Source organism: Ornithodoros turicata, chromosome 1, assembly GCF_037126465.1.
Source record: "Ornithodoros turicata isolate Travis chromosome 1, ASM3712646v1, whole genome shotgun sequence".
NCBI lineage: Eukaryota > Metazoa > Arthropoda > Arachnida > Ixodida > Argasidae > Ornithodoros > Ornithodoros turicata.
The window spans coordinates 67,776,951-67,921,129 of record NC_088201.1 but is presented as its reverse complement, the minus strand read 5'-3'; the positions used below and the strand labels follow the sequence as shown (position 1 = coordinate 67,921,129).

The window sequence follows — 144,179 nt, the reverse complement described above, 5'->3', positions numbered from 1 at the left end:
CTGGGCAGACTTCACTCGCGATTTTCACCCTGGGCCGACTTCGTTCGCAATTTTTCAGGTGATGCATGAATGGTTTACATGCAAGTATAGTTTTACAAAGGATAACCATACACAAAAGTACAAGATTAAATACGCGTATATTAAAGCCAATAGTGCCAGGAATTATGTTGTGACTCTGCGTAAAGAAGAAAAAAACCCGACCAAAATCATGAAACGGAAGAAACACAATACATATAATATAGAATATGGGAAGCTAAGTTGAGACAAAAAATCACCCAAAAAAGAAAGCAGAAGGAACGCAATACACATAATAAAGTACATGGGAAGCTAAGTTGAATATTCCAACACGGCACAATTAATCAATTTCTTATGAAGTGAATAGCACACATGCAAGGAAATAACGAGAAACACGATCAACAGCTAATAAAGAGCCAAACCCATGCATCATCGAAACAAGAGATACATGCAGGAAAATAATTGAAAAACAATCTATCAAAACGATAATTTATATAGAGAATATACAGGGTGTCCCACCGAAAAAGGGCCAGGGGCTAATGAAAAAAACAGAATGATCTACACAAATGGAACCAACTGTACGTGCTTGGCTGTTGTGTGGTCTATCCAAAAATATATTTTTCATCGCCCCTTGTCAATTAATTAGCGGTAATTAATTTTCCAACTTTTTAATTATCGGTTTCAGCTCTCAGATGTCAATGAGGAAGTTGTAGTACATGTCGAAAAAGACGCAACTGAAGTGGTTCGAGGTTGCTATGGCTTGTGGTTTAGTTTTTTCCCGGGTTTAAAAATTGGTTTCTGAAGCCGCGCGCACCACAGAGCACTTCCCATAATTCGGCGCCCGCGTGCGACGATTGCAGTGCACTCTGATAGGTGTGCCGTGAAACAGGTGAAATATCTTGCTCTTGTGTGAAGTGGCCCAAGGATGGTCTCCAAGTGCTAATATCAAAGTCAATGTACGCCGGAGGGCGCTGGAATCGTCGCGCGCGGGTGCCGGATTGCCGGACTTTTAAGCTCGGGAAAAAACGAAACCACAAGCCATAGCGACCTCGAACCACTTCAGTTGTGTCTCTTTCGACATCTACTACAACCTCCTCATTGACATCTGAGAGCTAAAACCGATGATTAAAAAGCTGGAAAATTAATTACCGCTAATTAATTGACAAGGGGCGATGAAAAAAAAATTGGATAGACCACACAACTGCCAAGCACGTACAGTTGGTTGCATTTGTGTAAAGCACTCAGTTTTTTTTTTTTAGCCCCTGGCCCTCTTTCGGTGGGACACCCTGTATATACAGTCAAACTCCTTTATAGCGAACACCTTTTTAACGAAAATACCACTACAGCAAATTTTTTTGCGGTCCCGCTGGAGCCCTATAGGTCCAATAATGGACATCCTTTTTAACGAAAATACCTTTACTGCAAATTTTTTTTGCCGTCCCCTGAGTTTCGTCCCCGACAGTATATATATAGAAAATATAGAATATTTTTATTAATATCAATCGAGTGATCATCTGAAACAAAGTCAAAGCAGTAATTCATTTAAGCAAACAGTTTTCGTAACCACGCAGCACAAATATACATCACAGAAACACGTCTTTTTCATTCAAGACCCACTAGTGGATTCGAAGTGAAAGAAGGAAGCCGCTAGGCCATAAAGCTCCCATACACCTTCGTTAAGGTTACGCCCGCAGGGAGTAGGGGAATTCTACAATGGTCTTGGTACACAGTGAATAGTTGAAAAACCATAAACGCGTCCCCACCCAAGTCAAGACAGGTAGGGGAGGACTCTATAGCGTGATCTTGTACTTAGAATCATTGAAAGCACACGTTTTTCCTTACACATTGCATTTTTTTTTCATAATTCTCACAGCAGTATATTATTAATATTCTAAACCTGGTAACATAGTACATTTTTAATCAATAAAATGAACACAGATATGATTCAATTAAGTGCATAAGTGCACTAGAAAACAGAACAAGGTAGTTTCAACAAAGAGATGGATGGATTTTTTACTTAACCTTAACTTAAGGGCGTAACCTTAACGAAGTTGTATGGGAACTTTATGGCCTAGCGGCTTCCCTCTTTCACTTCGAATCCACGAGTGGGTCCTGAATGAAAAAGACGTGTTTCTGTGATGTATATTTGCGCTGCGTGGTTACGAAAACTGTTTGCCTAAATTAATTACTGCTTTGACTTTGTTTCAGATGATCACTCGATTGATATTAATAAAAATATTCTATGAGTTCGGAAGGTACTTCTGTGTTGTGTCTGTTGATTTCCTCTGTAGAAACTTTTTACATTAAATTGCATTTCAGATGTGTTGTTTGTTTGTGGCTTATGTGTGTAGAAATTATTGTTGCAAAGTTATCATAAAAATGATGTAATTAAATTTGTTTCTCGTGTGGAATTAGTATTGTTTCTATCACTGAATGAACTTGACTTTCTCTCTTTGCTTCAGATGTTCACTCGATTGATATTTTGTGAGTTGAGAATAATGTATGCATGATAGTTGTGTCTGATCTGAAATAGAGGGGCGTTCAAGTCAAACCGGGACTTTCTGTCTCCTGAGTGTACAAATGGCTCGCACTACTTCTTTTTCATCATTTTCACACGCGACAGGCCTCCGCGTTCACCACTTAGTGGTCCAAAGTTTGTGCAAAACAGAAGACACTTGCTAGACAAGATGGCCGACAACGAGGTGAGCGCGCACATCGAACAGCGAATTGTCATGAAGTTTCTCGTGAATGAAGGCGTAAAGTCATCTAAAATTTACAGAAGACTTTAGGCTCAGTATGACCACGATACACTTAGCCGCAGCAAAACGTTTGAGTGGTGCAAACGGTTCCGAGACGGCCGTACATCAGTGCAGGACGATCCCGGCCGGGGCGGCTCAGAGCCCAGTGTCAGAGTTCCTGAGAACATCCGACTTGTGGAGCGCCTGATCCTCAAGGACAGACGGATAACATGTCTCGAACTGCCTCGAAGGACGGATCTTTCTGTGGGAACGGTGAACACTATCATTCATGGACACCTCCAGTTTCGGAAAGCCGGGCCTCATCACCAAAGGAGTCCTCCTCCTACAGGACAATGCACGCCCGCATACCGCGCATCTCACGACACGCACCTTACAGGAACTTGGCTGGGAGTTGTTGCCACATCCCCCTTACACTCGCCCCCAGCGATTTCCATCTCTTCGGGCCACTGAAGGCTTTCCTTGGAGGCCGCCACTTCAGCTGCGACGACGAGGTTATGGTCGTAGAGTCGAGGTCATGGCTGCTGCTGCGCCGGTAGGGATGATTTCTACGCTGCTGGCATCCAAGCCCTTGTGAAACGTTGGGACAAGTGCATTAGTGCCCAGCTGGAGATTACGTTGAAAAATAAAACTAATTTCTCGCCTGTAAGTTCATTTTACTTTTGCGAAAAATGAAAAGTCCCGGTTTGACTTGAACGCCCCTCGTACATTCAATGCAACGTTTCTCGTTTTGATTGAGTATTGTTTCCACTGATAATATTTCTCGTTTGTTTAGATAATGTTTCTTTAAAACCAGTTTGCACTGACATGGAAGTCTGTTCTTAGATTTTTTTTGGCGTGCTATTGTTTGTTCTTGATAGAATTCTTGTTGTGTTCTTGAGAATCGAATAATTCTAACGTCTTGTCGCGAGTCGAGTGAGGCCAGGAGACAAGATGCGTCAAGTCGGACCAGACTATTTTATTGACCGTTCTGGCCGGTCGCTCGAGTGGAAGAAGAACTAACTAGCTCGCATCTCGCAAGCGCGAGGTGGCAGGCCAGAAAAGGGTCATGTGGCCAAAGGCGATGGTGGTGCAGCTTGTGCTGCTACATCATCCTCCCTCCCCTGGAGAAAGATGATGCTGCAGGCTGGACAGTGCGGTGCAGATCCCACGATATGTGCTTGCTGGAAGCTGAGCGCACGAGAACAGGTCGAGATGCGGCTGAGAGGGCGGCTCGCTCGTCATGCTGTGCGGAAGGCTCGTTCAAAGAGTCGGAAGAAACTTCCAGCTGGGTGAAATGTGCCAGAGATGAGGGGTCTAGGTGAGCGGGCTGCAGCCTATAGATGGAAATGTTGTCCTCGCGGCCATTAAGCTGTACACGGTAGAACTTGGCGTATCGGTGGAGAACTTGAAAGGGGCCGTCGAAATGAGGCTGAAGAGGCTTACGAACGGCATCCCGGCGAACAAAAACATGTGTACAGCTTTCAAGCTCGGGGCTGATGAAGGGACGGCTACGAAGGCGCCGTCGGGTTGGGGAAGGGCAGAACTGGGACATTGTCAAACGGAGTTGGCGAAGGAATGACGATGGCTCGGCTGCTTCGGGACGCACAGGATGGAGGAATTCTGACGGCAAACGCCAGTGACGTCCCGTAGACGAGTTCTCACTCGAGACGCTCACGCGCGCAGGAAAGGGAGGCCTTAAGGTGTCGGTGAAAACGCTCAACGAGCCCGTTTGCTTGGGCGTGGTATGAGGTGGTTCGTATCCGATGTGTGCCAAGGGTCTCCAAGAGCTCGGTGAACAGCCTGGCTTCAAACTGGCGGCCGCGATCTGTGGTAAGGGTAGCCGGTACACCAAAACTGGCTATCCAGCCGTGCAAAAAGGCTTCGGCAACGGTCTCGGCGGTGGAATCGGCGATGGGAATTGCTTCTGGCCACCTCGTAAATCTGTCAATGCATGTTAACAGGTATGAATGACCATGCGACGGGGGAAGCGGGCCTACCAGATCGATGTGTACGTGCGAAAATCGGGCGTCAGGGGGCGGGAAGGCTGCTAAAGGTGCCTTGTTGTGCCGGTTGACTTTCACACGTTGGCAGACGAGGCAAGCGCGGGTCCATGCCCGGACGTCGGTGTTCATCGATGGCCACAGAAAGCGGGTGGTGAGCAGCTTCTGCGTGGCGCGGATACCAGGGTGGGCTAGAGCATGCACGCTATCAAAGACAAGGCGACGGAAAGCCTGCGGAATGAACGGCCTGGGTCTGCCCGTGGAGATGTCGCAAATTAAAGGGACTCTGACCAGAAGTTCGACAAATCTTTTATTTGCATCTATTACGAAGGTATAATATGCCTCCAAGCCACACGCGAAATATTTTGGCTGCGCGCGGCGGCAAAGTTTGCCAAACGGCGAGCTGAAAACCGGCTTCGCTTTTCCTCCTCAACTCGCGCAATCGGGGCCGAAATCTAGCCTCTTTGTAGTGGACATCCTCCAATTTCCGTGTGCGTGACGAAAGCACGAGGCCCATGTTTCATTGGGCGCCCGGACCGGAAGTTCTGTTGTTAGTAAGTTTGTGAGAGCGCCGGCATCCGTCCGGAAAGTGATCTTCAATATGGACGTCGAAGGAAGATATGCGGAGACTTCGAGCCCGGAACTTCTTTCTGACCTTTCTGCGATCGAGAAGAAAATTCTGCGTGCTGAACAGCTCGGTAGGCTTTCGAAACGTCGCCGATGCCGCGAATGCGAGACGAAGTTAGAGCTCTACCAACATCGGTCACAGATGGAGCAAACAGCATGAGTCGCCTGTCTTCAGGTAAGGGATGAGCTTTTTAACGCACACTGTGATCGAACACGTAAACGTTCTCTGAAATTTCGTGTTCTGATATTTAATGCGCACTTGCTGTTCATGGTGCCAGTGTGGCTGGTGTGTCATAATGCCGAAGGTGATCGAATGCGTGTGCTGCCAGGAGCTCGAAAACACTGCCGAATGACTGCACTATGAGTGCATTACAACCCACGAAGATTTCCAACTTCTGTGCTTCAATATGACTGTTCTGAAGGTCGCATATTGAACTCCGTGGGCAGCGCGAACCTATGAGCGACTACATTCACAAGTAAGTCACATGTGTCCTTGTCGAACGATGTTAAAATTTGGGCGCCCAAAACTGGTTTGGTCCTGCATTAGGGTCGTTAAAAACTCCAGTACAGGGCGCAGCACGTAAAAAGACTGTACAGTACACAACTCTGAACTGGAGAAAACCAATAGAGGCAAATTTGTAATTGTCAGTGTGCTGTGTCCTGAGTCACGTTTTTATGTATTGCCCTGTGCATAAGGTTTTAGCGTAGGTTTTTAGCGATATTGAGTGTTCTTGATTGTCGATTCAGTGAAAATTAAAACAATGTTGGTTTCTAAAAGAACACAGCATGTTTAGTAATGTACAGGGTGTGGGCAGGTAAACTGCAGTTGCTCTCAGGTACATGTAGAAATGACACTGCACACACACTGTACTGTAACCAGTTACCTATTTGCCTAAACTATATTTTACGTACATCTGTGTAGACGATGCAGATACACTGCGTATCGCCAGTTTGCAAGGTGAGTATGCCACAAGCTTGGGAAAAACAAGAGCATGGTCATCCCAGCCTGTGCAGTGAAGAGGGTCTGGCAACCCTTTCCCACAGAAAATGCCACAGGCTTCAAGTACCCAAGATCCTAACTGGAGGTACCTCTTCGCACAGCTCGTCTATCGCATTTAAAATAATTCAGCATCTGTATTTGGGATGATTTATAGCTCTCAGGATGATGCATGGTTCATGAGTTCAATATGTTGTGTTGAAACACAACACTAGTCCTTTTTAATGAGTCTTGCGGAACGATAGATGAGCACTCCTTTCGTGACATTGTGTACCATTGCTACAGTGAACAATTTCTTGAGCAAGACTGATGAACGAACGAAACAGAGTCTGTCTTCCAAATATGTATGTTCCTTGTAACTTCCGTATTTGTTAAGTGACCCATGTTGATGTCCCCCCTCATGTAATGCCTGTGAGGGCCTTTGAGATATATTCATAAATAAATAAATATCAAAACCGGAAAAAGATGTAACACCTATCCTCTCTTTGTGTGAATGATACATAAACATTCTCAGAAGATCCATGTCTTGAAAACCCGAGACGAGGTAGGGACGATAACAGACAAACACGGAGACCGTGTTTGTGTTTGTCTGTTATCGTCCCTACCTCGCCTCGGGTTTTCAAGTCATGGATCGTCACCAACAGCTCACTTGCTACCTAACTTTCCTTTCGTTATCATTCTCAGAAGATTTGTACATAGTCACACTTTGCCTCATTTTGCCTAAAGCCTAGTTCCACCTCTTACATCATCTCCACATCTTCAATCCCCAAAGCAGTACAAGGCTAAAGTAATCAGCTACTACATAAAAAGAAGGAGGGGGAGGAAAACAAAAGCTGGCACATCTAAAATTCTAAGAAACCCTGGTGCTTTCACGGGGCTACTCACGGCTCAGTCCTGGATCAGATCCCGATGGAAAACAGCTTTTCTGAGCCTCAGTGATAGATTCCCTTGATTGCCCTGACTGTGAGGCACAACTCATTGGCTTGGTGGCAAGTGGGCTTGCATCTGATAGTACAATTTGGAATAAAGGGAGCAAGGAACATCTCTCTACGGTCTTAAGAAGGATATCAGCATTACCTGTCAAGGTACAGCATTTCATGTTGCTTTCAGTAAGTACACCACTCCTCATAGCAGTTACCATTCGTGTTGGGAAAGCATGCTGAAGTTAGCTCAGGCAGTGCATCCAGAACTGTTAATCAGGTTCATAGAGAGCAGCTGGTGAGAGGGACAGCAACAGTGTCCAGTAAAGACTCTCCAGGAATTTTGTGCAGGTTTGGGGGTCACACCTTTTAATAGTGTTGATGGAAAGCAGGGTGTGTGAAACACTGACCTCTGGTAGATGAATTCTTGTTATTTATAACCAGGTACCCATGTTCTAAAAATCTAGAAAAAGCCTTGGCTCTCTTGGAGGAAATTGCTATTGAATCTTGAGTGTCTTTTGTGGAAACAGGTTGTAACTGCCTTTCTATCCACCCTTCTTAGTTGCCCTAGCAAAAGCAAATATGTAATGCTGTACACCATATCTGATGCTAGCACACTAATTGCGTTGAGTGTTCTCAGGCTTCTGAAATGGAGCTACCTCGTACATACGCTGTGCCATGTCGGCAAGAACATAAATCAGACTGCCTTTACTTTTTAAATTGGCCCTTCAGTGCTTCATGTGACTGCAAGAATGGCACCCCCAAAATGATAGGCAGTGAGAATGATTTCTGCAATGTATTGAGCTTCGTAAAACAACAACTTTATTTGAAAATATATCCCAAAATCCGGGTGACGACCTCATAATGTAGCGTCCTTTACTGCAAACACCGCTCAACACAACGATTAAAAACAGAGCGTAAACGTTTTGTCGCCTATCCGGGTGGCATCATCAGTACAACAAAGGCCAAAGACGAGCACATCAACCTATCTAAGAGGGCATCATACACATCCGATAGGGGGCCACGGTTTGTATTACAGGCTGAAGCATCACGCCTGATAAAGCAGGATTCTAAGAACTTTCTAGGGCCCCATCGCTAGTCATGTGCAAAGGTTACTGCACCATCAAAATATATGTCCCTTAGAACAGCAATGGTAGATTAATTCAGTCTTGGTTAGTTAAGCTAAGCACTAGTAGCCCTGGCAACATCCCTTGTGTGCTCTTTTAGTCTTGTCCCACGTCTTTTGTCTATCTCGCCAATGTAGGTTGCATCACATTCTATGCACTCAACTTCATGTTCAACTTCATATGTACTCACTCAACTCACTGTCGAAATGCCTGATGGGCACAGTACCCTCCAAATAGCGTATGAAATACGTTGGATGAAAGGAATGCGCACCACCGATTTGACTCCTTTGATGTTTTTGATTGTTCTCTGTTGTAGGGATGATGCCAACTGGATAGGCAATGAAACATTTACTCTATTCTTAATTGTTGTGTTGGGCAGAACTGTGTCGGTGGGGAGTCAACCAAGTCGCGCACCTCGGAAGCATCAGTAGGGGAAAGTGCGGCAACGACGTGGTAGAACTTCGTCAGCTGGTCACTGATGCGACGAAGGGCGAATTGCGCCTCAGCTTGCCCGAACCATACGACGGGATCGGCGGCCCAAAACGTCGGCAGCTTGAGAGGGACGGCGGAAACTTGAGGTGGGGGCAACAGGGGCGCCGCAATAGGGGGCACCGCAACGTTCTGTTGCTGAGGTCCTGGGACTTGCTGGACTGGCGGAAAGTGGCCCGCTGGTCCTGGGAGAGGGCCAGTAGCGGAAGGGGGTCCAGTGGCCATCACGTCCGGGTCACCAGTTGTCGCGAGTCGAGTGAGGCCAGGAGACAAGAGGCGTCAAGTCGGACCAGACTATGTTATTGCCCGTTCTGGCCCGTCGCTCGAGTGGAAGAAGAACTAACTAGCTCGCATCTCGCAAGCGCGAGGTGGCAGGCCAGAAAAGGGTCATGTGGCCAAAGGCGATGGTGGTGCAGCTAGTGCTGCTACAGTCCATTTGCGATAGTTGATCAATAAAATATTTCGTCTCTGTACACCAGTACTAAGAATATTTCCGTTTGGATGAAAAAATGTGAAAGAGAGATAGAGTTCCCCACCCCATAGATTGACAAAGGACGTTCGCTTTCCTCGCTTTGGGCTGTATATAGAGGGAAATAGAGAGAGAAAGACCCCCACTAAGGTTCAAGTAGCAAAGATTGGCTGTACTGTGTAAAGCTTGGCTGTACTGCGGGTGTTGGATACCTCTGTCAAGGTAATGTTTATAGTGCCTGAGTAGGACGAAAATTGTATATTGTTCGACTAGATTAGGTCGCAAGGATGATTTTATGATAGTTCAAAAGATAGATTACTTCCATTTCAATTTATTAAATTTGTAATGTTTCTTGTTTGATAGTTTGTTTCGATATTATTTTCTTGCGTGTGTCTGTTGTTTACACAATGGCATATGCGCCATTTAGTGTTTCTCTGCTATTTAGTGTTAAGTCCGTGCATGTTTCTCGTTTTGATAGAATGTTTTCAATTATTTTTCCTTTGTGTATCTCTTGTTTACGTGTTCGATGGTTCGATAAGGGCACGCCAAGCCCTTCGGACCGCTGGTAAGCTCCCGGACAGCACCCATCGCGCGCACCACCCACCGCGCGCTGAAAAAAAAAAATCGTGAGAGAAGTCGGCCCAGGTTGTAAAATGCCCAACGGTAAACGAAGGCCCTCAGCCAACTCCACCGATCACTTCATAAGAATCTGATTGTGCCGCATTGGAATATTAGCTGTTGTGCTTAAAGTTACGTACATCTGTCAGAACTTTGTAATTAAAACTCCGCTATGGTGCTCACGTATAATAATGTTACTTTTTATAATAAAACTTTCAATTTTGATTGTAATTGTATTGATTAAAAATATCTTCTTTGATTAAAATGTGCTACCCCTTTTGCTTAATTGAAAAGTCTATCACAAATAAAAAAATATTGTGTATGATGTATGATACCCCTTCAATGCTATTGCATCATGCCTGTAATAAGTATAACCTTTGTTACGTGTATCACATTGTGTTTCTTCTACATCAGTTTTTTTTGCTGGGTTTTTCTCCTTCACACAGATTCATAACATAATTCCCGACACTAATGACTTCAATATATTTTCAATTGTACTTTTGCGTATGGCTATTATTTGCATGTAAACCGCCTACTGCACACCTGTTGTAGCGGGAAAAAAATTACGATTGAGGTCAGCACAGATGGAAAAATGACGAAAGTTGGCCCAGGCTGAAAAATGTGCGAGGGTAAGCGCGCACGCAGCCCTGTGGCCACACGCCGCCCGCCGATAAGCGCGAGGACAACCCTCCACCCTCGCGCCGCCCACCGGTCGCGGAAAAAAATACGCGAACGGACCAGACGCGACGGTGGCGCTGCCCTGGCGGGGGTGCCGGCATTTCGCGTTGCTGTAGTTTCTATCCCTAATAGTACTACTTACGTACTTGATCGGTTGTTTCGAATCCCCGTCTGTGAGAGAGTCATCTTGAATCGTTCCTGAATCCGTGAATTGTCTGTCCTTTCGTGTTCCCTAGTCTCGGGGTTTTACATAATGCATCATCTTCACCAGTTCGCTTGCTTGCTAGCCATTTTTGTCATTGAATTGTTCGTTTGCAAGGTGGCGCTATGCTACAGATTCATCTGATTTCCTTCATTGGTGTACAAGTCTTCAGTAACAGTCTTCAGTACTTCAGCAACAAACACAGAACGTGGCCACGTCGTCAAACAAACGTCGCTGCCACGAATGATGTTTCTAGTCCTGCGTGCTTGTTCTGCATACCGTGACCGGTCGTGTAGTAGAAGGGTAAACCAAGTGTAAACTACCGAACACACACAAATAAAACTGGAAGCACATGCATCACAAGGCAGATACCTGAGCGTCTGAGCTGAAATGACGACTCCCGTCATCTACATTGGGAGCTGGCCTGCGCATGCTCTTTCGTTCAGGTGAGCGGTCACATGGTAGACAGATGCATCCCAGAATGCAATGCGAGGCTGGCACGCTCGTCCCCATGGCAAAAACTTGGAAGAACCGCTCCTGTGCTTCCTTCCTCCATGCTCTGACGCCAAAACAGGCTTCGCCCAGGAACATAGAGTTAATATACGAAGACTCTGGAGAACGTACTTGGCGCGTCGTCAATGGGATTCTCCTATCCCCGAGCGTGACTGCCCGGGCGCAGCCATCCGTTGGTCATGGACAGTGTTGGTGGACGAATTTCTGCCCCCCTACCTACAGTGGAGCTGCTCCGTTTGTTGCCAACTTTGTGCAGTCACGTGGGATTACAAACGGGGAAACGAGCCGATGGGGGGAACGGCGTCCAGCGTGGGAAGCGAGGCAAGCCGTGTAATTGTGTTGAGTACGTACGAACCTACGTGATACATGCAGAATTGAGTACTACTATCGGAATCACAAGGTAAACGTTGACATATCAAACGTAAATCATATTTTATCTATGAGATTACCTGCGACACCGTCAAGCCTTTGCTTTCCACCAACCCAGAGGAACATGTTTACCGCCTATGACGTGTTGAAGTAGCGTTTGTACGCTCTACAAGCGAAATCAATAAATCGTTACCCATCGTAACAAATGTAGGCATGTATTTCCGAAGACAACAATAATCCAAAGATGAATACACACAGTAAACAGTCATCTTCATGCTGCTCTGCGGACCAACGGCAACCGGAAAGAGCAAAAACGAAACCACCCGCCATTCCATGCTCTGGTCTGTCGAGTTTCGTGATAATACGGTGACGAACGAACGACAGCACACAAGCAAGTGATGTAGTGGAAAAATATTCACTGCTTATTTGTTTAACAAATACGTATGAGATACCCACAAAGTACGCCGAATTTAGATAGCAAGTGATGAATTTAGGAAAACGAGCACGTAAAGTTTAGTGGAATGAAGCAGCCAACAGAAAGCAACGCCTTCCACATGGCCTTCCATGACCAACGGATGGCAGCTCCCCTTGTGGTCACGCTTTTTTGAGCGAGTCCGACCTCCCTGCCCAGGAAGCGTCGAAAGATCAAAAGGTGGCCAAACTCTCTCTGTGTACGGCTCTGCTAGGGAGCCTCCATGTAGAGGTGTGAGCGGTAGAGGTGTGCGCCGTGGGCATTTTTTTCGGCGGCGGCGTAGAGCACGTTGAAGGCCCGGCGGCGGCGGCGTCAGCGGCGTCACGCCGATGCTGTCATATCGGCGTGCGCCCCGTGGGCTGTCAATATGTTCTCTTCTCCAACGGGGACGCACGAAGAGCGGGGGTATTTTCTCCATCATAGTCAACGCGACGGTGGCAGTATTTACTGTACCTTGCACCAAACAAGTGCGTCAGCACTGGATAGTATTATGAAAGAAAACCGAACGCACAAAGGAACATTAGGAGAAGTAAAGCACTTCAAGAAGGTCGTCGCCCAAGAACTTCGACTGGGCGCGTTAAGTGCGCGTTAATCGCTGGAGAGAACAACATAGCTAGATAATCAGAACGACGAGCCATCCCTTTAATGGCAACTACACGTAACAGTTATAGCGAGTGCTGATCGAATGTTCACAGGACGGCGACGCGTGAAGGCTCTGTCTACTGATCCAGTGGCTCTTTTTGGGAAACCATATAAATATGCGAACGTTAGCAAACGATATGACATAAGGCGCACCCACCACGTCATTGAACAGTATTTTTGCAGAGGCTGTAGTTATCATGAATAAATACTGTAAAATCATTTAATTTCGCAGCCCTAAATTTTCGCGAATCGAGTAGGGATATATTCGCAACAACTAAATTTCGCGCACTCCACGAGTTCCTCGAATTTTCTCGATTCGCAAAATTCGCGAAAATTAAGGTCTCGCGAAATTAAAGGGTTTTACAGTATAAACTTGTCCTGAACGAGTGAGTTGAGTCTGCCATGCTTCGCGCGCATTATTGAAAACACCCTCTCTGACTGTGTGCTTTTCGCCGGCACACACAAAATGCACTATTTGCTACGCACTTTTCGAGCGCAGAAAGAGCGACGGGCAATCCACGTGAGAGGACCAAGTGCTTTGGAGCGATCGAGCTGATTGGTGTAGGCGCTAATCTGTTGGTCAGATAGACCGCTTTCCGACCCAGATAAGGCGAAAGTCGCGTCATTTCTGCGCTCGGAAATGGCGTACTTCTTGTTTCGGCTCATTTGCATAGCGACATTCAGCGTCGGATATTTCAACACACGTGCGCGTTTAAGAATTTCTTAAACATGGAATAGCTTTCAACGATGAGTATCTTCCGTTCTGCTATCCCGTTTTTACGCGAAATTCCTTAATTAAAGAATTAATGAATTTGAGGTAATTAATGATCTTATAGTTACATACTTTCTTCGAGATAATATTCGCATGACCAATTCAAAAGCGGCATATATTTCGTCCCGCTATTTTTTAAACAAAAATTCTGTGACGAATAAAAAACAAAACACCCTGTATATGGATAATGACCAGTGCTATGGGATTGGTGGATGACCGGCAAACAACCTGCAAGAATTGAATGACAAGTTTTCCTGGAGTTGTGTGCTTCCAGGGTCGACTATTGGCGAATTCGGGTGGTCATTTCGGAGCAACTTTTTTTGCCAGATCTCGAGCAGTCATGTTCGCTTGGTCAAAATGAAGCAAATCTCGCATGTTCGCGTGGCGCTTTCCGAGCGCTCGGAATTTGCTAGCTAGCACTTTTTTTGCCCGGTCTGAAAACGATCGAGCAGCAGATTGCTCAACTGTATCCGGTGTCGTCACATCCGCACTGCAACGGTGGCGAGTGCCCTCATTGGCCCGCATGTTGAAATCACGTGGTTTAGCAGACGACAAAACTCGAAGATTTGCGACCGCGACGCCCCTAGCGTGATCCAAGTACCTAAAACCGCTAGATTCCTATAGCGTCCTCGATAAACTTGCTCCGGAATTGCCCCGAAACCACAGTGGTGCGTGGCGCTCTACACTTGCGGTGCCCTGGGCGGAGGCATTATCGAACATGAAACTGCACTGCACTGGTGGATCTGATGGATACTAGCATGCGCCACCTAGAGATCTGTGCTCGTTGGGGCTCGTAGGCTGTGCGACCCGTAGCGAGAGGCACCTGGCGAGCGGCACCGATCGAATGCAATGCTGACGATGACTGTCTGGTGCTACTTGCACGGCTACATCTGGCTTGTTGCCGCTTCCGCCTTCCTCCGTGCTTCCGGCAATCGCGATGCTTCTTGGGATTGCACTCTGTCGCTCGGCCGATTTTCTCGGTGTGAGTTCGGGGCAACTCAGTGCTGCACTGAACGGGTGCACTCCTTTAATCGAGGACGTTCAGTGCGCACCAGTGCAGTTTATCGAGGATGGCAAGCCGCACCAGGTCGCACCGGGGCGCACCGGTGCAGTTTATCGAGGACGCTACTAGCAATCATGTTCGGGTGGCAACGGTCACGTGATCCAGCTCGGTCGCCGACCTAGCAATTCCCGAGCACTCGGCCGTTTTGCTACGAAATGACCACCCGAATTCGCTATATGAAACGAAACTCTAAAGCATAAACAGCATATCAGGAGATGAAATTGTCACTGCTAAAAATACCACAAATGAAGCCTGGAACCTAAGATGAAAGAAAAACAAACAAAATATTAGGTATGGGAGATATTCGTTTATAGAAAGTGGATCAAAATGGGCACATTACACAGCCGCGCCGATTTTTCAACATCGGCGGCGGCGGCGGCGGCGCCCCGACAGTTTTGGTACGGCGGCGAAGGCGAGACCCCGACCTCCGGCGGCGGCGCTTCGGCGCGGCGGTGCACACCTCTAGTGAGCGGAGGGAAATTTGTCGTCGGCGGCGTACCTCCTGTTTTTGTGCCGGCGGCGGCGGCGCTACGCCGATCTCCTTCTATTCGCGTGACCCTTCTCCGCCCCCGTCCCGCTTCTGTAAGTGTTATGTAAAAGTGCGGCGTGAACACGATGCCGTCGTTTTATAGGCTTTCAAGCACTAAGTTTCGAAGCTTTTAAGTACAAATTATTGACAGCATGCTCTGAATGGACGACTGTCGGAAAAAGCAGAGTTATATTTCGGATTTAACCAATACAAAGAACGTGTACGGGCTCTTGCCACTGCTAGCTCTTGCAGTATCGGCGACGGCGCCGCGCTGATCCCTCTGCATCGGCGGCTGCGCGTCGGCGCACACCTCTACCTCCATGTGCGTCCCCATGTGCGGAGAAGCCGCAGCAAACCATGAAGGCTCCCTAGCCTCTGCCAGAGCCGTATATTAAATGGGAGTCTGGCCATTAATGGGTCATGCCTATACCTGAAGCTCCACCCACTTTTTCAGCTTTGCGACCAATAGAGGTCTGAAATATGGGGCGCTATCAATCAACCTATCCTCACTATTTGTCCCCGTATCCAACATGGGCAGCGCCATTTTGGGTGGCAAGTGGATTGGATGGGATTGAAATGGATACTTCACGCAATCTGCAAAACTAGTGGATTTTTGGTGCAAATTTGACGTGCGCCACCTAGGGAGCGTAAGGCACGTCGGGAACTGTCGTCTGCTTCCGTCGTTGTATCACTGCCGGCAGAACCACCTGCTGGGACAGATTCTGTCGTCGGTATGTTTTTTAAACAAATCTACATGAATAGTTTGAATATAAAAGGCAAGAGTGTTTATATCCATGAAATCCAGCAATTAAATATAAGATTGTACAGCACAGCGCCGTTTTTCTTATGGTTTCGTTGTGACCGCCGTCTTCACTAGGCCTAATACGTCGACAAAACGTATTATTTTCAGTTAGATATCGATGGATGAGCATAAGATGAAACTGATTTCCGAGAAACTTATATTAGGATGTACATTTGCAGCGTAAAATCAGGTTAATCTGTGAAAATTTTTTGTCACGAAATCCCCGCTTCACTGTGTTTGTTTTGGTCGCCATTTTGGGTGGCAGTATGGTGTCATGGCGACCCCCTTGGTAAAAAGCAATCCAATCAGAGGAGCGAAACTGTGATTGACAGGTCGAGCCTCTTTTTGTGACTCCTCCCAATGGCCAGACTCCCTTTTAATATACGGCTCTGGCCTCTGCCTAATGTGACCGCCTTCTGTGAGGCGCGGGCGGAAGCGCTTTACTAAGTTACTTCAGACACTCTTCCGCCGACTCCAGCACCTCCCTCCCCTTTATACCTCCGCTGACCTCTGAACATTTCACGTGCTGAGGCTGTGCCTGTGTGTGAGCGCGCGCAGTGGGGGGGGGGGGGGGGTTAATTTGTAGCAGCGTAAACTTCATTATGATACACTTTTGACTTTTGTTGTTCCGCCTTTAGTAAATATTCATCCTAGTGTTGATTTCAAACCCAAAGTGGTTTCTGGACAGCGCAAGAAAGTGGCGAAATAAGATACTCACATCCTGTAGGGCAGAGCTGTGTTTATTTCTCTTAATTTAAGGAAACAAATTTAGGAGCTCTAAAGTTTTTTCATAACTTTTGAGCACTTCCTACATCGTTGAGGAAAAGTTTGACGTCTGCCGTACCAGCGCTTTTCTGTACGCTGATCGCGAGCATTCTAGGAGCAGGAGTGCTCTGCGTGGAAGCGCGTCACTCATTAGTCATTACAATGGGAACTAATTTACCTGTAAGGTGAGCCTGTCTGTATTGAAATAAATTAATAATAATAATTGGGAGTATTGAAATTATTTTGAGTTGCTTCATTTTTTTGTAGTTTTGCTCGTTCGAATGCCCCCTGCAGCTGGACTAAGCTATACTATTGTTTTTGCACCCTTGAAAATGGTGCTGTGATGTTACACGTAAGGTTTGTCTGCCTGTATGTATGTATGGCTACATGTCGCACGTGCCGCAGGGTAGGACTGTGGATAATTTGGACCACCTGGTTCTTTTGACGCGCGCCGGAAAGCTCGGACACACGGTGCTGGAAGCAATGTTTACCTCACCCGCATTGCTATCGCACCGGGATCGAACCCGCGATGTTGAGCTCAGCAAGCCAGCACGTTACCGACTGAGCTACCGAGGACGTAAGAAATACAATCTCACAGTCTTAGGAATGAACTTCACCGCATAGCGTCCTCCTGGCCAATCATAATCTCGAATAATATCGTTATCTGATGCGATTTTTGAAAAACGGGAGGCGTACGCCCTTTTTGTGACACTTATGCTGTTCATAATTGTCACACACAGCTAGGGAACTCAGGACCTTCGGGCGACCCGAGAAACAGTACTTAATTTTTTGACGGTCGTATGCTACTCTCACAGAGTCCCAACTGTGTGCGCAAAAGAAAGATTGAGTTTTGGACGGTCGACTGGTGCAGTGAGCACTTCTGGAGTAGCGGGAGCGGAATGAACTGGAGGCCAAACACAGGTGTAACCTTCATAACACAACAATTTACTTAATCAAAACAAATATCAGGTACTATAGAGGTATTGAATTATACAACACTATTTGAGTAGGAGTGAAATCGGAACAATGCGTAGAAGGGCAGTTAGACAATGGTCAACAAACTTTTAAACATGTGGAATTATGGGTTGAGGGCATACATTAGGTCCGTCAGAACATGATTGGAATTAGATAGCTTAGCTGTGTCGGCGGTGGAGTCCAGAGTCCGAAGTAATGCGTCTCGGGCGGAGTCAGCTGAGGAGGTGATGCTCGGTGTCGGGGATCAGCGGTGACCACACACACACAACACTTGGCGCACTCGATCCTTGGTTGACTGTCCCCAAGTCCTGTCTCCCGTTTTCAACAAATCGGGGCAGATAACGATATCATTCGAGATGATGGTTCGCTAGGAGCCGTGAAGTTCATTTTTAATAATGCATATCTTGGGGTAACTGTGCATGCTTCCTGGAGTGGCAACCAGTAATAACGCCGTGCTATTTTTGCGGAACTTGCATGCACATTCTTACCCATGCAAAATATAGCGTTCCTAAAAAAGCTTCCTTTGCCCATTTCTTGGTCATATACCACGCTCGCCAACCACTGCGTGAGCGGTACAGTTACCGCTTCTCATTTCAGGAGAGAGCGAAGCGTACGTCTGCTTGTGGCAATTGATTAATTCAAATTGCGAGGAAAAAGCGCACGTCTTCCATTTTCAATAAATTAGGAAAGAGAAAGATGCCATTCGTCATGGCGACGGTCTGCGAACGTGTCATGCGGTGAAGTTGTATTTTTATTATTTATTTTTGATTGTGTGTTAGCGCCGCGAAGCAACGGTGGCTACGAGCAGCATACAAACGTCGACATATGAAGAGAGGAAAGCAGGAATGAATGGGGGATTGTGGGGGTTAGTGTGCGTCCTGGGCCGACTTCTGGGAGACCTGCGCCGACATCGGTCTGGAAAGTCTTCAGCAAAACCCAGGGAAAGCCTCAGACGGCGGTCTAATTCGGACCCACGACCTCCCAGTTCTGGTTTCGGTATGTATAATTTAGCAGCCTAGTGCTCCGTTAGTGGGACACACATACAATGCTAGCATTCCACATACAATTTGCTTTTAACTGTTGTGGGGGCGCTGCAAGACAGTGGACATAGTGATGCTATGTGGGCGCTCTTGAGCATGCTCAGGTGGGGACAAAAGTTCACGGAACACGGCGCTGGTGGATTTCTTCATCGGAGCTGTCTCCCGCTACTACCAGAAAGAAATCGAATAAGAAACGGGTTACAGACCTGTTATTCTATCTGTCTCTCAGTATGTGTGTCCGATCTTGTTTACTGCTAGGGTGTCACTCCTATTGAGAAATGGGACACCATGGTATTCCGTAAACTTTTGTCCCAAGCTGTACAGGGGTGAGGCACTAAAATGATTTAAGAAATTGCAATCACTGCATTGTGGGTCGTTGGCCGGGAGCCTTGACGTTGTGGGGAAAGTAGGAAATTCGCCTCCGTGCTCCTGGCCTACGTCACCATCTTCGTCTGCAATGGCTAATGCGTATTCTACCTTACTGTCTGCTTTGAGCGTGACTGCCTAGGTTGCTAAAATAATTTGGTAATTTCTCGAGTAGGTGGCGGCACCAGCATTTCGGCTGTCTTCTCTCTTCGTAAGAGAAACGCATCACAAGCCTTCCAATGTCGCAGTACGTTGTCCCAGGTCTCCGATAGGGCGAGGTCATTGCAGTTGGCCCGTACCGGGTCAGTCGGTAATATGTGCATTGGGGTTCTGCATGTTAAGGGCCTCTATATTTGTCATTCTCCTTGGCCCGCTGCACCATCTTTTCGGAAATCTCGAGACTAGTATAGGTAGTTTCATTTTTTTTTATGAATGCGATAACATTTATGAGGTAACCCACTGCGTTCTCTTGAGGCAGGGTATGTCGTCGTGCAAGAGCTGCGCTCATTGGCACTCATTGGCAGCTACTTGGAGATCACGTCTGTTGTGATAACGTCGAAATGTTTCCAGGCAATAACAAACGTGGCCACGAAACGTGGAAAAACTCTCTCGCCGTGACGAGGGAGCTAAGCAGTTAAATGCGGCAGTGCCGGCAGCATGAAGCAGAGAGAAAAAGAAGAGACAAGACGAAGATGGTGTGGCCCATTCACAACAGCAGCACTGCACAGAGCAGACAGAGGACAGTACAGAGCTCAGTACAGGGCTCAAACACCGCAGCAGCAAATAACCATCTTTGCTTTTCGTTAACTTGTACGCTGCTGTGTTCTCTGGGCCAGCGGCTGTGGTCAGACAGGTCGACTTGTGATTTTGAGGTGGAATTTCCTATACTTGTTCAAGTACGGATATAAAACCGTCATGAGAGAGTCCGCGCTTTCAGATGTAACACCGTAGACGGTCCGACGCCACGCACGCCGGCGCAAGCAGTTGTCGGGGGAGGAACTTCTCCAGTTGAAGTGTAAGTGTGTTTGTGTACGAGGGAGACTTCAGACCAACGCAAAGCGCGTTTGTCCAAAATGCGACAAGCTAAGCGGCTGATGTCAAACGGGTCCAAGACGCCGACTGCAGCGAGCTATGCAGCCCACCAGCGCATCTGAACTCTGGGAGATTGTGCTTGCCAGCAAATAAGTTAACGGTCCTCCCCTTCCCTCAATCCCACTGTCCACTCCCCCGAGCAACGTGCCGCCAGCCTATAGGTAAGCAGATCACTCGTCTGCCCAACGTCCCCCCCTTTTTTTCCTTAGCGGGCAAGAGTGTCCTACGAAAACGACAAACAGCACCAACTTCATCTACAATTCAAGGGGGCCGCGCGCTAGACAAAAACAGGAAAATAATAAAAATAAAATACCCTACCTACTAGTCTCGAGATTTCTGAAAACATGGTGCAGCGGGCCAAGGAGAACGACAAACATAGAGGCCCTTAACATGCAGAACCCCAATGCACATGTTACGGACATAGCCACTGACCCGGTACGGGTCAGCTGCAACTATAAGGCCTCTTTCCGTTTACAAACAAAAGACGCCATTGTTGTGTGGGTAGCCACACGAACGCGACTCCCGATTGCCGTATGTGATGGCAGATTGATTCAGGTGTTGTCGAATGGTAATTTCTTGCAAACTGTGTCACATTATTCTTATTGTCCCGGACTCTCTGTTAATTTGTTTTGCCCACACCGGCCTTGTGACGTCACCCGCGGAAACTGGTCTATTGGAACGTAAGGCGACATTGGAAGGCTTGTGATGCGTTTCCCTTACGAAGAGAGAGGACAACCGAAATGCCCAGGGCCACCACCTACTCGAGAAATGACCAACCTACCTTAGCAACCAAGACAGTCACGCTCAGAGTAGACAATAAGGTAGAACACACCCTAGCGGCTGCAGACGAAATTGGTGACGTTTGCGTCGTGGAGACGGGGCAAGGGTGTTTGAGGGAGGTGCGGTCAGCCTGCTCGTGGGTGGCGGCTCGGCGCAGCCAGGTAAGTGAATAGAGGAGGGGGTGAAAAAGAAAGAAAAGGAAAGGGGAAATGTGGTGGTGGTAGAGGAGAGGGAGGGGTGTACAGTCCCTCCTGATCTGGAAATAGGGTATTCACGAACTACCCACCGCAGAAAATATACGAGCATCCCTCAGTAGCTTTCGTTGGGATGCTTACTGTACGACGGTGACTGCCAGTATGACTGGCGAAGTTACCCCACATATGCGTGTACAAGTGGACTATACATGGATGCCCATCACCCTCATCGTGCTGTATGTACTACGCCGGGACCCCCTAAAGCCAAGATCAAAAGTTCCTTTTAGCTAAACCCTTCATTTACTCAGCAAATTGAAGGAACACAACATGCCCATGTAGATGGGCAGAAATCCATCGAACCGGTAGAGATGTAGGAAGGGAGTTGCCTCAGGACAGAAGCCGCCGATATTTCGAACAGAGACTTCTGGGCACCGTCCTCATCATTGGCATGGTATTTAAAGGGTTAGGTGTGACGTGTTTAAAGGTTCATGCGAATTGTGGGTCAACAGCCCGGAGGGAAGAAAGGGTCCGTGCGGGCTTCTACGGCCGGAGTGAATGGCTGCTTTGTTAGGGTGTGGAGGGGATTATGTGAACGTAGTGATCTAGGCTACAGACCGGTTACAGAAAATGGAAGGTTCACGAACACGTGGACGAAACGGGACAACAGGCAACAATTGGCAAGCATAGCGAAAGATAAGGAGGTTAGTGGTTACATGGGGAAAATTCCAGAATAAGCAAGGTTTTTTTTAAATAATATTTTGTAATACAAAGTTGTGGCATGCAATAAAGAATGCAGAAAGCAGTGGCCATGCAGAACATAACAGATGATAATGGAGGTATAAGGGAAAAGCATATTTTATTTGTGGAGTGTTTCTAGGGTGCCTTGTGATTTGTTGATACCGGACGGGTGAAGAGCGTTGAACTTGTATATGAGATAAGACTCCCTATCACGTCTGTCACGTGTGGATCTAAACCCGGTTTCTAGAATATATAGTTTAATGTTGTCAAAATTGTGACCAGGAGCGTTAAAGTGTTCGGCGACTGCTTTGGGGAGTTTGTTGGACGTGTCGGTTCTGTGTCCGGTAAGGCGGTTGTTCATTTGTTGGCCGGTTTCACCAATGTATTGCATAGAGCAGTCGCCGCATTCAATGCAGTATATGACATTGGAGCTTGTGCATGTGAAGGCGTGGTTAACGGGGTGGGTGTAATTGCTCGCAGTGCTTTTGATGGAGTTAGCGTGTTGAACGTGCTTGCATGTTTTGCAGCGCGGGAGGTTGCAGGGCCGTGTTCCCGTGTACGGGGCGCTCGTTTTGCTGATTTTGGCATTGACCAAGGAGTCTGCTAGGTTTTTTGCGCGTCGGTATGTCACCTGTATGGGATGCGTGAATATATTGCTAAGTCGGTCACTGCTTTGGAGGAGGGGCTCGTGCTTCTGTAGAATGGCTTTGATGTTTGGAAGTGCGTTGGAATATCTTGTGATGAAGCTTATTTGGCACGCGTCAGGATTTTTTCGGTTTTCCAGAACCTCGTTTCGATCGAGTGTGAGTGCCTTGCGACGGAGTTCGGTTAGGAGGGAGTCTGGATAGTCCCTTTGGGCAAGTGTACTCCAGAGTTCGTCAAGCTTCTCAGCGTAATCTGTGTCGTTTGAACAAATTCTGCGTAGTCTTACACTCTGCCCATTAGGAATTCCAACCTTACAGTGGCGCGGGTGGTGACTCTTGAAGTGAAGGTATTGTTGTTTGTCAGTTGGCTTTTTGTACAGGGTTGTGATGAGGTTGCCGTTGTCTAGTGATATTGTGGTGTCGAGGAAGTTAATTAAGTGAGTTGACTGTTGTAATGTGAACTTTATGGTGCTATGCGCGGTGTTCAGTAGACCTACGAACTTTTGAAATTCATGTTCCCCGTGTTCCCATATTATCAGTATATCATCGATGTACCGAAGGTACACAGTGGGTTTTAATGAGAGGGCGCTGAGAACTTTGTTTTCCAAGAAACCCATGAATATATTTGCGTATGTGGGTGCAACAGGTGTGCCCATACTTGTACCGTGTACTTGTAGGTAGTATTCGCCATTGAACTCGAAGTAGTTCAGTTTAAGGACCAAGTCCATTAAAGCGAGTATGGTTTCCGTGTCTTTTCTGATGTTTGTTGTAGAAAGGGTATTGCAGAGGGCTGTGATTCCGTCGTTGTGTGGGATGTTAGTATACAGTGATGTCACATCCAGCGTGGCTAGTATTGTGTCCCTACCAAATGTACGAGTGTTGTTTATATCTCTGATTATTCTGAGGAGGCGGGGTGTGTCTTGTACATGCGATGGCAGTGTTGTCGGAATATGGTTTAAATAGTGGTCCAGGAATTTCGAGAGTCTTTCTGTTGGTGTATCTAGTGAGGTGAGGTTGGTGTATCTAGTGAGGACTATCCAGACTCCCTCCTAACCGAATTCCGTCGCAAGGCACTCACACTCGATCGAAACGAGGTTCTGGAAAACCGAAAAAATCCTGACGCGTGCCAAATAAGCTTCATCACAAGATATTTCAACGTACTTCCAAACATCCAAGCCATTCTACAGAAGCACGAGCCCCTCCTCCAAAGCAGTGACCGACTTAGCAATATATTCATCCATCCCATACAGGTGACATACCGACGCGCAAAAAACCTAGCAGACTCCTTGGTCAATGCCAAAATCAGCAAAACGAGCGCCCCGTACACGGGAACACGGCCCTGCAACCTCCCGCGCTGCAAAACATGCAAGCACGTTCAACACGCTAACTCCATCAAAAGCACTGCGAGCAATTACACCCACCCCGTTAACCACGCATTCACATGCACAAGCTCCAATGTCATATACTGCATTGAATGCGGCGACTGCTCTATGCAATACATTGGTGAAACCGGCCAACAAATGAACAACCGCCTTACCGGACACAGAACCGACACGTCCAACAAACTCCCCAAAGCAGTCGCCGAACACTTTAACGTTCCTGGTCACAATTTTGACAACATTAAACTATATATTCTAGAAACCGGGTTTAAATCCACACGTGACAGACGTGATAGGGAGTCTTATCTCATATACAAGTTCAACGCTCTTCACCCGTCCGGTATCAACAAATGACAAAGCACCCTTGAAACACTTCACAAATAAAATCATAGATTGAGAAGTTACCCGTCTAAAAGAACTCGTTACAAGTTCAGTTACCGTGTGCAAAATGTAACTAAGTTAATAACGAAGTTCTTCAGCCTGAAATGTAACTCGCAGTTACTGAGCTACTTAAAAAAAAGAACGAGTTACTTCCAAGTTACTTCGGCCACAAAACAGCATTACGCAGGTGCAGCGCGCGTGAGCAGTTGAGTTAGACCTGGAGTTGCCAGCGGAGGAGTGCAACACGCTTATAGATCGTTTTCCTTTATATCCAACAATAGACCTCTCCCTGTTTGTAAACAAATGACGTCATAGTGTTCGACAGCGTCAAAATTTGGTAGAATTGAACTACGCTCGAAGCTAGAGGTGAACAAGGTTGCACCCGAAAGCCACGGCCTTGAGGGGATTACGATGTGATCCCTTAAAGGGACGCGACCCTCGGTCCTACTTTTCTTTCAATGGGAGGTAGCGAACAAGTGCCCGTTTGTGGAACCCAGCCCTCTCCTTCCGATCTGTTTCGGTTTCAGTCTGTCTACCAATGTCATGATGACGTTTCTCTGGTGAAGGTCTATTCGAACGCTTTGCGTCTTACTCCCTGTGGGCGCACAATGGTTCAGCTTGATTTCAATGGCAGCGGTTCTTACTTCCTCAATAAAATACTGTCATTGATTGATTATCACGTTTTATGGCAAAAAATGCCATGAAGAAACCAGAGAGAAAGCAAGAAAATATGTGGACGTGAGTGAAAAGCGAGTTAAAAGTAACTTGGAACTTAACTTAACTTACTTTGACAAAGTTACCTGTAAAAGGAACGAGTTCCTCTGAAAGTTACCACGCCGCAAAAGTACCGAGTTAAGTTACAAGTTACCAAAAAAAGGAACTTAGTTACAGTAACGAGTTACTTGTAACGAGTTACCTCGAACTCTGAATAAAATATGCTTTTCCCTTTTACCCCCATTATCATCTGTTATGTTCTGCATGGCCACTGCTTTCTGCATTCTTTATTGCATGCCACAACTTTGTATTACAAAATATTATAAAAAAAAAAACCTTGCTTGTTCTGGAATTTTCCCCATGTAACCACTAACCTCCTTTTCTTTCGCTATGCTTGCCAATTGTTGCCTGTTGTCCCGTTTCGTCCACGTGTTCGTGAACCTTCCATTTTCTGTAACCGGTCTGTAGCCTAGATCACTACGTTCACATAATCCCCTCCACACCCTAACAAAGCAGCCATTCACTCCGCCCGTAGAATACCGCACGGACCCTTTCTTCCCTCCGGGCTGTTGACCCACAATTCGCATGAACCTTTAAACACGTCACACCTAACCCTTTAAATACCATGCCAATGATGAGGACGGTGCCCAGAAGAAGAACAGTCTCTGTTCGAAATATCGGCGGCTTCTGTCCTGAGGCAACTCCCTTCCTACAACATGCCCATGATTGTCATGGGAGACGTCAATATGGATATTAAGAAGTAACACAACAACTGGTTCGCGGAATTTATGTAGGAAACATTCGACTAGTCAGTGACGATAAATACAACCCGTACGGGAAGTGTTGTAGATTGCGTCTTCGTCAGAAGCATAGACAAGCTAGTGGTGGCCAAGTACGTCAACAACGGGCATCAACAACCGTGAATGCCTATGAGGCAGCTGTTGGCATCCTGCATTGGACTTATGAAGCCGCAGGGGAAGAAGGTGGATGGCTACACTTTGTGCAGGTGCGTCAGAGTGGGAGGTTCAATTTATCACGCCTAGTGGATGCGTTGGTTTCCTTGTGCACTTCTTCTGCAGCTTTCTGTTGTGGTTCTCCTTATGATTCTGGATGGCAGTCATGATGCACTCAGGCTCCCTCGGTGGCATGCTCCTTGTTTCCCCTGGGTCTACAATTTCTGGCAGCATACACTCCTTGTAGAATAGCACAAGGGCAGGCCTCATCTTCTTTGCCCAGAAGTTGTCGTCCCTCAATATGCTCTCAACGTGAATAACTTGCTTTGAGTACACGATGAAGTCACAAAAGTCACGCCTTGTGATGTGCAGCTGTCATAGTCGTGCCCTTGATACAATGCTGCCTGGCTTTGGAACTTCACAGGGTTTATTGCTTTTGCTGCTTCTTCGGGTGATAGGTCCTTTTTTGATATAGGACACTTGACTTCCACGATCTCATCACTTCCAACTGAACCATCCGGGGATGCAGCCAAAAAACCATGCTCCAGATCGAGATCGTAAGCTCACACGATGAAATACACGCCAAACGTCAACGTGACACTGTCAGCAGCAACGCACATGCAAATGCGCCAACTCCAGCCACGACAGGTCACGCTTTTCAGTGCTTTTCAGCTCAATCAGCTGACACTAATAGTAATGATAGTGATTGGTCGTCGGTCAGGCTCCCCGTGTACCACTGGCACCATCAGCTCACATAATTCAATACGATTTACGTTATCAAAGAGCAAAAGAAAGCTCAAAGCACACTCTTAAAAATGAACTTCACCACATAACATGCTCCTAGCCAAACATAATTTCGAATGATGTCGTTGTCTGCCCTGATTTGTCGAAAACGGGAGGCGTACACCTTTTTTGTGACACTTATGCTGTTCATAATTGTCACAAAAAGGCGTACGCCTCCTGTTTTCAACAAATCAGGGCAGATAACGATATCATTCGGAATGATGTTTGGCTAGGAGCATGCTATGTGGTGAAGTTTATTTTTAAGAGTGCATAGCTTACAAACTAATCTTTTTTTTTAATCAGTGCCGCCTGCCGCAAAAGCCGTCTACTACCTCGCCGGAGCGGGTCCATGTCTCTACAAGAGGTGGCGCTAGTTTCCATTTCGACTTTTTCAACAGGTCTTTGATATTGGTCTGCGAAATACCCAACAACTTCCTCAGGAATGTTCCGATTGCGATGGATTTTTCTGGATTCGTTCTCGGAAGGCTCCCGCTTCGCCAACGCATAGCTTGGCCGTGTGCGGGCAGCAGGACGACTCGCACTGAGAATGTGAAATATACTATTCTTCACGTTTTGTAAGGAGCTATTGTCAATTAGTAACGCCGCCTGCCAAAATTATGATGTTGGTGCACCTCCCGCATAGCATTGGAGAACACACTGCAAACAGAAACACTGTCATATCTCTGTTTGTTTTCACATAAACTCTCTAAATGCAAGTGCAAAAATCGCATTTGTGGTCGTGTTTCTCGCTCTGTAGCATGGCTGTTATGCGACCTGTCAAAAATTGGACGTTACAGCGCCCTAGATTAAGGACGCAGCTTTCCAACCGTACCAAAATTAATGTTCTCAGGTATATAGAAGCGATGCAATTTGTCAGAGAAGGCCGTTTTTTGCCAAGGAGTGGAACCGTAGCCTTAAATGCTATCGCATTTCAATGACAATCTGCACAGCGATTTCTGCAGTAAATTTTCTTCTTCTGTCTAGCACGCGGCCCCCCTGACCTCCGAGTCTCGTCGTGGAAAGCGATCATCCTAACCACTATGCCACGGGAGGTGGTCTTTATGTGTGTGTGTGTATGTCGACAGGGTGTCCTCCTGCACGCTTAGAAATGAACTTCACCACATAGCACGCTCCTAGCCAACCATCATTCCGAATGACAACGTTCTCACCCACGATTTGTTGAAAACGAGAGGCGGAGCCTATTCTGTGCCGTGCATAATGAGCATGAGCGTGCTATGTGGTGAAGTTCATTTTTAAGAGTGTGGACATAGAAGGTGAAGTTGGTGTGTTTGTCGTTTTTGGTGAGACACTCTTGAGGGGTAACGTTGGGCAGACGAGCGATCTGCCTGCCTATAGGCTGCAACATGTTGCTCAGGAGAGAGGGCAGTGGGATGGAGGGAAGGGGAGGACCGCTAATTTATTTGCTGGTAAGCACAATCTCCTAGAGTTCAGATGTGCTGGTGCGCCACATAGCCCGCTATTGTCTGCGTCTTGCACCCGTCTGGCATAGGCCGCTTAGGTTGTCGCATTACGGACAAACTTTGCGTTGGTCTGAAGTCTCACTCGTACACAGACACACTTACGCTTCAACTAGAGAGGTTCCTCCGCCGACAACTGCTTGCGACGGCGTGCGTGGCGTCGGGACGTCGACAGTGTTTCATCTGAAAGCGCGGACTCTCTCATGGCGGCTTCATATCCGCGCATGAATACATATGAGAAATTCCACCTCAAAATCACAAGCCGACCTGTCTGACCAACAGCCGCTCCCCCAAGGAACACAGCAGCGTACAAGTTAACGGAAAGCAAATATGTTTATTTGCCTCTGCAGTGTTTGAGCTCTGTACTGTCCTCCGTCTGCTCTGTGCAATGCTACTGTTGTGAATGTACCACACCTTCAGCTTCGTCTTGTCTTTTCCTTTTCTCTCTGCTTCGTGCTGCTGGCACTGCCGCATTTAAAGGAGCTAAGAACTGTACCAAGCGAGCCCGCCGAGTCGGCTCCTAACGGCGATTTTAACGTGTTGTCTGTGACACCTTTTGTATAGGTGAATTTGATAGGTGTGTATCTTCAGCACATAGCACGCTCCTAGCCAACCATCTTCCCGAATGACAGCGTTCTCGCCCATGATTTGTTGATAACGAGAGGCGGAGCCTATTATGTATCTATTATGCACGGCTACAGGGTGGGTTACGCCTCCCGTTTTCAACAAATCAGAGACGAGAACGCTGTTATTCGGGATGATGGTTGGCTAGGGGCGTGCCATGTAGTGAAGTTCATCTTGAAGAGGGTAAAGCAGAACGTTATGTGTACCTCCGCGTTGGCGTCTGATTGGGTGCTACAATCCTTCAGATGACGTAACGATGGACATAGGTATCTGGACGGCGGTGGGGGGAGTCTACTCGCCCATATACGAAAGAGAGTGCGTTTTTTATTAACGCTGCACAAGTTATGAATTAGAAGAATTGAACAATAAATTGTAAATAGAATTACGAAGCGTAGAAGAACAATATTACATCTATTAAACCCCTAACTAAATACATGCATATAGGAGCTCTTACCTCCTTTAACGGCTTCTCTCCTCCACCCTCCACGTCACTACGCTCCCTCGTTCCGTCAACGATCCCTCGCCACCGCGAGGGAGTTTTTCCAGGCTCCAACAGCTCCCCATAGCGCCCATAGTTTGAGATAATTCACACAACACTGGGCACACGACCAATGAGAGTGCAACGTTGTAGAAATTATGCAATGCCAGTCGGCTAATCAGGAGCCTTAACTTTGGCTGACCTTTCGACCGGTTCTGGCTACCATCGATTTCTACCGGATTTCACGCCTACCACCGTTACCCGATATTCAAAATAACTGAAGCTTCTTTTGGCTAACAGAAATATTTATTTGACACAAAGCACTGATTCAAAGATCTGATACGTGGATGCACTGTGAATACAAAGTCCGTTGCTGACGCACTGTAACTAAGTTCGAACTTGAAGCAAAACGAACACAGCTCTCGAAATCCGACGGGGCCCGCGCTTGTTCTTCACTCTCCAACCGCTCCAACGCACGAAGCATTCCAGTTCCGGAGTTGATAGGCTGTTCGTCGGATAATAGTCGTGCCCAGGAACAGTACAACACATGTTGAATCACATCGACGCATGAATAAACCAGCGAACACTTCTACAAACTGTTCTGCCGATTGACATCACCGAAACACGGAACACAAGAGGACGCCTTGCCGGCCGATTTAATGATGAGCATCTTCTTTCGTTGTTTGCAGAGCGGAAAAGGCGCTTGTCTGGCACGTAATCGTAATCCTGTCTTTGTTGTCAGGCCTCAAAATCCGACGGCGCTCGAACGCGTTCTTCACGCTCCAACCGCACCAGCCCACGAAGCATCCCAGTTCCGTAGTTGATAGACTGTACGTGGGATAATAGTCGTGTCCAGGAACAGCACAACACGCGTAGAATCACAAACTGTTCTGCCGATTGACATCACCGAAACACAGAACACAAGAGGACGGACGCCGTGCCGACCGATGCGAGCTATTTCGAAACTATGCTGAAACGGCCGCCGGGACGCTGCACACGCATGCGCGCGTACAAAATGTGATTTCAAAACGTTGTCGACCAATCGGAGCACGCACACAGTCTGGGCCAATGAGCTTGCAACGTTGTAGATTGGCGCAGTGGTACATACTCTACAGCCGCATCCTCGGTTACCTGAGGAGGACTGGTTTTTCCACGTTTCATGGTCACGTTTGTTATCGCTTGGGAACATTTCGGCGTTATCACAACACACGTGATATCCAAGCAGCAGTCAATGAGTGCAGGTCTTACGGGGCTATATATCCTGCCTCAACAAAAAGCAATGAGATTGCTCATAAATGCTATCGCATTTAAAAATATTTTGGCAGAATACAATCGGCGACACGCAGATTGCAATAGTATAAATCAGGATTAATATAGGATCCTGAGACACGAGATTTAGACCGTAGTGGCACTTTCATAAATAAACAAATCACCAGTTGCCCGTGGATCGATGACAGCAGAGACGTCTTGTCGTAACTAAAGTGTGGCTCCGTTGGATGAGTAGCGGATGGGTGGCGCTGCGCATGCTGGGACTTCGAACTTCCGGTCCGAAATTTTAGTTCGCTCATTTCGAGCAAAGCAGTAGTTTATAAACTTCGGCTGAAAGGACTACCGAGATTAGGTCGCCTGGGAACGCCTGCCCCCCAAACAAGTACGTTATACTTTAACTAATATTTCACACGCACTTTTCTTTACGCGTTGAAATCGCGACCTTTTGCTGTGCGAAATGTTCCGTTAGAACGCGTCTAATTCGACGTAAACAAAGATAACAAGCAACATTTCAGATATGATACACCGAAATCTACAGGCAGTATTTGACGCAGCAATCTTTTGCACCCTGGGGACATGTAGTAGTTTCCTCTTAGTTTGAGATGAAGTCGTGACTTTAATGAAATTCTTTTCACATTATGAGCTTATATATTATCACAGTTACGCACAATTCAACATGGTAAGTACACAGCACGGCATATGGTGACAAGTGCCTACACCGCCTAGTTTAGTTTTCTTTTACGCTGATGACATTTTTCTAAGCCGCAGAATACCAGGGCCGCGATACATTTTTCCTTTTTGCACAGAATTAGTGCCGTTAAAGGGGCCGTAAACAGGTACAAAAGGTGCACATTTCTTTGTGTTATATTATTGGAACTTAGGCCGTGAAAACTCCTTGCAATTACTAACGCTCAAAAACAAAAGGCACTTGCATACGGATGAAATATTCACTGCACTCTTTCGCATTTTAGCTCCGCCCCACGCTCTAACTTTGCGTCATTTTGACGTAGCGCTTTCCCCACCAATTACGATTGAGTGTTCCATGTACGATTTTATTTCAAATGCGGAATTGGACTAGATGAACGTGAATCCTCTTCTATTTGAAGTCTAAACAGTTAGAGCCTCAAACTGAGACTTCGTCATCTTCGAATGGTTCCGACAACTGGGGTGCAGTGCTTTGGTTTGAGCCACGCGGCATCACGTCACGAGCTCGCGTGGTACAGTGGATAGCGTGCTGGCCATGTCACGTCGTGACTGGGAGGAACCCGGGTTCGAATCGCGTCATGTGATAGCAGCCCAGCTGTTGACGTTTGCGCCAGCCGGAGATGTTGAAGATGTCATGACGTTGAATTTCGGAACCACGGAACGCAAAACGTCGTTTCACACAAACAAACTGAGCGCTCCGACTCACAGCTGATAACGAAGTATGTTTATTGGCTGGTAATTTGAAACGTCATGTGCGCAGCTCGGCCCCCCGATTGGAAGGCAAAACGCTACGTAGCCATGTGACGTATGCGTTGTGGAGAGAGGCTCGCTGGTTACTCATCTTTGAAAGCAGTTATACGGGTCAACGAGCTGGCATGAGCCGAACGAAATGTATATTTGGGTATTATGAGCTGTGTTCTTTCATGGGGTATCATTATTTCAAAAATGTTTGGTGGCCTGTTTACGGCCCCTTTAAGCACTGAACGTCCGCCCATTTTGAAAACACGCAGACGCTATGTGACTCCAGCCAGTTGTACCTCGGACCGGAAGCGTAAATCCACGTAACTTTGAAACTTCCCTTACGTCATTTTGACAGGAAGTTGCAATCCAGCCATTGTAGAAGAAGACCTATGGCTAGAAGACCCCTGTGACCCATGCTGACGTCTCGCCCGGCTTCCTCTACAGAGTCAAGCCAACTGTTCCTGTGATGTTATCTTCACTTGCTTTTCAAGGCTTCATCGCGAATACAAGTTTAGGGTTACACCAACCACGCAAACCAATGCACGCGACGAGATGCAAACCAACATACGACCAAAGACCAGTGATGGCCACTAACTACTTCTACAGTAGTTTAACTATAACTGGTAACTACTTTGTGATTGAGTAGTTTAACTAGTAGTTCAACTACTTTTCGGGCGAGTAGTTAAAACTACTTTTTTAACTACTGCAATATAGTTAACTACATCTATAACTACTTAACGTTGTCCACCAACACTAATCTCTTGTAGTGTTCTTCGGCACCTAAATATGAATCACAAGCAATAATAAACTTTGCCTCAAGCATTGCTACGATCGTCAAATACAAAGCTTGCGGCGGGATTCTTTCTGTGGCTACGCGATAAACTAAGTTGCCGAATTATTTCACAGCAAATGAGGCTTCATTAGACAGGCATTAAAAGTGAAGATTTAGTACACATGCACGACACAATTGCTCTGCACCTCCTTTCTCATCAAACAACTAGCTCAAGGTATCTGTTTCTCTGCATGTTCTAGTGATATTTGAAAAATAAAGTGATTGATTGATTGATATTTATCACTTGCACCAAGTGTACTAACACACTAATTGTTGGGGAAGGGGAATGTACTTTTGTTTGTTTTGTGTTGTTTGTTTGTTTGTTTTGGGAGTAGCAGAACTAGTCAGGAGACAAGTTCAATTTCTCCCTGGTTTTCTTTTAAATAATCAATCAATCAATCGGAAGCCCAATCGTGCCGTAAAGCTTGCGGCAAAATCGGAAGTAGTTGGCGCCTTCGGTAACCTAACTACTGTAGTTAACTATAACTTATAATAACTATACTTAAAATAGTAGTTTACCTAGTAGTTGCCACTACATTTCTGCAAGTAGTTAACTACTTTTTAACTACAATCAAGTAGTTTAACCAGTAGTTTAACTACATGCAGTTAACTACTGGCCATCACTGCCAAAGACTATTCAAATACATTCCAAACGCTAATACCAAAACGGTGACGGTATAAGACAGGGTGAATCGTCCGGTACGCGTACGTTCCGGACCTCTTAATGCATGCATGGTCTTTTAGCTGCATTGGTATTTAGAGTCTCACACTTCCACTGTGCTTTACTACTGTTTATTAGTGTAATTTTATTGCTGCAACGACACTGCTACATAGCCTTGCTCTTTCACACCTCGAGTGAGCCGGAGTAGATGCAGACGACTTGGTTCCGTACCTTGTTCTACTCTTACAAATACTCAGATAGCGTGTCTGAGCAGTCATCCAACCAGTTCTACCTCAAAAGTTTGTCATTTCTGCGTACAACGATCGACATATCGTGACCCGACTTTGCGTGACGAAATATATCTGAGACGATATTAAATCGTCATCTCGTGTAAAATGTACAGTATATGTATATATTCTGCAAATCGGACATGAGAAGGCAACTGAAATCTAATTTTAAAGAGAAAAGCATCGCGATATTCTTGAACGTCTTCTAGTTTATGCTCTGTATGTAGGCATCACGAAGAGCTCTTCTCAGGTTCTTGCCCGTGTCTGACTTCGGTATGTTCTCTACGAATTCAATTCCACCATGCAAGCGCTTGTGAGGAGCCAGGTTTTCTGGAATGACAGCACGCAATATTTGCACTCAACATCTGCATAGCGTACATGCATTGAACATTGGTGTCCTAAACCTTACCTGCGATAAGACGCAGCAGCTCGCCTTTCACTGCGTCTTCTTTAGCTCCAGAATGCAGTATAATGAAAGCCCTGGGGGCCTCACCAAAATCCTTATGTGGAATACCAGCCACTGCTGCCTCTTTGACAGCCCTGTGCTGAAGAAGCAGGTCTTCCAACTCTGCTGGTGCTACTTGTTGGTCCATGCACTTAATGAGTTCCTTGATGCGATCGACAATGTAAAAGGTACCGTGTTCGTCGTAGTAACCAACGTCACCTGCACATATCACTTACAGTATAGAGGAATCCAATGATGTTACCTATACCCATGTGGGGACAGGAGAGGAGAGACGAATCTTATCCGCGGCATTCCGCGGCGTTCGCGAAAGCTCGCGACTCGCGAGACCGATGTTCTCTTGGCTAATGAGGTGACATGCCCAAACCACGCCTCCTTATTTTTCGTCTGCTGGTTTTCGCCGGTGTTGCGGCAGTTTTTTGCGCATTACTTTGATTCCTCGGCACTTGTGCCATTAAGACAATTATAAAGTTAAACCTAATGAGCTGCAGAAGCGTCGAAATGAGGGGAAATGCGCGCTCACTACTTGAAAGATTCACAGAAGACACTAAAATGAGAGCGGATCGAGGAAGTATCCCGAAGAGTGTCGTCAACCTCGGGACATAGCAGCAAGCTCTCTGTAGCGAGGACACGAAAAACATGCCCTCTCCAGACGTCCGCCGACGTCACCACTCGCGCCGTGATGACGCGTGTGGCGTCGCCAAGTGGGAACTGGGCATTAGAATTATTTGACGACTGGCGACAGGCGACTGCTGGTGGCCAGCCGCGACTGAGCAAAGTTCTATGGGCCAAACTCGTCTAACTTATCATTTAGTGTACAACATAAAACACTTTTACTGCAACAGCGCAACGACACAAGCTATGTAGCATACGCTTCAGCACGTTGTTAGTAGTTAAACGAAATGTTTTGAGTTTTTGCAGAATTATAAAAACTTGTACCGCTGTCATGAGAATGCGAAGATTTCCACTGGCTACAGATGTGTTACATTGTCACATGAGCACAGAAAGTCAAGGAACTTGAGACACAGGCTTTGCGAGAAAATCTGAATGCGCTTCATTGCTGTTGCGTTGCGCATGTGAAGACAGTGAACATGGCAATGCAGAGTTGAGGGATTGGGCGGGGGTATAGAGTTAAAATACGCGGAGAAATCAAAGATGGAGGGGTTGGACGCAACCACGAGAACCTGCTACTCCGCATTCATTTGCTGGGTCTGCAGGCAGTACAGTGCTGGATAAAGTTTACGGAACACGCGAGCGGCGTATTTTCTCTCGGCAGAAACACCCTAGCGGCGAGCGGAAGCGGCCGAGTTCACTCGTTCAGAGGGATGGAAGAGTGCGCTTGTGGCGACGCACTTTGGTAGTAGTGGTAACTTTGCTTTTGAAATAGTTTCGCTTTCGCTCTACTGCACCGGGCGCGAGTTGCTATCGCGGGAAGGAAGTCTCCGCTATCGTAGAAATAACAGGGCGCTGAGATAAATTGAGACGACAACGGGCTTCAGTGGCCTAGCTTCTTTCGTCTCTTTTTTATTCGACAAAAACAGAAAAGAAGAGCGTGTATACTTGAGCACAAACAAAAAGAGATAGGGGGATACGATGCTCTTTCAATACGTTGTAGCCCCCCCCCCCCTTTCGCAGCAATAATGGAGGCCATGTGCACAGACAGGGATGCGTATAGCCGACGGACAAGGTCCCCGTCTTCACGTAATAGGGACCACTCTGCTTCTATAAATTCCCAGAGCGCACCTTTGCTCCTTGTAGGTGTCCGTCTCTTGCTCATTCTGTTCTTCAGGATTCCCTGGACATTTTCTGTAATGTTCGGTAAGTCCGGGCTCTGCGCTGGCCATGTCCGCTGTATTACGCCGAGGTCGTCGAGAAGGCGTTGGGCAGTTTTGCTTCGATAGGCGGAGCTGCTATCGTACTGGAAATGGTAGCGCCCATATGGGAACGGCCCGTCCTGAGCATAGGGGAGCAGCGCCCTATCGATGACCTCTGCGTAATATCATTCTTTGAAAACAAAGAGTGCTATCCCACTTTCTCTTTTTATTTGTGCCCAAGGATACACGCTTTTTCTTCTGTTTTTGTCGAATAAGAAAATAGATGGAAAAAGCTAACCCACTGCAGCCCGTTGTCGTCTCAATTTATATTAGGGCCCCGTTATCTCTACGATAGCGGAGACTCCCTTCCCGCGATAGCAACTCGCGCTTGGTGCAGTATAGCGAAAACGAAACCATTTCAAAACAAAGTTATCACTACTACCACGGTGGGTCGGCACAAGTGCACTCTTCCATCCCTCTGAACGACTGAACTCTCCCGCTTCCGCTCGCCGCTAGGGTGTCTCTGTCCAGAGAAAGTACGCCGCTCGCGCGTTCCGTAAACTTTTGTCCAGCACTGTACACACAGAAACACGCGCACCGCTGGGATACTGGGATAGTCACAGTCAAAGAGACAGTCACAGGGTGACATGTAGGGAACGTCGAGAGGCAGTCAAAGTCGAGAAACGCAGCCCGTGTCCGTCAGAAATCGTATCAGAGCGTCTATCGCAAAGCGTTGGGATGCTGGATTGTTCCAGGGCCCTAGAAGAACTTGCAGATTTAATGGGCGCGTGGTAATCTTACGCAAAGCCGACCGTAAAGAAGATCTCGGTCGTTCATATGCAACAGAGCGTAGGACGATGTGATCAGCGTCCGCTGGTGTGCCACAGGTGGAACAATGCGGGGATCAACATTTCCTCATCCTGCACATCCTGATTGACGTGTGAGCAACATTCAGACGAAGTCGATACATTAAGGACGCATGCAGTCTACTTAAGCTACGAGGGATACAAAAATCCACATGCCCCCAAGTACACTCTTAAAAATGAACTTCACCGCATAGCACGCTCCTACCGAATCATCATCTCGAATGATATCGTTATCTGCCCTGATTTGTTGAGAACGGGAGGCGTACGGCTTTTCTGTGACAATTATGAACCGCATAAGTCACACAAAAGGCGATATCATTCGAGATGATGGTTGGATAGGAGCGTGCTATGCGGTGACGCTCATTTTTAAGAGTGTAGTCGCGTATATCGCTGCCACAGACTGGCGGTACCTCAACGACTCATCCGCAGCAAATTCTCGCAGGGTGGGCAGCAAGAGCTGCAGAATCTGCTGCCTCTTTGCGTGCGATGCCGCAATGTCTAGGAACAGATGATATCATGTCCACCCAACACTATACACGACGATGAATGGTTCTCGCAGTTTGCAGAAGCACATAGTTTGGAGACCGCAGCCCAAGCCCTGAAATACTTTCAAGTTCAGCCTTTGAGTGGGGAAAAAAATCCACCTCTGCGGAGGGCAAGATGTTCGAGAGCCTTGACAATGTCGTGTATCTCCGCCGCTGTGGACGATGTACGATGAAAGCTGACACTGACGTATCTATGCTGGGGGACGTAGAAGGCTGACGATGCACTGAGAGCAGTGGCATACCCGTCTCTGAATAACGTCTTAGGCGAAGTGCGAACAGCATCAAGGCACCGTAGAGTTAATCGTCGTACCACTGCAGTACTTTCGGATAATATTTTGCTTAGGCATGCCGAAATAGGAAGCTAGATCCAAAACTGCTCCATCATACTGCACGAGGAAAACCAGCTCGGAGATGGTACAAGGCAACCACTCACCACACAATGTCAGACCACAGGGGTGTGCGAGGAAGTATCCAGGAAAGGTAGTACTCATTGTTGAGACGCACATGACGAAAATGTACACGGAGGATTTCGACGGTATTAAGGAGATATTGAGACGCTTTAACTCATGAGCTTCAGCAATAACCGCGCTAGTCTATGTCGTATGTCGTATGCGTCGTATGTCGTTCTCAGGATGTCTAAACAGATCCTGAGAACATATGCTGCGCGCTATGATGTTCGTCAACTCTGCTTCACTTGTCTTGCTGACTCCATGGAGTACGGGAAGGCTGTACCTTAGTGACCCTATAATATAAGGGAGTTGTGAACACCGTAGATCACACGTTCCAGTTCACGTGCACATTTGAACTCCTTTGAAAGTATAGCTGGAGAGGGTAACTATAGCATAGATAACATTATGTCCAGGGCACCTTTCGTAAAAAAGAAACAAACTGAGCGACGTCTAAGCCCACACTCTAAAAACAGAGCTTCACCTCATAGCACGCTCTGCGCCAACCATTGCCGCGAATGATAGGATTATCACTTCCGATACGAGGAGAGAGGGGTGCATACGCCTTTTTGTGTCGATATGATAATTGACACAAAAAGGCGTACTACGCCCTCCTCTCTCTTCAAATCAGAAGTCATAACCCTATCGTTCGTGGCCATGGTTGGCGGAGAGCGTGCTATGTGGTGAAGCTGTGTTTTTAGAGTGCAGGGCTAAGTGCCACGTATTTCCCGTTGTTGTTGACGGACAAATACACTCTTAAAAACGAACTTCACCACATAGCACTCTCCCAGCCAACCATCATCCCGAATGACAACGTTCTCGCCCCTGATTTGTTGAAAACGGGAGGAGGAGCCTATTTTGTGCCGTGCATAATGGCACAAAATAGGCTCCTCCTCCCGTTTTCAGCAAATCAGGGGCGAGAATGTTGTCATTCGGGATGATGGTTGGCTAGGAGCGTGCTATGTGGTGAAGTTCATTTCTAAGAGTGTAGCGGCCCAGTAATCTTGCGTAGTCTTCTGCGGTGTCGATAGCCAGCAAGTGTCTGAAGACGAGTCGTTGACCTCTTTGTGTCAGTAGCTTGGGCTTCTCCGGTGAGCACGACGAGCAGGACTGTCAGGACGACATCAAAGAAAGAAAGAAAACAACAACAGGAGAACAAGCAGAAACAAGCAAGCAAACATGAAGGAGCCGCTTATAGATGTGGCTTAGCCACATTCTTTGTTCTGTAGTTCCGCGCTGCCGAAGTCGCCAGGCGGAGGTCCATGTAGTTGTCGCATGGCTACATACTTTATACCTAGGCTTCCGACTTTTCGGATTTCTCCGATAAACTCTCTCGGGTGTTTTTTTTTTTTTTTGCAAAAAATCGGATTTATCGGATGAACCCCGATTTTTCCAACGCCCACGTGGTGGAGTTGCGGTTTTTCCCGTTTCCTTCTTCCTCTGTCCCCCTCTTCCACGCCTACTTTTTGACTTCAAACTGATGTAAAAAAAAAAAAAAAAAAGAAACCCGGGTCACATGTGGTAGCTTTCTTCAGGGTCGCTGGACACCCAAAAGGAGCATAGTATACACATACTTGTCCCATCTGTTCTATGCATCCTCGACCCTAGTGACCGTACTTGACCCCGGGCACTGGGTTAGTTTGGAACAGAACAGTTTTGTGTTCGTCACAACTGCTACCCATTTTGAGCCTGGGCCCCATTATCCTCCTATCCTTCTGCTATCCTAGCACTGATTACGTCCGAGCAGCTGACGGGAAGGACGATGACTGTGTTTCTACTTGATCGGCAAGGTCAGAATGTTACCTGTTGCCTCCGTTCACATTCAGTCACCGTACTACACGGGGGAGCTTGAGGCAGGACGCATGGAGGATTCTTTATTTGATGTTCTTGGGAATGTGCACGGCGTGCGACGCGTTGATGAACAAGACCCAAACTGGGAAACAGAACCCAACAATGGAGAAGACACTGGTTCAAAGGGGCAAGACGTTTCAGAATTAGAAGGGAATACACCGAGTGTGGGAGATGGCAAGCCAGAAGTCCGTCATAAGATACTTGCGGTAACTACGCGACAACAGTCCAGAAAGCAGAGGGAAGATTTCCGGCAGTTGAGAAGTCGACTCCTAAGCGGGGGCATAGTGACCGAAGAATTCGGTAAATAGCAAAAGGACGATCCGACTTTGCAAAAGTTTTTTGCTTCCATCGGAAAACAATTCCAAAACAAGAACCGGCGTCAGGACAGCTACCTATTTTTTGAGGAAAACGATTTGCTTCACCGGAAGTACAAATCGTTTAGTGGGGTGACAACAATTCAGCTAATTGTACCTCGAAAATTCAGGCTTACGGTCTTGGAGTTGGCACACAATAGAATGATGGCCGGACATCAAGGGGCAAAGCGTACGGTCGAGAGAATTATGACAGAATTTTCTGGCCAGGACTACAGTCAGACGTGAAAAAGTTTGTCCTGACGTGCGTCATTTGCCAGAGAACCAGTGACAAGGGCAGGACGCGAACTTTGCCACTAGGGAAAATGCCTATCATCGACATTCCCTCCAAAAGAGTGGCCATTGATATCGTCGGACCGATAAAACCACCATCCGAAGAGGGCAATCGCTACATACTTACTCTCGTCAACTATGCAACCAGATTTCGGGAAGCCGTTGCCTTGCCAAGCATTGAAACCGAAAGAGTAGCCGAAGCTCTACTGAACATCTTTTCCCGGGTCGGGTTGCCAGATGAAATACTCAGCGACAGAGGGTCCAACTTCACTTCGGACCTGATGAGGGAGATCAGTCGGCTGCTATCGGTTCGACAGCTTACCACAACGCCATATCACCCGATGGCCAATGAACTGGTAGAGAAGTTCAATGGAACACTGAAGAAGATGCTGAAGCGAATGTGCCGTGAGTGCCCACGGGACTGGGACCGCTATTTGTCACCCCTTTTATTTGCATACAGGAAGGTGCGGTGCCACAGGCAAGCCTGGGATTTTCCCTATTGGAGCTTTTGTACGGCCGAAAGATCAAGGGGCCGTTGGCGATTTTGAAACAGCTGTGGGGTGGAGGCTGGAGCACAGATTGATGAAGAGGTGAAGACGACGAATCAGCACGTATTGGATCTGCGTAACAAGCTCGAAGAAACGTGTCAAATCGCCCACGAGGAGCTGGAGAACGCATCGCAGCGATACAAGAAGTATTATGACACGAGAAGCAGAGACCGACAGCTCCAGGTTAGAGACGAAGCCCTACTGTTACTTCCGACGGGGGGAAATAAATTATTGATGCAGTGGAAAGGGCCTTTCAAAATAATGGAAAAGAAAGGAGAAGCTGACTATGTTATCGACCTCGGACACAAAAGGAAGCTGTTTCATGCAAACATACTGAAGAAATATGAACAAAGAGAACCAGCGACACAAGTAAACGCACTGTTGGCGTCAGTGGCTGCGAGGGTGGATGCGAAGACCACGTGGATGTCGACGTGGAAGTTCCTAATACGTTAGGAGAAACGAGAGAAGGTTGCCGAGATGTAATCGTCGGTGAGGAGTTAATCACCCAGCAGAGAAGTGACGTGCGAAACCTGACGGCGGCGTATCAAGAAATATTTTCCGACTTGCCCGGCTCCACTAATTTGGTGGAATGCAACTTACAGACGGCAAATGACTCTCCGGTGCACGTGAAACTATATCCCCTTCCATTCCCGTAGGAGGTGAGGTTGAGAGGGAGTTGGAGGGAATGCTTCAGCTGGTATTGTTGAAAAGTCCAACTCTCCCTACCATTCTCTCCTTCTGATCGTAAAGATATCCGACGGATCAAACAGGGTGTGCATTGATTGCCGAAGACTCAACGACACCCTCGGTGCAGACGCAGAGCCCATTCCCAGGTCGGATTTCCTAATTGCAGAGGTTGGCTCTCGCGTATATTTAATTAAACTCGACCTTGCCAAGGGATATTGGCAGATTTCTCTCAATCAGGAATAAAAACCAAAAACCGCATTTTCGACACCAAGTGGCCTGTATCAGTTCAGGTACATCCCGTTCGGCTTGAAGACAGCGTCAGGCGGTATTTGCAAAACTCATGCGAGAAGTGCTGCAGGGAATCCCCAATGTATAACATTACTACGATGATGTACTCATCGCGACTGATACGTGGTAAGAACACGTTCAGACCCTGAACGACGTTTTCAGGAAGATAAGGGAAGCAGGGCTAACGGTACGACCCAAAAAGTGCGAAATTGGGTTCACTGAGTTGTCATTCTTGGGACACAAGATTGGTCACTGGAAACAAAGCCCCATCTCAGCTACATTGGAAAAAATCAAGAATGCACTGAGCCCGAAGACGAACACACAGGTCCGGTCGTTTTTAGGACTGACTGGCTACTATCGAGAATTCATCCCTAACTATTCGTCGATTGCTGCGCCACTGTCAGACCTGACCAAGAAACGAGAGAAAACCCACGTAAAATGGGGAGAAGAGTAAGAACGGTCGTTCTGTACGCTCAAAGCGCCTCTTGCTGAGGTACCAATTTTGCAGTTGCCCGATTTCACGAAGCCGTTCATTCTTCGAGCAGACGGCTCTGACACAGGCTTAGGAGGAGTTCTACTTCAACGGGGTTCCGATGATCTTCACCCAGTAGGGTATGCCAGTAGAAAGCTATTAGACCGAAAGCGAGCGTACTCAACCATTGAGAAAGAGTGCCTCGCTATTGTCTGGGCAATCAGACATTTCCACATATTTCTGTATGGGACCCAGTTTGTTATTCAAACGGATCATCAGCCGCTTAGATACCTTGACAGTGCGAAGTACACGAATACTCGAGTGCTCCGTTGGACACTAGCTGTGCAAGAGTATCATTTCAAAGTGGAGGGCACCAAGGGCAAAGATGTAGTCGGCACCGACACTAAAGCCACTGGATTCATGATGTTGATGTGCAGGAGTTATGCATGGCGTGTTAACTGTAATCTGTTTACATACCCACGTAACGTTTTTATTATAATTCATTGTAAGCTACTTATTCGTAGCATTCCTCAGTGCCAATCGTAGGCATGTGCCTATAGTGGAATAAGTAAAGCGTGCGCTGTATGCACAGCCGATCGAAATGGTACTCCATTTTCTTGTTCAAGTTGTGCTCATGTGTTCGTTATGTTCGGTTTTTGACGTCCCAAGTTGTTCAATCGAACGCTTGTGTTATTATACCGTCGGAATCTCGTCTATTGTAATGTTTGAAATGTTAACCCGTCAGCATTCTTGAAAAGGGGGCAGTGTCACAAATCCGTGATTCCGGCGCATTTCGGGAACTTTTTCGAACATGGATTATGTAGCCAAAAGTACGGTGGCCGAGAGCTGCATTTTTCTTTTACATCGTGTACATCATTTGTCTAGACGTCAAAATGGCATTTTTCTTGCGAAAAACAGTTAGTGTTTATGTCTGGGGACCGAATATTGGGAAGGGCAGCGAACCCCTGGCGTGTGGTCGCGGGTGTGAAGTGACACTACCGTGTGTGTTTGGAATTCCTGCGTCCCGGGACTTGAGAAAAGGTACAGAACAAGCCAAACAAACAGTGGACCAGACCAGGAACGAGACCAAGAAACGCCAGTCGTGGTTTGGAAACAAGCGTGTGCGGCAGCGTCAGTCCTCGAGGGGAGACGTCGGCGAGTTCCTTTGTTTGGGTGCGTCGTGCAAGAAACAGCAGAGACCATCAGACCGACAAGAACCCCCGCCGCGCGACCCGACTCATCCTAGCACCATTCTGACAACGGACATTCGGACTTTCTGTGCAAAATAGCTAAGACTTTGAAATTCGCTGTCACCGGTTGAAACTGTGTTAAGGCCATTTCCACATGGATAATGCTTTCTTAATGAGTATTGCACCTTGTATTATTTGGTTATAATTAATCTCTGTGTTGGAACATTCAAACCGGTTGTTTCTTTTTAATTTTGCAAGATTGTAGTAAAACGTTGTGTTGGAGTGTTATCGTTGTACCCTGAGTCACTCCTTTGACGATTACACCATCGTGCTCTAACGAGTGCTGATCGCCCTGGGTCGAACTAAGTATTGTGGAGGGAATAGTGGGTTGGCTAGAGTGTTGATTTGTCCGTCAGTAACCACCGACTGTAGGTCGGCGAGTGCACAAGTCTCTCAGTCTTCGGGACCGAGCGGTTAACGGAGTAACGTGGTGCACGACCACATCGCAATCTGCATCCTGACCGATTTTGGGAATCATCTCAGAACGGAAAATTCATTCCTTTTCGACAATATATCACAGTCTAGGTGTCTCGGTATCAACTTGCCATATGGCGCACGTTTGCAAGAATAAATGAATGAAGAAACAGGTACCAGTCTTGAGAAACCCTTCCGAGTCATACATGCCAGCAGTGGCTTCCGGCTTGTTGAAGTATCCTGGAACACAACCTGGACTCTTGACACGCAGTTCACCCTGCTCGTGGGGCCCCAACTTCATGCCGCTCACAACATCCACTACCTACATACCAAGGCAACAGGTGACTTCGCTTCTAAATTGTACATCTTATAGATTTGACACATGTATAGTCTGAAGGTGAAAGCCCTAAGGAAAGTCACCACACTGTTTGACTTTGCACTCTTGCCGAAATGACTAACCACGTGCACCCTAAAAGCAGAACTTCACCATCACAACACGCTGTTGCGACTCGCCATACCACGAGTTTCTTTTCCCACGTTCCAAGTTCCTAATCTTTGGGGAAAAGGAAGCTAACGGCGGGATAAACCATCGATTCTTCTCGCCAGCCAGCGGAACATGTGAGACGTGTCCCCAGGGACGAAGAAGACCTGACGAGAGGACTTTGTAGACAATGCTTAACGAAGCATGGGGGGGGGGGGGGGGGTCGAAAAAAAAAAAAAGGCCTGGAGGTGCAGAAATTATCGTTACAAGCCCAGGCATACATATTTGCACAAAGAAAGAGTACGAGTGCCGCGTGCAACCCCCCCAGTGCGCAATCGAGCCTTCACTCTTAAAAATGAACTCCACCGCATAGCACGCTCCTTGCCAACCACAATCTCGAATGATATCGTTGTGTGCCCTGATTTGTCAAAAACGGGAGGCGTACGCCTTTTTTGTGACAATTATGAACAGCATAAGTGTCACAGAAAAGGCGTACGCCTCCCGTTTTCTACAAATCAGGGCAGATAATGATATCACTCGAGATGATGGTTGACTAAGAGCGTGCTATGTGGTGAAGTTCATTTTTAAGAGTGTTCAATCCCGCGGGTCAGCAAAGGTGCTTCCCTCGGATGCCAGTTGGCGACGTCATGTCTTCCACCCAAGAGTGAGCACCTTCTTTTCTTTCTTTCTATTTTCTTTCAGTTCAGTCGACGGTGGTGGTGGTGCTGGTGAAAGGGCTTGCCGTGTTCTGCTCACAGAGGTGGGCAACGTCATGACTGACGCCCTGGGGGAATGTGCGTCCTGGGCCGACTTCTAAGGGAATTGTGCCGACATATGTCTGAAAGCGTCTGAGGAAAGCCCAGGTAAAACCCCAGATAGCACACCCGGCACCGGGATTCGAACCCGGGTACCTCCCAGTCCCGTGACGTGGCCAGCACGCTAACCACTTAGCCGCGGGAGCTGGTGTTCAGTCGACGTGTCGTCTTGCTCCCTTGCCATAGCAGACTATTTCCGGCAGCCAATAAAAGTGCTCGGATGATCTGACGTCACAACACGCCAGAAGGAGCTGGGAGAGAGAAATATGTATTCGAGGTGTCCATCCATGTTCCTTTGAGAGTGACATCAGTTTCCAGAATGCCTGGTTAAAAGAGCGATGCTCCAAGAGCTGTCTGCCCGTATGTCTCTCATCCTCCGTAGACAGCCATGTAATCAACGTGCTATGTTACTGAATATAGACCCTCGCCTGGTTTCCTCCAACACCCCACCACTCGGGTCCGAGATCGCTGCAACGCTCATGGTCAGTCACGGCACAGAATGCCAGCGTTGGCACTTCTGATTTGGGAAGAGAGCGCAGGTGCACGCCCTTTTATCTCGGGTTTTTAAGTTATGGATCTATACCACCAGCTCGCTTGCTACCTCTAAATCCTCTCTTTTAACAAATCGGCAGGGAGGACGATACCGTTCTGAATTCTGGTTGTCTATGTGAGTGTTGAACGGTGAAGTTCTGTTTTTAGGGTGTGACTGTACGCAGAACAGAATAAGTGGAGCACACCTTGATTTCAGTCATGGGAGCAGGCTTTCCCACGTTACTGTACTCGCATCTTCCCCGGGGAGTTGCCGTCAACGCGCCCGACACTTCCGTCATACCGTACACTGCAATAAAAAGTGTAGTCATTGACCTTTTAGTGCAGACCATACGGATGGAGCGATGTCTTGTCACGACTTGCTACGAACAGCGATTCTTCGTGGTTACTCTAAAAACAAAAGGTAGTACAACCGTGTCCCTAAAACATCCATTTGGGCTTGTTGGTACATTTCCTTGACGATAAAAGCGCTAAAGACGAACACAGACAACACAACATAGAGCACTCTATGTTGTGTGTGTCTGTATTGGTCTCTTTTAGCGCTTTTATCGTCAAAGCCGTCTCCCGCAGATAAAAGAGATGGTTATCATGCACTTATCGAAACAAAAGCGAGTTTTAGTAAACTGGACGATGTTCACTGCGATGGTAGTGCATACAACGCCCACACATCTGAAAACGGATGGAGGTGGTGGTGAAAGCAGTACTTCACCACATAACACGGCGAAGGCCAGACACTGCAAAGAATCACACCATTATTTATTCCTGATTTGTGGAAAGCACGTAGCGCATGTCTTTATATGACAATTAACGTAACTGCACAAGTATAGCAAAGAGGCGTGTCTCCCTCGTTCAAAGTGATGTCATTGAACGATGTCATTCGGAAACATTCGGAGAGAAGGATGTTATTCGGGATGAACATTGTCCTATCCCCATTCGCTGAAATTGGAAGGCGTATGCCTTTTTGTGACGCCTTTCATGTATGTTACACTCTTAAACCAGAACTTCGCCGCATAGTACGCTGAAGGACAACCACTGCATTGAATCGTACCTTGATTTGTGGAAAGCGCGGGGCGCACGCATTTCTGTGACATTTAACACAACTGCATAAGTGTCACAAAAAGGCGTCACCGTTTGCGACGGGAGAGAACTCCGGAGAAGAGAAAAGAGAAATCAGGTGAGAGAACAATGTCATTCGGGATGATGGTTGGCTAGGAGCCTTCTGTAGGCGGAAGTTCTGTTTTAAGAGTGCAGTGTCACACAAAAGGCATACGTCCCGCTCTCTCCTCAAATCAGCAGTGATAACCGTATCAGGGGTACGGAGGAGAGCGAGGTTTAGGGAAGGAGGTACGGTCAGCCTGCTTTGAACTGGCAGCACCGGGAAAAAGGAAGCGCGAAAGAGGGAGGAGAAAGATGATGGTGGTACAGGAGAGGGAGAGGGGTGCACAGTTCCCTCTTGCTCAGGGATTTTGGTAGTCCCGCAGAACTGGCAAACACGGAAAATATGCGGGAACAGTTCAGTAGCCTTCGTTGGGATGTTTCCCGTACGCGTATTTCAAAACCCTGACCGATATCGACCCTCGACGGCGGCGGCAGCACAGAAAACCCAGTGCGTTGCTGTACGGACGCAAATTCTCAAACGCCATGGCGGCACCCGTAAGCACGGTAACCGCCAGGACGATTGGCGGAATTAACCCATCTCATCATTGTACGGAGTGGTTGGTGTTGAACATTTTAGACTGTGAAATTATGTGTAGAGATGTAGTTCCTACACATTAGTCTTGACCAATACTACGGCGCGCCATATGGCACAAGCCAATGAGTTGTGTCAGCTAGAGTCACTGAATAGCTTCGCTCAGTGACTCTACTCAGTGAGTCACTGAAGGCTATTCAGTGACTCTACTGTCAGCAACGTCCTGGAGTGAAGCCACTGATTGAGTAGCTCCCCAGGACATATCCGGCCCTCCGGGAGATTCCAACATCGGCGACCAGGACTTATGTAGAGGAACAACATCTCCTCTGCATATGTTTTAGTGTGTACCAAAATGATACGACAGAGGAAGCTGTCAAAGCCATCCTGAGCAATGTGATATCAGCCGCTTCCAATGAATAACGCGATTGTATTATTGTGTTTCCATGAGCGCACACTTGCGATCTACGAAAATTAGTTTTTAGTCTGCACTCTAAAAACAGAACTTCACCACGCTGTGCGCCATGCATTACCGCGAACGATAGGGCTATCGCTTCTGATTCGAAAGGAGGGGGCCGTACCCACTTTGTGACAATTTGGATATATGATAATTGCACCAAATAGGCGTACGCGCCATCTCTCTTCGAATCACAAGCGATATTAACTCTATCATTCGTGACAATGGTTGGCACACAGCGTGCTATGCAGCAAAAAGCTCTGTTTTTTTTAAGTTCCGTGTTAGCGCCGCGAAGCATCTGTGGCTATGAGCGGCGTACAGACGTGGACAGAGGGAGAGAGGACAGCAGGAAGGAGTGGGGGACAGGGGGGTTAGTATGCGTCCTGGGCCGACTTCACGGGGAACTGTGCCGATATTCGTCTGGAAAGTCTTCGGAAAACTCAGGGAAAACCTCAGACAACACAGCCGGTGACAGGATTCGAACCCGTGTCACCTCCCAGTCTCGGCGTGGAACGCGATCATCTTAACCACTATGCCACGGGAGCTGGCAGCTCTGTTTTTATATCGTATAGAGAAACGCAATGATACACGTCACTTGTAGCTGTGGGAGGGGCTCACTGCCCGCGCTACAGTCTAACGACAAAACCTCACCAGATAAAACGCTCAAGGCCAATCAGCATTCAGAATAATATCGCTCTGTCTATAGATTTGCTGAGGACGAGGGCCGTCCATACATTTTATAACACTTTGCGTCATTGTACAGTGTTACAGAAACGTTTTCAACGCTTAGACAACAGAACGTCATTCATCATCATTCTGAACTCTGATTGAACGCAACGTTTACGTTATGCGGTGAAGTTCTGTTTGTGGAGTGAACCTTGGTCCTGCGCACTCCTAAAACAGAATTTCAGAAGTTCTTTGGGAAGACACACAAAAAGTTCCATTTACGCAGCTATCCTTGCCACCTTGATGGACGCATTGGAATTGGGTGTATTGTAGCCATAGAGGTTATAAAGGGAGGCTTTTTTCAAGTCTTGTTTCCCGACAGTACGAGGTGACGGTTCTTGACCTAGTTAACTAGTTAACTCACAATTCTGTGTGGTGGATAGCATAAATAGATCAAGGAATGCCTTGGGCATCTCTTTGAAGTGCTAAAACGTTCCTCTGAGCTCAAAAGTGAAAACAGACATTTTGTAGCAGCCTGTAAAGGCCATGAGGCCTTCAGGCGTAGAGGGAGAACTTACCATTGTACTAATGGAGAATGTCTGTCTGGGGAGGCAAGGGGGGGATTTATTCGCAGAAAAAATAAAAGGAAGGAGGCAAGGTATTACAGCAGTAACCATGGGTGTAGCTATAATTCGGTAAGCATACAACCTTTCTGACTTACATTGATTATTGTAACCGTAACTAGTGTCTTTTCCAAAACTGTGCTTATGTAGTGCTACATGTATCAAAACCTAACTTAAGTGTGACTCGCTCATCGCTTCATGACTTACCGGTTCTGTAGGTTTTCAACTTGAAACGTTCAATGACGTTGCGTGCCACAACAGAAGGAGTGGGAGTGCCACCGATGAGCACAGTCTTCAGAGTGCGTGTTTCGTATTTGTCCAGCAGCGGGCATTGCAGCAGCTTCTGAGCGTAGGTGGGGAATAGCAAGGTTGCCGTTGCCTACATGTCCATTAAAGACCAAATATTGGTTTACGAACCACTTATTGTGCCCTCGCATGCGTTTTATGGCATCGGGAACGATAATGGGTCTATAATCAAGCAGCGGGCAGTATTGATAAAAAAATAATAAAAAAATAAATAATCCGCTTCGGCGCTCCGTTGCTCGTAAATCACTATGTGGGCTGCAGACAGATACCTTGTATTTCTCTAGGGCAGGTAACAGCACTTCAGGGTCATTACTGTTAAGCATGACCATGGTGGCCCCAACACTGAAGAGACATCCCGTCAACCAGGTACCGGAGACGTGCATTAGAGGAGCTGTGGCCAGGAACACGTCGTTTCCGTCCATAAGCTGAAGCCCGTCGTCACTAAAGTAATTACATAAGGACGTTTCACATTAGCAGACGATCGAATAAAGGAGTAGCAGATTCTAGTCTCCAGGGGACCAAGCGGTGATGTATTTTCCGCTGAAGGGGCAAATATTCCTGTATTCCAATCCAATACAGTGCTGGGGGTGGTTTTGCTGACCTGTGCAAAATGTCGTCACTTTGACGTATGGCTCGCTATTTTCACGTTGAAGTCATCTTCGTGCACAGCTGAGGGTTGACGCGCATCGCGAAATAGTGCTTGCTTGTGTATCGTCACGCCTTCCAGTAAGCAATTCGTCTAACGAACCGACGTTGAATGGATAATGATCAGCCTCCCGCAGCCCATAAGGCCCATAAAAGCCAGTTTGGAACGTGTGGAACGCACCCATAAAGCTCCCATCCTTGCAGCATGGTGTTTGCCATTTGTGATCTCTTTTCCTCGTTAAAGGGGCCACGAAGAGATCCCCAAAACCCCTGCAGGCACATGTAATGCCTTCCTAGCCGCTAATCTGCTCACCATGTGGAGTAGGTTTGGTCAGAATAACGGAGATATTAACTAAAAACCACGGCCAGGAAAGGCGACTGCTTCGACGCCACTGCTGTTGGCACTACGGAGAAACTCGGCGTGACGTCAAAAGCAGGGGACCTGGTGTACTTGTTTCTAAATGCCCCCCCCCCCCCCATTTAGAAACAAGTACACTATTATTCATAGTGTAGGGGCGTCCATTAGTTTTCTGGAAGAGAAATGTTTGAAATATGTTCTCTGGAATTATGGAAGTGGACAACGACATTTGCTGACATTATAGCGGAGTAATTAGAAAACCCGTTGTTCGCTATTCTCAAACATGCTCCGCCCTCCGACTTCTCACATTAATGGCGTCGTCGTCATTTTGACGTTTCACGCCGATCTCCAGTTAAATTTGTGATTTTTGTGTTAGTTAGTAGACTACATTCATGAGGAATGTTCTGATACAACATATTATTTTGTACATGTCTTTTATAAGCACTCAGTGACCGACATGGCATTAGTTTATAAGCTGCACTATTCCCGTAAAGACAAGTCACTCCGCAGCAGCGGAGGCGCAATGCACAACTGTGTGGCGGTAAAACTTTGAGGACACTACATTGCTGAGTTCTTCCCTGTTGACCTCGTGGGAGGGACTGCTGGGCGACACAAGACATCATTCGGTGCCGAACCGGCAAATACAGGGTTCTGATAAGTCCGCACGTGTGACGTACTCAGTGACGTTTGCTGGCGCCTTGAAGGAAGGCGAGGGGTGCTATGATTCCTCTCCTTGACCGGCTTTGCAAATAATGAAAACGCTTATTGGGGTACACAAAATCTTGCAGATGTGTAGGGACATGCAGCCCCATTCTTTTGTGTATGTGCGGTTTTTAGGGAAAGTCTGGTCATCAGTTTAATGCCCTTTAAGGCGTCCCCGAATACAATGTACAATGAGATCCATGCAGTATTGTCCCGTTGGTATAGTGTACACTGTGCTACACGAACATCACTCACCCTGACATCACGGCCATGGCGATGTAGTTACGATGCGACAGCATCACACCTTTGGGTAAACCAGTCGTGCCACTAGAGTATATCGTCATGAGGATGTCTTGCGACTGCCTTCTTGGTGCTTTACGGAACGCTGAAGCCGGGGAGGTTCGAAGTTGGGCAAAAGGCAAACAACCATCGTGTTCCCCAAATACCACCACGTTCTGCAAGAAAAGAAATGGCACCGCATGGGCTATACCAACACTGTTTCAAACTGCTTCCCTCGTGCCCTCCCTATGCCTACTGACCTTACGTTAATATCCGCACAGTCTTCTCCCCCTTTTCTCCTCCCAGAAAACAAACAGAATGATAGCGAAAAAAGGAAACAAAGGGAGAATGAAGGAAAAAGCACACGACAAGAGATGCTCTATGTGCTCATAGAGTAGCACTGACTACAATTCGATGATGAGACTTGTCTGACATTGCGCCTGGGGCCTCGCTGAAGGTGTTATTCAGGAGGAGCTGGAGGCGGTTAAAGTATATTGAGAGACACGAGCACGCGGCATAACGTTCGGCTGTCGTCGCAAATGACGCATTATGCGATGTAGGTGGGCAGTCACTTCAATATGAAGTTTTGATATGAGAGGGACGTCGTCGATCTTGTCGTGTGTGGCGAAAAGTCTGTGTAGACCAGAGGCCTCAAACTCAAGAGTCGCGGACCACATCTTGGAGGGCCGCACGAAAAGGAAATGACCGTAATTACCATGAAATACCTTAGAATACAATGAAATAAAAATCTACACAAAAACAAGAGCGGTGCAATTATTGTAGAGCCCTGCGGTGCCCGTACAATCCCTTACTGAAAACCTCCATTTGGCACACCAAGAGAAAGCTGCTTTTCCAGGGCAGGCACTGAAACAAGAAGAAGAAGAAGAAGAAAAAAAAAACGATTCGAGAAAAATACGTGCATTATGACAATGATCAGGAGCACTGAAATTATTTGCTATTTATGCAATGTATTGCTGCTCATATGCTGTCACTGCGGTGCTCTATAGAACAGCGTTTCCCAAACTTCTCGTTGTGTCGGACACCCAAAACAACTGAGAATCCATTCGAGGACCCCCGTTAAGTACGATTCACGTTGACACAAATAAGGGACGTGAAGAAAGAAAAGAAAAAAGAACAAACAAGGCACCGCCATGCAGGAAATGAGAATTATTTCTGCATTCTCTAGTATAGCATGAACGTCTCGCACTCGCACTAACCAAGACGATCTTCGGGCTTCCTTCGATCATCGCCGACCAACACGAACACTCTCGGGGACCCCCGGGACTTCGCGGACCACACTTTGGGAACCATTGCACTAGAAGATCTAGAGCACATTCTTCTTCATTGCCCCTACCAACCTTCCCGAACCGCACTATGTACTCTCGGCCTCTCTGTCAAAATTGCTTGGTCCATGACCAAATCCAGCCCATCAACGCTGTACCCTCAAACCTCTTCTGATCCTTTTGGACATCATGGGACTTCGATCCTTATTGTGAAGGGGCTCATTATTTCATTCCCCACGTCACCACCAGCAGCGGGGATGAGTATCGCCCCCGGCAATACTCTACTCCTGAAACTCTACTCTGAAAAAACTCTGCTACTGAAACTCCCAATTCATCATCTCGAAACGAACTTATTGTTGTTGTATCGTTGTCATTGCTCATAGTTTCAACTTGGTGAAAGAAATAGATAGATAAAAAAGAGCAAGCTGACTTTATTGACACTGGATGACTTCGGGTTTGCTACTTTAGTGTGACTCCTAAAAAAATAATAAAATACAATGGCGCTTCTACATGGCTTCTCCGTCTTCATTTATTTTCTTGTCGTATTTCTCTGTTCCTTTCCAATTTCTCGCAGATGACATTCGTAGAGGCTTCTTCTTCTATAAGCTTGTCAACGTAGTGGGAGAATTAAAATGAGCCCATCTTAATCCTCACATTCGTTACAGTGTTAGTTTACGAACGTACACGCGAATACCACGTTCTGGTGATCGTAAATTATTCAGGGTCGTGAGACACAAGACAACAATAACAACAACAACAATAATAAATGATGACGATGAGACGGGATGTTTCACCGCGGTGGTGCGGTGAGACAGAAGAAGTGCTCACATACGTATGTGCTTCCTATAGCATGGACAAGGGCAGCACTAGGACAAGGGAAAAGAAATTACTAAAAATGTGGTTCATGCCAAATGCTTTATTCAACATTTTGACACGGAGGGCAGAAGGGGCTCCTCCAGGACTTTTCTTTGGGGTGGGGTGGGGGGGTGGGGGTAGCTTGCTACATGCGCTACCTATACCGTCAATTGAAGCAGTATGTGAAGAAACAGATTAGGAGTTTCGCGTTTGTTTTTTGCATGCACATTTGGAACGTAGCCGGCGGTAATATTATAACAGCGATTTAGAGGCAATGGCTAGGTTACGTTATGCTATGTTGGTCGCATAACGTTATCTGACAAACGTTGCACGTATACGTTGTTTCTTTGTATGAAATGTTTCAAGCACATACGTAGCAATTAACGATGAAAGATGAAAGTCCCTGAAAAGGTTAGCCAGCTGTAGGACTCGAACCCACATCTTCTGGATTACCGGTCCAGGGCTCTACCAATTGAGCGAAGCTAACACGCCTTCTCAATGACTTCCACGGTGCGTCATCTGAATGGAAAAACCAGTCACTCTCTCTCACTGATCCTCCTTTCATTCTTACATTTTTGCACGCTTATACACACATCCATACGACAGGGATCGACGCAAGCGGCGCAATGCGTAGAAGTTGTTTTTTTCGCGCGTAATTATTTTTCGCGTTTTTCGCTCATTGCTCCAAAATCGCGAATTTAAGTTCCGGCGTATAACTCTGGCCATATAAGGGCGAAAATCGTGCGGCGCTCGACGCTTTACCGTGACTACCTTGACCGTTTCTACTCCATACAGTGTAGGGAGTTTAAGCAAGCCGCAGAAGACTGTTTTATACCATCAGGCAAGATGTAAAGAAACGAAAATTGATCACGTTTTTGTTACTCCTAGAAATGCATTCCACTGTATGCCTTTCCCCGCCTTCTCATATCCAACTGGTATGATAGTATGGCATCTCAACCGAATTCTTCACTGCCCTGAGTGATAATGAATGATAACTGCTAAAATGAATTGGCTGACTTGCACACGGCCAGTACTATGTCCTCCTGCAGGGTCCCTAAAGGCCATTGTACAGGGCTTTCCCTCCCATGTCTGTCAGGAGAGAAAAGGGATTGACGTAGAACGCCGCCATCCCCAACAGATGTCTTGGTACGTGCCGAAATATGCCAGAGTGCGGATCGCGGCACGATAGGCCAGAGCAAAGCACTCTCGGAAACCTGTGTCGCAAATTTAAGTTCTCGCGAATCACTCCTCGAACCAGCTTTGTTCAAAAACGCGAAAATATTTTCCACACGAAAACAAAAAACAAAAAGAGAAACACTTCTACAGCGTCGAGGCGCAACGTCCCGACAGCCTTTGTACTACTTGGGTTCCTTATGTTGGGTTGTAAAGGGCCCTGCCGCCACAGAATAGCTGCCTTCCGGCCACATGCGTCCCGCGTGCCGGACACTGGTGTAGACACTCACGAACTCGTGGTTGTCTTTATTAGATCACTAACAAAAGCTAACACAAGTGGATCTCAGCCCCACCCTGCTGCAAAGCCTAAGACAAGCGTGTGGGAAACAGAAGACACAAAGAAAAGCGCCAAAAACCCTTTGTGCCAGCCCCAAGACGTAAAAGACGTACTCAACTTGAGCAACACAACGCCGAGCAACAGAATACAAAGCAAAGAGGTATGCAAGACAAAGAGGTTGTAGCTTCACACGACAGCCGCCGAGAAACCCGCCAGCAAATAACCTCATTTGGTGGATCCACGCTGGTTATGCAGATAATCCCCTTCGTAATAGCTGCACTCAAAGCAGTAGTAGCCTCGCTCCCAAATGCACGGGATATCCCAGAAGTCAAGCAAGTTCTCGCACTTGAACCGGAGCTTCTGAGAGTACTCACCGCAACCCATCATGGATAAGCTCTATACTCCACAGCTTTTGCCATCCAATGGAATACAAATCGACTGCAAAACAAGCTCAACGACCTAAGAAACGTCCTACATAGATAGTCCCAGTCCCAGTCCTAGCTATATGCGAAGCTAACATCAAGGGAACTATTCGCCTGGCTAACTATGAAGTGTACCTCTCACACTCTAAATCGTTTTACACCTTAAAGGGTGTAAATCAAAATGTTCATGGCGCACACCTTTTAAGGTGTATTTTAACACCCTCGTGGCAATTGGGGTGTAAAGGGTGTAATGCCGAATAAAACTGTTGGGTTTCTGGCAATATGCTGGTAACTGTGTTTTCACAATTACCAGCATATTGCGTATAATCACATTGAGGTCCATATATGTATGCACATCAAGGTGATTAAATATGTGGGTAAACATGCACAGCCGACATACAGACATGTATGGCGTGGCAGCTGTGCATGGCAATGAAGCATGGCAGCTGTATATAGCTTTTCGTGAAACTGTAGACCTTCTCATGAGCAGGCACCTCCCCCATATGCGTGTTCATTACTTAGAACGCTGCATTTATTCGCTTCTTCAAGGCTTTGCAGTGTTGTACCCACAAATATCTAACCCTTGTAAAATGCATTACGTTGTTCATTATCCGCGACTCATCAGGATGCTTGATCCTTTCCTATCTGTATGGTTGTACGCGTTTCGAAGGGAAACACCAGCATTTTAAAGATGTTGCTAGAAAAAATTTACATTTTAAGGGCATCACCCTTTCATTAGCAAGAAGGCATCAATTTTATCAAATGTATGTGTGGTCGCAGCCCTTCATGAGAAATGCCACATCTACTGATGATTCCAAGGAGATACTACTTCAACATGCCCAAGAAGCAATTCAGAGTTACATTCATGACCGTGATATTCACGCAGAATCTATAGTCTATGTGAAAAGTGCAGTTGATAATGATAACAAATTTGCTGTTGGCTTGCCAAAGAATCTTCCGAGGAGGACTTACCCGTGTTCATTGAGATTGCAGGCATACATGTTATTAACTCTGATACCATTTTTCTCATACAAACATTAACTACAGTTGAGTATGATGAGCACTATCATGTATTTGTTCTGTCTTGCAATGAGGAGCAACGTGTTTTAAGAAATTTAAGCACTATCTCAACAGATCTTCTAAATCTGCATGCATTACCAGATGGTAGACGTGTTGTAAATCCAGGGCATCCACTTTTGTAATGTACCTTCCTGTTCCCTGTTGTTGTATATATTTACTTTTGTTCATGTGAACGAAAACTAACATACTCCCTTTCTACACCCTGGCGACACACTATCACCATATTTCACCTGAGGGTGTAGTACACCATTGTTACACCCTCAGGAACTTCCAAAACAAAGTCGTAGGGTGTGAAAGGGGTGTGATCTTTGTTAATACACCTATTTTACACCTTTAAAGGTGTGAAACGATTTAGAGTGCACAAGGCAACAACCCTCGTACCTTACTGGCAGTTCACAAAGACCTCCCTTCCAGCCTCCTCTACGTCTCCAATGCATGTGATATGGAATACGTCGCCGCAAAGATCAAACTGAAAGGGATAACAGTCACCGTTATCAGCGTTTACATACCCCCTCATTGCAGAGTCTCTCTACGGGAAATAAATAACCTACTTGGGAATCTACCCTCCCATACTGTCATCTGCGGAGATCTAAACGCTCATTCTCAGCTCTGGGGGGAGGGGGGGACACAAAACAGACAGAAGAGGACGGCTAATCGAGTCCGCAATTGAGCAAAACGACCTCTGCCTGCTCAATGACGGCTCCCCAACATACTTGAAAGGACCCACCTATTCTTCTCCACTGGACCTCACCATATGCACACGTGACATTGCGGCGCACCTAGGCTGGACAGTTGACGTTGAGACAAAAGGAAGCGACCATATAGCAATCCTCATCTCCTATGATGAATACAACCCAAAGCCTCAGAGGAGAACCTTAAGAATATACAACTGGAAAAACTTCAGACAGCACAATACAGCATCCCTCCATGAAGGACACACGCCGAAAGAATTTGCCCAGGAAATTGCAAATAACTTACAAGCAACCAGCAAGCAGATCAATGTTCAAAGTCGTATACAAGTATTGACACAGAGTATATGCTGCGAGCAATTCACCGCCGCGCAGAGAGAAAATACAGGAGAAACGGCGACATAAACTGTTGGATCGAAGCCAAAGCTACAAAAGCCAAAATAAAACGACACCTGAAGAAACTATCAATCAAGAGCTAGACAGATACCTGCAACAACTTGTCCTCGACAACTATCGCGAATAAGATGTGGACCATAGTAAAAAGCCTCAAATGTGTCCCCTCCCAAACAGCACCCTTCCGCACCATGTCTCTGAAAACGAACAAGACAGAAAAATAAATTGCCAACAGTTTCCTGGCAGCCCTAAACAAGACGTCAGAGGCCTCCACAAGTGCCCTTTACCACCAGTCTCTACGGTCAGCAATTGTGGACAACAGTATGCAAGGCAAAACCGCCCCCAAAGAACTGGAAATGGAGTTTACAGTCCATGAACTTAAACGTGCTATCCAAGCAGCCTCCACAAAAAAGACAGCCCCAGGTCCAGACGGGATATCCTATAAGTGCCTAGCAAACATAGGACCCAAAGCTTTGAAGATCCTCCTCGAAATCTACAACGAGAGCTGGAGGTCAGGGATCGTACCAGAAGAATGAAAAACTGCACGCATAATTGCAGTCGGAAAACCCCAGAAGCCAAAGGAGGAAATTACCTCCTACAGACCAATCAGCCTCACAAGCTGAATTACCAAAATCATGGAGCGAATGGTTCTGTCTCGAATACAGTGGTGGTTGGAGCAAACAAACTACCTACCCGAAGAATTCACAGGATTTAGAACATCCCGCTGTACAACAGACTGCATCACAGACTTCGTAGCGTTCGTACAGCATAACAAAGGCTTGTCCATCGTCACAGTAGTAGTCTTTCTTGATATCAAATCAGCGTTTGACTCTGCCAGCCATGCCCACGTACTGCGAGCAGCAAGAAAATCAGGGCTGAATGGAAAAACATTCGCATGGCTCACCAGCTTTCTCACTGACAGAAAAGTCTTTATGAACACCAACGAAGGGAGTACACCCCCAGTCCCACTGTACAAGGGGTTCCGCAAGGAGCAGTTCTCAGCCCGACAGGCTTCAATCTGCTCATGTCTGAGCTCGCCAGCTTACTACCACCCAAAGTAAAATATACCATGTATGCCGACGACTTCTGCATATGGAGCAGTGGAAGACAGATACAGGCAATAGAAAACACACTTCAGCATGCCCTAGTAACCGTCGCCATTTTCCTTGAAGAAAGAGCCATGGACCTCTCAACCAGCAAAACCGTCTACTTACCCTTTACAGGAAAACGGCTGAAAAAATTTAAACTCACAGTGGCCGGAACCGAAATAAGGCGGGTCACCAAGCACAAATACCTGGGATTCACCATCAACAGGAATACAACATGGTGTGACCAAGTTAAACATCTGGAAAAATCCACAAGAACCTACACAAACATAATGAAAATCCTTGGCGGACACCGATGGGGCAACAACAAGGCTCTTCAAGCAATGCATCGTGCCCCTCCCCCTCTTCAGGCAAACAATAGCTCCACAGCATGCCTTGTCTTCAAAATCTCTCTCCGTCTCAGGATAACAGACTGCAACGTATCCTAAGTCGCAGTCTACTCATCTGCCTGGGACTTTCTATAGAACTGTCAGAACGGATATAGTACTTGCAGAAGGAAGAGAGCCATCCATCCAAACCCTTCGCAAACAAGAAACTGAGCGCCACCTTATCCGTCTCCTCACAAGACACCACGGGCACCCCCTCATCGACAAGATAAAGCAACGCACCGCATCTACAAGGCCATCCGATACAGGGACCGCATCCTTCCTAAGCATCGTGAAAAAAGACACTATCAGGACACGGCCCCCTGGTTTCTACTCCCACCAAAGGTCTCCACTGAAGTACCAGGGATTGACAAGAAAAAAGAAATACCACAAGTGGCCTTAAAATTACTAGCCACGGCACATATTGAACAAAACTACCCGGTAGCAATACAGGTCTATACCGACGGTTCCACGTCGAAAAACAGATCATCAAGTGCTTTCGTAACCGACGGCATAACAAAAGCGTACAGGTTGTCGCACAAGACAACATCCACGGCAGCAGAGCAACATGGAATTTTGAAAGCTGTACGCCACATCAGAAAATCCCAAGCCGGGATATGGGTAGTGTGCTCCGACTCCAGAGCGGCCCTCTACTCCATCCAAAAGCAGGACCCATAAGACCATATTGTCTACAACATCGCGAAGGCGCACAGCGAAGCCGAAGCCTTGGGACACAATATATCACTCCAATGGATACCGTTTCACTGCAACATCTTCGGAAGTGAATGCGCAGACAGAGCTGCAAAGGAAGCCCTCAGCAAAAGTAGGATATCTGCAACCCCTTTACAAAGTCAGATGCCAAGAGCCTTCTCCGTAAAAGTACAGAAAGAAGATTGCGCACAATATGGAAACAATCAATGAGACCAAAGGGCTACCTTGCATTCATCGACCCTGAAGCAGACAGTATAATTCCAAATGGAATTGAACGATCAGTCAAAACAGCCACACATCGCACACGACTTGGAGCGCTGTACACAGGAACTACAAGGCACCAGCTGCGACCCAGACCTTTGCAAACGATGCAAAGTCCCAGAGGATACACACCACATAATCATGCACTGCCAGAATATAGCCAAGCCAGACTTAAACTCCAACAGACTCTAGCGGCGCTGGACAACAGGCCTTTCTCCTTTTGCGAGATTACCGGAAGATGGCCCACAAGGCACGAACAATCCAAACCACTGAAAGCGCTCTGCGCTTTCTTAGAGGACAGCGGTATAAAAGACCCCTTCTAAATTCCATCACTCCCAATTATTCTATTTATAACGAGTAAGAACTGAAGCTGCAGGCGCCCTCAGGGCAGCCACCTAGCTCCAATACACCACAATCCAGTTAAACCTATCTTATAGATCAGGACTGGACTGCATTATAGATCTGACTTATAGATCGAGGGTGCGGGTGAACAGTCTGTTACCCTCTGTATGTTATCACTCTTGGTAGTCCTCGCTTTGTTATATGCCACTGGGTAAACAGAGGGACTGCGTAATACACTGGTCTTTCATCTCTTTCATCATGCTATTTTTATTTCCAGCTTGCAGAATATGTTCCATCTAGATGATCGCGCTGTCATTCTGCATGCGTCTATGCTTACAAGCATTGGGTGAGAATCCCTTGACAGCGGAAGCGATAACATGCCATAAGGGCCTGATGCTGAGAGATAGTAGTAGTGCTCGTCGTCATCATTTTTTAAGTTGGCGCGCTTCAAAAGTCACGCGAGCGCACGTGAAAACCGTTTTGGTTGGAGATGGGGTTCCAAATAAAACGACTTGATTGGTCTCCACAAGGCATCGCATAACCAATCACGGGGAAGTAATGCGTGTATTCGGGAGCCGGCGGTGGTGTCTGGGGTTTTTCCTGGGTTTTCCTCAGACGCTGTCAGACATATGTCGGCACAGTTCCCTTAGAAGTCGGCCCAGGACGCACATTCCCTCAGAGCGTTAGTCGTGACGTTGCCCATCTCCGTGAGGCCGACAACGGCGAGCTATTTTAGCACCACCACCACCACCACCGCCGTGTATCGCACATTATGGGAAAACGAAAGGTTAAGAATCAGGCTTCGGCATTAATGCCACCAAAGGTGGGTTCACTCAGACGTTACGACAGTGCACTCGTTGCTGAAGTTGGAATGATACTTAACCGCAACACCTCCATGTGGCTTCTGGCGAGACACGGGCATATGATGACGAAACATGAAATTGGTTCAACAAATGTATCTGTTTATTGGAGATGGTGTGTTGATATGCACAGGAGCCGGTAGTGGTTCACCGTTACAAAAGGCATGATGAACGTCATTGTCAGACAAATCCGACTAGGAAAACAAAAAGAAATAGTGAAAGTCGGGGAACCGTAACGAGAACCACTCCCGGTCACCAGGGTCTACACCCTCCTCTACAAATAGGCGGTTGATGATCCCAAAAGATTGACATCCTGTCACCAGGTGCTCGAATATTCTAAGAGGCTACAGCTCGCCGTAGTCTTTTTGAACCTATGAGCGACATTATAAGTGCATATTTTTCTTCTTGTATTTGACCTCCAGAGGGCAAGATAGTGTTTAAAATGCTGTATTTGTAACCTCTGCGGGTCATATTTGAGAAGATATTTTCATAGTTCAGTGTAATCCGAATGTAATATGATGCCACCCGAATGCGGTTTTTAGATTGAACTCGAGTATAGTGCACTGGGGGGGGGGGGGGGTGACAGCAGGGTTGTGGGTCTGGTCGCCGTCTCAGACGGGAGTGTGGTACGGGTATAGCTCATGTACGCCGTTTTTCCACGAAGGAGTATACTTCGTGTGACCAGATTCCAGTGTGTTGCTAGAGAAACAATAGGCCGGACAATTGCATAAAACAATACCCTCTCTCGGGCAGCAGGCTGGTTGGCATGCTATCGGGTAATCTGGAGAAATTCCGCCTCCTTCCGCAAGTAGAAAAAGAAGACAAAAAGGAAAAAAAGTTCCCGTGAAGAGGCGACGGCGTGTCGTATAATATTGTTTGGTCCTCTGCACTGTCAATTTTCCCCGATGACCAGGTACTTATTCTCATTCAGTCCACCCCTAAGAAGAGCCATTCAAATGTCTACTGCGGATATAGCGGCTGCTGTGCAGTGCATGTGTGATGCATGAACTACAAAGTATGCTACGGAATTGAGCTTGAAGCATGTTCTGAAGCACACTACAACGACGACACCTGTCTCGCTGGAATTTCACACCGAAGTTGTGATAATGATCAAAACGATCAAAGTGATCAAAAGGACAAACAAGTGTCCAGTTCGACTTCGTGGAAACTCACACCCTCAGTTTTTTCTTTCTCGCATCGCATCACAAACAAGTGTGTGTAACCCACCCTGGGCGGTATGCCCACACCTGTTTGCCTTTTTCTTTCTCACGTCCCACCATACACTCTTAAAAGTGAACTTCACCGCATAGCACCGACCCTGTGGACGCCTGGGAACGACATTATGAAGAGCAGTATACGCAGAATATACACATAGAACCGATAGAGATCATGATTGGTTCGCGTACCTTAACGGAGTCGATAGTTTTGCAGACTTCCAGCGTCTTGGCAGCGTTGTCCTGACTGCAGAACACAATATCCGGCGGAGAATCTGCTAACTGGTAGTGAAGTTCGCCTACATCCGTGCAAAGGAATGCCATTTTTAGTACACACAGTGACATCCGTATAGCTGCACCAGTAACTGATTCCGCTCTACACCCGCAGGTTTTCGGTATAATTCCAGTTATAATTCCATTTCGTGGAAACGGCGGAGAGGGTGAAACTTACCGTCCTTTGTCATGCAAATCTCACCCCATTTTCCTCTATACGACGCTCTACTCTACTCTACTCTACTCTACACTCTTAAAAATGAGGGGGGGGGGGGGGGGGTGATGGCAGGATAGGCTCGCCGTTGTTGGCCACACAGAAGTGGGCGTCGTCACGACTATAGCCAAAAAAGGAAAAGGAAAACGCATAGCAAAACAAAACACAAAGGAAGGACGGACGGATGGAGGATAGAGGAGGTTGAAGGATGGGGATGCGGTGAGGTGCACGAGTTCATCGGGGAGAGTACAGTATTAGATGGGTCGATCAGCAAGGCCTGTCTTCAGCGGCCTGTCAGCGAAAACCGCGGAGCATACACTCTTAATAATGAACTTCACCGCATAGCACGCTCCTAGCCAACCATAATCTCGAATGATATCGTTATCTGCCCTGATTTGTTGAAAACGGGAGGCGTACGCCTTTTTTGTGACACTTATGCTGTTCATAATTGTCACAGAAAAGACGTACGCCTCCCGTTTCCAACAAATCAGGGCAGATAACGATATCATTCGAGATTATGGTTGGCTAGGAGCGTGCTATGCGGTGAAGTTCATTTTTAAGAGTGTACGCCTTTCAGTGACAATTGATGCAACTGCATAAGTGTCACAACAAGGCAAGTGTGTCTCTCGTTTTGACCAAATCAGGGAAGAGAACGATATCACACGGGATGATGGTTGGCTACACTCTTCAGAACTTCACCGCACAGCGCGCTCTGCGCCAACCATTGCCACGAATGATAGGGTTATTATCATATTATTATCATTATTATAGGGTTATTATGCAACTACAACATTGGAAGACAGAGGGGGGCGTACGGCTTTTTGTTTCAATTTTCATTTATCCAAATTGCCACAAAGCGTATGCTCCCTTCTCTCTTCGAATCACAAGCGATAACACTATCATTCGTTTCAATGGTTGGCGCACAGCGTGCTATGCGGTGAAGTTCTGTTCTTAGAGTGTATAAGACACATGCGTATCCAAGATGCGCGCTTCCTCCTGTTTTCAACGAACTCTGGAGACAGAAAGGTATTATTCCGAACGATGATTGCCTGGGAGCTCGTTTGGCTGTGAAGTGCTGTTTTTACAGTGTGCGGTCAACACTGGTACACGTGATGCACTATATAGAAATAGGAAATGCACGCCGTGAATAGGACCACCATGTGCAAAGTGTTTGCCTCGCCAATCATCAGAACAGAGCAAGACCTACGTGAAGTTAGAGCAGCCTTAGCGAAGACTAGTGTTCCACCAGCCAGGATACTGCCCAGGATGGCCTGCAAACAGTCGACGTTGTTGGCGCTGTGCAATCCCACCTTATGCCCTGCTTGGAATCCCAGCTTTTGAAGACCTGCGGCGACGCTGAGGCAAACCTTGTAAATCTCTGCGTATGTGAACCTCGCGCCAGTCGCGTAGTCAATCTGCGGATGACAGCAACAACAACGGATACGTGACGATTAGACGAAGTATTTTACCGTGGTAATGACAGTATACCCTACCTCAATGCATATGGGTTAATATATGGTATAATAATAGGGTGAAGTATAGGTGAAACATACACACACGACATAACACATTGCAAGTATGATACATAAAGGAGCATGCGAAAATTTCTCCTCGCGATATGAACGATTCTGCCATCGTGACAATAATGCAAAAGGAACGAGATTTACCCGTTGCGCCGTTTGTAATTAAAACGTGAATAAAGCTGCCAGTTTGTAGGTTCATCTTTCCTGCCTTGAATTGGCGCAAAACGTCAAGGGTACGTCACCCCAAGCGCATCCAATTGTCAAAGGAAATATACTGCGGGAACTGCCAACACCACATAGATACAGAAAGCCTGTGCGCTCGTCGACTTGACGTAACAACTAAGAGTCAGCCAATCAGAATGGTATTTTCAACGTCCCTAGTCAATCACGAACAGGCATTCAGCGGTCGTGGCCATGGAGGAGAACCACCGTCGTCTGCGAGTTGTGATTGAACGTCCCCCCATACTAAATGGGAAAACTTGGAAATAAAGCGCAAAACGGTCTCAATCTTTCTCAAAGCTGATTTGCTGAAAAACGTCTTGCACTTTTTGTCTAAATATTTAGGTCTGCAGGTTCCAGGTGAGTTGCAATCATTAGCGGGGTCCTGAATTCGCAGAATGGTGAATCGCAGTAGCAGACGAATTCTGACTATATATGTCCACGTAGCGAAGGAGTGAGAGGAGGGAATGGGCAGGCCTTCTCTATCGAGGTGGTGTTGGAAATGCCCCTTCCTGCATTTCTCTGTCCAATCAACGCGGTACGAGGGGAGCTTCGACTTGACTGTGACGCGTAGGGATACCCGTCGCCGGGACGCGTATGATACGCGCTTTCTGTTGTAGCGGAAGCTTTCACTTATACCGCCATACAAGGTGGAAGAAGTAGAATTAGCGCATCAACGTGATCAAACACACAAATTATAGTGAACGCTCGCGAAACGAAACGAAACCTTGCGAAACGGAGGCTACACAGTCACGGCGAGCAGCTTTCCCATCGCTTACCAACTACGAGCGGAGCAGTATGGATCAGATTGCAGATGCGTGCGCTACAGAAGCTAGAGCAATGCTGGGAAGGTTATAATGGCGCTGTTATGCGATTACGAAGTCCATCTCTTGTACTGTACGTTCCACAATGCTATTCCAGACAACAAAATACGGTTTCTAGTGGGACAATTATTGAAAAAAAAAAATCCATACGTTATCTCCATTGGCAGATTGCTTACCTCATTACGATGAACCCATTCGCCATTTTGGTATGAAGCTCCTTTTTACACACACCTCACAATCAGGGCGTATCGCGAAATAGCGCGCACTTGTTACTCTTCCAGCGTCGCATTGCGACTCGATTCGAAATAGTGAGCATTCAGGATAGAATATACCTGTTTCTTGTAGCCTGTGAGACCCACCCACAAACTCCAACCCCTTTAGAGCCCCTTTAAGAAAGATTGAAGTTTGGGCGCTTTGGGCTTGCTGGTATTGTATAGTTAGGCGTAAAGCGCGAAGCGGGACATTGACGGACAGGGCTTCTCTCGTGTCGTCCCTGACCGTCCGTGTCCCGCGCTTTTGCAAGTAGAGAGGTGTAATAGGATGAATTCCCATAGATGACATTGGCGCTACACAAGAGTATTGCCGCACTCTTGCTAAATTTATCACTGGATCTAAAGACGCTCTAGCTGAGCTGTGGACGTCAACACTGTAGATGACGGTTCATATAGGAAAGCCTCAAACAAACACTTACAACAACGTGAAAGTATTAAGCTTGTTAGTCTAACCTATGGCCAATTCGTGTCGTTATTTCCTGGCAGCATTCTATGCCAGATTCTGAGCAATTGTACTCTAAAAACAGAACTTCACCGCATAGCACGCTGTGCGCAATGATGCGTTATACAGCATGTGATTCGAAGAGAGAGGAGAGCGTAAACCTTTTTGTGTGAATTGGGACATATGATAACTGACGCAAAAGGCGTACGCCGCCTCTGTCTTCGAATCAGAAGTGACCCTATCATTCGTGGCAACGTATGGTGCACAGCGTGCTATATGCCGTCAAGTTCCGTTTTTATTGTTATAGTGCAGAACTGCGCATGCGCAACGGCAGCAATACCGTCTTATAACATACACCAAGCAAAAGCGTGCATGCACTAAAAGTCTATTATAAAGTGCCACACGAAGCTGGACAATCAGAGGTCACGACTGCAATCCGAGCTAAGTGCAGTATAACGCCGTACGGTATAGTTGTTGGAGAGCGCAGACACGAAAATTTGTTGAAACAACATTCATTCATGTCACCTCATAGCTCGTCCCTCGGAGTCAAAAAAAGAAGAGCAAGAAATGAAAGAACGCAAGTGAACTCAATAACGGCTCACCAGAGCCGTCCGATCCCTGAACCGTTCACAGCATTGGGTGATGTATTCCGCCGCATCGACGTCCGGAAAGTTCATGTTGCGTATCGTCGACTTGACCACTTCATCTTCGATGACGGCTGACATGATGTCTCTCACGCACGTGGAACCACTGACAATGAAAGAGCCGTCAGCTCCGTCTTTATAATGGTCAGTGTGATTCTAACAAATGAACGCAGAGAGTACCAAGCATAAGAATACCTACTGCCTGTCAACTGGCAACCTTCAACGGAAGATTAATGAAGTTCGCCGAATGCGTTATCCTGAAAGAAATGCATTCCTCTAATGGTGGTCCATAATGATGCTTTAATTGTGCAGCGGTTGTTTCCAGGTTTATCACTGTGGGATCTCCGGATGGCTTCAGGGACATCGCGTCCCGTGGTGGTCAAGCTGAACAGGTGCAAACGCTGCGCATCTCGCATAGTCGTTTCGTTGTCGCTCCTGCGCCACTACACTGTTCCGGAATTGAATATGGACGCGATGTGAACACGATGAAACGAAAGGCGGACAGCGGCTGCGTTCGATTAGCTCTATTCGCCGAATTTAACTCTAACCAGGAGTTCAGTGATGGATAAAAGACCTCAAAATTGTACTTGAAGTAAAGTACAAAGCACCAAAGTACAAAGCCAGTTGGCTAGTGAGTGTCTGTTCATGTGTATGTGCGCTGCTGCTTGTTCTACGTCTTCGTTTCGCACTCTTTTACAATGTATACAAAATACCATATTGCAAATGTAATTAATGTAAAGTACAACGCTCCTGGCAAAACAATTCAAAGTACTCGTGAAGTACATTATCTATCATTGTTAGGTGGCAACTATAGAAGTGAGAAAGTAATTATGCTTTTCGTTGTCATTTTTAGCAATTGCAAGTTGGCAAGTGCAAGGCGTGGCCAGTTCATTGCCTACTCATGGATATGAGGTAAAACAGATGGCATAATTTCTATTTAGACGCCCGCAAACAATTGGCTACGCTATTGGCTACTGGGTGCTAATCCCTGAGTAGAATATGAACCTAGAAGACGCGCCTTTATACAAAAAAAGAAAGAAGCTATCAGAACACCAGCCCCGTCCCTGTCGTTTGTGCGTATGAACTTTGAGGCTGCGATTTCACGTTTCAGTTTTGTTTTCATGTTACTTTCTTGCCTGGTCAACACCCCATTATGTGGTGAAGTTCTGTTCTAACATTGCATGCAGTTATGCTACACTCTTAAAAATGAGGGGGGGGGGGAGTGTCGAGGTAGCTTGCCGTTGTTGGCCGCACTCAAGTGGGCATCGTCACGACTATAGCCAAAAAAAGGAAAAGAAGGGAAAGGAAAAATGAACTTCACCGCATAGCACGCTCCTAGCCAATCATGATCTCGAATGATATCGTTATCTGCCCTGATTTGTTGAAAACAGGGGGCGTACGCCTTTTCTGTGACAATTATGAACAACATAAGTGTCACAGAAATGGCGTACGCCCCCCGTTTTCAACAAATCAGGGCAGATAACGATATCATTCGAGATAATGGTTGGCTAGGAGCGTGCTGTGCGGTGAAGTTCATTTTGAAGAGTGTAGTTGTCGCAAAAAAAAAAAAAAAAAAAAAAACGTACTCCTCCCGTTTGCAGCAAATCATGGGAGAGAACGATGTCATTCGAGTGATGGTTGGCCAGGAGCGTGCTATACGGTGAAGTCCTGTTTTAAGAGTACACTCTAAACGAGAGGTTCACCGCGTAGCATGCTCCTAACCAGCGTGCTAGGAGCATGCTGTGTGGTGAAGCTCTGTTTTTGGAGTGTATGGGAGACAGGTGGAAAAGGAATACTTTTCTCCTCCTCCGCAAAAGAGAATTGATTCAAAGTTGAAATTGATTTCGCAATATGGGAGGACATTACCTACCCGACTTCACTGAAGTAACTAGAAAGTGAGTGCTCCTATATCAGCCAGTGACCACATCAGGAAGGTCCAGAAAGACGCGATCCGAAAGGAGAAGTGTTCTGTAAAGTCAGGACACGTTGTATTTCATTTCGACTTTTCAGAAAATTGGACAGTTATCCTGCCCAAGGAAGTCCAGAGCTACCACTGGCACAAAACTCAAGATTCGATATTCACATGTCGTGTCTACTAAGTCAACTTCAATTCGCTGTTATGCTGTGTGTGTCCAACGACACCCGGCACGACAGCGCAGCAGCATTGCCTTCTCTTTTCAAGATCGAAGAACATATGGAGGACCACGGACCCCTGTATGGAAGCGCTGTATACATCTCTGATCGGGCCAGTGCGCATTTCAAAAACAGATTTCAGCTGTATGAGCTCGGACGCAACACAACTGTAAAGAGGTGGCTTTTCTCAGCTCTAGGTCATGGAAAGAACGCCTGTGACGGAGTCGGAGGTGTTGTCAAACATGCTTTAACAATTTTCAACTTGCGCTCTCCAGCAACGGAAGCAATACGAAACGCGTGTGAGTTCACTACCGCCGTGTCAAGGCATGTCAAAAATGTGACTTTATTGCACCTTCCCTCGGAAGGTGTGAAATACCTTCTCTCGGTGTATCACTTAGTCGAACACCACAGACGGCAATGCTCGTGAGTTCCCAGTTGTTCAATTCACTCCTGCAATAACCTCGAGTTGAGGATGCACAAATGATAATAAAAATAACAGATCGACTTGCAGACTGTCCTCAGGGCAATAAATTCGTGTTGGGAGTCATCTTCCGCCAGGAGAGGTTCCAACTTCGCGAGTGCCCATGCACTCTAAACCTTTTTACACCTTAAAGGGTGTAAACACAAATGTGCAGGGCACGCACCTTTTAAGGTGTAGTTTAACACCGTCAGCATTGTTAGGGTGTAATCATGTGGAAGGGTGTAATTCTCAACGCTGAATAAGAAAATACGCAGAAAATGTTGTCAGCTTCATGCGAAAAAACTACCTTTTTTGCATCGAGCTGACAACACTTTCTGGGTATATGCCGAGGACCATCTAGGAATGAAGTGTATTTGTATGCAATTTTGATAATCACCAAATGAACATATCTATAGAAAGTTTCACTGCATCTAAAGTATTCAGTAAAAGTTGATCTGCTCATGCAGCGTGTCTATAGGTAATTGGTGAACTCTAATGTGATCAAGTATGTGTATAAGAATGTTGTGCTAAGGAAATATATACGGCTATACATAGGTACTCAAGTATAGTACAATTTAGCAGAACACACTTCAATGAGCTATATGAAAAATGGTATGCATGGCTTCTTATATGCTCTGATTTTTTATTTTTATTTTTATTTTTTGCTGAAAACTAATGGAACAAGAGAGGTGTCACTTGAACAGGTACCAGAATGTCACAATGTATGTTTCTGACAATCGTATTGTTGTTGACATTGTGATGTCTGACAGAAGTGTCACGATCGATGGCTTCACAGTTTCGGCAAGTCGTGTAATTATAAAAGAAATTCCTGAAAATGACTTGCCTGTATTTTCAGAGATATTAGGAATATATGTTGTAAATTCTCAGATTCTTTTCATTGCCCTGTGTTTAACCACCGTTGAATACGATTGCCACTTGCATGTCCACAGTGGCGTAGCCAGACCACCAAGGTAGGGGGGGGCTCGATACGAAAACTCGCCCCCCCTCGCCCCCCGCTGATCCTGGGTGCGACAACACACAATACTTGTGCACACCGCAAGATGCGGTAATTGATTTGGGCGTTCACAATACGATTACGCAGTGATGTCCAATGAGGCGGTGTCACGAGATCGGAAGGATTTTGAAAAGCTCATACTTTGAAAACCATTCAAGAGTGCCGACTATATAGACGCCATGAACTGTAAGAACTTTCGCGATCGTCACTGTACCCCCCCCCCCCCCCCCCATATATTATTTTCTCCTCGGATTTGCTAGATTTGCGTGGGCCCGTCGTGGAAGGTAGGGGGGGCTCGATCTAGTCCCCCCTAGTCCCCCCGTGGATATACGCCACTGCCTCAGACAGCAGCGGGTGGGTGACAGCATGCTTCCCAGTTCCCAGGTTGCAGGGATGGGCATAAATACATTTCTTCAGTATTTAAATATAAATACAAAATACTTTGTTGAAAGAGGTATTTAAATACTCTTCATAAACACTTCTCCATATGAGTATTTAAATACAAAATGTAAATACTGTATTTAAATACCGTAACTACTACCATAAATACTGTGACGAAGATGGCTCCCAAGTATCTGGGGGTAGAATTCAGTCGTGCGCGCGTCTCTGCCCCTTCCGCATACGACTGCTTTGGGGTAGCCTGCCTCTGGTATACATGGTGTCCGACCGAACTCTGCTCGACCGAACCTGCTTGAACCCAATGCAGATCGGATGGTGCTATACGGCCGCTTCCAAGCAGGATCGAACTTTGATCCTGCTTGACTCAAGACAGTTCCCATAACAGGATTGAGAATTTCAAGACGGCTCGACGGCCGCCATTTGCATCCTCGACCCCGGTGAGCTGTCATAACTTAAGACGGACATGCGCGCGAAGCTACAAATGATGCTTGCATCGGTATACGATAAATTACCACTAATATCGCTGTTATATAGGAAACGCGAAATTAATGAGTCCCGTTTATTCATCTGCACAAGTCAACCATTCAATGCGCATTGAAAGTGGCCGTGTAGCAGCGTCAAAACTCGAGCGTGCTCGGGAAGTTCGATGCAGATCGGATTCGAGAAGGATCGAAATGCCCGTGTGACAGGGGTATTAAATGATACTGGTATTGTGGAAGGAGACCGTCGAGAGCGGTGTAGCAGTGCAACACAGCCGATGTCGCACCTGCGGAAAGCATTCTCACGGCTGCGTTCATTTTATTTTTCCAACACCTCCTAGATAGCATCAGGCCTGCGCGCTTGCGTCACCTCACGGAGGCCTGGTTGGCTTTGCGATCTGCTCCAAGTTTCCTTCTCGTTCGCTCTTTCATCGCCATCACAGCAGCATCCACAGCAGGCCTTCCTGTGTGACGCCGTGTCACGTGGGAGCAGGCCTGATGCTACCTAAGGAGGTGTTGGTTTTTCTCATACCAACTCCGTCCATGCGCTGATGGAGCTTCTTGCTTGAACGAACAAATCAGTTCTTTTCGTGTGCGGTTGTCGGGCGGTATTTCGAAACTTTAGGGGCACTTTTCTTTAAACCGGGGAAAACAAGAAAAAGGAAACAGAACTGAGAGGAAGTACATAATCACGGGTAACAGAGTCGAAGACCCCCTTACCCCTCTACAACTCCGCGATTGACAGTTTTGCTATCTCTGCAGTTAAAAGGTTCACCAAATAATTTTAATTAATGATTTATGTCATTTACGAGGAAGCAAAAAATAGGCTGATCATCTCTGCACCCTTTCTAACATTACGCACTAAGTCTGGTTCAAGTGCAATGTATACCATTTTTATAAAAATGTTTGACTCATTTTAAATGAAACTCTCTTCAATACTAGTGAAAACAGAAAGTGTCCGGGGTATGATGGCATTGGAAATGCCATTCGTGCCAGCGATACTCCTCTAAAAATAAATCTGGCATTTGAAAGTGACGAAGCAGTTTGAAGAATCCTTATCAAGCTCGTCACACGGTGCCCGTTATCACCAATCAAAAGGAATTGACCCGTGATAAGTGTTCGCTCTCTCCTGCCCTCCTCTTTCCTTTCGGGTTTCATGCCTCCTCTCACCTATACACGTGTACAAAGGTAAAGTTGTCTCACTTACACAACACGTGCTATTCGACTAAGCGCACTTAGGGAGACGTGTACGCGAATCTTGGTCATGCCACGGAAGTGCAGCAGACCATAGATACACCAGAATGTGAAGTACCGTTCTGTTGTGCACCAAGTGGAAGAAATTTCCGCATCTATAGAAAGCGGCTTCGCTCACGTCCGTACCCGTCCCTTGAGCTGAGCACTGGATGCGCAGTCTACGTATTACAGAGATCAGTGCTTCACACACCAGCGAAACTGTATGTCTAGCAGCGAGATACTTTCTCTTGACAGTACGCCCCGTAGGTCACCTGCTTAACTTTAATCCGTAAGCTCCCTCAGCCTGTGTGGCTGGCCGCTCCGATGCCAATAGAGGCCAGCGTGATATTGTGTTTCAGTGCGAAGATACATCTAGACGACCCTTGTCGTCTTAGAAATTTGTGAAAACAAAAGATCCTAGCTAAAAGACTTCACCGGGGAGGGCCCTACTACTTTTGAAGCGTGATGTGAGTGAGTGTATGCGTGTCCAAAGGGGACTACCTCCATAGGTGGCTTTCCTACTTGATGACAATACACACGTAGATGATGGTATGGACAGTGGGTATAGCAAATTCTCCTAGAGAGTGTCGCTATCCAGATTGTGGGATTGTAACGTGCAGTTAGTGTAAGTAAAAAGGGGACTACCTCCATAGGTAGTTCGCCTGCTTGATGACAATACACACACGTGATATTGTGCTTCAGTGCGAAGACGCGTCTAGACGACCCTAATGCTTGTCGTCTTATAAATTTGCGAAAACAAAAGATCCTAGCTAAAAGACTTTGCCGGAGAGGGCAGTACTACTTTTGAAGCGTGATGTGAGTAAGCATTGCTCTTGTCTGGGGTTGTCAATCCCGAGCCATTTTTGCAGTACCGGGATTTCGGGATTTTTTGTTGTCAATCCCGGGATTCAGGGACAGAATTTTGGGATTGTGATGAGTTCAGATGGTGCTTCCAAGTATAGTCCTGCGCGGGTCAGAATTATCTAACCAGCAACCGAGTCGTACACGCATGTTCACATCCGCACCCGACACGCAACCCGCGTCCCGTTACAAATTCAGACCGGCATCCGCCCGCAGCCCGCATATTTTTTCCAAATGCTCACCCGCACCCGACCCGCTACCTGCAACGCGATGAACGTTGACGAGTAAACTGGGAGTACTCCATTATGAAATAAGAGTGACCCGCTACCCGCACGACACCAATAACCTAGACCCGCAACCCGGAACAACGTGACGAGGGTCGCCTGCGGGTCCCACGTGCCATGCAGGACTCTACTTCCAAGTCAGTTTACCTAGCTCAAGTGAGTATATCTGGAGGTGAGTGCGGGTAAGCAAACTTGGACCCGCACAGTACCCGCGCGCGTGTGATCCGCACCCGCAAGAATTTAATCTGGGCGACCCGCACCCGCAGTGATGTCTGTATACCCGCATTGGAACCCGCAGGGGGAAATGAGCTGTATACACACGCTCGACCGCCACCTCGAACCCCAGTTTTCTTGTTCACCCTCTGGGTGATGAAGATGACGATGCGGGCACGATACACCAGCCTACCCCAAATCAATGGATGCGTTCCCTCTGTTCGTTATTGAACGTCCACTCGTCCCCTCGTCCACTTTACCGCTGTTTCTGTTTTAAAACAATGGACATTCTGAGTGTTGGCTACGTCTCTCGGACGGCTTCAATCGCATGCCAATAAAACTGCAATTCAACAGAGAGGATATATGTCTGCATTAATAATCGAACTCGCCCGCCAGCACTTGCCTGCTGCAGTCTGGTACATGGATTTATAACGCCAACAACATAGGGCACTGCTGAGCTAGCGTGTGACAGAGAGGGATCACTTAGTTGGCCATGGAGTGCGGGTAATGCGGGTATACCCGCATCACCCGCGGTCACATTGGGCGTACACTCGCATTTTACCCGCTACCCGCAGCGATCGCGAATTCCTACCCGCAAATCGTGACGATGTGCGGGTGACTGTGGGTACCCGCTTGTATACCCGCACCCGCGCTCAGCTCTAACTATATCAGCGTGTTGTGCGCAGTTCATATACGCTTTGTCAATCCTAGCTTTCCCTGAAGGAAATCACTCGAAAATCTGCAGTGTAACCACAGTGGTAAAATAGTGACGGACGGCGAAATGGTTTTTTTTTTCTGCTATTATAATGCCACTCCTTTTTTATTTATCTCCATTTCACTGCTGCGCGTGAAAAGAGGGCGAGTCCCGCTACGCTTGAAAGAGCAGGAAATATTACTTTATAATTCCCTCAAGCGGTGTAATATTCTACTTGCATGAAGAACAGGAACCATAACAAAAACGAATGCAATGAAACGAAACACAAAACGGTTTTCAACACCGTCGCTGCGTGGTTACCATATTGCACAATGATTAACAGACGACCTGAGAACAGAGTTGTACAGGTTACTCGAAAAAAGTAATTGATTACAGTTACTTTTACTTCTGCGAGAAAAGTAATTCTTTACCGTTACAAATTACTTCATGACAAATGTAATACGTTACCGTTTAAAAATGTAACGCGTTACTTTTCCCCTTACTTTTAAATTGTGGGCCATACCAAAGCGTACAGGCCTGCAGTGAATGCAACCATGCAGCTCTTATTGCAATTTTAATATGAGACACCAATATACATGATAAGTGAAATTCACAAATACATTTGAAAGCAACATACAAAACACATACACGCGTTTATTACAGATTTATATACATATTTACATATATATGTACACAATACCGTTATCGAACGACTTAGGTTCATACATATGTACATATACGCGTGCCTAATACGTGGAAATACGTGCTGTCTAGTCTATGAGTCACATCATATATTTACACAATTACATGCTGTAAGCAGTAGGTCGCGGTTGTAAGGGATTATCATGTTACTGTGGCGTGTATGGAACACGTGTGGAATAGAGACGGCTGTCACAGTGACCTCTGCGTCATTGCTTCAGTCGAGCTCGTGGTGGAACAGAAGAACAGATTGGCTTGCTGAAAAGGGTTGCCATTGTTGACAGAAGGCTAAAAAAGTAATCGATTACTCAGTAATTGATTACTGAAAATTGTAATCAGATTACTTGGAAAATTACTTGCTCACAAAATTAATTGATTACGTTAAAAAATTACTGAAAAAAGTAATTGATTACTAGTAACGCAATTACTAGTAACGCGTTACGTACAACTCTGCCTGAGAAAGCACAGAGCGTTGAGGGTGGTGTCTCCGAGTTCGGAGCGAACTTTTGTACCAATACTGGTAGCCGAACTGAAGGTCCACTCAGCTTCTCTGCTATAGAAGAAACCACAGTCAGCAAATATCTGTACGCACGTGTAGGCAGACGTCATCTGGTACGGCCAGTCATAAAAAAGTGCCACTTCCTTACGAAGGAGTGAGTCTGTGACTGATTGCCTACAGGTGTTTGATTTTCCTGTCAGATTTGCTCTCAAGAAATCCCGGGATTTTCCGAATGAAATCCCGGGACTCCGGGGCGTCAAAAATTGGCCGGGATCCTGGGATTTCGGGATTCGGGATATCCCGATTGACAACCCTACTGTTGTCCTATGCTACGGTTTGCAATACCAACATTTCTGTTGCCTGTTTGCCTCCCCTGGAGGTGTTACATTGTGTTCCTCAAATCAAATCCCCCTTTCTGTGGGATTCGGAGTCTATACGTAACGTCTGTAACGTTTTTCACCGGTACTCTCTCCTTTCAGGCGCACAGCTGAACTCATCAAAGAGCAAGATCATGGTATTGGGTTATTTCTCTGTGCCAGCCCTGGTTCCGTTCTCTCAGTGTACGGCGCTGCGGATTTGGGGGATCTTTTTTGACAGGCGAGGGGATCCAAGCTGCGAACTGGGACTTCGCTATCACCGCTGTCAATGCGAAAGTGCGATCGGCGCAACGCTTCTCTTTCAGCTTCGCTGAGCGGAGTTATGTCATTCACCGTGTATTCACACAAGCGTGTTTTCTGACGGCGCAACGACTGAAGGAGCGAGAGGGGTAAATGATAAGGCGCTGAGGCTACGCCCTTTTGGAATGCCTACACAGATAGTGTTCCAATGTGCTGTCAGCTCAGATGTTGGAGAAGCCGGAGATAACGTTCGCGCTGCGGTTGAACGTTGCAGCATTAATTTTATGTGCACGGCGCTTGGTACACAATGCACGAAAGAATGCGAAAATTGGTGGCTCTTGCTTTTCTAATTGACGATAGTGAATGCTGCCACGAAAAGAAGCGGTTAAAGAAGCTATGGACGAATGAATGGGTGCTGAGGAAAGAGTACGGTCTGCAAAATAACCTTCTACGGGAGCTACGACACGAGGACCCATTTGTCTACCGCAAGGTTTTGAGAATCGATGCGGCCACTTTTAAATACATTCTGCTCCGCATAGCAAAGCGCAGAAGGAGAGTATAGAGGCCAATATGCGGGACAGTATACTAGCCAGTGATCGTCTTTCCGCAACCCGTCTGCAACAGATTCGTTCGAATTATGTGCGCTTAAACATGCCTTTAAATGCATAAAACGTTCGTAAATAAGAGTGAGTGGGAAAGAGCGTAGGAGAGAGTACTGTGAAAGCTGTGCGTCGTCGTTTTTTACCGTGACTCCGCAGCAGTCTGACGGTGTTGAGTGTGGTGTAAAGCAGAGACGGCTGTGGCGTAAAGGTCGCACCTTTCGAACACAGTAGAAACAGCTTCACTGCATAGCAGATTCTGTGCCAATCATTGCCGTGAATGATAGAGCTCTCACTTCTGATTCGAGGACAGAGTGGGGCGTACACCTTTTTGTGTCAATTGTGTTCGTGTGTGTGGTGGTTCTTCTGCCGCACGTTCCGCTAAAGCAAGAAACCTTGTCCTCTTTCTGCAGAAGGGAGGTCTTGCTCAACGGCCCATCTAATACTTTGGTCTCCCCGACGAACTCATGCACCCTCAACGCATCTCCACCCTTCATCCTCTATCCTCCATCCGTCTTGCTTTTTGTTTTTTGACTAGCTTGGTTAGCTTTGGTAGCTTCCAATTCCTGCGTTTCATTGGCCCCATTGTTTTAGGCGTTGGACAGGCCATGTTTTTGTGTCTACTACTCATTCCCAGTAAAACGTTCATCGCGTATACTGGTGGCATAGCGAGGCAGAGTTCACACCCACTCAAACAACCATTATGATCTTTCCTGTTTCCTTTCTTTTTTTTTTTTGGTGGGGGTACGTTACCGTCCCATGCATACATATAAAATTATGGAACAAAACGAAATTCACGAATTGGCACTTTTTGCATATCGCGTTATATAGGAAGCTCCCCTAGTGAATAATTACGAAATATGTCATGACAAAGCGAGACGCTATCACGTAAGTGTTGCATTTTCAGCACTATAGCTTTATCTAGAGGCAAAGCACGTTACTCTAAAGCGCTGTGCCAGTTCCCAAACTGTGTGGCCGCGATGAATGGGAAACACGTAAGAATAGTGAAACCGCGGAAAACTGGCTCCCTTTATTACAACTGATCGTTCTCGTTGATGCCTGTAAGAACACAATGTATGCACACAGTGGCCCCCGCGAATGCACTGCATGACGTGATGATGACCCCGGGGTGCTACCATGTAGGCTTGTGTAATGACAGCCCTAAAATATTATACCATTACATGGTTAATTTATGATGCCAGACAACTATGAATATGTGTGACCCCAGAGTGGCCGGCTTGGGGATTAAATTTTGCCCCCCTTTGTCTTACCCGGCGTGCTGCATACTGCTCAAACATTTCTCGTTTTTCAACGAAACTCCTAGCGTCCTGAGCCGATACCTTCTGGTTTGGAACGCGAATGCCGCCAGCTCGTTATTATTAATTAACAGCAAATGATACAACGACTGCGCCGTGAATATGGGGACCCAATAAGTGTTTTGATGTACACATCTACCGTTGCTTCGACATCTGGGTGTCTCTTTTCCATTTCAAGAGCGATCTTTTCCCACATGGCATGTTTCCTCGGTGCATTTCGGTTTTGCTCATCGGCAAGCTTCCACAGATCGGGTGTTGCTCTACTCTGTATTAGATAAAAAATAATAGAGCTTGTAACATTGGCAACCTGGGCGTCATTCATCTCTAGTGCGCATGAGGGTGCTGCATTCGTAGGGTATGGTTGTCAAATCTGAGTATCCCCTGTTGCTCAGCTTGGCTTTTGAGTCCCAACTTTTGTACCTGGGAAAAGAGGAAACCAGGAGCCATAGCGGCCTGGAACCACTTCATTCGCCTTTGTATCTTTCTCATTAACACCTCGAAGATAGAACCAGTAATTAAAATATAGCGAATTAATTACCCTTAATTGCGTGGAACGAAAAATATATTCTTGAATGATCCACACAACAGGCAACAGCGCACCATTGGTTTCGTTCGCATAGAGCCCCCCCAACCCCGTTTTTTTTAAAACCCCTAGTATGCTGTATGTGGTATGCCTTGGAGGAGCTTTGCACAACACTTTGAAATTTGATTTCCTTATTTCAGGTTCCGGAAGTAAATGTGGCTCCCTACTGGCAATAAACCTTGACAGCCGACCTGGATGCACCAGCCTTGTCTCCAGCAACAAAAACCAAAAACGGCCCTTTTCAGGGCCACCAAACTTTTGCCACAAGAGGCTTTCCCTGCGTGCAGATGACCCTTTCAGAGGAACATTATAGAATGATAGCCTTTTTGATTTTTTACACACCGAGAACATGAAATATCGGTCCTTTCCTTTCTTTCTGGAGCAGTCACCTGCAACACCAGGGAACGTAACCACAGTGGGAGCCTACAAAATGTATCCTAACAAGGAATAAATGTCTACATGCTACTACAGCTTTTTGAGATTTTGTATTGCAGTTGAAATTAAGAGGAAAAATGTGCTTTGTCAATGAGCTGCAGTTGCTTTTGTTATCCCCTGATTCCAGGAAGAGGGAAACAAAGTGCAGACTTGCATAGCGTATTAGTACACCAGATATGGATCTGCCAACATGAACCCTCCTAACATCCCTGTGGCAGCGTACCTGTAGCCACCCAGACTTCACACCACATTAATTTAGAACCACAGCACAACATAATAAACCTAAGCTATTTCGTTATTCCCACTCCGTCATACTCCACTGTACAATAAATCGATACAATTATAGGGTCATCCTTTATTCCCGTCACTACACCGCATTGACAATCTGCACAGAGTTCAAAATATTTTGCTGTACAAACGGGTAGACAGTCTGTTGACTGCAACTGGAGATACAGAGTGACAAGAGAAAACATCCCCCACACTGCACTGACGAAAAGACGAAAATTGCTGCAACACGAAAGTTTTGCTGACATAGGCACACTTAGTGTAAGTGAGCCCTTTGGTCATCCCCCTTGCCTCCCATCAGAGGTTTTGGAGGATACTATAGGTGTGTGGTGTACGGATAAACCTATCCATACACTACACACCTATAGTATCCTCCAAAACCTTTGATGGGAGGCAAGGGGGATGACCAAGGGCTCACTTACACAAAGTGTGCCTATGTCAGCAAAATATTCGTCTTGCCACTACATGTCTCCAGTTCCAGCCATCAGTATGCACCAGCTTGTCTCTCTTGTCAAGACACCCTTGTTCCAAGGTCCTAACGCTTATAGCCTTGATAAGACGTAGATGGGAACTCGTTCCTGATTGCTCGGACAACGCATCCAGGAACCTGTCGTCTGTTCCTTGGACCAAGGTATCCCCAGACCTATCTTGTGAATGACGAGTATGCCGTGAACCTCAGGCAGCTGGAAAAGACAACTCCACGTATGACATTTATTTTTGTTTAGCATTATATCTTGTGGGCATTTGCATACCTGCCAGATCTCCCACAGTGTTGGGAAGACAATGACCAGAACAGAAGAACAGACACCGTCCCAACCTTGGAGTTGAAAGCCTGTGCATTCCTTCCTTAGTTCCAGGGTCTCCCGCATTTTCAATGTGGAAGGTTGGCAGGTGTGCAACATAGTACAACAGAAAAATGGTCCGCCTCTTTCAGGATGAACCCGATTCCAGTTGCTAACTCCCTCCCAAACCAGCTTCCCTCCAATTTCGGCAAAATCCAATTTCTCCCAAAATATATTACTCTTACATTCTTCAGTAACATGCCCCCCTTCATTTGGCACCTGAAATGCTTCTGTTTTCACACTTGTAAGACTTTCCTTCAGAATTCCCACTGGATATCTGTCAATCAATCAGGCCATGGCTAACTGAACAGTCTCTGTTCGAAATATCGGCGGCTTCTGTCCTGAGGCAACTCCCTTCCTACATCTCTACCGGTTCGCTGGATTTCTACCCATCTGGCATAATTGAGAGCATGTCGAGATTAGCTGAGGCGACTGTGTAGCTTCACCTTTCCTAATGGAATTGTTGGACCGGGATTCTCTGGATCGTCCCATGGCTGTCGGCCACGCTTATGATTTATGGGGGACAAACTTGTGCAGGCCAAAAAGCTGCTGAGAATAGTCGCCCTTTTGTATACAGCCTTTGTCCGCTTTAGGTGCGACAATTTGCATAACCAACAACACCCGAATAGCACCCGAGTTTACCCTTCCGAATCTTGATGGGAGGTCATTTAAACCGAAAAAATCATTACGGTCGTAATCATATAGCAAACGGAAGAGCACTGCAGCAGACTTACCTGTGGTCCTGGGGATTGAGTTGCCTAAAATGTTGATCATAGCGGCAGAATTGAGGCGCGTACACCACTAGAAGCTCTCTACGGAGGCAGATGTCCCTGAGTAATGGGTGTTGTGTTATGCACTGCACGGTAGAGCCCTGCACCATCCGCGGATGGAAGCGGATATCCGCGGATATCCGCAAGATATTTGCGGATTCGGATGAAAATTTAGCACTTTCTGCGGTGTGCGGATCGGATGCGGATGGCGCGAGGTCGGATGCGGCTCGGATGCGGATACGAAGGCAGCGGATCAGTAGCGGTCGGATGCGGATATACCGCGTGCTGTCATTTTTGCACCAGCAATTTATTTGTATTGCGCGCCGACAGCCGACAGCGAGCGCATGCTCGGGTTCACCTTTGACCATGCACGGCGGCAAGACGGGAGAGGAGGCATTCTGGCGTCTCGAACCGCGCGAGCACCGACGAGGTAGCGTTCCACGCGTTCCAGAAGTCTCTCCATATCGCGTTTTTTGAAAGGTTTACCTTTGCTTGTCGTCATGACTGAGCTGTGACTATGACTGACTATGACTGACTCCGTGACAGCATGGAGGCATCCGAAATTATACCAACATGCTTCCGGCGGTCTTTACGCGCCTTTCAAAACGTGCGGATCGGATGCGGATGGTGCGTTTTGCTCAGCGGATCGGATGCGGATGTAAACTGTTGTGTATGGTGCGGATACAGATCGGATGCGGATAACGTGTGCGCGGATGCGGGTCGGATTCGGATGCCAAAAATCTCATCCGCGCAGGGCTCTACTGCACGGCGGCACTGTTGCACATTTCTACCACCCTGGCAACAGAATGGCAACACAAGCGCTCGTCGGGCTCCTGTGGGTCGCAGACTCCACACAGACACCTGCCGACAAGAATTTCAACATTCTAAACTGTTTCGCACATCCGACGGCAACAATGCAAAGAGATACATCACCTAAAAATGTCATCCCGCGGGTTAGCCTCAGCCACATCTCGTGGATGGCCGGCGGGTTCCAGAGACATTGGGTCACTAGAGTATGGGTCATCATCCATCATTAACTCGTCGCAGCTACCGCTAACATGTTCGTCAGAATCTCCCCCAGACAGAGAAACATCACTCTCGTTTTCCGACTCCATGTTTGCTCCTTTCGTCTTCGCTTCGCGATCGCCAAACAGGCGCGCGGCTCGCATTTGCCAAGATCGCGCGCTGATTGGCCTTATCCGTGTGACGTTTGCTCCCACTTTTAGAGAGCGAGGGCGCAAGGATTCCGGTTTCCTTTTCATCGGATTGCGCGAAATGTACGCCTCGGATCGAAATGGTATTTTCGGGGCCACTTCAGTGGTCGGCAAGGAATTAGAATTCGCATTAGTTTCGAAATTGACCTCGGAGAATGCGACTGTCCTTTTAACCTGTACTGCCCTATACTGCATTGTATTGTATTATCTCTATTGTCGATACTGCCCTTCTGATTTAAACGTATGGTACAGACTTCAATTTTCTGTTGTGCTGTGTTGTATGTAGGTTGTGGCACAGCGTTAGAATCCCGTAATTAGTGCTCTCATCTATATGTTATGAGTGTCAAGGCATGTACATACTCTCTTTATTTGTTACATCCGAAACTTGCTTGTTGTATCTACCCTTCCTGCTACGCATGCCGATTGGCAGCGCATGCAGTACGAATAAATGAATAAAAAAAAAAGATGTAGATAATCTCCTGAGTGAAACACCGACAACTTGCAAAGATGTCAGCTACAGTGAAATAGTAGCGCCCACCAATGACTGCAATTGGACTGGTATGACGGAAAACATGGGAAATTCATAATGAGAAATTGAGAAAAGGTTACAAAGATGGATGTGCACAGAAAAGGTCTAAAAATTTTCTTCACATGCTTGTGGAGTCAATGATAGGGATGTCTCTGAAGAGAAGCCTCTGTTGAAGACATTGGCATGTCCCCACCTGAGGCCTTCTTATACTGATGAAGTCATGAACTCGTGATGTGTGATAGGCAAGGTGACAGCCTATGTTCTCTTAGAGCTTATGGACTGGAACGTGTTTGTAGCAAACACCTGTGTACTAAAAAAAAAGCATGCATACATTGCGTTACTGGTTGGTGGGAGGGGAAGCACTTGCAAATTGATATGGACACAGTATGGGGATGTTCTCCTTCCTTGTTTGTTTGTTTGTTTACAGGTATCACTCGTATGTTCATTCATAAACACAGTGATCAACAACGCAACATTTACAAGCTTTGATGTTTGTAGAATGTATTTTACTGTGTAGTGGCTGTCTGGTCACTCCAGAATTGTATATGGCAGACTTCTATTGTGCATGAAAGGAATGCTGTTGTGATCAACAGTGTTCAACCCAAACCATCTTGTGTACCTTTGTCAAGATAGCAAGCATTCAATGCTGCCCACAAGCACCTGAAAGAAAAGTGAGAGCTTCACCTCAGTGAGCGAATAAACATACACATGGTCGGACAGCACCTACTGCATCGCACGTCAAAAAGGCAAAAACCTTTGTATGCTTCAGAAGGAAAGTTTTCCCTTATGGCATGTACAGCACATGCTTTGAGGCATGGATGAGAAGTTACCCGTCAAAAAGAACTCGTTACAAATTAAGCTACCGTGTGCAAAATGTAACTAAGTTAATAACGAAGTTCTTCAGCGTGAAATATAACTCGCAGTTACTGAGTTACTTAAAATAAAGAACGAGTTTCTTCCAAGTTACTCCGGACACAAAATAGCATTACGCAGGTGTAGCGCGCGTGAGAAGTTGAGTTAGACCTTGAGTTGCCTGCGGAGGAGTGCAACACGTTTAGATCGTTTTCATTTATGTCCAACAGTAGACCTCTCCCTGTTTGTAAGAAAATGACGTCATAGTGTTCGACAGAGCCAAAATTTGGTAGAGTTGAACTATGTTCGAAGCTAGAGGTGAACAAGGTCGCGCCCGAAAGCCACGGTCATAAGGGGATTACGACATGGTCCCTTAAAGGGACGCGACCCGCGGTCCTACTTTTCTTTCAATGGGAGACAGCGAGCAAGTGCCCGTTCGTGGAACCCAGCCCTCCTTCCGATTTGTGTCGGTTTATGATGATGTTTTTTTTGTTTTGTTTGTGTTTCTTCTGTTTGCGATGATGATGTTTCTCTGGTAGAGGTCTATTCGAACGCTTTGCATCTTACCCCCTGTGGGTCAGTGGACACTGATGGATCAGTGTCTCGAGGCGGATCTGTACTGCAGCCTTTTATATGCCACATGAAAACCTTGAAGTGGCGCACAAGCTCCCCTACGAAACGTCATCTACTGAGTCCGTGCTCTTCGCCATACTGACCGCGTTGAACCACATAGCGGTATCACCGCCTTGCGCTTGGGTTGTGTTCACGGACAGTAAGGTGGCGCTAGAAGTTCTAGCAAATTATTGTTCCAGAACAATCGGCGGCCTAGACACCATGATAGTCGCAATATAGAACCGACTTCTGTCCTTTGGTCATAGCCTGTGTTTCCAGTGGGTACCCAGTCACACCGGCCTGCACGGAAACACCCGCGAAGACGCCTTAGCACGTCGGGCACATGGGGACGGCACCTCCAATAACTGTCCCCTACCACTTTCAGCCTCATCTAGTCGGTTACAGACACAGCGACTCCGTCATAACGGCACTCGGCAGTTTCAAGAGGAAGCTGTCCGACTGAACGACCATCTCCGGTCTATCGACCCGTCGATGGATTTCGTTGCCACACACTACTGCCCGCGTCAAGAAACGTCAATTCGCCAAGAAACGTCTGACTACGCCTTAATGCCGCCAGGACACCTCTACTTGTCTGTAAAATGGGTCTTCTCCAGTCGCCCAAATGCCCCACTTGCGCTGTTGAAGCTGATGTTCCACACCTTCTCCTCGACTGTCACAGATTCGACACCCCTCGAGCCACGCTGAGCCGACGCCTACTCGAGCTGCGGTGCACGGACTTTTCTCTGGCCACTCTGCTCGGCCCAGTACGAGATGACACAACGGTCTGTGACCAAAGCAGTTCTGACTCTCTTGAGAGATTCAGGTCTTACGGACAGCCTGTGAACTCAGTCGTGCAATCTCATTCTTCTGTGCCCCACTCTCACCCTCAACGCATTAACCTCATGCTTTCCTTTTAAAGTCATCTTCTGTGATCCATCTCATCATTCTTTCACCGTTTGTTAGTCATCTTTTTTTTTGTCTTTAATCTACTTCATCCTTCTTTCACCATTTGTTAGTTTATCCTTTATTTCCTAATTCTTTTTCTTTTTATTTATTTCTTATTTCTTAATCTTCTTTCTTTATTTATTTCTTATTCCTTCCTATTTCTTTCTTTCTTTAATTCTTTTCTCTTCTTTTTATTTATTTATTATTTCTCAATTTTATTTATTTATTTATTTCTGGAATAGCTAGCCGACGTCTCGTTTGGCTGACCTTTCCCCCGTTTTTTTCGTTTTCGTCTAATAAATATACCCCCCCCCCCCTTGTGGGCGCACAATGGTTCAGCTTCATTTCAATAGCAGCGGTTCTTACTTCCTGAATAAAATACTGTCATTGACTGAATATCACGTTTTATGGCAAAAAAATGCCATGAAGGAACCGGAGAGAAAGCAAGAAAATATGTGGACGTGAGTGAAAAGCGAGTTAAAAGTAACTTGGAACTTAAGTTACTTTGGCAAAGTTACCTGAAAAAGGAAAGAGTTCCTCTGAAAGTTACCACGGCGCAAAAGTACCGAGTGAAGTTACAAGTTACCAAAAAAAGGAACTTAGTTCAGTGGCGTAGCCAGACCTCCAAGGTAGGGGGGCTCGATACGAAAACTCGCCCCCCCCCCCCCCCGTTGATCCTGGGTGACATACTTGTGCACACTGCAAAATGCGGATGCAAAGAAAAAGTTAAAAAATGGAACGAAAATAATTGATTTGGACGTTCACAATACGACTACGTGTATAGGCCGTTATGACCAGGGTTGGCTACCGGAAACGGGAACGAGAAACGGTAATTACCGAAATTCAACAGGAAACGAAAATGGAAACGGAAACAAAATTGTTTTAGTTTCCACTACCAGAAACCGAAACGGAAACGAAATGCAAAAGTGGTAACGTTAACGGAAACCAAATTCGCAGGACGTTTCCCTCAGTGTTTTCGCGTTAATATGAAAATTATATATATCCGCACTATTCTTCCAATCATCATTCATTCACTCATGGATGCGAAAGTTTTGGATGACGTGTTATTTTTGCGCACGAGCGGATACTTTTGAAACTTAAAGGCATGTATTTCCGCAACCTAGAGAGGCATCTACTTGCGATGTATAATATTCGTTACTTTGCATTAAAGTCTTTAGTGTTTGTGTTTGGTGTGGCTGTCCTTTTGCATCCATTATGTAACTAGAATATCTGACATGAAAAAGCCAAAACAAGACAGTACGAGTTCCGGATGAGGAACAGAAACAAGTACCGAAATTACCTCGGAAACGGAAACGAAATTTTTAAAAGGAAACGGAAACAGAAACCGCTACCGAAAATGAAACGGAAATAGAAACGGGAACGAAAAGCCGAGTTTTTCAGTTACCGGAACCGGAAACAATAATATTTTCGTTAACAAACCCTGGGCATGACCAATGAGGTGGTGTCATGAGATTGGAAGTATTTTGAAAAGCTAATAGTTTGCAAACTATTCAAGAGTGCTGCTTAGATAGACGCCATGAACTGCAAGAACTTTCGCGACTGTTACACTGCCCCCCCCCCCCCCATATATTATGTTCTCCTCGGATTTGCACGATTTGCGTGGGTCGGTCCGTGGCAGGTAGGGGGGGCTCGGGCCCCCCCTAGCCCCCCCGTGGCTACGCCACTGCATGTCCATGTGGTAACCACCACTCAGGAATCCACTGTTTTGGAAAATTGGAAGAGCGTTTCACCTGACGGTGCTGAACCTGCACAAACTCCAGAATGGCAGGCGTGTTATCATCCCATGTCATGCGCTTCTGAAGTGTGCCTTACTTGTGTCAATTGATGTGACGCGCTATCTGATTGCCTATGTTATTTCTTAACTTACGTCAAGCTCTCCTTAGTGTGCCTGAATTAAACCACGCCTGGCTGTTAATCATGCCGGGTGTTTATTATTTTGTCATGTCGTGCGTTCTTCTAGTGTTTCGTAAGTGATTTTATGTAATGTGGAAAACCTGCCCACTTCATCGTCAAAATATAATTGTTGTTGTTGTTATGTAATGCGCTCCTTTATAATGTTCCCCTGTCATGTCTGCAGTATTCCATCTGCTTTCAGTGAACAAAGTAAATGTATGTTCAAGATTGGAACACACCCTAAATACACCCTGTATCACACTCTAACCGAGATTTTCCAGAAAAGGGTGTAATACACCATTCTTACACCCTCAAGAGCTCTCAAACAGATTTTTGGGGTGCACAAAGGGTGTATTATTGCTGTGTACAGCCATTTTACACCCATTTTACACCTTTAGGGGTGTGAAAAGATTTATAGTGTGGAAATGGTGACAGTGCACACTACACAATGTCGTTCTTAACCAGTTGACCCCTCGAATAGTACCTCCGTACTGCCTGCTGTACGTCGGAGTGGTGGTGGGCTGACCCCGTTTCAAGACGGACTCAACGTGAACGGAGGAGCGGTCAGTGACAGTGGACAATTTATGGCCGACCATTTCGGGACGATCCCCCACGCTCGCTCCGCACTGTAACGCCGTGTATTTCCCCCCCCCCCCCCATACGTGCATCGAGTTTCAGTTCTCTCTCTCTTTGTACAGTCTTTTGTCGTTGTAAATAAAGACAATTCTAACCCAGACCCCAACTGGTGAAGACGCTCCTTGCTTCTGTGCTTCGCGATATTTAACGAGGCTGCGAGTTGGCAAAACCCTAAGGGGATGTTGAGGTACACATCATTATGCAAGATATGTCAACTATTGATTTGGTTGCGATGGAGAAGCACCCCAAGCAGTACAATGTACTGAGAGTGGAGTGCAATCGGGGTGGACGGTATGTGGAGTTTTAGTGCATCGCACGCTATCGCTTTTGCGTACGTAAACGATAGCGTTGGTGGTTCTGAGCACGCGCAAAGCATAAAACATCACGCTATTCTTTGCGTACGCAAAGGCGGTAGCGTACGATACACTAAAACTCACTATTTATAGAGAGTTTTAGCAGGCCGTTGATAACGTGGCTTGCGTCGAACCGTATCAACCGGAACCAATCAGTGGAGAAAATTCTACGTCACGCACGACTGCCATTGGTTCCGATGGGCATGATAACCTTACCAACGGTATACTAAAGCTCGCTATTGTTCTTTAGTTTCACGGTTCTGTTGAAGGTCTTCCACCTACGCGTCCACCCCCCATTGCACTCGACTTTCAGTACATTGTGCTGCTTGGGGCCAGTCGAAGGCAGCAAAGGAAACTCACTGGCTGAGCAGATGTTGCCTGGACTGAGAAGATCTTTGCTATCAATTGAAACGGATGCGGAAAAAACATGCTCTAATCGAGCAACTTCACAATCTGGAACTCTGATATTCAGCTTCGATTGTCAACAACTTGCCTCCAGCGCAAGCACGCCCCCATATTCTTCATGAATTCATTCTATCATTCACACGTGACCGTGCTATAAAATTAAAAGCCCTGCACACTTCCACCGCCGTCATGGTAGACACATACAAACAGCTAGACGAATGAGAAGAGGAAGAAGATAAACTGTAGGTCGACAATGCGGAGTGTTCATTCTTGCTCCGATGTCTACTACAAGCGTTCACACCTTCGTTGCGTCTCTGAGACAGAATCTAAACCCAATGACATGGAGCAGCAGGCGCCTGTAGTGGCAGCCACCCTGCTCCAAGACTGTTTTCTTTCCGTTTTTTTTTTTCTCCAGATAATACTTACTTACTTACTACAAGCGGGCTGAACTTCGGGCTGTTCCTGTCCATGCATAACAAAACTCCAGGGGAAATCTCTGTGTGCATTGTGCAAACATTACCTGACGAGTGCCCATCATACCCAACCGCGAAGAAGTGGTGTGCCAACATTTAGCGTGGGGATTTTGACACCGAAGACTTCCGAAGGCAAGGGAGACCTCCATGGATGTCAACACCCGAAATTGTTGATTGTATCCATGGCCTCATTTTGAGAGATCGGTGAATCTCGGCTAACTAATCTCGGAGACTTTAGTCATACCCAGGGAACGCATTGGTTTTGTAATTCATGAAGAGTTGAGTATGCGGAAGGTGTCAGCCAAGTGAGTGCCGAAATATTTGACTGCCGATGAGAAACAACGCCGAATAGATGCCTCCAAGTTGATTCTGCAGCATTTTCAGCGTTCTCGTGACACTTTTCTTGAGCGACTTGTTAAAGGAGCAGTCTAAGACCGAGAAAAAAAAGGTTTTTGATCGTGATGGAATGTCCGGTCACTAAATAAAGTTTTCACGCAAGGAATATGAGCGTAGCAGAAAAATATCGCGCGCAGCAGTCGATTGATTCTCACGAGTGAGGAGGAGAGATCTCTCCTACTCTTGTGGAAGACATGTGAGAAATGACGGACACCTCCGTCACGATGTGACGTTGTACGATGCGCCCATTCCTATGGCTCGCAGGTGACCTCGGCTGCGATCTGACAGAGACAACTGTCAAGGTGAAGGCTGGCGCCTTTTGCGCGCGTTGTTCTGCCGAGAGACGCATGCGCATCAGAAACGCTTCTTTTTTTTTACAGAACATGGCGTCGGAACATTGATCGTCTGATCAGTCTGCCGCCAGTGAACTTTCTTCGATTCTTTTCGGCTGCACGGCAAAAACACACAGTGCAACGAAATCGGGAACTCGCGTGTGGATTGAGGTCAGCACTCCTCCAAAAGGGAATGGGGACGTGTGCAGGTGCAGTGCGAGTGGAAGTTGCGATCGTTGAACTATTTTTTTAAATTCCGTATTAGCGCCGCGAAGCAACTGTGGCTATGAGCGGGGTATAGACGTGAACAGATGAAGAGACGACAGCAGGAAGGAGTGGGGGAGAGGGGGGTTAGTATGCATCCTGTGCCGACGATCGTTGAACTAGTTCAATAAGTTGCAAACAGAAAGAACGCGCTTTGTCTGTCTTGTTTTCCAGGAACGAATACGAGGTGAGCCGCGTCATATTGCATCGCTTCGCGAAGAGCACGAACCGCCACCCTGCGTATCGCCTCATGTGAGACGCTGGCGCTTTTCGTTAGTTGTAGCCGCATATAATAACTATAGGACACACGATCGCGTTACCATTATGAGCGTAATGTTTTATTATTCGTTTGCACCTCTGTTTTATGCATCGAACCAACAGAACATACTGAACCGCTGTCAACAAGGAGCATGCCGTGCCCGAAGCAGACGAATTTTCCGTAGCGAATGAGAGCACTTTTAACGTTTGACGTCACAGTCAATGCGGAGTGGCTTGTGGCTCGAGCGCGCGAGCCTCCCGCCACGGGAGCGATTTTATAAATCGAGTTGCGTTGTAACAAAACATTGTTCAGCCGAAATATTTAACGAGAATGATTTTTACACACTGCTTGACAAATTAAAAACGGGTTTCAGTCATTCAAATTTCCTTTCCATGCTCCTTTACGGTTGATGAAACAGGGTGGCGTCACCATGAGCCCGAAGAAATTCGAGACTCAACGATAAGCGGGGAAGGCCATGGCCACTGGCCATGGTTTTCTGGGACAGGGAAGCAGTACGACTGCCTATACGTGATAGACAGAACAAAGAACACTCGTAGCTTTCCCTGCGTTCAGATGTCACCCCTGAAGGAGGACCCTCTCTTGAGCGAACTTTGGTTGGTGTTTGTCTTTTTCGTTCCCTTGAGCACACTACTGTAGCTGTCGGTTGAAGGAAGCTTTGAAATCAATATTGCCCGGGAAGCTACGGAAAGGCGTTCTGCTTTTGCAGGACAATGCACCGGCTCACAAAGCAGGCAAAGCAATGCAGGTTCTGAAGAAAAAAAAAGTAGAAGAATAATAAGAAAGAAAAAGAAGAAAAAGCGATTTGAATGCGTTGAACCTCCGCCCTAGGCGCCGATTTCGCCCCATCGGACTATTCTTTTTTTCTTTTTTTGTTTCCAAACCTGACAAAAGTTTGAAAACACGATTCTCGGAGGACTCGGAGGCGATAGGAGCACCCGAAGCATATTGCGGAGAGCAGATGCCGAATTTCTTTCGCAAGGGTTAACGAAGATTCAGGAACGACGTGCCAAGTGTGTTGAACTTTGAGGTGACTATGTCATGAAGGTTTACGATTCTAGACGGTGTTGTACGCTAGACGGGACACGCAGCATTGGTTTTGGATATTGACTTTTGACCAGACGCAAGTGATGACGCTTATCGTGTAGTTACACGAGTGACATTCCCTTGAATAATCCAGCGGAAGATGAGAAAAGTGTCATAGGTTTCTGCTGCCATGTAAGCGCGAGAACTCAACAGTCGTGTCATTTCATGCACACTTAACCCCGGGGAAGCAATCTTTTGTTTGTTCTTCCACTAGAATATTCCGCGAAGGAGTCGCTCGTGTGAACCCACGGTCACAATGGTTTATGGTGCTACATGAGCCTCCCCAATTCATCGCCCACTTGAAACAAGTCTGTGCCAAACCATTCTACATACTTTTTGTTTCTGTCAAAATTATGCACATGAAGACCGAACCATAGCCTTTCGGATATTTAAGGGGGGATTTCTCACGGCTTTAAAGAAGTGCCTAATTAAATATTCCTGATGTCAGTCATGCTATATCGAATTGAATCAGAAATGGGGAGTCATGCTTTAGAAAGCAATGCATTACATCGTGTTAATGAGTATGCATATTTTTTTTGCCTTTACAGAATTTTTATGAAAAAGATATGAGAACACGACAGATGCCATTTTTGCAATTGAGTTATGCGACATCGCCTCGAAGAAAGTGTGCAATTACAAGATAACTAATTACCTAAAATTCATTAATTAAATTTTAATTAGGGAATTCCGGACAAAGGTGAGATGGCAGATTGAGAGACTATCCTAATTGCAAGCCATTTCACGTTTAAAATCCTGAAACACGCACGTACGGTAAAATATATCCGTCCCCGAATTTTCATATGCAAATGAGCCGAAACCGAAACCACGGCGACCATGAACGCTGGGAGTACCGTACTCATTTCACGTCAGATGGCCACGTGATTTGGAGCGATGGAGATGATTGGAGTAGGTGCCGCTTAGCTGGCCAGATAAACCGCTTTCCGGCCCAGATAAACCGCCGTCGGCGAGGGCAATGCGCTCCTCAGGCGCGCTTTTTCGGTTTCGGCTGATTTGCAATTTTGCATACCTAAATTCAGCCATGAATATTTCACGGCACACGCTCTTTTCTTGATTTTTAAAAATTCCAAAGGTGGAAATTTCCTAATTAAAGAGGTAATTAATGAATATAAGGTAATTAGTCATCTTGTAATTACATACTCTCTTCCACAGTATCAGACATGTACAAGATACTCAAAGATGTATTTAAGATAATAAATACTAACGTTATAATGTAATTAAGATAGAGTATAAATACATGAAAATTAAAGTAATTAAGATAGAGTACAAAATACTTCAAAAAGTATTTGAAATACTATAAAGATACTCGAGTACCTCTCGCAAATAAGGCAGTCTTGCGTTTTAAGCGTACACTTTATTTGCCCGCGGTAGCAATTGCATTTCAAAATGATCGTCTGACATATTTCCCCTCTTCCTCTACAAAACATTGCCCGCAATACTGAACAGACGTTCCACAGGTGCACTGGAAGGCACAGCGGCGTTATATCCTAAGAAGAATTCACGTAGTCGAGGATATACTTCATCAATGCCGTGATTTCGCCGTCCCCGTTCATGTACCTGTGCACTTCTTGTACGGCGCTGTTGTCCCTTTCTGAGCCTCTGAAGACAGTGCTGCACCCTGCACCACAAAGGAATAGAGTACACGACGTTCTCCTTACAGCATACAAAAGGGTTCTTATGGGCGACCAGACAGCCCGTCGCCACAGAACAAAAGGCGACAACCTGAACGGAATGGACGCGGAATGATTTTCTATTTATCCTTGAACGCAAAAAGTAACCGGTCACTGGTAAATGCGGCAAGTCGCCGGTATGTGACATGAATCACCAAAACCCCGCGCACTACGCAAGCCGCCGCTGTGTGATAGGAGTCATCTAAACACAAGCCTCAAAAAGATGACAAAGAGATACCACATAACTCCACTAGGTATATGTGACCCAGAACAAAGCAAACTTCTAGCAGGTCCCTGCTCGGCGAGGTCAGAATTCGGCGTCACCACGTCAGGGCACACATAATAGAACCCTCTCTCGCCAAGGATTGGTACACACGGGGCAAGATCTCTAAATGGAGACTTCCAAGGAGGGCCAATGTCCGGGTCAAGCCGGAGGGACTCAGGAAATTTCCACTGAACAAGCAAGATAATGGAAAGACGAGACACAGAAAGTTTGAGAGGGAGATAGAAAATATGTAATTAGAGTATCGAGTAGAAAATACCATAAAATGTATTTTAAATAGAGTACAAATACACAAAACAAAAAGTATCGAGTAGAGTACCAAAATACCACCAATTGTATTTAAAATACAGTATTTTAAATACAATACTCCAAATACGTACAAGTCTGCACAGTATGTCCGTCTGGCCGTAGAGCTCAACTGCAAAAACGCGGCTGCACTCACAGCATTTTTAATAAAATATCTGTAAAGGAAAACAAGAAAAGAAAAGCACACAGACACCTTGAAAGCTCATGCGCCAACACCGGCAAAGAGAAAGAGGTTCTTCACATGAGAGGTTTACGTGAGTTTTTCGTCGGCATCCACACGGAACCATCTTTCTTCATGGCACAACTATGGTAACCGCCATAGCCCGACGGCGCGAGTCCAAAGCTCCCGGTTCTTTCGGTGATACTTTTTCGATGTACCGGCCTCGGTGGCTCAGTCGGTAGCGTGTTCGCCTTCTGATCCCGAGATCGCGGGTTCGAACCCGGTCGAGGACGCCAGCAACTTGGTAGCAGGTACAAGTTGCTTAGACACGCAGTCTTCCGCGAGGGACGTTAAATACGGGGTACCGTGTGGTGAGATTTCATCGCACGTTAAAGAACTCTCAGGCGGGCGAAAACAATCCACAGACCGACCGCTGTGGCGTCGCACATGATCTCAGTTGTCTCGCGACGTATACACCCAATTATTATTATATTTACTTTTCCGCTGCACTCTAAGAAAAAAGGGCGTGAAAAGGTGGTAACTTCTATAGTTACCACCTAGATCAACATAGCGCCTGATAAAGGGTGGTAAAAGCAGTTATCATATATCCAAATTGCTACAAAAAGGCGTACGCCCCCTCGCTCACGGAATCAGAAGTGGTAACCCCATCATTCGTGGCAGAGAGTGATGTAGCAGGTAGAACTTTGCTACCTTTTAGGCACAACATATGCGACAAATATTACCTCCTAAAAGGTATAACTGCTCTACCCTTTTTTCTGAGCTGTGGGAAGTGGAAGAATTGTACACCGACATGTGCCTTGAATGCTGGGGCGGATTTAGGGCGAAGGGTCAAGACCTGACCTCCACCGCAATTTCTGTCGTTACATAGAGTTTCAATTGATCTTGGTAATGTAATGCCATGCTGTGCAAAGCAGGACCCCCCTCAGAAAAATCCTGGATCTGCCTCTGCTTAAATGTTTCGGCAGTCGACGACGTAACACATTACAGGCACTTGGAGAAAAAGCTTCGCCAAGTCGCATCACAGCCTACAGCGTACACAAGCGCAAGTATAGTCATGATGTTTTCCTGTCAACAAACATTGCGGCTGCCTCCACAAGTGACTGGGCACGCGCATACGCGTACCCAGAAATGGTCCAATGGACCCGGGTGGGATACGGACCTTTCGGTACGGACATTTCGGTACACGGACCTTTCGGTACAAGGACATTTCGGTACACGGCCATACCGCTGGAATATGGTCTTCGGCTTATTGGTTATGACAACATGTTTTGTTCTCAATACAGATTTCTTATTAAAAATGTATGAGCTACAGACGTCCTGTTTTCACTTCTAGCATCTCTGGGACGCCAGATATTCTTTGCCAGCTATTGTCACCCAAACGGCATATCTGGGACTCTTATAGATTCTTAATAGTAAATCTGTATATAAAAAAAGACACCTTGTATAAGGAAGGGCATTACAAGGTTTTGCACGTACGAAAACATCAGTTCGTTGTCCGTTGCGTTGTTCACTGTAAATTAATATTACCATTACTTTTCTCTCTTTCTTTTTTCTTTTCAACGAAAATACGTTTGCTGAAAAGTCGTGCAACCTCTTCATTTCCTTTTTTACGAACAAAACATTTTTGACGACCTACATTAACAACGGGCATCTGGGTTGTCTTCTGTGAAAGAGAGTAGGACAAAATAAGCCAGATCAAAATGGCCGCCTGCTATACCGGGGGCACTTTTTCCGGGAACGTTTTCTCCGGGGTCATTCTTTCCTACGCCCTTCTGGTTGCCACCCGTAAGGCATTGCAGAAAGGCCACTTTGCGATCATTGCAGCATGCAGATACAGGCAATTTTAGGGGAACATCTACACTCCCGTCACCACATTTACTACCATTCTTGAGCTCTTATGTGTCCTGCAGAGGGAAACCCATCAGAAGGTCAAAACACGAAAGGCCAAAAGATTAAAACGGCCAACAGACGAAGGGCCGAAAAATCAAAACATCGACCTATCTGAAGACCTAAGGACATTGTTAAATTTTTTCGCACAAGATTTCAACATAATATCCGTCCAAACGCGTGTAAACTGTAAACACTCTTTTTGAACTAACCATATAAAGAAAAATTAACCTAACCTTAGCCTTGAATTTTTACTTTCGGTTTGTTCGGGGATTCGATTTTTCGGCCTTATGGCTGCCACTCCCTGCAGAGGCAATGGCTGGAAATTATACTTTTCGCGGCGACCATCTAAAGACATGTATCGTGCATGGGATGCTTCGAGTATTTCCCTTGGATGACATACTGAAACAACGCATTGCATGATTAATGCATAGTCTAGGTACTCGCAAGTTTAGGTACTCGAAAAAAAAGAGAAGAAACAGTCATCGTTTTATGACTAAGAAGCCGAAGACCACCTTCCAGCAGTGTGGCCGTGTACCGAAAGGTCCTGTACCGAAATGTCCTGTACCGAAAAGTCCTAAACCCGACCCGGGTGCCTTTGGGATTGCCTCCCGAGGCGCGATTTATTGGTGCCTATGCAAGAGTCGGCAGTTTTGGTCTGCTGCATCGCAGCGACTCGGACATACATTGATCCTCGACATTGTGATATCTTGTTCAGGAGTCATCATTCTGCTCGTTGTACAAAGTCTGTTTAAAATGTTAGGAGTCAGTCGGCGTGACTTGACTTCCACGTGATGCCAATAACACTTTTTTTGTCTTTGCTTTTGTCCCATTTAGTGCCGTTCACGTGACGATCCTTCAAACGTGACGCGCTGCACACAGACGCAATACCGGGTCGTACTCTTCTGTATTCATCACGCATATATTTTATTTCATTCCATTTTCATTTTATTCCATCGGAAAATACTAGTGAAACAACAGGCTACATGATACTGGGGACAAAAAGCGCCGTTATGTAGCTTGACGTGTCCCAGCCGTATTTCACTTTGACATCATGCTTCTTCGCACTTTAAGGCGTAGTGCAAATTGAATGGCAAATTATAGGGCACATTTCCAAATAATTCCTGTACGCATTAGTGCAAGTCATAAGACCTTGCAACGATCGTTTTTAAAAAGTTTGGACAGCCTCCCGCAATGAAAAGCTTCGAAGAATTTCGGCTCATTCATCACCGCAAAATCGCAGAGAAGCTGAGCAGGCAGGTCGGCCGGTTGGCTACCGTAATCTGCGCGACAGAACTGTTGGCAGTAGCGACCGAAGAAAAGCACGTCCGCACCGTTGCCTGGGAGCGAACTCCAGGACAAAGCGAGATGGAGTCCCCGGGCAGTGGCGAAAAGGCGACCGCTTTCCAAGCGACTGTCGTTCACTTGTTCGCCATAGCAGGACACTGCTTTCTGATACTCGTCCGCAGTCTGCAATATGCGAACACGAGAGAAATTACATGCATGGAGGTTCTGTAGACTGCAACAAAACTGAAAAAAAAAAAAAAAAAAAAAGAGAGAGAGAGAGAGAGAGAGAGAGACAGTGTCGGAAGTACGGGAACAGATTATTCTGTAGTTGGATTTATCATTTTTTGAACCGGAGCTGTTCGAGATCATCACAATGTTACATGCTGTTGCTATGTAGCTTTTCAACGGGGTAATACGGAGACCTGAAACTGTTGTGCTTCATCTATTTAGATAATCAAATTGCAGCTCTACGGAAGAGTACTCGGTCCGGAGGACTTCGTATTCGTTCCCCAACGGCTACCGGGACCACGATGTTTTACATGACTCGCCCTATACTTTGTTGGGACACAAAGAACAACGAGCATTCAGGATGTTGGCAAGAGCCCAACTGATCTTTTAATGCATTGCCGTTCGTGCCAGCGCGAGATGACGATGAGTGCAGCCGACGATGTTGATGACTGTTCCGCCACTTTTGAATATCCGCGTAGGTTCATTCCCTTCAACGGCTGATAAAATGTACAAAAAATATATACGAATTTTTATGAATTTTGGCACGCTAGTTAGCCGGAGCCGGTTCGGAATATCAACTTTTTGAACGATCTCTGTAAAGTAATAAGGTACGCCAAGCACAGTGCGCGGAAGAGGTACCTTCAAGGTGGTCCTTTCCAGATTTTTCGTTCAAAAATGCGTAGGGGGAAGGACTTACCTTCTCATCCCACCACAACTCCTGCTTCCCATCCGAACGATACACGCTGCCGTTCTTCGAAAGCGCGAGCGACATCTCGGCCGCAATCCTAGCTCCCACGGTGGCATAGTTCACGAACAGTTCTTCACGCTTGTAAAACGTGGGCTCAATCAGCATAAAGTTAGCTATGTGCAACGTGTTCCCCGAATAGTGGTAACGAAAATCACTCTCTAAGATGTTTTCTCGGGCGTAGTTATTTCCCTTCGTGCGTACATAGCGGGTGATTGCGATGTAGTTCTGCAGAAAGTCAGTCTTCATGAGTGGCACCGAATCACTCTCTTCGTAAACATCCTTGCGAAGCACAATTACTTTCATCGAGCGGAGTTTTGCCGCAGCTTCCGTACGCGTCGTCTGGGCTATCCAAGAGGAAGAAGAAACGTCCTCGATTAACTTGGTGCGGATACCCTCGACGAAGGTGTCGAAAGAAGCGCTGGCCTCCATTCCATTATGAACATCATACACGAAATGGATCAAGGAACTCGGGAAATAGTTGCTCGTGGAATGCATGCAAGGAATATAATCCAGGCGACTCCTGTCGAACTGAAATCGCAGAAGGTTTGTAAGGACATGCATAAATATGTATATGACGAGGTTATTCGGTTCCTGCTCGAAGAACTTTTGAGTGAGCTTTCTCAACGTGTCCATTCCATACACAACAACCGAAGAGTTGTTAGAAAGGCGTTTTGAGGAGTTGATGTATTCGTTGGTCGCATCCTTCCATGTCAACCAATGCAGCACCCCGGGTATAGTAGGAAGGTCTTGGAGCGACATAAGGCTCCCATGTACCAGTGGCTTTAGCTCCGTGGAATTCAACCACGGATACAGGGAGGTAAGGGAGTTGTCATACTTCAGTAAGGCAGTTCTCAGGCTGTCAGTCAGCAAACTCGGTGCTATCAGGCGCAATATATTGGCCAAGTAGCTGTCTCGTACGTCTGAGTTCTTAATCAGTGATAACGTCATGCCTGCGGACCACCCCGGACGAATCGTGATCGCTGGCTCCTTGTTGTCTACCCATACTTCAATCTTGTAGAATGTATCCACCCCGCTGCCAAGGCTCAGGTTGAAAACGAGAAAGAACAAAGAAACCGAGTCATTCCGTGCAAGCCATTTTGTCAAGTTGAGATCCAGCAGTTCTAGGCTTCTGTTAACCAGCAGGCCGGTTGGTGGGGGCTTCCTGCGAAAACCCTGTCTTGCATCAGTAAAGGACATGTATGGCGTTGCGCCTTTAAAAATTGTAGGACAGCTGTTGCGAGATTTAGATCAATCACGCGAAATTGTTTAGATATTGACAATCGGAAGTGCCTACACACTACAAAAGGAGCTCCACTCCATAACGCTCTCAGGACTACCCGTCACTCGGAATGATTATAGCCGCGGCTCATATAGCTGGGTTACATGAACCCGACAGATTCTGCTCGAGTTGGCTTATCGCACCACCTCACATCGATCCTCCCTAGACGATTGGTTGACATGGCCTGATGGGAGAGGATATGCTGCGATAAACCAACTCGACCCGCTCCTGTCCGCGCCTATTGTTCGCTTTCCTGCTTTTAGTAGCGTGCACTTCCTGCTTTCAACAAATCGGGTGGAAAATGATATTATTCTGCATGGCGGTTGGTTCTCAGAGTGTTATACGGTCAAGTTGTGTTTTTACAGGGAAAGACAGAAGTGGCGCATATTTTGTGAGAGCTTGGCGGAAGGGAAGAAGAGGACAATTAAAGCCGCAGACAACACGTCACCTACAGTGTTATGACCACCAGGGAAGCACTGTTCGTAAAGGGAGTCTGGCTATTAGGAGTAGCCTAAAAATGATGCTCGACCTGTCAATCAAACCTGAGGGCTTTTCATTATTTGCTCTTTTCTGTGGGCGTCCCCATGACAACAAAATTTCCCCCAAAATGGCGGCATAGCTTGGAACGGTGCAGCGAGATTTTGTCACTGACGCAAAAAATTTCGCGTTGTATTACTGAATTTTATTTATATACACATTCTTGCCCGTTTTTTATTCCATCTAGTTTTGATTCGTACTTAAAAGAACATACCGGCAATCGTCGCTGTACCAAAAAGGCGTGTCTGCCGGTCAATCAGTTCTGCTATACCGAACGGTTTCCCGTTTCCAAGTTTACCGAATATGACGGTATCCAGTGAATATAGCTGAAATATAGCTCGGATAGCCTTGGATTAACAACGGACTGTATTTCGGCTCATGACTAGCCAGAGAGCTCAACAAGTGGGTGGAGCTTCATGTGTAGATAGGTCGCATTAATGGCCAGACTTATTTTTTTAATACGCGGCTCTGGTCGACCTTCACTTGCTTCACTGCGCCAGTTTAACAACATATGAGGGACACGACCTAGGTACTAAAAGATACCACGATATACGGGAGTCACAAAAGGCCCCAAAGCCACTTAGATACTATGGTCGTATGATTTCTAACGCGATTTAAAATCACCACGGAAGGTGTTTTCGAATGAGTAGTAGTTGTACGGACTTATTATGGAGTATGAATTTTTAGTGCGACAGCATGTATGTATTAATGCGAGCATGTTGCCAACACTTCGTAAAGCACATACGCCAAACCCGCTGTGCACGCAGCAGGGGGATTTGCGCCCGATGCGGTTCGACAGGCGTATTTTTCCACGGTGCGTGGTCATGCAGAGTTTTACGCAGCGCGATATTCACAGAAACACGCACCATGCGGGCCGGCTTAGAAACCCTTCCACTGGCAGAACTAGGTCAGACGTTGAATCTTACATTGGCAGAGCAGGTGGCCAAAGCAAACCCGGGAAGGCACGGGGTCATGCGTTATGCGCAGCGCGCGTATCACACCGCCGGGAGCATGCACTCAAACCCCACCGAGCACGGACAAAATCTGTTCACCCAATAGAATACGCCATAAGACAAGATGCCGAAGAGAATGAAAAGCTTCCTTTCAGATCAGTGCACGTACAGCTATCATCAGAGCTAACTTGAACGCCATTCCGGCCTGCAGTCCCTGCTGGGGCTTAGAGGCAATAGCGGATGGTGTTTGGGTCATCTCATTCCAGCTAGAGGGGATTACCATCTTTATGAAGGCGTTGTTCTCTGCTAGGCGCTGCCAGGGTGGCTGTCGTTCCGCTTCGCAGGCTGGAGCGGCGTTCAAGTTAACTTAGACGCGAGTTGTACATATCGTGCAAGCGATACAACGAAAGCCTCAAAGGAATGCCTTACCGTATAAAATCGAGGCAGGATCTGTAATACATGACGGCGTTCCAATAAGGTTCAGTATCCTTGGATTCAAGCTGTTTGTTCTGCAATCTGTCTGCCGTTGCTTGAATAATTTGCATTTCCAGTTGACCCTGATACGTCGAGTAACGTGGATTGTTCATCAACCAACCGCTACAAGCGTACATATAGAGGCTGTCGCACGGGTCGTACGCTATATTGCGCATGAGCCTGAACTGAGCGAGGGCAGCAGCACAGGCAGCGCTTGTGCAACTTGTATTATTTGCTGGAACGTGGACGGAGCCGATAGCCGCTTTCCCGATAGAGAGCAGAATGACTATGATAACGATGACTGCGAGGACTCCGGCCACAGTAATACAAACTCGACGAAGATTCGATTTTTGGTTTACTGCAACCGGTTGGTCGGCTTTTGGGACTTTCGGTTTATCAGATGGCTCTGTGGGGGCTTCTGGACGGGACGCAGCCTGCGATGGTTTTGGTACTTGTGATCTGTGGCGCAGCCTAAACGACGAAATTTTTGGTGGTTCTGCCGCTGGTAGCGATGTTGCCAAATATCTGCGCGTTCCTGCGAGTTGCGATGCTACTGCTGAGTGTTCAGCTGTTTCGGCATTCAGTGACCTTATTGCTGAATGTGCCGGAGACTCTGCTGCTGAGGGTGATTCTGCCAATCCTGGTGATCCTGCCTGTTGTTTTGATCTCGATGGAGATTGCACACGTGCTGGCGATATGGCTGATAGTGTTTTTGTGGCTAGTTGAGAATGGTCCGAGACAGATGATGCAGATGGCGATGACTTTGCAGGCGGTGTTGCTGCTTCCGGTGGTGATTCTACGACGGGTCGTGTCAATAGCTCTTCTGCCGATACATGCGAGTGCTCTGCTATCGTTGAATCTGTCGAAGGTGCCGCGGATTCACTTGACTCTATCAGATGAAAGAGGGATTACTGAATCTACCGAATGTAAGAGGGGAATAGCAGTGAGTGTTTTTTAAGTGAGGGATCCCAGATGACTCCAGGATGAAGACGGGAAGACGGATGGATTCGTCTGGGATCCCTCACTGCTATTCCTCTCTTAGAACGTCCTACCAACAAGTCCAAGTCCTTACTCTCTTCAGAATATGTCTATACTTCACTAATAACCTAGCGATTCCGAACCACTTCTGCAGTGAATACCAGATGCGTGCTTAGACGGCAGAGCGAAAAGGCTATATACTGCGAGGAGGCATGATGGATTGAGTGCCAACATATTCTCGAGCGGCGTCACTTAAGTGAGCGGAATTACGACACGGCATGCAAAAACGTAAAGCTAAAGATTTTCGCAGTTGGCTAGTCAGCAGGGACACCGGCACGAGAAAAAATGTAGCTATTTTGAAGGTGCAACAACATCTCTTCTAGTATGCTCTTACTTTAAGCTGCTTCGAAACACTTGCTAGGGTGGCCGCATGCCCCTAAACTTATCCCTGACCCATATCTCTGCATTAGGCCACAGGTTAGCCCCAGTCGGTCACATTCCATACGCGCTTGCCTTAGTCGTCCGCACCAAGCGGATTCCTTATTTATTTCCACTTTAGGACATTCAAATCTGCTTGACTCACTCTTGACACGTCCCTACATCTCTGTGTTGTCTCTCTTCTTGTCTCGGGTAACATCCCTTTTGTAATAAAAAAATGTTCCTATCTTACGCTACACACCTGGAGTCAGCCGCTGCTTCAACCTGACTGAGATCGCTACTGAACCTCCGACTAAGGAACGGCTGGTGATCGGTTTTTGGCCGTTATACGACTTAGTTCGGCCACTGCACATTGGACGTCACCCTAATGTTGATCACGGAGGTCGTTGGCAAACGGCGTTGGGCCGAGAGCGCCGTGCGGCGTTCTATTAAAAGCTCGGCATAATAAGGGCGGGCCGATGTCAGCCCTGCACCGAAAACAAAATCGAAAACAAAGCAACTGCCACTCGAGTCAAACACCGCGCCTTTGATGATGATGATGATGATTGAAAGAAAAAAATGGACCGCGCCTGTCTTGTCGTTGTATCGTGTTGCTACTGTATTGCAAGACTGTGATTGCAAGTGATTTGTAAATCTTTGTGCCATTGTAGCTTACGACTAGCCAACTAAGACTTTTCATGATGCACATTTACATTGATGTTTCAAGCTGTTACGCAGTATATAGCTAATACATACATTTTTGTTTATGTGGAGGCAAAAGAACCCCCAGTGTCTGTTGCATCTCCCTGTACCACTGCAAGAGCAAGACTTTTTGTCTTGAGAGAATATTGTGCGTGCACATGCATGTAGTGCTGAATTTTCAATTTTTCAATGTTCAATGTTTTCAAGTTTTTTAGTATATGTGTGCAATTTTACCCGTTTCCCTTTGCAGCAGTGTCTAGCAAGAGGCCATTGTGTGCCCTTTGCTAGAGAGAACAAAGAGTTTACAGATTTTCGAAGTGTGTATTTTATACGGTTCAATAAAGCTCTCATGTTGCGATTTTATGCCTCTATCACATGCTGTTTCAAAATACACACCCGCCAGATATAGTAAAAGAACACTGAGGGAATAGAGTAGAATAGTGCGGAGGGGGCAGCTGAATGTACATGGTACCACACTGCATAACCATGGTTGGGCCTTACAACACTTGGCCCATAGTTGGCCCATTATTGCTGTTGCTCCATGAGCCGCTGTGTAACCGACTAATGTCCAGCTACTACCCAGGGCTTGGTACAAGACTGCCCGTATGTTGGCCCCATATCTTTTAGGTCGCTCTCCTGCACTGGTCCAAGGTCGGCGGCATTAAAGCGACGCGAGTAAGGCCACTGTCAATCCCCTTGGCTCAAGCTTCTTTTTTCGCAATCTCGGCTTGGCCCAACGACTTTTAGGTCGGAAACACACGTCGGCCCGACATTTTGCCGAGGTTGGTTTTTTCCTCGGGTATACTACTACTTCCAGTAGCGGCATTCCGTTAATCAGACAATGGTTAGTCTCTCTCTCGCGAATAACAAAAATAAATATTGATAGATTTGGAAGATGCTTCGAGTCAGAGAGGTAGTGACGGTGAAAAAGGAATAATCATGCGAAGGAAAAGTTGCTTGCGGTAAGCAAACCTCATGCTAACGAACCTACAAGCATGGGCGTCGGAAGGTGGGGGCAGGGGGGTAGCCGCCCCCCTGACCAAAGACTAGGGGGGGGGGACGCCCCGCCCCACTTTTCGCAAGTGGCGCAAGGCCCGCGTGCCTCTTACGGTACTTGGCGACAACCCGGAAATGAGCCGGGAGCTTACATAATTCAGAGCTGCGGTTGTCGCATTATCTCAACTTAAAAAGCGATAAAAACTTGGCTGTTTGATGGTACATTTTAAAAGCGACAAAACCCCAGTGCAGGGGACACGAAAAGACAACACACGAAGCACTGAAATATAGTGCTTCGTGTGTGTGCGGTGGTGTCCCCTGGATTGGGGTTTTATCGCCTACGACTCCTCTGGGTTATGTAGCGATCAAATTGCATTTGTACAAGTGCAGAAGAGAAGAAAAAATCTTTGCTATATTGTGCCTCTGCTGCAGTGGTATTCCTATTTCACAATTTTCATCGATGTTACCACTACTGACTGCTATTGAGAGTACTGAGATTGATATATAGAGATGGGACAGCAAAAGTCGTCAGAGCATGATTTTGAAGGCAAATACACGTGTGTGATTTGTATCGTGCATCTCTGGGGGACCAGGGGGCTTAATCGCTTCATCGTCGTTATGGTCGTTACAAGCTAACGAGTGGCGGGAAATTCAAAAAGGAAGGCGGGAAATTCAAAAAGGTGGGCACGTGATAAAACACGTGCACGGCGCTCTTTGCGCGATACGTGTAGACCATGGTACACGTCACGCGCAATGTGTCACGTGCCCACCATTTTGAATCTCCCGCCACTCGTTAGCTAGTAACGACCGTAACGACGGTGAAGCGATTAAGCCCCCTGGTACGATATACAGAATAAGACAAATAGAGGTCCATATAGGAGCATGTTGCTTTCTTCAAAAAACATGTGCCCTTTTTGTGGAAACATTAATTCCACAGTCCCTTCTGATAAATGATGCCATTCCATTCCTCCGACCACTACCATGTGTCTTTCGGCGCACGTCCACAATCCACAGACAAAGCCAATCCACAGACCGACCACTGTGCCGTCGCTCATGATCAGAGTTGTCTCGCGACGTAAAGCCACGAATTACTATTACCATCTGTCATTCCTCATTCCTATTCCATTCTTAAACAGTTCACACCATTCTATTCCTATTTGCGATGCAGACGGGGTGATTCCGGGATAATTTCACTACAGGAATGCCTGTCCTGTAACCCTAATTTCTTCTTTTTTTCAGTTCGAACTGACAGACGCGGGACCCAGCGATTATTGCGTGAAGGAGAGAATTGAGAGTTTTGGTGCCTCAAAACTCGCATCATCAAGAAGACTTGGACGTGACCAGTACTATGTCACGCCCTCTACATATTCTTGCCTGTTTTATTCCAACTATTCATGCAGATAAGTTAAAAAATCGTACCGAAGAATGGTTGGTACGACTTTTTAACTTATGCAGCAATAATGACCATTTGCAGACGAAATCATAGGTTAGGTTAGGTTAGGTTGGGTTGGGTTAGGGCTCCCCCCACCCCCCCTTGCCGTGAAGGACTTCCGACGCCTTCGCCTACAAGCCTTGTAGAATTACGCCTTCTAAACGGGGATGCAAACCACAATGTCCGGACTCCGTGCATGAATGGGGGGCGGCCCTCTTGCCCCACATCCCGATGCCCCTGGATTGATCCACCGTACAGCTGACATCGGCAGGACTCAATGAAACGTGAATGATAATATGCTAAAAGGAAGATGGGAGTAAGTTATACGGAATAGGAGTTCGATACAACAAGCGGCCGACTGTGACATGCCGTCTGGACCACAAGCAGCACAACATCTTGGGCCAATATTGGTCCAATCTTACACCAGTATTGAGGCGGTATTGCCAATATTTGGCCAATATTGGGCCAAGGTGTTGTGCTGCTTGGGGAGCTTCAGTAGCGTAGTTCCCAGCGTCTTGCAGCTCCGAGTCCTGCCGAGATTCCATTTCTCTTAGGCCGTGTAAAAACGTGCGGAGAATGTGCGCGGTAGACGCTCGCCGCGGGGCGGGAACGCTGCTTTACGTCGCACATTTTCGGCCAATCAGGAGGTTAACAAGTTACGTCATGTTCTTGTTTTCTTCCAGCCTCTCGAGCGTTCAACAGCGATGACCAACAGGTTGTTGACAGCATCGACAGCTGGAAGGTATTTCGCAGCGAGGCTCATAAAATATTATCCCTGCCAATAGGATGCTGTCCTACGCCGTCTTGTCAGACGCGGACTGCGAGATCTCCTTGTGGAGAGCAGCGGGGCCGAGGGGTTTATAGAGGAAATGCCATGCATGCGCGCGGCAAGCCGCAGCCGGTTCCGCACAACTCAACCGCATTTGGGTCCTTACTGCCGAGCCCGTCTGACTAAGCACATAACGTCGTTCTAAGGGCCAGGGGATGATGCGCGCATGGTGAGAGTCTGTTTTAAATACAACATCTTGTGTTTTACACATGACAACTGAGCTGGTAACTAAAAATCTCATAAAAAGTCACAAAGTCATAAAAAAGGAAAACAAAAGTCTCAGATAGCTTCTAATAAAACATGGATGGAGGTGAAATTGCATTGCTAAAACGATCTGCTTAAAAATAGGGACGACGCCGTGGGTGTTGAGCAAATTTGAAAACAGCGTGCAAGGCGGTAAATGGTTAAGATAAAATGGCGAGAAATTTGACGAGGTGCAAAAGTATGTACGGTAAATGGTTTTGCCCTTTCTTTCTGCCGTGATCAAAGCCGTGTCTTTGACCACCGATCGTCACGACTTTTTGCAGTGACGAAGGTTGCGGTGAAGTAGTGCTTACCGTACTTGGTACGCCATGAAAGTATTGAGTTTGGCAACTCCCGGAATCTCTCAAGTTCAATGTTGCAGCTGCTCTTACCCTCCCCTAAGCTTTGTATCTTGGTGTCCTGAGCGCATGGGACGACTGTAATTTTCGAGACTGTGTTCGCGAATACATACATCGTCGCAGAGCACTCTCTATGGAATAAAATGAAGAAAAAAGACCTGGACCCGTGCCTCTCGAGGTACTCCGCAGTACACGACACGTATGGGAAGAGCCTCAGGACGAAAGTCGCTGATATTTCCAACAGAGACTGTTCTCCTGGGCGTCCAGAAGATGAACAGGATCTGTTGCAAATATCGACGGCTCTCGTCCCTTATTGTGGCTTCGGGCTCGGAGGAAAAACAATGTTTCAGTTTAATTTTTCACTATTCAGTGAGGCCGAGTGCAATCAAATCAAACTCTCAGACACCTGGTTCCTGAAAAAAAAAAAAAAAACAGATACTCACGAGGTTTACGCTTTTTCTTGTCCTTTTCCTTTCGACCTGGAAGGTGTAGCAATAAAGAGAACAATGAAGTGGGTACATTTGTATACGATACATATTTTGCGTCGGGAATTTTACGCCCAGGGACAGCTATGATCACGATGCCACAGTGACCAGTCCGTGGAGTAGTTTTGCCAACATGAGGGTTCTTTACTGTCAGCTGATCTAAAAAGTGGCGGGTTCAAACTCAGCTCAGAACACATTTCCCAGCATTTCTAAGCTCGTTTGAAGGTCTTCCAGAAAAATAGGAGACTCTCTATTCTTCGCTGATATTTTGCTGATGGACGCCTCCTGCATTCTCAACCACAAAAGCAGTCATCGTCCAACGCCTGATGTGATGTACCAGTGCTGCTTCGCAGAATTCATCTTGCGCTTGTTGAGCCGAGCTCCGGAAGCGTCCGTCAATAGGAATGTTTGGCACTTCTGCTTTGGATAGCGAGGATGGAGTTATAACGAGCAGCAATGGGTAGCTGTGGGTGTAATGGAACAACGGAAGAAGATGATAAAAAAAAAAGAACTGCTGATGCAACGAGAAGTAATGCGAGAGCGATCGTTGGACTGCTAAGAAAATGCAGGGATAATTTTCAATTACGCCTAATGGTTTGCCGACATGGGTCAAACGTAGGAGCACAATTGCAATGAGTATACATATGATGTAGTGCTAGAGAGGACAACGTGTTGTGGTTTACAACCCCCTTTTAGGGGGCCATGGATGTGCTCTCCAGAGGGTGCTTTCAAGAGGGTGCCTCCGAGGAGTCAAAATTTGGAAAATCGAAATGTGCTGGACGATGTACGAAGGCAGTAGAACTGCATACAACATATATCGTACAAGAGCAGCATTCAGGGACACCCCCTCTGAAACCCGGCTTGACCTGATAGCAGAGGACTACGCAAGGAAGCTAAGTTTACGGGGTGGTGCGTGAGTACGTGAGGAGGAACAGATCTGGGCAGGGAGAGGAGGACATATCTGAGGCGAACAATTCCCTTTTCGCGCCCCAACCTGATAACAACACCGATAACACGCCCGGGAGCATTCGCGTAAGATATAGAATAAGACGTGATGTATAACTGTGGGAACGAGCATGGGACTTTCCAGATATCGGGAGATTGTCGGATGAAATTGGCAGGTTGGCGCCTGTGATAGCCTTCTGGACGAGAAATTCACTAAATGCGAATTCTAAGAGTGCAGCAAGGACAGCAGCTACGGCCCGCAGACGATACAAGGACTACATAATTTTATGATGATACCGTCAGTATCAAATTGGTATCAAGAGTTATTACGAGCTAAGATAGAGGAAACTGACAAATTGGTGCCAGTGAGTGCCGCTTGGGCGACGATTTGGCAAAATGTCTGAAGTATATAGATTGGGCTGGTTGGTGTAAATCCACAAGCGACCAAAGAACAAACACGAAACAACGACAGAGCGACTTCTGTCTGACCTTGTCTCCTGTTTGTTCTTTGGTCGCTTGAAAATGAATGATTTGACCAAACGCTATTTCCCAGGCTCTGGCAAGGGTACCAGGTATGGGCCGCGAACTCATAGCTATTAAGCATGGATATACAGACTATGTAATTAAGTGATGACATCTTCGATATCACGTTTATATCCAGAATTATTACTAAATGAAATGGAAGATATGGAGGCGTCTGCGAGTGCTGTGGCGATGCGAGTGGCAATAATTTGAACAAACGCGACTTCTTTGGACCAGATATTTTGGAGCAGACCTAAATACCAGATTTGGAGATAACGCTAAACAAGTGCTACGCGCCCTCGAGTACATTATTTATTTCTCGCGTAAGATGAAGCAATGCTCAGATCAGGGCAATCAGGGCTCTCACACACGCGGGCTGCATGTGCATGGCTTGCAGTCAGCTATTCTGTGTCCCGAGGGCTCTTGACCACTAAGTAGAATAAAGCTCCCCCCCCCCCCCTACACGCGCACACCAATAATGAAGAATTCGGAATGAAACCAGGTTTTCAGGCATTGTTTTTACCCTTGCTCGATGTAGTGCTGCTCCTGTCGACGTTAGGAAGGACATTCACATTCGAGCAGTTCTTATGACTCATGAACCTCAACAAGTAGTTACAGCGATTAGCGATCTGGTCTGAACATGCATTTTGATAAACTACAGTGTAAGTAATATGATAATTGAGAAGTAATAGTGGAGACAAGTGCAGAGAATGACATCATCTTAATTATTACACTAAGTGTATGGGCTTACAGCATAGCAGCAGCCTCTCCGGATATCATGCGCGAAAAACTGTATACTGAGCACAGAGAGGCACAGAGAAAAAAAAGAAAAAAAAAGATTGAGTAGTTATGTTCGAGGGTCATTGTGTGAATATTTCTAATTATTTCTCTTTCTCCGATTTTCTTTTTCTTATTCACGTTGAAAATGCAAGCAAAATCTGCAATACAGTGTGTAAACCGACAATTTCAGTGCTCCTGAACGTTGGGATGATCGTTCGTGAAGAACTATGTACGAAGAACTTGCAACGCCTTTCAAATTTTCAATGTCTCATTTGGAAAAGAAGCTCATTTGTTTCTGTTGGTGTGTCAAGTGAAGTTTTTCATTGACGAATTGTATATGCGAATGTCTAATAACTATACCGCCCAGCTGTTTACGCTAAGGTACTTTGCTATAATTGCGGTCCTTTCCAGTGTCATTACCCCCACCCCCCAGGAAGGTGTAAACTCCCCCTGAATTTTTCCAACCACTCCCCTGTAATTCATGAGATTTCCCGATACACCTTGGCCACCAATGCATATACGCATAGATATGTATCCATATAGATATACCACCCTATGGTTCTCTCCACTCGAAATCACGCAGACATCTTATCACGCCGGGTACCGCATCTTGGCTTCTATGCGCATTGGTGATAATGCCAGCCTCAACAACAATGACAAAGAAGAAATTGTCGTTCCTCTTCGCTGCTGATACGAGTTGCGCAACGGACCAAAGGTTGATACCTTCCGTTTGAATTCAGCATAACAGAGCCGCGACGATATGGCAAGGAAAAAAACTTGCCAATATACGGGGCACAAAAGTGAACTTGCACAGCAAATCGCCGGCAGTCCGAACATTTACACGCGGCAACAGACACCTACGAGCACTGGTGCTAAAGTCTGAGGAAAAGACATCATAGATGAAAATACATATCGGTTACAACAACAACAACAAATAAATCATAACTATGGCCTGGGGTGGTTCACCGCTTGAGAGCATATCTGTTACGAAGCCGTTTGAATTTCACTGTTCATGGTAATCAACAAATTTTTCTCGAAGTGCAGCACGCATAAAGAAGTCCATGATTCGCTTACACGTCGACCTGCAAGAAATGACCCAAAGTATCCTTGTGATACATTGCATCACTGGCCAACTTCTTTGAGAAAAGTAAAGAGTAACCTTTCTGCAACCCGGATGATGGCTGGGGCAACCAAGGAATACACCACAAAGAGTCACTGGTGTATTCTGCATAGCGAAGCCATTATCAACTACTTATACTAGGCCCTGGGATTTTGTACTAGGATGTTAACAGTGGTGACCGCAAAATTTGGAAAAGGCGCCGGCAGAGCCCTGTAAAACGGGCAAAACCCTTTGTATCATGGTGCCAAAGGAATATTCGAGACGGCTTATGCTATTGCCCTTCCCACTGGGATTGTAACGGAGGCGACCGCAAAATCCGTAAAAGACCGCAGCAGAGCCCTTTAGAACGGGCGAAACCTCTTTAATCATGGTTTCGAATAGATATTATCAACGGCTTATGATGCTCTTCTACAGGGATCGCAACAGAAGCGACCACAAAATTCGGAAATGGCAGCAGCAGAGTCCTTTAAAACGTACGAAATCCCTTGTATCATGGTACCAAAGGCATATTAATGACGGCTTATGCTATGCCTTTATACCGGGATTGCGCAAGAGGAGACCGCATAATTTGGATACGGCGGCAGCAAGGCCTTTTAAAACGGGCGAAACTTCCTGTATCATGGCGCGAAAGAAAGAAAGTTATCAGTGGCTTGTGCAATGCTATTCTGCTGGAGTTATAACACAGGCGATCGCCAAATTCGGAAAACGTGGCAGCAGAGCCCTCTTAAACGAGAAAAACCCCTTGTGTCATGCTGTCAAAGACATATTATCAACAACTTATACTATGTCATTCTACCGAGATCATAACACAGGCGACCGCAAATATCGGAAAAGGATGCAGCGTAGCCCTTCAGAACGGGCGAGACCCCTTTATCAAGCTGCCGGTGACATGTCATCAATGACTTGTGCAATGCCCTTTTACTGGGATTGTAACAGAGACTACCGGAAAATACGGAAAATGCGGCAGCAGAGCCCTTTAAAACGGTCGATACCCCTTGTATCATAGTTTCAAAGTCATATAAGTATACGCAACGGCCTATACTATTGCAATTCTACTGGAATTATAACGGATGCGGCCGCAAACTCCATAAAAGGCTATACACCAGAGCCCTTTAAAACGGACAAAAACCCCTTTAATCATGGTGGCAGACATTTTACACACATATAAAGACGCGACGGCTTAAGTTATGCCCCTCTCCTGTGATTGCATCGGAAACCACCGCAAAATTTGGAAAAGGCGGCAGCAGGGCCCTTTACAATGACTCAAATGATATGTATCATGGTGCCAAAAATATACTATGAACGGCTTGTACTGAGATTGTAACAGAGGCTACCGCAACGTTCGGCAGCAGATCGAGCCCTTTAAAACGTGCGAAGCCCCTTTAATCCTGGTGCCAGGCCGTACTTGGAGAGGTCCCGTTTGAAGAAACTGCTTCCGAAACGACACTCCCTAAGCAGAAAGCGTCCTAAGCTGATTTTGTAGCATGTATATGTGAAAGTAAGATCACGGGATTTGAACCCTGTATCTTGCTCCCCCTGTTGCACCCTGACAGGGCGCGTTTTAAAAATCGCATCCAAAATGGCACTCGAAATGGCCAAATGGCCTATTTCATCAACTTCGGGACTTAATATCATTTGATATAAAAATAATATTAAAGATGTCCCGAGCTAATTTTGTAATATGTACATGTGAAAGTAAGATCACGGGGTTTGAACCCCGTGTCTTGTTCCCCTGTTGCACCCTGAGAGGTCGGGTTTGACAAAATGGCTTCCAAACCAGCACTCGAAATGGCCAAATGGCCAATTTCGTCAACTTCGGGGCTTAATATCATTTGATATAAAATAATATTAAAGATGTCCTAAGCTAATTTTGTAATATGTATATGTGAAAGTAAGATCACGGTGTTTAAACCTCGTACGTTGTTCCCCTGTTGCACCCTGAGAGGTCGCGTTTGACAAAATCGCTTCCAAAACGGCACTCGAAATGGCCAAGTGGCGAATTTCGTCAACTTCGGGGCTTAATATCAGTAAATATAAAAATAATATTAAAGATGTCCTAAGCTGATTTTGTAATATGTATATGTGAAAGTAAGATCACGGTGTTTAAACCTCGTACGTTGTTCCCCTGTTGCACCCTGGGAGGTCGGGTTTGACAAAATGGCTTCCAAACCAGCACTCGAAATGGCCAAATGGCCAATTTCGTCAACTTCGGGGCTTAATATCATTTGATATAAAAATAATATTAAAGATGTCCTAAGCTAATTTTGTAATATGTATATGTGAAAGTAAGATCACGGTGTTTAAACCTCGTACGTTGTTCCCCTGTTGCACCCTGAGAGGTCGCGTTTGACAAAATCGCTTCCAAAACGGCACTCGAAATGGCCAAGTGGCGAATTTCGTCAACTTCGGGGCTTAATATCAGTAAATATAAAAATAATATTAAAGATGTCCTAAGCTGATTTTGTAATATGTATATGTGAAAGTAAGATCACGGTGTTTAAACCTCGTACGTTGTTCCCCTGTTGCACCCTGGGAGGTCGGGTTTGACAAAATGGCTTCCAAATCAGCACTCGAAATGGCCAAATGGCCAATTTCGTCAACTTCGGGGCTTAATATCATTTGATATAAAAATAATATTAAAGATGTCCTAAGCTAATTTTGTAATATGTATATGTGAAAGTAAGATCACGGTGTTTAAACCTCGAACGTTGTTCCCCTGTTGCACCCTGAGAGGTCGCGTTTGACAAAATCGCTTCCAAAACGGCACTCGAAATGGCCAAGAGATGAATTTCTTCAACTTCGGGGCTTAATACCATTTGATATAAAAATAATATTAAAGATGTCCTAAGCTAATTTTGTAATATGTATATGTGAAAGTAAGATCACGGTGTTTAAACCCCGTACGTTGTTTCCCTGTTGCACCCTGAGAGGTCGCGCTTGACAAAATAGCTTCCAAAACGGCACTCGAAATGGCCAAATGGCCAATTTCGTCAACTTCGGGGCTTAATACCATTTGATATAAAAATAATATTAAAGATGTCCTAAGCTAATTTCTTAATATGTATATGTGAAAGTAAGATCACGGGGTTTGAACCCCGTGTCTTGTTCCCCTGTTGCACCCTGAGAGGTCGGGTTTGATAAAATGGCTTCCAAACCAGCACTCGAAATGGCCAAATGGCCAATTTCGTCAACTTCGTGGCTTAATATCATTTGATATAAAAATAATATTAAAGATGTCCTAAGCTAATTTTGTAATATGTATATGTGAAAGTAAGATCACGGGGTTTGTACCCCGTATCTTGTTCCCCTTGCACCCTGAGAGGTCGGGTTTGACAAAATGGTTTCCAAACCGGCACTCGAAATGGCCAATTTCGTCAACTTCGTGGCTTAATATCATTTGATATAAAAATAATATTAAAGATGTCCTAAGCTAATTTTGTAATATGTATATGTGAAAGTAAGATCACGGGGTTTGTACCCCGTATCTTGTTCCCCTTGCACCCTGAGAGGTCGGGTTTGACAAAATGGTTTCCAAACCGGCACTCGAAATGGCCAATTTCGTCAACTTCGGGGCTTAATATCATTTGATATAAAAATAATATTAAAGATGTCCTAAGCTAGTTTTGTAATATATATATGTGAAAGTAAGATCACGGTGTTTAAACCCCGTACGTTGTTCCCCTGTCGCACCCTGAGAGGTCGCGTTTGACAAAATCGCTTTCAAAAAGGCCAAATGGGGAATTTCATCAAGTTCGGGGCTTAATATCATTTGATATAACGATGATAATAAAGATATCCTAAGCTGATTATGTAATGTAATGTATAAGTGTATGTATATGTGAAAGTAAGATCACGGGGTTTGAACCCTGGGTCTTGTTCCCCTGTTGCACCCTGAGAGGTCGGGTTTGACAAAATGGCTTCCAAGCCAGCACTCGAAATGGCGAAATGGCCAATTTCGTCAACTTCGGGGCCTAATATCAGTGGATATAAAAATAATATTAAAGATGTCCTAAGCTGATTCTGTAGTATGTGTATGTGAAAGTAAGATCACGGGGTTTGTACTCCGTATCTTGTTCCCCTTGCACCCTGAGAGGTCGGGTTTGACAAAATGGTTTCCAAACCGGCACTCGAAATGGCCAATTTCGTCAACTTCGGGGCTTAATATCATTTGATATAAAAATAATATTAAAGATGCCCTAAGCTAATTTTGTAATATGTATATGTGAAAGTAAGATCACGGTGTTTAAACCTCGTACGTTGTTCCCCTGTTGCACCCTGAGAGGTCGCGTTTGACAAAATCGCTTCCAAAACGGCACTCGAAATGGCCAAGAGACGAATTTCGTCAACTTCGGGGCTTAATACCATTTGATATAAAAATAATATTAAAGATGTCCTAAGCTAATTTTGTAATATGTATATGTGAAAGTAAGATCACGGTGTTTAAACCCCGTACGTTGTTCTCCTGTTGCACCCTGAGAGGTCGGGCTTGACAAAATCGCTTCCAAAACGGCACTCGAAATGGCCAAGAGACGAATTTCGTCAACTTCGGGGCTTAATACCATTTGATATAAAAATAATATTAAAGATGTCCTAAGCTAATTTTGTAATATGTATATGTGAAAGTAAGATCACGGTGTTTAAACCCCGTACGTTGTTCTCCTGTTGCACCCTGAGAGGTCGGGCTTGACAAAATCGCTTCCAAAACGGCACTCGAAATGGCCAAGAGGCCAATTTCCTCAACTTCGGGGCTTAATATCATTTGATATAAAAATAATATTAAAGATGTCCTAAGCTAATTTTGTAATATGTATATGTGAAAGTAAGATCACGGTGTTTAAACCTCGTACGTTGTTCCCCTGTTGCACCCTGAGAGGTCGCGTTTGACAAAATCGCTTGCAAAACGGCACTCGAAATGGCCAAGAGACGAATTTCGTCAACTTCGGGGCTTAATACCATTTGATATAAAAATAATATTAAAGATGTTCTAAGCTAATTTTGTAATATGTGTATGTGAAAGTAAGATCACGGTGTTTAAACCCCGTACGTTGTTCTCCTGTTGCACCCTGAGAGGTCGGGCTTGACAAAATCGCTTCCAAAACGGCACTCGAAATGGCCAAGAGGCCAATTTCCTCAACTTCGGGGCTTAATATCATTTGATATAAAAATAATATTAAAGATGTCCTAAGCTAATTTTGTAATATGTATATGTGAAAGTAAGATCACGGTGTTTAAACCTCGTACGTTGTTCCCCTGTTGCACCCTGAGAGGTCGCGTTTGACAAAATCGCTTCCAAAACGGCACTCGAAATGGCCAAGAGACGAATTTCGTCAACTTCGGGGCTTAATACCATTTGATATAAAAATAATATTAAAGATGTCCTAAGCTAATTTTGTAATATGTATATGTGAAAGTAAGATCACGGTGTTTAAACCCCGTACGTTGTTCTCCTGTTGCACCCTGAGAGGTCCGGCTTGACAAAATCGCTTCCAAAACGGCGCTCGAAATGGCCAAGAGGCCAATTTCGTCAACTTCGGGGCTTAATACCATTTGATATAAAAATAATATTACAGATGTCCTAAGCTAATTTCTTAATATGTATATGTGAAAGTAAGATCACGGGGTTTGAACCCCGTGTCTTGTTCCCCTGTTGCACCCTGAGAGGTCGGGTTTGACAAAATGGCTTCCAAACCAGCACTCGAAATGGCCAAGTGGCCAATTTCGTCAACTTCGTGGCTTAATATCATTTGATATAAAAATAATATTAAAGATGTCCTAAGCTAATTTTGTAATATGTATATGTGAAAGTAAGATCACGGTGTTTAAACCTCGTACGTTGTTCCCCTGTTGCACCCTGAGACGTCGCGTTTGACAAAAACGCTTCCAAAACGGCACTCGAAATGGCCAACTGGCGAATTTCGTCAACTTCGGGGCTTAATATCAGTGGATATAAAAATAATATTAAAGATGTCCTAAGGTGATTCTGCAGTATGTATATGTGAAAGTAAGATCACGGGGTTTCAACCCCGTATCTTGTTCCCCTGTTGCACCCTGAGAGGTCGGGTTTGACAAAATGGTTTCCAAACCGGCACTCGAAATGTCCAATTTCGTCAACTTCGGGGCTTAATATCATTTCATATAAAAATAATATTAAAGATATCCTAAGCTGATTATGTAATGTAATGTATATGTGTATGTATATGTGAAAGTAAGATCACGGTGTTTAAACCTCGTACGTTGTTCCCCTGTTGCACCCTGAGAGGTCGCGTTTGACAAAATCGCTTCCAAACCGGCACTCGAAATGGCCAATTTCGTCAACTTCGGGGCTTAATACCATTTGATATAAAAATAATATTAAAGATGTCCTAAGCTAATTTTGTAATATGTATATGTGAAAGTAAGATCACGGTGTTTAAACCCCGTACGTTGTTCTCCTGTTGCACCCTGAGAGGTCGGGCTTGACAAAATCGCTTCCAAAACGGCACTCGAAATGGCCAAGAGGCCAATTTCCTCAACTTCGGGGCTTAATATCATTTGATATAAAAATAATATTAAAGATGTCCTAAGCTAATTTTGTAATATGTATATGTGAAAGTAAGATTACGGTGTTTAAACCTCGTACGTTGTTCCCCTGTTGCGCCCTGAGAGGTCGCGTTTGACAAAATCGCTTCCAAAACGGCACTCGAAATGGCCAAGAGACGAATTTCGTCAACTTCGGGGCTTAATACCATTTGATATAAAAATAATATTAAAGATGTCCTAAGCTAATTTTGTAATATGTATATGTGAAAGTAAGATCACGGTGTTTAAACCCCGTACGTTGTTCTCCTGTTGCACCCTGAGAGGTCCGGCTTGACAAAATCGCTTCCAAAACGGCACTCGAAATGGCCAAGAGGCCAATTTCGTCAACTTCGGGGCTTAATACCATTTGATATAAAAATAATATTACAGATGTCCTAAGCTAATTTCTTAATATGTATATGTGAAAGTAAGATCACGGGGTTTGAACCCCGTGTCTTGTTCCCCTGTTGCACCCTGAGAGGTCGGGTTTGACAAAATGGCTTCCAAACCAGCACTCGAAATGGCCAAGTGGCCAATTTCGTCAACTTCGTGGCTTAATATCATTTGATATAAAAATAATATTAAAGATGTCCTAAGCTAATTTTGTAATATGTATATGTGAAAGTAAGATCACGGTGTTTAAACCTCGTACGTTGTTCCCCTGTTGCACCCTGAGACGTCGCGTTTGACAAAAACGCTTCCAAAACGGCACTCGAAATGGCCAACTGGCGAATTTCGTCAACTTCGGGGCTTAATATCAGTGGATATAAAAATAATATTAAAGATGTCCTAAGGTGATTCTGCAGTATGTATATGTGAAAGTAAGATCACGGGGTTTCAACCCCGTATCTTGTTCCCCTGTTGCACCCTGAGAGGTCGGGTTTGACAAAATGGTTTCCAAACCGGCACTCGAAATGTCCAATTTCGTCAACTTCGGGGCTTAATATCATTTCATATAAAAATAATATTAAAGATATCCTAAGCTGATTATGTAATGTAATGTATATGTGTATGTATATGTGAAAGTAAGATCACGGGGTTTGAACCCTGTGTCTTGTTCCCCTGTTGCACCCTGAGAGGTCGGGTTTGACAAAATGGCTTCCAAACCAGCACTCGAAATGGCCAAATGGCCAATTTCGTCAACTTCGGGGCCTAATATCGGTGGATATAAAAATAATATTAAAGATGTCCTAAGCTGATTCTGTAGTATGTATATGTGAAAGTAAGATCACGGGGTTTGTACCCCGTATCTTGTTCCCCTTGCACCCTGAGAGGTCGGGTTTGACAAAATGGTTTCCAAACCGGCACTCGAAATGGCCAATTTCGTCAACTTCGGGGCTTAATACCATTTGATATAAAAATAATATTAAAGATGTCCTAAGCTAATTTTGTAATATGTATATGTGAAAGTAAGATCACGGTGTTTAAACCCCGTACGTTGTTCTCCTGTTGCACCCTGAGAGGTCGGGCTTGACAAAATCGCTTCCAAAACGGCACTCGAAATGGCCAAGAGGCCAGTTTCGTCAACTTCGGGGCTTAATACCATTTGATATAAAAATAATATTAAAGATGTCCTAAGCTAATTTTGTAATATGTATATGTGAAGGTAAGATCACGGTGTTTAAACCCCGTACGTTGTTCCCCTGTTGCACCCTGAGAGGTCGCGCTTGACAAAATCGCTTCCAAAACGGCACTCGAAATGGCCAAATGGCCAATTTCGTGAACTTCGGGGCTTAATACCATTTGATATAAAAATAATATTAAAGATGTCCTAAGCTAATTTCTTAATATGTATATGTGAAAGTAAGATCACGGGGTTTGAACCCCGTGTCTTGTTCCCCTGTTGCACCCTGAGAGGTCGGGTTTGACAAAATGGCTTCCAAACCAGCACTCGAAATGGCCAAATGGCCAATTTCGTCAACTTCGTGGCTTAATATCATTTGATATAAAAATAATATTAAAGATGTCCTAAGCTAATTTTGTAATATGTATATGTGAGAGTAAGATCACGGTGTTTAAACCTCGTACGTTGTTCCCCTGTTGCACCCTGAGACGTCGCGTTTGACAAAATCGCTTCCAAAACGGCACTCGAAATGGCCAAGTGGCGAATCTCGTCAACTTCGGGGCTTAATATCAGTGGATATAAAAATAATATTAAAGATGTCCTAAGCTGATTCTGTAGTATGTATATGTGAAAGTAATATCACGGGGTTTGAACCCCGTATCTTGTTCCCCTGTTGCACCCTGAGAGGTCGGGTTTAACAAAATGGTTTCCAAACCGGCACTCGAAATGGCCAATTTCGTCAACTTCGGGGCTTAATATCATTTGATATAAAAATAATATTAAAGATGTCCTACACTAACTTTGTAATACGTATACGTGAAAGTAAGATCGCGGTGTTTAAACCCCGTACGTTGTTCCCCTGTCGCACCCTGAGAGGTCGCGTTTGAGAAAATCGCTTTCAAAAAGGCCAAATGGGGAATTTCATTAAGTTCGGGGCTTAATATCATTTGATATAACTATGATAATAAATATATCCTAAGCTGATTATGTAATGTAATGTATATGTGTATGTATATGTGAAAGTAAGATCACGGGGTTTGAACCCCGTACCTTGTTCTCCTGTTGCACCCTGAAAGGTCGCGTTTCACAAGATCACTTCCAAAACGGCACTCGAAATGGACAGTTTTATCAAGTTGTATATTTTAATAGAAAAGCGATATAAAATACAAAACGGTATCATTTGTATATTACTCACTCAAAATAAAGTGTCTGTTCTGTCAGCCACTTCGAGTTCTGGAAAAATGACCGTTCTCGTTTCGAACTCCTGCAGACGGGCCGTACAGTCTCAGCGCATGCGTATTACGATAATACTGGGACTTAGTCCGTCGAGCGCCTAGGAGGGGAACCCTGTCTGAGTCGCAACTTTGAAGGCCCTGGGTGCATCAGGATTAACACTCACACATCGTGCCGTGGTTGGTATGTGGCCTGGAGGACGTACTCAACGAAAATAGGCGATGACATTTCCAGAATTTGACTGCCTTTGTCAAAAAATTGTAGTCTAAACATGGGCGATGTGCAAAAATCGACGGAATCCCCATAGGCGCAATGCATTAAAATTCATTTGGCCAGGGTGCACTAGGCTTATATTCTACTGCCGCCTTTCATGTCTCCAGGGGTTCTTTACATGGTGTTCTTCTCTATTAGACGATGACATCTTAAAAATTTTATTCTGTTTTGCTGTTAATTGGCATAAACGCTGTCTCCCATTGAATTGACATCCTGTAAGGCCACTTCCCGCATAGCGGCTGAATATAGTGACGGAGTGCGACGGCGGGGGGGTGACCGCGAATTTTGGGATTGTGTACCCACTTGAAAGTTATCCCGCGAGTAAAATGAACACGTCAATGACACCAAGCATATCGACATGGGATGTTAGAACGTACCTTTCTTCTTTGCGCGACGGACTTCAGTAGATGTCGTTTCCGGAGTGCTCACCATGGTTCTAAAACAGAGCAGAGCCCAATCAGCGTTCTGTTGGTGCTTGAGCTCAGAGTGACGTTTGGGGACACTTTCCAAGGCCTGTAACTTAGGAGGAAGTACGTTTAAATGTATAAGTCAACTGAATAAGTTGAGAACATGCACCCCGTAATCTATCGAGAAAAAGGTAGCGCCAACGCAAGCCCTGTTACGTGCGTTCTTCCTTTCTTCATCTTTTACAGGTGATGTGACTCTTCCAATAGCGAGCGCTAAGCCTGTAGTAGAGCCAGCCGAATAGGGCAAGTAGTATAGTTTACTGTAGACAGAGGTCAGCCACCGGCTACCGACCTGCACCGACACTGGGCAGCCGTAAGCGGCTGCCTTCTCACTCTGGACCCCAAATAAAAAGAAACACACATGTGTCCGGTGCTGTCTTTGTACTGTTTCAGCGATCTACATTGTTGCATTGTTTCAAAACACACATAACAAATCAATATCTGATACATGTGCAACGCTTAAATGTTATAATCGCCGCTACACAAGTAGGGTCTGTTTGTCTTTCTGATGAACAGTTTTTTGATGGCTGGAAAATATGGAAACCAGTAATGAAAAGTCGGCTACAATTTTCCAATTAAGTTGCGCGCCCTCAAAACAGAATTAAAAATACCGTTCCTGCATATGTACAAGCAAGAACCTCAGCTCTGGAGCCAACAATATTTCGAACACGAGCCTGTTTTTGTTCTGGACCTAGAACACACGAAATGGTCATTGAGTTTCATGAAGAAGGGGGACAAGGGGAGAAAAGAGGGAGAGGAGAACTTCCCCCATTTAGGTCATTTGTGGGAAGGAATCTTCGAATTCTAGATATGCCCTTGATAAACTCCCAATAAAGTGCATCACGGCTTTCCTAGGATTCGACTGCACATGTGCATGCGCAAACGAGGTGGGACAGATCAACAGAGAAACCAAGGGCGCGTGGCAGCGCGTGAGCAATGTAGCATCGTAGCGCCCCTCACTGCACAAGCAGGGGCTGCGCTAGGATGCTGCAGTGCTCACGCGCTGCCAGGAGAGAGGGAAGGCATTCCCTGCGACGACCAGTGTCGTCTGCTTGTCGCCTCTGTTCTTTTGTTCCTTTCGTCGATCTGAATTTTTAATATGCAATCGTCAGAACGTACACCTTACACGGTCGAAAAGGAGGAGCTCTCGCTCAAAATAATGTCTAAGTACGAACGAACAATAGGAGATAAACTGTCGGATAACACGTCGCTCCAAGCGAAGACGTGGACGTGGCAGAAGTTGACCGAAGAGTTCAGTGAGCGAGGGAATGTCACCAAGAGAGACCCGAAGCAGTAAGGAAAATGTTTCGAAAACATGTAATCGAAAGCAAACAAAGACAATGCTGAAGAACGGCTACACTAGTACGCGACAAGTGGCTGACGCCCTCGTGGCATACACCAATGTGATCCACTGTCACAGAAGATTAACGCTGTACTTCCGCTACCCTGCATATAGAATCTCAACAGGTATCTACAATTAACCCACTTTTGTACTACAATAAATTAATCAAGCATGCTTACACTGTAAGCCGTGAACCAAGCGGTATACTGCATGGTATAGGTGGCCATTTTGTTGCCAGTGCACTCACCCTTATCTTACCTAACCTGATGTGCATGACCATCCTCACTGCATTTCGGAGTAAAAACCGGGACGAGTGTACTTAAAAAGGGGAAAACAGAGGGAAAACTATACTTGACGTTTCGAGCGGACGCTCTTCAGCAGAAAAAAGTGGGGCTCCCTTTTTTTCTGAGAAGGACGACGCGCACGTGACCGATGACAGCATATTTCAGCGCGGTCACTGACCAGTCCAGGTCAACACCTGTCTTTTTGGTTTTGCCTTGAGGGCTTTCTCCTTTTGTAGCCTGTAAACCTGTTCCCACGGGAGGATTTGGGATTGAAAGGGCGACCATGCGCATGGAGGATTTCCTTGTCCCGACAGATTTTTCCTGCGAGCAATGCTTCTTGAGGGCCCTGAACAGCTCGCTAGCAGACGGCAGCTGTGTAGCAGACGACATTTCTCTGGACCAGTCAACGAGCGCTGAGAGTATGACATCAGATCAAGGTCAGAGGATGTACTGCTCTCCACCACTGTCGCGCATGGTCGCTTTTTGCGGCACCCCTTAAATTCCATTTTCCCGATAATTATGACTCTGTAGGGTGAGTTACTTCTCATGATGTATTCTACTGGCCTGCTTAACAGTTTTACAGAAAGAAAACATGGTGTTCAAAATGACTTTTATGCTACTTTAAAGTGTTGCCCTCACAAGCCTTCAGCTCATCACCTAGAACCAGCCTCACGGCCTTCACCTTCATCTGCCTTCAACTCATAGTAGACATCAAAACCCTTCAAGGCCTCACGAGCCCTTTACCATCATATGCCTTCAACTTGCAGGCCTCACAACCAGGGGTAGACAAATGCACTCACAATTTTTGCCCTCACCCAATTTTTGCCAGCCGATGTCCTCCTCAACTCACCTCACCTCAATCCCTTTCCTAAAAGTTTTCATCACCTTACTTCAATCTCAATCCTTTTAAAAAATTCATTATCTCATCTCACTTCAACCCTTTTTCTGAAAATTTTCCTGACCTCGCCTCACCTCAATCTTTTCCATGAAAACTTTCTTCACCTCACCTGAATCCCTTTTCGAAAAAAAATTTCTCATCTCACCTGACCTTAGTCTCTCTTTTTGTAAGTTTTCTTCAGTTTACCTCACCTCAATGTTTTTTCTGAAAGTTCCTTCATTCAGCGTTCCTCCTAGAAATTTTGTTCACCTCCAAGGGAACCCCTTGTCCTGCATTTCAATACAAGGGATGTCGCGAAGTTTTTCAAACCACAAAGTTCGACAACGAACCTTGGGGTCTGAATGGATAGACGAACCTTCGAATTTTTTGCCACGTTTGAGCTTGGTTCGCATGATGCGATGTGGTTTCAGTGCAGAAAGGTAAACAAATGCAGTGGTTTAGAGTGCAATGAGTTTTATGGTCCGTGTGTATGTGTCATTGTATGTACATGATCAAAAATGTGAAAAGATGTCTTATGGCACACAACCAATAACCAATAGCTTGTGGTATTTGTTCTTCAACGGTACGTGTGGGCTATATCACATTTGTTACTGCAGTCAACCAAGAACGATTCTGACACAAGAACTAGAATAATTTACACATTCTATATTGTTCGTCTCTCTGACCTCTCAGCTGGTTCATGATCTGGTTCCAGAAAGTCCCATTTCACAACTCCGGAGTCCCACAACACCTCCCACTGGTTTTGGCGGTTTCCGGAGCCGGCGGCAGCAGTGGCCGAAGAACATACTCACAGGAATGTTACTTGAGGCGAGGTCACCAATGCCCTCACACTCCCCCCACATAAGGCTTGGTTACTGGCTTTGGCCGCAGAAAGTGCAGGGGCTTCTAGTCGAAAATGGGTGCAGGGGCGTCATCCATGGACGTCGGCACACAAGTGGTGCAAGTAGGGGCCGTGTGCTCGACTCTGGGGAGCAGCTCCGCCTTGAAAGCTCGCAGAACCTGGAGCGCCGCTTCAACGGATACTTCCGACGTGGGTTGTGGCGGAGCCCCAACTGAGACCGCGAGAATAGGTGGTTCCGTTGGGTTTACTGCGACCAAAAGTGCTGCAGCAGCACAGTGCAGGTCACCCCGGTCGCGGGCGGCTCGGTGCAAGATCAGGCCCGTGCATACATTACAGAGGCAGGCTGCCTCCTCCGCAGTGTCGGTGGCCAGGGGCTCTGAAAGATGACGGTCCACCAAGTCTCTGCCCAGGAAGGTAGCAGCAGCAACACCGGGATCAGCGTCGTGTAGAGGACGTGGCTGGTCCCTCCATCTTTCTGCTGAGACAAAGCCCACCGTCTCGTCCCCGGTCTCCGGTCCCCGGCCGCATAGGGGGGAATGGGGACACGGTCCAGCCTTAGCATGCCATCGGGACGCGGGCCCTCGCCTGCTCCTAGAACGGGAGGGGTATACGGCCTTCTGGCCTCCCTGATGCTTTCGTTCTTAGGTACTTTGATCTTGCTTCTGTTCTTAGTCTTCTGGCGATGAAACTCCCCACCCATCATCATTCAAATAAAGTTATTGTTGTTGTTAAGTGAGGAAACAAATGTGGGATATAGTGCAGAGCCACGGAAAAGTTATCACGTGAGCCTAACACCCCTGTGAGCCTGACAAGCTGTATGAGAAAACTGATGGAGAGAATGCTTTTGCATCGCCTCGCCTGGTGGCTCGAAAAGCAATGCGTTCCCTCAGGAAAGGGCTGTTTTGTCGCCACTGAAACTCCATGGATCCAGTTCACGACCTAGTCACTACAGTCCAACGTGCTCGTGCTCATCGGCGGCTCGTCGTATCGGTTTTCTTGGACATCAAGCGCGCGTATGATACAGTCTCGCACATTTGTGTGCTGCACGCCACGCGCTTTTTGGGGGTATCCGGTCGACCCTTCATCTAGCTTCGAGACTTCCTTACGAACCGAACTTGTCGCTGTGCGTACATCCCAAGGCCAAAGCCCTAAGGAAGACGCCCCCCAAGGAAGCATTTTGAGTCCAACACTCTTTAATGTGGTGTCGGCCGGCATACAATCGATAATTCCTCGCAAACTGTCGTTTTCCGTGTATGCAAATGACGTCACCCTTTGGACAGTAAGGAAATCAAGCCCAGCCTTTCAGCGTCGCTTGCAGCTGGCTTTAAAGTGCCACTCCGGACTCGGAAAACAGCGTTTATTTTATTTAGTCCATAAAAGAAAGGTGCCTTAAGGATTCTATACGCGAAACTGCAATCCAGTTTAAGAACGCTGCGCATTTCTGTCAATTTTTGAAGATCTGCTGAGACTCCACAAGTTTCGGTGACGCAGAGAGCGGGTGACGTAATCATAAGCCCACAAATTGCCATGATGTCATGTTCTGGAGAGGGTACTCGTCTCCTAGCATCGACGCCGGCGTCCAGCAGGTCACGTGGTGGAGAAGTCACGTGAACGCAACAGGCATATTTGAAAGACAGACTCTGCTTTTCATTTGTTCATCAGTCCTGCTCAAGAAATTGTTCAGTGCAGCAACGGTACACAATGTCACGAAAGGATCTATCGCTCCGCAAGACTCATTAAAAAGGACTAGTGTTGTGTTTCAACACAACATATTGGACTCATGAACCATGCATCACTCTGAGAGCTATAAGTCATCCTAAATACAGATGCTGAATTATTTTAAATGCGATAGACGAGCTGTGCGAAGAGGTATACATCCAGTTAGGATGTTGGGTACTTGAAGCCTGTGGCAGTTTCTGTGTGGAAGGCTCGCCAAATCCTGTTCACTGCACAGGGTGGGATGACCGCTCTTGTTTTTCCCAAGCTGGTGGTAAAAACACCTTGCAAATTGACGATACGCAGTATATCGATATCATCTACGCAGATGTACATAAAATATAGTTTAGGCAAATAGGTAACCGGTCACAGTACAGGGTGTGTGTCGTGGCATTTCCACATGTACTTGAGAGCGACTGCAATTTATCTGCACACACCCTGTATACAGGGTGTCCCAGAAAACGTGTCATTGAATTATAATACAAAAACTACACCACCTAGAGTCATGCGGTCAACGGCATTTGTTCTTACTGGGTTTTTGCCACCTCCTCGTGTGAATGTCGTGTGACGTAAGTTTAATTATGTAAATTTTTGCGAGCTTAGGTCGGAAATTTGCCTAGTAAAGGTCACTTTTTTACCCCACCAATGTGAAGAGCGTGTCTAATTTACTCAAATTAATGATAATTGACAGGGGTATTCAGGAGCTATCTCATCGGAAAAAATAGCCGAACATCATGCTCTACGGAGGTCGCACAGAACAGCGCACGATGAATTTTTCAGCGCAATCTTTGTCAGTCCTACGAAAGGAGGTTGGAAACCCAGCCCACCCCGGCATCGCAGAAAGAGATAACGCAGGCATGGCTTATCACGTCCGACTTTCGCTGGGATACTGCGTTCCCTCTCCCAATTTTAGGAACTGTTACTTTTTCTACTATCACTCTGTGGGCTGGCTTCGGAACCTCCTTTCGTCGGACTGCGAGCGATTGCGCTCAAAAAGACATCGCGCGTTATGGTCCGGTGCTCCGAAAAGCATGATATTCGGCTATTTTTTCCGATGTGATAGCTCGAGAATATCACTGACAATTATTATGAGTTTGAGTGAATTCGGCACGCTCTTCATATTGGTGGGGTAAAAAAGTGACCTTCCCTTGGCAAATTTCTGAGTTCAGTTCGCAAATATTTGCATAATTAAACTTGGGGTACATGACATTAACTTTACAAAGTGGCAAAAACCTAATAAGAACCAATGCCGTTGACGGCATGATTTTAGGTGGCGTAGTTTTTTTATTATAATTCAATGACACGTTTTCTGGGACACCCTGTATTGCTACCAGGGTATCGAACCGAACCCGAACCCGAACCGAAAACCGTACCCGAACCGTTAATTTTGCCGGAACCGTACCCGAACCCGAACCGAAATTTTCATGACACTGTTGAACCCGAACTGGAGCAGAACCGTAAAAAATAATAGCGGTAACCGTTTCGCAACAAAACGGTTCGGACATAAAAGAAGTCAGCATAAGAGTTCCTCTCAATCCCAGAACGAAGACACATTGGTATCATCATCACACGTCCACATCATGAATTTCGGAAATTGTCATCTAGCAGACAAACGAGGACATATAGTAAGTATACTCTCAGCGTCTTTTTAACACGCTGAAGCGGAGTTGTCCTTGTGAGCGCCGTGTCTAGCGCCCCACGCACGCGCTGCGGCGTCTACTCTTCAGAGACGAGGCGCCAAGCGGACGAATGAAACAGGAATGGAGTAGGCCAGTTATGTAGCTCTATAGGACGAATATGTGGTAAAGTAAGCTCCCAACATTTCCCTTTACACGTGAGCAGTAAAAATTACACCAGTTAGAAACATGAGAAGTGGAGAAGCAGCATACGCAGAACAGTGCCTGTTTGATTGGTCGTGGTTTGAAAAGTAAATGCAGTTCTGCTTATTGGTAGTGCAGTTGTGTCGCCTGTTGCCTTTGCCTTTGTCTTGCCTTTGTGTTGTGGATTAACTAGTACACTGCTGTGAGCTCGGACAGAGTAAGGCTGGCAGGCTTATTTTCGACATGCTTCCGTACGGCTTCAGATCGATTCACGCTACGAATGCAGTCTGCCGGCAAGTACCGTCGTCTATGTAACGCTGTCCATCTTATTAGGCTTCCTTTAAGTGTATCTTGCTGGCACTGTGCGTGCGAAAAAAGAGATTTTAGGAACAGAAAGTAGCAGGTCTACGACCGCTTCATCCATTTCTCCTTTCTCTCACTAAAGGGAGTACCTGACCGCTAAAAACGTCAATGCAGACAACAGCGGTACGCTATTAGCCACGCATTTCCTGATAAAAGCAGTTTTATGGAACATGGAGCGTTGAACCGGTTCGTGAACCGGTTCGAGGTTGAGAACCGGTTTGTGAACCGGTTCGATTTTTGGCATGGCCGAACCGGAACTGAACCGGAACGAAATCAAAGCAACGCGAACCCGTACCCGAACCGAACCCGTATTGTTTGCGGTTCGACACCCTGATTGCTACACATGCTGTATTCTTTTAGAAACCAACATTTTTTTACTTTTCAGTGAATCGAAAGTAGGAACACTCAATATCGCTAAAAGCCTACGTTTTTTTCCTTTTCGTCTAATAAATATATCCCCCCCCCCTTACGCTAAAAACCTAAGCACAGGGCAATACATAAAAATGTGACCTATAAGACACAGCACACTGACAATTACACAGCTGCCTATACTCTTAAAAATGAACTTTACCGCATAGCACGCTCCTACCCAACCATTATCTCGAATGATATCGTTATCTGCCCTGATTTGTTGAAAACTGGAGGCGTACGGCTTTTCTGTGACAATTATGAACAGCATAAGTGTCACAGAAAAGGCGTACCCCTCCCGTTTTCAACAAATCAAGACAGATAACGATACCATTCGAGATAATGGTTGGCTAGGAGCGTGCTATGCGGTGAAGTTCATTTTTAAGAGTGTACATTGCTTTTCTCCAATTCACAGTTCTGTATTGTGTCGTCTTTTATGTGCTGCGCCCTGTACTGGAGATTTTAGTGACTTTGATGCAGGACCAAACCAATTTTGAGCGCCCAAATTTTAACATCGTTCGACAGGGCAACACCTTAAACAGCAAGTACGCATTAAATATGAGGACACGAAATTTCAGAGAAAGTTTACATGTTCGATCACAGTGTGCGTTAAAAATTAGCTCATCGCTTACCTGTCTGTCGAAGACAGGCGACTGATCCTGTTTGCTTCACCTGTGACCGATGTTCGTACACTCTCATAAATGGATCGCTTAAAATACCACTTGCAGCATTTTTAACGCCTATTTAGATGTAAAACGCTAAAAACGCGACAAATTTTAGCTGTCAGGCTTACCCTTGCGTTTATTAAGAATAAAATCAGGCGGTATAACCGTTAGGACTTTCGGTTTAGGCGTAATATCATTTACTTTAGCCGCCATTTCCAGATGGAAGCGTCCTCACACTTAATTTATTGCACCTAAAATTTTCTGTTGACGGTTAAACGCTCACAAAAAGCCTGAAGGCGTCTTCACTGCATAATCTCCTTACCGTCCCCCTTCCCCTTTCCTCTCTCTTTTTCCCCTAAACAAATCGCGCTTAAACGTTACAGCGAGAGTTTCAGATTTGAGCTCCAACGCCTCCATCACGGCGTCGACGCCGAACTGTGATCCTGCGAACTGCTTGGCTGGTGTTTCATAGGACAGCCTCGTGCACGAAATGCTTGTTACCATGTGTAAATAAATAAGTTGCTTCTACCGTTTAATATCACTCTTTGATCTACTCATCACCGGCAACTTGACATCGCCTATTTTTCTGTCGTCGTATCTGCGAGTTGTACACATAGAACTGTGAAACTTTCAAGGAACTCATTGGGAATGGATATTCTGCAGTCAGCCACGAAGATACAGGTAAACAGCAGCAGGTCTTTCGTTTGGACGTCTTCGTTTGGGCGTTTTTGTTTTAGATTTGTTTTGCCTGTCGCTTGGACGAAATCGGTGTCGGAAATCTCGAAATCGGAAATCTCACGGTGTGCTTTACGCGGTCTTTCAGGCCTCCGGCTTTCAACGTCCCATGCAGAGGCTTCGCTGCTTCTGCCGAGTCAGTGTGGAATTATTTGCAGTGTGCTTTATAGGTTTGAATGCAACGAGTGGGTGAATATCAAATATTTATGTGCATATTTGTGATGGGCAGTGTTGCTATTTTTATCATTTAACTCAATTTCTGTATCACTTTTACTAACTTTCTCTGCCCGCGGAAATTCAGCTTGCTAAACGTAGAAAAACACATGTCAGGAATATTGGTTGCCATTTCACACGGCGAAAAGGGACCGTTATCTCTGCTACATTTGTTTCGATTTCCTTCCGGATATGAGCTGATACAACCCGTGAGTAACCTCGTTATTTCCTAATGCAGAAGTCCTGTTAGAAGTAAGCTAACTAGAAAGTGACATTTTGCTTTGCTGTGTTTCACATGTACTCTACGCCTGATCTTTGGCACATTTTAGATTACATACTGTACCTCTGAAGTCAGAGGTTAGACTTCTTTGGTGCAATCATAGCCCTCTTTGTATTACCCCCTCTTTTTTCTTCCTTTTAGACACGTGTCAACTCCTGTCACATACCTAAGTCTTCCTACAGGTATTAAGGCTGAAATGGTGAATGGCGGACTGCACACCTGTCTGATACTGTTCTGTCTTGTCTTTAGCTTATGGAATACGTAATACCGACTGTAAGTCATATATAGTTCTTGCCATGGTGCAGAGTGTTATTCACAATGACTCTTCTTGAAGATATTAGTGAAATGTATATGGAATGCACAGAACGAAGCAAGTTTTCATGCATGTCTATGAACAATGAAACACGTTGCGATGTGCACTCTGGCGTCCGTGCATGTAAATCACACAACGGAAATGTAGAAAGGTCATAATATTGCAAGGAAGAGCTGTATAGTCCCGAGCAGCTTCACAATGTCTCGTCTCTAGAACTATGATGCGACAATGACGCTGCTCGAGATGAAGATTGCGATTCTTCCATTAATTGCGCAAGCGGTATATGTGGCAAAACAGGTACGACACAGGTCAATTAAGAATGAACAACTGAACTATATGCGGAATGGGAGGGATGTGAAGCTAATTTTTTATTTTATTATTATTTTTATTTTTTATTTTTTAGTTTATTACGTTTGGCAGTTGACTGACGCTTCAGCGGTGTATACAGGGTGGTCCACAAACCATGATAGAAATTCATAGTAAAAAACGTAGGCCCCGGAGAGACATGCGGTCAAGGGATTTTTTTCTGCCAATAACTTTTGCCACATATTGGTAACATTTTTATTTCATTTCAATTGACGGAAAGTTAATTTCTTGAATTGAACTCCGAAATTTCCCAAGGCAACCAAACGGTTTCTTTGTGGAAATGGGTTCCCCTTACTCAGTATAGCACATAATCCCACTCGTAATGCAATGGCAATTGCCGAAATAAATTCGCCGAAACTCTGTGGAAATGAGCCCTTGGCTCTGCCTCTTTTTTGACGGCTCGTAGGTTGAGCGCAAAGCTGCGAAGAAAGGAGGTTACGTTGACACGCCACACGAGGGGGGAAAGGGTTACAGGTCATCGGGTGACATCATTTTTGATAAGAGAGCTCTAATTCCCGCACTCACCGCCCGTGTATGTTCCGTGGTAAAGCTTGTAACCCTTTCCCCCCTCCTGTGGCGTGTCAATGTAACCTCCTTTCTTCGCAGCTTTGCGCTCAAACTACGAACCGTCAAAAAGGAGGTGGAGCCAAGGGCTCATTTCCACGGATTTTCGGCGAATTTATTTCGGCAATTGTCATTGCATTACGAGTGGGATTATGTGCTACACTCTTAAAAATGAACTTCACTGCATAGCACGCTCCCAGTCAACCATTATCTCGAATGATATCGTTATCTGCCCTGATTTGTTGCAAACGGGAGGCCTACGCCTTTTCTTTGACAATTATGAACAGCATAAGTGTCACAAAAAAGGCGTACGCCTCCCGTTTTCAACAAATGAAGGCAAGTAACGATATCATTCGAGGTGATGGTTGGCTAGGAGCATGCTATGCGGTGAAGTTCATTTTTAAGAGTGTACACTCTTAAAAATGTACTTTACCGCATAGCACGCTCCTAGCCAACCATCATCTTGAATGATATCGTTATCAGCCCTGATTCACGCACGATTCACGTCACGCACACGGAAATTGGCGAATATCCACTACAAAGAGCGCTTTCGGTGCCGATTGCGCGAGTTGAGGAGGAAAAGCCAAGCTGGTTTTCAGCTCCCCGTTTGGCAAACTTTGCCGCCGCGCACAGCCAAAATATTTCGTGTGTGACTTGGAGGCGTACTATACCTTCGTAATAGATGCAAACGAAAGATTTGTTGAACTTCTGGTCAGAGTCTCTTTAAGCCCATATCGGGAGAAAGGAACGTCACGCGTCTATGGGACAAACACTGTTGGAAAGAGCACACCGAGACCGTCACAACGAAGGCAAATACGACCCTGTAACCGCAACGCAAACGTTTTTTTGAAAAAAAAAAAAGAAAAAAAGCTGTCGGTCCCATGTATTGGGACGACTGCAAACGCGGTAAAGCTGTCACACGAGAACCGCTAAAGTTGGAGAGCTGTGGTAAATTTTGCCACGTGCGCTGCGTCGAGAGCAGTATGGTCTCCAAAGGTGAACCGTGTCCGACGCGAGCTGCTTTGCGAAAAAGGCTCCGAAGTTCGAAAAAACGGCGTTACTAACGTGTCTCCACCCACAACTTCCCAACCACTAGAGATCAGCTCATGTGGTGTGATTTGAGCGATCGTAGAGCCATTCCAGGCCCGTTCGGGCCTAAATTTTGATCTCGATCCGACGAACGGGGGCGGCAGTTGCGGGATTTTGAATGTGTCGGAAGTACCGACGGAGGCCTAGAATTTCCAAATATCTCGACAACCGTCGCGATGTTTCACAAGCAGCGAGCATGCAGGTGAAGGGGGAGGGAGATAAATTCGGCTCGTATAGGATCTTATAATGACCTGCACAGAAGTTATATAGGACCGTACGGCTCCCACATTACTCCTGCACGGGCTCGTATAGAATCCTATAATAACCTGCACGAAAGTTATATAGGTTCCTACATATCGTATAAGGATGTTACAGGGTCCTATATATTTCTACATCATTTTATACAGGACCTACATGAATTACTCATAGCTTTTTCAATAGGCATCTAGATACACGTCAGACTTTTTCAAGCCGAACATTACCGCTAAGTATACTCTTCCTCCGTAACGGAATAATTTATCTCCGTCAGCGATAATGTACGACTGGCAAACACTGGGACACAAACCTCCATCCTGCTCCTGTAGCAATACTGCTCCCACTCCGCAATCCGTTGCGTCAGTTTGCATAACAGGGGCTTATTCAAGTCTAGCGACCATAGTTTAGCTGTATGCGCTATTGCTTGTATTAAAGAGAAAGATGCCTCCGCTTTCCTGGGGTCCCAAGGCACTGGTCATTTTTCTGCTACAGCTCGGAAAGTTGCGTAGTAAAGTCGGACATCACGGATGGCGATAAAGTCAACAAGTCCTAAGGATCGTTGCAAGCTGTTGACGAGGGTAGTCGATTATTTCTCTCAACTTTTTTTTTGTTCGGACTCAGTGTGCAGCAACCTACTCAAACCCTTCGTCGTACTCATCGAGGGATCGTGGTATCGGTTTTGCTGGACATCAAACGCGCTTTTACACGTTATCACGTTCCTAATACACCTCACACACACACACACACACAAAGAATAACTATACTCGTATTTCGCTGCAGAGGTTCACAACCGGCTGTTCTGATTTATTCTGTCTGTTGCCCAAGAAGAACAAATTAAGACAGATGAGAGCCCATACGTCTCTTTCAATCCCAACCTGGCTGCACGACCGCACATCGTTTATTTTTCTACGTTTTTTTTTTTCAGTTTACACGGGCAAGGTCTTGTGCCCTGCCCTTTACCTACAGCAGAAAGCAGGAGAAACGCAGATCCACTCACGAATGCAGGATGGTACAGGACATAATGCGGGCGTCCACGATGAGTACAGACTCCATTTATTTGCCCGTAGACACGTAGGAATTCAAGAAGTCTACGTGCTGTACACCATGTGGCCCTGTCCAATTTTCCCGAAGGCTTCATTGTTAGAGAATTCCAGGGAAGAATTTAAACGGGAGATAATCGAGGATAAGGGCGCATAAACATCGTACAGCATCTAATATTTTGTAACAGGATATGATCACCAGACGCCGGCAAATTACCATTTATTAATGCTCGCATTATATAGCTATCATGTGAATTTTTATTCCCTGTTAGCGCTGCGTAGCAACTGTGGCCATAAGCGGCGTACACACGTAAGACAGATTGAGGACAGGGGGTTCATATGGTATCCTTGACTTCGGGGGAAACTGTGCCGACATTCGTCTCGAGAGTCTGCCGGAAATCTCGGGGGAGACTTGGAGAGCACAGCCGGTGGTAGGATTCGAACCCACCACCTTCTAGTCTTCAGCACATACCTTGGCTATCATAAATGAGCGGATGCTTTTTACCCACTCGGCAGGCCAAGCCGCTGGTGTAGGAGTTGCGATCGGATGTGTATTCCTCTCGCTCTTTTATTGGGCATTATTTTCTTCCTTCCATCGTGTCAGTTTGAAATGGAAGTTGAGACAGCCTATACGCAGGCGAACTGGCCGTAGGCTCTGAGCTAAAGCGATAAGCACTCCTTGTATTGACTCTAAATCTCACTGCGAAAGCGGAGGCTACTAGAAAATAAATCCGTAGGGTAAGCGAGGATGCGAACGTGACCTTAATGCAACGAGAGAGATTAGTGTGTCACCACAAGGATAGTGGTGGACTTCAGAACTGGGCGCCAACTCGAGACTCGGGAGACGACTCGAGACAACTGCTGGGGTGGCTACTGCGTGGCAACGTGAGTCTGTGCGCTTTTCTATTCATTTTCTGCTGCAGTTTAACTGTCGTTGATCAGAATAGCTGAGTGCTGAGCTGAACAACAACAACATTAATATATTTAACTTTAATTAATTCTTTTTGCTGAATGCTTAGTGCTCCGCACTAAAAAAATCAATGGTGTTGATAATGGCATTGGCAATGATATTGTGGGGCCACGCTTCACAAATTGCTGTAAGGACTATCGTTGTAAGGCTGAGTTACCATTTCCAACGACTGAACAAATGGCGCTGAGAAAGTCACATTGAGCAAAGTGGCTGTCTTGCGCGATGAAAGCAACGGTTCTTGCTTGTAGCGCCCGATCTCTGCATGTGTACGTACGTCCAAAAGCGAATGTACCATCGCCAGAAATTACAGACACGGCTCCTGGACCCTGATCTTCAACGTGTCGTTATGGTGTGACGCGCGTTACGTGCATCATTTCGTCCGTGATTCGCCACGAGCTGTCGTGCCAGGGCGGTGACGGTGGTGGTGGAGGACCAATTGCAACGGTCATTTCAAATCACGGCCTATCAAAACGGTTTTCACGGGTCGCCGTGTGACGTTTTGAAGATCTTAACGTTAACGCTTGCTATGGGCGAGTTCAAGATTGGATCCCTGTACAGCATATTATACGCTGTTCATCCAAACACGTAACAATTCTCATCGACAACGGCTTCTCGATTACAAAGCACTTGCTTCCATTACAATATTATTCCCTACGATGCCTATTTAAGACACAGTTCCATGTATCTTTTGCAGTGTCTCTTATGCGCCTGTTATTATATGTGACGCAACAATATATTTAGCTACTTACTTATTGATATTGCTGGCTATATTGGCTGGGATGGCTGGGATTATATTACGTAAGTATGTCAGGAGACGGGCACTGGACTATTCTCTAGAGAACTGGCCTAGAATTTTCCCTCTCCCTCGCGCGCCCCGCCCACCCGGAGCGCGCCAATGGGAGGACGCGTGGGCGGAGTCGACTTTCATTGCCATCTGGGGCAGAGGTTCGAACGTAGACGGAGACGTGCTTTTCGCGATGCTACGACCACTGGGTCGTTCCATTCACCGTGGCCCTGAGGTGGCCCGTGTTCCAGAGATGGCGCTGCTCGATTTGTGAACCTAGGGACGTGCGTTCCTTGGGACCACGAAAATGGTCGGCGATAAGTACTGTGTCTGAGCGATGCTCGCGTTTGTCTGTTTGTTTTTGCTTTTAATGAACGTTTTATGATGGCTTGTTTTTGCTTTTAATAAACGTTTCATGATGGCTCGTTTTTGCTTTTAATAAACGTTTCATGATCGGCGTCCCTGAGCGATGCCCGCGTTTGTTTGTTTGTTTTTGCTTTTAATAAACGCTTCATGATCGGAGTCTCTGAGCGATGCCCGCGTTTGTTTGTTTGTTTGCTTTTGCTTTTAATGAACGTTTTATGATGGCTTGTTTTTGCTTTTAATGAACGTTTCATGATCGGCGTCCCTGAGCGATGGCCGTGTTTGTTTGTTTTGCTTTTAATGAACGCGGACGTCTTATCAAGATCATTCTAACAACGCGTGTTCCATATGTTTAATAAAGCAAACAAACGCGGGCATCGCCCAAGGACGCCGATCATGAAGCGTTTATTAAAAGCAAAAACAAACAAACAAACAAACAAACGCGGCCATCGCTCAGGGACGCCGATCATGAAACGTTCATTAAAAGCAAAAACAAACAAACGCGGGCATCGCTCAGAGACTCCGATCATGAAGCGTTTACTAAAAGCAAAAACAAGCCATCATAAAACGTTCATTAAAAGCAAAAACAAACAAACAGACAAACGCGAGCATCGCTCAGACACAGTGTACTTATCGCCGACCATTTTCGTGGTCCCAAGGAACGCGCGTCCCTAGGTTCACAGATCGAGCAGCGCCATCTCTGGAACACGGGCCAACTCAGGGCCATGGTGAATGGAACGACCCAGTGGACATAGCATCGCGAAAAGCACGTCTCCGTCTACGTTCGAACCTCTGCCCCCAGATGGCAATGAAAGTCGACTCCGCCCACGCGTCCTCCCATTGGCGCGCTCCGGGTGGGCGGGGCGCGCGAGGGAGAGGGAAAATCCTAGGCCAGTTCTCTAGAGAATAGTCCACGGTAGGTAGCCCATGCAATAAAGCCAAATTCCCTAAAACCAAGCCTCTTGCATGGCAGATCCAATTTTGAGGATAATTTGAAACAGGACTTCCTCTATCAACAAATAGGTTTAGTTTCATTATACATATATGTCCTAATGCATGATGTAGCTGTTGCAATAAATCATAATAAGCTTCTCCGACAAATTGCTTTAAGAAACCAAATACTCTACTATCAACCTAGCCTCCAATAGCCAATACCGAAACGAGTGGCACTTCTTAGTGATAGCTGACACAAGCTTGTGGGGTGTGCAGAGCTGCTACGCTTACGAAGACAAGGCCTTCGATATTACTAAGAACCTATTTGACTGCGACCGTGTCTCGCGCTCCGCGTTCCGAAACGTCACCCCCCAAACAAACAAACAAACAAAAAAAGCCTACGATCCCCGTGCAAAAATTCCTTTTCTTCCGCTCTCCCAGCGCCATCCTGTCATTGCCTAGTTTCAAACACTCTCCCCCCCCCCTCCCAAAAAAAAAGAAAAAAAAGAAAATCAGCTGTACTCATTTTATCGTTCGCCAGTTCTAAAGGGTAAAGGAACTGTACTGGTCGTCGTCGTCGTGTAGTCCCGTCCGGCAGCCACATGTCGCAAGCTCTGATGCCTTGGTATCTCTTCCATAAATTAAGCTTTCAGCTTTAAGATTTCACGGCTTTCGATGCATGAGCGAACGGAAGCTCCACAAGTATACTCCTTGCGCCACCGCTTCCAGCAACAGGCGATTTCCTTTTAGCGACTGGTCCAGATGGTCGTGCAATGAATTTGGCGTTGATGTAACATCTTTTCACTGTGGCGTGGGCAGTGAGGTAAGGCGCCTACGAACGAGAAAGTTCGATGGAGACACTTGTTTGTTCTCATTGCTGTCGCTGCAGAGGGATGTTATGGGACGTGAATTTATCGCAACTTCTACTTCAGTTATTACCTTGCGCATTTAGTCGGTGTCCAGGGCATGACTTTCTCCTGCACCCTGAGACACACGAAGAGACAGTGGGTAATGTGAGGTTCATTTATTTACAAAAAGTACAAATACGTGTATAAGAGTGAAAATGGAACAATCGCTCGCACTTGTGGATTTGCAAAATTCTATGGGGCGATGCCAGAAGCAGACGACAGTGCCGCCAAGAGCGATCGCTGGTTGTTCTAAACGCGAAATGACGCTGTTTTTCTTCGAGGAGGAGCTTTTGGAGGCCGTTTCGCCAATAACAGCCTGCCGGAAGTTCCTAGCAACGGTCCACTCAAATTAGGACACCTCTCAAAGCGTTCGTGCAAGCCACTTTCTGCTGCAACCCATAAATTCCTCAGATGAGGAACGAAATGCTTGAGGAAGGTGAGCATTGAGGACCGTACACTCTAAAAATGGTGACACTTTTGTGACGCGTTGCAAGCGTCACTTTTTTGCAAAAAAGTGACGCTTTGCTCAAGTGTCACTTCCAGACGCTTTTTGTTCCTTTTTGCTTTTTGAAGCATGTGTCACGAGAGCTCCCGCAACAAGTGTCACAAAAAACGTCGCACACTCTAAAAACAGGGCTTCACCGCATAGCACGCCGAAGGCCAACCATGGTACAGAATGATGCATTTATCACCGTCGGTTAGCTGAAAACAGGAGGCGCAAGCCTTTTTAGGACACTTATGCAGTTATGATAAGTGTCCCGAAATGGCTTAGCCTCGGCGCCTATGCGATGCCTTAGCGTCGGCGTGCTATGCGATGAGCTCTGTGTTTAAAGTGCAGGTGGTGTCGTGGTCACTACTGTGCTGGTGGTGCTAGCGAAAGGGCTTGCGGTTGTCGGCCTCACAGAGATGCCGGCTGTGCTGCTTGGGGTATTTCCTGGGTTTTCCTCAGATACTTTGAGCCATATGATGTCGGCACAGGACGGACATTCCCCCACGGCGTCAGTCGTGACGTTGCCCTCGTGGTCGTAACATCGCCTAGTTGCATAAAAGTTGAGTGTATTGTCTCAATCTCAATCCTGACAATCTTGGTAGTGCATTGAGTGCGCTTTCGGATGTCAAAGAATTCAAATGTCAAATTTGCGATTTCGGATGTCAAAGAATTATGCCGCACAGATGCACTGGTGAAGGACGCTCATTACGCGAATACGCGTCGTGCCCGTGGTGCAGACGCGCGGATGCGATTGTCTGCTTGGTAACAATTTCACATGCATAAAGTCAAGTATTTCCTAATGCTTTAGGGAAAGCAATGTGGGGTTTCCGAAAGTGTGCTCGCGTTCGACAGGGGGCAGAGACACAGAGACAATGCGGCACATTTTGCTCCAATTTTTCCTCCAGCCTCCTGTATTCCCATGATTGCATTGCGTTCGTCGTTTCGAAAAGAAAACAAATCCCAAAGAACTTACCGATACGTCCGTGCTTCACTGAAGGATGCCCTCACATGATGCACCATCCTGCCGTGCACACGCATGTGAACGGTGTGACCTCATATATGACAGGCACTAGCATAGGTCATACGCACAGATTCCTTGAGATGTTCCAGTAACATCAACGTCTGAGTCGTCACAGTATTACCGAAAGCGAGTTAAATAAGCTACATTAGCAGATAAAACCGGACGCGAGAAACCTCGTGAGCGTCCTCGCTTGAACTGGCCAAAGACTTGCCCATTGTTGGTAGCTGAATGAGAAAACATAGAGATCCGAAGCGTTCAAACAGCGAAAATATCAAACCATGTGTCACGGGCAACGGCCGCAGCTGCGGCAAGTGTCACAACTCCAGTGTTCAAACGCCCTCCCAGGCTTCAGTAATCATCTACGGCACCTCAGCCACTTCGGCGGCAACAAAAACGCGTTTCCGGTAACTGTATATGGACTAAGTTCACTCTGTGACACATTCCAAATCCAAGTTTGGGCTCGCCCCAAAGTGTCACACCAATTTCACGTGTCACTAAAGTGTCACCGTTTTTAGAGTGTACCGAGGATTGTTTCGTGCGAGCGGGCCCAGAAGCGGCCTTCCCAACACTTTTTTTTAGTGAAGTCTGCACGGTCCTCACCAATAGTTCGTAAAACCGCCCCGCTAACTTCCGCTCAATGTTGTAAGTGGAGAAATGATTCTTTACTTCGGGATCCCTGATGTGCCGCAGTTCTTTAAATTCACTCTTACTTCTTATAAATGTCTGGAAATTGTATGAATAGACCACACTGCACAATCATCTTCGGGAGACGAACCTTCGTAAAGTCTGTAAGGAGCATAATTAGATCATTGGCCGATTCTATACACAAAACGCGATTCAAGGAATGGGCGCCGCCATTAGTGCTGCCACCCGGTGGTTGTCACAAGAACTGTGCACGCGTGGACTGCCGTTTGCCGAGTTCCGTTATTTTTCCGTGTGTTTTTCTTTCATTTTCGTGTCCGTTCGTGTTCATTTCGTGCCCATTCATCTACTCCCTCTCGGGAACCGGTGTAGAAAAGATATTGCATTGGCCCCCAAGCAGGCAGAATGTACTGAAAGTCTGGTGCAATGGGGGTTGGACGGTATGTGTCTTATCAATGTTCTTTAGTTACACGGATCTGTTCTACGTACCCGTCCACCCCCATAGCACTTTCAGTACACTGTGCTGCTTGAGGCAGCGCTCCTCACGCGAACAACTGTGCATATCGCACGCGGAAGCAAGCAATCTTCTTTTTGCTTGATCTTTCGAACATTGATACGTTACCAGTGATTTCCCCAGAAATTCACTGCTGGGGGGGGGGGGAGCTTTCAAGGGGGGTATGTTACGCTTGGTAAAGGTTCCACTTACGGAATTTTTTCTTAGACACGGAAAGAATCATGGCACAATGGTGACATATCTGCACAGCTTTCCCGTTTTGTTTGTACATGTTATTAGAATGCAGATTCATTATGAACGGCATTTCAACATTAAGATGCATAGTCACACGACCGACAAAGAAAAAGGACTAGCACCTTATCTCATCAATCTCAATGAATACCTAGCAACCAACGGTGAAAACCTTAGAGGAAAAAAGCAGAATACCTCGCTTGATTGAATGGGGCACAAATGGTTCTTGATGATCCACACTGAGTTTGCGTGGCCGCACGCATTTTTGCTCGTATATGCGCTCGATATGTGCATTGAACAGTCACTTTCAAATAATTTTGGACAAATGCATGGTACGATGATCTGCATGACTGTGGTGCTACAGCCCAAGTTTGACAGTACAGGATGTAATTCGCTGTGCCGGACACACTACCAGAACGTGTTGGTGGCCGAGCTAGGTGGGGTCACCTGAGAAATTTCAGGGGAGGGGTTGCAAAAATGTAGGGAGGGTGTACACCCCCCTGGGGGGGGGGGGTGTAGGGAAATCCCTGTACGTTACTCAGACGTATAGCGGATGACTAGTTATATGGAATGCTACGTTATCGTCAGTCCTTAAAGACGGCGGCCACCAGTATTTATCCCAATGGGAAGAGCGATTTTGGCAGTCCACCCCTGTTGTGTCGTCGCTGGGAACGAGGCTAAGGAGCACACGGAGACTAGTGGTTTGAGAGTAACGCGACAGGGTCTATACATGTACCGCTTTCGTGACGCACATATATGAACAGGACGATCTCTTTTTGGTGGGGGAAAGGGGGCACATGGAAACACAGGGTACACTGAAACAGTCAACGTTTCTGGTCCCCTTCTGGCGCGAGCAGCGCAACCTTTCGATGGTATAGCATCGTTCCACACTTCTGCTCCATTCAGAACAGCGTCATGGTACTGTGGAGGGTGGATCGCCCCCGCGACAACAAAAAGTGGTTCCTGGCCTCAAAAGCAAATTTTCTCTGACTGCACTTATTGCCTGTGTGCTCGAGAGTGCTTGCACAAGAAGCACGAAAATTGGGACGTACTTGTGGGTCCTTCTTTCGCAGTCTTAGCTTCCCAAGCTGGAGTAACTTGTGGCGTCTCCCCAGTGGCGGATCTAAGGGTCTGTCATGGGGGGGGGGGGGCGGTCTTAAGGAAATTTCGTGCTTTGCGGCACAGCATCATCCAGGAGATAGAGTTTTTACATAGGGAACACAGCCGTATGGGGGGCGGTCGCCCCCCCCCCGCCCCCTTAAATCCGCCCCTGCGTCTCCCTCAGCGGCAAAATGGTGTTTACCGGCGCCATGCCGCTATGGGGCAAATTGCAACAAGTGCTTCAACTTGGAAACGTAAAGGTGGTATGTACATCGCAGAGAAAGGCAAGACACAGCAAACATTGAGCAGAGCATAGCCTAGGACATCCCATGAATGAACGGCGCCCAAATATTGTTGTGCATTACTTCATGGAATATTACTGCCTGGTGTGACATGAGAGGTACGAACCGAACCAGGAGTGTGTCGGATGAAAACCCTAAGTAGTCCGTCGCTGGATTGCACGTGAAACCAAGCACCTTGAGGACACCCGCTACCTGACCGAACGGTACTACTCCCGTTGCTTCCTTCTCGAATCGGCTGCACATTGTAGTGCTGTTCGAAGCCCATTTGTGGGAGTTCATAGGAGCAGCTTGGAATATAGCGTTAGTTTCTTGGTAGAGACCCTGGGCGCTGTCCTCATCCGCTGCTCCTATTAAGATGTCATCGACGTAAAGTGGTTCACTGATCAATGCACTGGTCACTGGATAGGCGTCTTCTATTGGTCCTAAGTGATGTCGTAATGTCGCTGCTAATAGGAAGGGGCTCGACGTAGTTCGGAATGGCTTGTCCGATAAGATGTCATCCGATAAGATGGAATGTACGTCCTGCAGGGGGATATACCAGGTGCAGGAGTTTCCCCTAACCAGAGAAATCGAAGCGCATCCCTGTTGCTGTCGTTGGTGCTTATCTGCAGAAATGTCTTTTCAACGTCAGCCAATGCCATCCACTACTTCCGGAAAGTTAATAGTAAAGCAACCAAGTCTGAGTTCAAATTGGGGACACTTTCCAGATTGTCGTTTAGACCTGGCCTTGCTTGAGGCATCACAGACAAACTGAATCTTGGTGCTGCTGCTACTTTCACGTACCACCGCCTGATATGGCATGTTGTAAGTTCTGACTTGTCGCGACACGGCCGGGTCAGTTACTTCCGCTATTCCTTCCCGCAGATGCTGCCGGATTACAATATAATAATGTGCTGTGGGTTCCTCCCCAGCTCCTTCAGAAGCTGGTGAAGTCGCTTCCGTGCAATGTTCTCGTTACTCTTCAAATCCACTTCAGAATTCCATGGGAAGC

General features: G+C 46.3%; 2 protein-coding genes across 2 annotated transcripts; both read right to left on the bottom strand.

Annotated features, from left to right (window-relative positions):
• Positions 1–33,754: 33,754 nt before the first annotated feature.
• Positions 33,755–67,643, bottom strand: LOC135366151 (luciferin 4-monooxygenase-like). The gene is made up of 11 exons (XM_064598844.1): positions 67,497–67,643; positions 67,238–67,435; positions 64,563–64,770; positions 63,061–63,167; positions 51,754–51,953; positions 50,063–50,234; positions 49,695–49,866; positions 46,243–46,343; positions 44,387–44,531; positions 34,331–34,585; positions 33,755–34,251 (listed from the first exon to the last, which is right to left on the bottom strand). Exons 1-11 carry the CDS (start codon positions 67,641–67,643, stop codon positions 34,127–34,129), a joined length of 1,830 nt encoding a protein of 609 aa, XP_064454914.1. The 3' UTR covers positions 33,755–34,126.
• Positions 67,644–97,326: 29,683 nt separating this feature from the next.
• Positions 97,327–121,831, bottom strand: LOC135400162 (endothelin-converting enzyme homolog). The gene is made up of 5 exons (XM_064631898.1): positions 121,648–121,831; positions 108,234–108,269; positions 101,790–102,723; positions 98,541–99,753; positions 97,327–97,798 (listed from the first exon to the last, which is right to left on the bottom strand). The coding sequence occupies exons 1-5, from the start codon at positions 121,700–121,702 to the stop codon at positions 97,472–97,474; spliced, it is 2,565 nt and encodes an 854-aa protein (XP_064487968.1). The 5' UTR covers positions 121,703–121,831; the 3' UTR covers positions 97,327–97,471.
• Between the last annotated feature and the right edge of the window lie 22,348 nt (positions 121,832–144,179).

Coding starts and splice junctions, on each gene's coding strand:
- LOC135366151 (XM_064598844.1), bottom strand. CDS start 67,643: ATGTCCCTGAAGCCATCCGGAGATCCCACAGTGATAAACCTGGAAACA. Junction 49,867..50,062: donor CTGCCCTAGAGAAATACAAG/GTATCTGTCTGC, acceptor ATGGACATGTAG/GCAACGGCAACCTTGCTATT. Junction 34,252..34,330: donor GCTGCTGCGTCTTATCGCAG/GTAAGGTTTAGG, acceptor CTGTCATTCCAG/AAAACCTGGCTCCTCACAAG.
- LOC135400162 (XM_064631898.1), bottom strand. CDS start 121,702: ATGGTGAGCACTCCGGAAACGACATCTACTGAAGTCCGTCGCGCAAAG. Junction 108,270..121,647: donor CCGTCGCGCAAAGAAGAAAG/GTACGTTCTAAC, acceptor TACACCTTCCAG/GTCGAAAGGAAAAGGACAAG. Junction 99,754..101,789: donor TCCTGCCTCGATTTTATACG/GTAAGGCATTCC, acceptor GGGTTTTCGCAG/GAAGCCCCCACCAACCGGCC.